The 139,880-nt window shown below is 51.2% G+C and overlaps 11 protein-coding genes and 1 pseudogene across 13 annotated transcripts; 3 read left to right on the top strand and 9 right to left on the bottom strand.

Moving 5' to 3' along the window:
* Nucleotides 1-5,538: 5,538 nt before the first annotated feature.
* Nucleotides 5,539-6,486, bottom strand: LOC310887856 (olfactory receptor 6E1-like; the record flags this gene model as incomplete). The annotated part of the gene is made up of 1 exon (XM_083814034.1): nt 5,539-6,486. One exon carries the CDS (start codon nt 6,484-6,486, stop codon nt 5,539-5,541), a length of 948 nt encoding a protein of 315 aa, XP_083670160.1.
* A 22,340-nt stretch (nt 6,487-28,826) lies between these two features.
* LOC310887855 (olfactory receptor 14A16-like) lies at nt 28,827-30,504 on the bottom strand. Its single transcript, XM_083814033.1, has one exon. It carries the CDS (start codon nt 30,260-30,262, stop codon nt 29,312-29,314), a length of 951 nt encoding a protein of 316 aa, XP_083670159.1. The 5' UTR covers nt 30,263-30,504; the 3' UTR covers nt 28,827-29,311.
* Nucleotides 30,505-35,329: 4,825 nt separating this feature from the next.
* LOC310887849 (olfactory receptor 14C36-like) lies at nt 35,330-36,403 on the top strand (the record flags this gene model as incomplete). Its single annotated transcript, XM_083814027.1, has 1 exon — nt 35,330-36,403. One exon carries the CDS (start codon nt 35,330-35,332, stop codon nt 36,284-36,286), a length of 957 nt encoding a protein of 318 aa, XP_083670153.1. The 3' UTR covers nt 36,287-36,403.
* A 3,784-nt stretch (nt 36,404-40,187) lies between these two features.
* On the top strand, nt 40,188-44,345 carry LOC310887825 (olfactory receptor 14A16-like). Of its 2 annotated transcripts, XM_083814002.1 has the most exons (2): nt 40,188-41,558; nt 43,097-44,345. In XM_083814002.1, exon 2 carries the CDS (start codon nt 43,119-43,121, stop codon nt 44,052-44,054), a length of 936 nt encoding a protein of 311 aa, XP_083670128.1. In that variant the 5' UTR covers nt 40,188-41,558; nt 43,097-43,118; the 3' UTR covers nt 44,055-44,345. The 2 variants fall into 2 exon arrangements, with proteins under 2 accessions (XP_083670128.1, XP_083670127.1); XM_083814001.1 differs by lacking the exon at nt 40,188-41,558 and having other exon boundaries at nt 43,002-44,345.
* A 5,776-nt stretch (nt 44,346-50,121) lies between these two features.
* Nucleotides 50,122-51,119, bottom strand: LOC310887857 (olfactory receptor 6E1-like; the record flags this gene model as incomplete). The annotated part of the gene is made up of 1 exon (XM_083814035.1): nt 50,122-51,119. The coding sequence occupies one exon, from the start codon at nt 51,117-51,119 to the stop codon at nt 50,172-50,174; it is 948 nt and encodes a 315-aa protein (XP_083670161.1). The 3' UTR covers nt 50,122-50,171.
* Nucleotides 51,120-65,528: 14,409 nt separating this feature from the next.
* Nucleotides 65,529-66,465, bottom strand: LOC310887743 (olfactory receptor 14A16-like; annotated as a pseudogene). The gene has a single exon. The product of its transcript is annotated as an olfactory receptor 14A16-like (transcript).
* A 14,322-nt stretch (nt 66,466-80,787) lies between these two features.
* On the top strand, nt 80,788-81,996 carry LOC310887886 (olfactory receptor 14C36-like). The gene has a single exon (XM_083814063.1). The coding sequence runs from the start codon at nt 81,004-81,006 to the stop codon at nt 81,697-81,699; it is 696 nt and encodes a 231-aa protein (XP_083670189.1). The 5' UTR covers nt 80,788-81,003; the 3' UTR covers nt 81,700-81,996.
* An 8,380-nt stretch (nt 81,997-90,376) lies between these two features.
* On the bottom strand, nt 90,377-92,529 carry LOC310887742 (scavenger receptor cysteine-rich type 1 protein M130-like; the record flags this gene model as incomplete). The annotated part of the gene is made up of 2 exons (XM_083813915.1): nt 90,377-91,919; nt 92,322-92,529. The coding sequence occupies 2 exons, from the start codon at nt 92,527-92,529 to the stop codon at nt 90,751-90,753; spliced, it is 1,377 nt and encodes a 458-aa protein (XP_083670041.1). The 3' UTR covers nt 90,377-90,750.
* Nucleotides 92,530-94,546: 2,017 nt separating this feature from the next.
* LOC310887741 (scavenger receptor cysteine-rich type 1 protein M130-like) lies at nt 94,547-96,353 on the bottom strand (the record flags this gene model as incomplete). The annotated part of the gene is made up of 2 exons (XM_083813914.1): nt 95,070-96,353; nt 94,547-94,944 (listed from the first exon to the last, which is right to left on the bottom strand). The coding sequence occupies exons 1-2, from the start codon at nt 95,776-95,778 to the stop codon at nt 94,547-94,549; spliced, it is 1,107 nt and encodes a 368-aa protein (XP_083670040.1). The 5' UTR covers nt 95,779-96,353.
* Nucleotides 96,354-112,225: 15,872 nt separating this feature from the next.
* On the bottom strand, nt 112,226-113,433 carry LOC310887832 (olfactory receptor 6E1-like). Its single transcript, XM_083814010.1, has one exon. It carries the CDS (start codon nt 113,253-113,255, stop codon nt 112,272-112,274), a length of 984 nt encoding a protein of 327 aa, XP_083670136.1. The 5' UTR covers nt 113,256-113,433; the 3' UTR covers nt 112,226-112,271.
* Nucleotides 113,434-121,576: 8,143 nt separating this feature from the next.
* On the bottom strand, nt 121,577-123,693 carry LOC310887740 (olfactory receptor 14C36-like; the record flags this gene model as incomplete). Its single annotated transcript, XM_083813913.1, has 1 exon — nt 121,577-123,693. The coding sequence occupies exon 1, from the start codon at nt 122,537-122,539 to the stop codon at nt 121,577-121,579; it is 963 nt and encodes a 320-aa protein (XP_083670039.1). The 5' UTR covers nt 122,540-123,693.
* A 14,476-nt stretch (nt 123,694-138,169) lies between these two features.
* LOC310887738 (olfactory receptor 14A16-like) lies at nt 138,170-139,096 on the bottom strand (the record flags this gene model as incomplete). Its single annotated transcript, XM_083813911.1, has 1 exon — nt 138,170-139,096. The coding sequence occupies exon 1, from the start codon at nt 138,965-138,967 to the stop codon at nt 138,170-138,172; it is 798 nt and encodes a 265-aa protein (XP_083670037.1). The 5' UTR covers nt 138,968-139,096.
* Nucleotides 139,097-139,880: the final 784 nt, after the last annotated feature.

Here is a 139,880-nt window from a genome sequence, read left to right as displayed (position 1 = left end):
CCGGGCTTGTCCAGCCTGGGGCAGGGAGGGCTGAAGGGGATCTCCTGGAACCTGCCAGGACCTAAGAGGAGCTCATTGAAAGGGAAAGAAGCCACTGATATGGAAGGAGCTGGGCTATCTATTGTCTGACATTAGTAGAGGAAACGTAGTGAAGCCTCAGGCCATAGCATGAGCTCTGCCTTGCCTGAACGTGGCATGTAGTGGTGACTGAGCAACAGTGAGCGGCATTGTGTGGGGCTCTGGGTGGCACCGATGAGGGACGGGGGATGTGCTGACCATGGAGGTGCCAGAGGGGAGCCTGCCCTGGGAGATAACATCAGCCATCCTGCCCTGCAACAGAGAACCACCAGTCTAAAGGAACATAACGTGTACATGTTAAGAACTGATTGGACTCTAGCAGAGGAAATTAAGCTTGTACAGGTAGGAGAAGCCAGGGAAAGCTTTGAGCAAGGTCCCTCCTTGGAAGCACCCAGCTCAAGCTGATATATGGCTACCATTAAATTCTTGCTGTGTTCAATAAAAGTCAGCTCTGAGTGAATTCTGGTTGCCTGGGGGTACCAGGCTCTGTGCAAGACTCCTATCCATCTTTTTCTTTCAAGCTCTAGGCCTGAAAGATGCCAATTTATATCAATTAATATCAGTAAAAACGAAACAAGGAACTGAAAGAGCTAAATCTAAGAAAATGTGTCCGCGCACTTTGCATATTCTACAATTCTTGGGAGGACGGAGGGGTTCTCTTGGTTTAATACAGTAGTCATTGAGGGGATTCTGTGTCTATTGGAGTTTTGTTTGTTCATTTGTTTCTTTCTTGTTAAAGGTCAGTGTTTCCCAGAACTGGGGTTCTATGGGGGACACAAATGCCTTCAGCTACAGGATCACAGACACCTCCTGCCAGTGCCCATACCCTGGCACCCCAGACCAGCTTCCACCTGCAGCTCCAGCAGGATCTGGTCTCCCACAGATCCTCCGTGACAGCGACCAGTCCTGGGCAAACACTTCATGTACAGTGTTGCTTTGGAAACAGGCACTGCATGTCTCTGGTCAGACAACCAAGGTCTGCCTGGAACCATGAATAACCTTCTCAACATTTTAAAAACATATGAACATTTTCATCAGCTGAACTAATTGAGTGCCTTTAATAATACAGCGATGTTTACCCACCATGGAAGAACGTCAATTTCCAGGAAGCGCACTAATTGCAGGTGGAGAAATATTGATTTTTCCCCTGTACTTCCACGACCTCTGCTCAACCCTGCTACATTTTTAATCTGCCTCATCTTTCAGGTGCTGTTGGCTCCCCTGAATAAATGACCATGGCTAAGGGCATCTTTTCAGTAGACTACCTGGATATGTGCCGTTCCAATTGCTCTCCAGATTTCTCCCTCCCCTTGCTTTTTTTTTCATTCAGATACTTCTCAACTACCTGGCTCCTCCATGAGCTTCAGGGAATTAGAGAATTGCCCCATCTCCCAGAAGTCCAACAAGCTTTAGTCAACTCCTTAACTGTGTTCATTCTTTTCTGTCTCTTTTTCTAAGACTTCTCTTGTGCAAATAACCCTAGCGGAAAATAGATCCCCTTAGATGCAGCTTGGTCGTGGCAAATGTTTCTTCTTCATTATAGGCCTGGGTCTTGGCTGTGGAGAAACTTTCCCAAAAGGTCCACCAACTTAAAAAGAGTATTCCTTCCTCCACACCTGCATGAACCAATATCTCAACTATTAGGAGTAAGCATCCGTCTGCTCAAGAAAGGGGATATGGTGGATACACACCCTATGCCACCCTGTGATTTTTCCCTATGTGACCATGTCAAGGAAATGAGAAAAGGGGATGGGAAATCTACCTCGACCCTAGAGGCACGGGTACGTGTGTTGCAAGGAAAAACAATCACAAAACGGGGGTTCTTCCAGGAAAATTGCTGCTCTAATTTCCATGAATACCATGACCAGAACTAGAAGGGCCCTGCCTCCAGCTAGGTGGAGGGACAACCAGCTTTATTGGACTGTGTGGATTTGATGGCCTGACACATCAGATCCACAAGAGTATAAGGCTCTAATGGACACCAGTGCAAAGTGTATCCTAACGGCATCAAGCTATAAAGGGGCAGAACCTATTTGTATTTCTGGAGTGACAGGGGGTTCCCAGCTGGTAACTGTATTGGAGGCTGAAGTGAGTCTCACTGGGAAGGAGTGGCAAAAGGACCCCATTGGGACTGGCCTGGAGGCTCCATGCATCCTTGGAATAGGATGAGGGAGGGTACTTCAAAGATCCAAAAGGGTTCCAGTGGGTTTTTGGCATATCTTCCTTGGAGATGGAGGACATTAAATAGCTCTGCCTTGACCTGGTCCCTCTCAGGACCATTCCTTTGTGGAGCTGATGAGGATCAAAGAACAGCAGGTACTGATGGCTACCCCAGTGGTGCACTGGTGGCAACATCTCACTAACTGAGATTCCCTGATTCCCATCCATGAGCTGATTGAAGTGGACAGCCAAGGGGTGATGTTCTGGTTACAGCTAAGATAGAGTTAATTTTCCTCCTAGTAGCTGGTAGGGTGCTATGTTTTGGATTAGGATGAGAAGAGTGCTGATAACATGCTGATGTTTTAATTGTTGCAGAGCAGTGCTTACACTAAGCCAAGGACTTTTCAGCTTCTTGCTCTGTCCTGCCAGCGGGCAAGCTAGGGGTGCAGCAGGAGCTGGGAGGGGACACACCCAGGACAGCTGACCCAAACAGGCCAAAGGAGTATTCCATACCATCTGACGTCAAGCTAAACAATATATAGGGGTAGCTAGCTGGGGTGGGGGGGCAACTCCTCAGGGATAGGCTGGGCATCTGTCAGCGGATGGTGAGCAATTGCATTGTGCATCACTTGTTTCGTACACATTATTATTAGCAGTACTATTATTATTATTATTTTCCTGTCTTAATAAACTGTCTTTATCTCAACCCATAGGCTTCACTTTCCTGTTTCTCTTCCCCATCCCAGAGAGGGAGGGGGGTGGGTGAGCGAACGGCTGTGTGGTGTTTAGCTGCTGACCGGGTTAAATCACAACAGGTGATCAGCAGCAAGACTCGCTCACCCTTTAATAGTCCCATATGGCCAGTGTGAATGGCTGAGGGAGAGTGGAGACTAACAGTGGACTATCATGGCCTGAATGAAATCATGCCACCACTGAGTGCTGCAGTGCCAGACATGGTAGAACTTCCATACGAACTTGAATCACAGAAAGCCAAGCAGTACGTTACGAGTGATATCACTAGTGTGTTTTTTCTCAATCTCTTTGATATCAGAGTGAAAGAGAGAGTTTGCTTTACCTTGTAGGGCCATCCAATCCACCTGGAATTGACTGTTCCAGGGGTGGAAACACAGCTCTACCATTTGCCATGGACTGATCCAGACTGCACTGAACAGGGGGAAGATCCTGAATACCTGCACTATATTGATGATAACGTAGTGTGAGATGACACAGGAGCAAAAGTTTTTGAGGAAACAAAGAGAATAATCCGAATCCTTCTGAAAATCACTTTTGCCTTAAAACAAAATACAATCAAATACAAAACACAATACAAACCTGTACAGGAGATCCAATTTATTATACTTTTAGAGTACTTTTCCAGAAGTTATGCAGGAGAGATGGGATCGCTTCTCTTAAGAGCTCTAAAAGTTATATTCAAGTCTTAAGCCTGAACTGTCTCTTTTCCTTCAGTTTTCCATCTTAATTTAAGGTTTTGACCACCGCATTGAATATCTCCAGCTTTTGCAAGAGTTTTGAAGCTTGAAGATATGGTGCCTTTCTAGTTTTTAATATCCTTCTATCTTTTTCATACTGTGCTTTCAGGGCTCCTATCTGTTTCTCAGCATCCTGGGTTTGACCTGTACAGCAGGACAGTTGACATTAGTAATCTGTTTTCATGGCTCAGATCTCTTCCACTTCAATATTCAGGTTCTCTCTTTTCCTGGTACTTTTTCCTCTTAATCCATTTATTTTTTGGCTGTAGAAGATCTCACCTGTGTTGGCAATAATGTGCACTTCGGTCAGTTTTCTCTTGCCCTTTTGTCTTTCCACTCTTTTCAGCCTTGCTGCACCTATGTCATATACAGAGATGGTTTTGTGCCCAGCAGGCACACACTCTGGCAGCCTGAGAGAGCTGATGCTGCTGCAGCTCCATGTCCCTGCGTTCAACCCGAGCAGGGCAGAGCATATACTCCTGGAAGGCACACACACAAGCCTATCCAGCTGAGCAGGACGGAGACACATTAGTGGGAAACGTAAAGTGGTTTTGTGTATGCGTGCATGCTTGTGTGTGTGTGCAAGGTGGATCCCTCCAGCAGCTGGGCTCAGACACTCAGCCTCCCCAGGACATGTCCCTGGCTCCCATTCTCTCCACTTGAGGGCATCTGAACAGGCCCTCTGACACCCTGGTTCTAGTCTAGTTGCTGCACTCAGCCCCATGTACACACACCATGTGTCCCTACAGCCCTTGGCAGCAACCCTCTTAGTATATTGTGATGCAGAGAGCTGCTGCCAGTGGCTCACCTTCATGGGTTTCCTTCCTGGACATTGGGGTGGTGGTCTACCCAAGGCAGTCCTGGAAGGAGCTGGGACAAGATCCTGGTTCCGCAGGAGCCTGTGACTTGGGTTCCCACCTGCCATTGTGCTTTGTGCTCTTCTGGGCTCCTGGAGATGGGCTCTTGTTGAGCTGGGGGCTCTCCTGTGCTGGGCCTGGAAGCAGCCAGGGCAGGGCATGAACTGAATTACTCGTCCTGCCACCGCTTCCCTGGGCCTTCCTTTTGCATGCAGATGTGCTTCTTATCATGCAGCCTAACACAATCCAGAAGGAACATAAACCTCCAGAGGCATCTTCATGTGGAGGTCACATATATGTGATTGTCCTGGTTCCAGCTAGGACAGAGTTAATTTTTCCTCATAGTAGCTGGTAGGATGCTACGTTTTGGATTAGGATGAGAAGAGCGCTGATAACATGCTGATGTTTTAATTGTTGCAGAGCAGTGTTTACACCAGGCCAAGGACTTTTCGGCTTCTCGCTCTGTCCTGCCAGCGAGCAGGCTGGGGGTGCAGCAGGAGCTGGGAGGGGACAGACCCAGGACAGCTGACCCAAACTGGCCAAAGGGGTATTCCATACCATCTGACGTCATGCTAAACAATATATAGGGGTGGCTGGCCGGGGTGGGGGGCCGGCTGCTCGGGGATAGTCTGGGCATCAGTCAGCGGTTGGTGAGCAATTGCATTGTGCATCACTTGTTTCTTACACATTATTATTATTAATACTAGTATCATTATCACTATTATTATTATTATTGTTATTATTATATTCCTGTCTTAATAAACTGTCTTTATCTCAACTCACAGGCTTCACTTTCCCGTTTCTCTCCCCCATCCCAGAGAAGGAGGGGGGAGGGTGAGTGAACGGCTGTGTGGTGTTTAGCTGCCAGCCGGGTTAAACCACAACACTGATGGTGGTATTACGTAAGATATGGCAGGAGAGAACTCAAATTGCTCTTCAGAAATGCATCACGATTAGGGGAAAAGCTGTGCTGTTGCACGGGCAATGACTTCCTTCAGAGCCAGCATCACAGCCTTGTTTCTAAGACTGTAGATGATTGGGTTTAAGAATGGGTACAGGACAGTGTTCAGCAAAGCTACACTTCTGTTGGTCTCCAAAGAAACATGTCCTGTGGGACGTGCGTAGAGAGCAATGCAGCTTCCATAGGCAATGGCCAAGGTGGTGAGATGGGAAGAACATGTAGCAAAAGCTTTTTTCCTCCCAGAGGCTGCTGGCATTTGTAGAATACAGAGAAAGATGCTTGTGTAAGATGCCAGAGTTAAACACAAGGAAGACAGCATGATAAACAATAAGAAAACTGAGTCTATTTTCCAAAGCAGGCTGGTGTCAGAGCAGGAAAGTTGGAATAAGGGGGTGTTGTCACAAAAAAAATGCTCAATCTTGTTTGAACCACAGAAAGTGAGCTTTGAGAGCAGCACCAGGCAGTAACTCAAGAATGTGAAGCCCGTGACCCAAACAGCAGCAACCAGGTGGATGCAGAGCCGATGCTTCATGATGGCAGCATAGGGCAAAGGCTGACAGATGGCAACGTAACGGTCAAAGGACATGACAACAAGGAGAGCAAACTCTGCAGCACCCAGGGCAAAATAGAAAGAGGACTGGGCAAAACAGCCACCGACTGAGATTGTTCTCCTGCCAGAGCTCAGAATCACCAACAGTTTGGTGCTTGTGGAGGACGTAAACCAGATTTCCAAGAATGCCAGGTTGCCAATGAAAATGTACATGGGGGTTTCCAGGTGGTTATCCACACACATCAGGAAAATGATGGCTGCGTTCCCCATCACCATTGTCAGGTACATGAGTAGAAGTACCAGGCAGAGAAATAGCTGTAGCCTTTGATCAAGCCCTGAGAAGCCTGAGAGGATGAATTCAGAAACGACAGTTCCATTGCCTACTCCCATGCCCAATTTCCATTCATCCTGCTGAGGCAGAAACATGGCAAAACCAAGTACAGTAATTTCATGGTCTGGACAGAAGGCTATCTCCTTCCTTCTCTCTTTCCTTGCTTGCAGGCTTCCCATACAACAGAGAGAGACTGGCTTTCCTGTTTCACATATCAGCTAGAGTACTCTGGGAATTTCTTGTCTTCTTTCCAACTTTCTCCATCAGCCACAAATGGTTCTTTCTCAAGAACACAGGGCTAACAAGGGGTTGTTAGTGATTGCACCCCGTTCCTGGGAAAGTCCACATTCACTCAGAACAATTGCAAACATCCATCATAACAATGTTTCAAAAGGAAATCTCACGTACTGCGCAAATACCTTCTATAACATAGGTGCTAAACCATCGATTCGAATATGTACATTGAAAGTTATTCTCTCTCCTCTTCAGTACTTGCCTTTTTGGACTAGCAACATCTGGGGATCCCTTGCTTGATTTCAAAATAAGAAAATTTCAAGTACATCTTTTGTAATGCCCTGATTACTTCTATGTCATCTTCCCTTGTTTCTTTAGGAAAGAGGGAAAATGGGGACCAAGTGTGGCTTACATTTTTTAGTACTCTTAATTAAGGCCAAAATTCATTATGGTCCCACCAGGTCAGTGGAAACGGATCTGTCACACAATCTCATCTGACCTCATTCTGTGCCAAAATGCAGTTGTTTCCAAACAGTTGTTCTTCTCTCCTACTATCATATGTCCTCACCTAAATGCCTTACTTTTCTGAGAGCTGGAAAAATCTTGTCATCTTCAAAAGTTTAAGGATGGTCCTTGTTGTACAAAGAGGAAACGCCTAAAAAAAGCAAAGTGCCAAGTACTATTGTGTAGGCTTATATTTCAGTTGTCTAAAAGTCATATCCTGGAGGCTGAGCAATTTACCTTACTCCCATCCTGTCAATGCTGAGAGAGAGAAGAGCATCTGAAAGAGATCCCTCACCTTTATTTTGCATGGCAGTTCTAGGCTGGGACGACCCAGCCACGAGCACTTTCTCTTGTCTCCATTGACTGTTGGGGGAGCCTTGGGAGAACAAGTTCTCACAGGCACCAGGAGTGAAGTAGATGAAACTCATTACTCAAGTCTCAAGTCTCTGATTATTTTAGTAAATTATTCTCTTCTGTAAATCAAACTACTCCTCTAACAGGAACATAAAGAAAACTAAAACAAAAACCACAAGAGAAATTGATTTAATAAAGATGGAAATTTTCCCCTTCACCTTTCCCTATGTGTTTAGACATAGAAAGGATCAGAGCAGATGACTATAAAAAGAGAACACCTCAAAACGTAAAGGTGGAGGAGGAGATGATGGGTTAGAAGCCGTGAAGTGGTTTCTCTGTGGGCTGTATTGTCCCCTCAGAACCTGTCCCAGGACAGAATGGGTCCACTTAGGCAGTAAAATGGGAAGCTCAGAAACAGGGAGTACTCCATGTTTGCATGGACATTTCAGCCTGGGACTTGGGCTGCTCTTAGACCCCAAGTGCCCCTCCTTGCTCTTTGCCTCTAGACTGGCAAAGGGAAATCTCTGCACTGGCTTCATCTGGAAAACTTGTTGAGATTAACCCATTAGCTGTAATTGTTTTAGCAAAAGCTCAAGCCCAGTCACCAACAGCAGTATGTTGTGGTTTAGTCCTGACAATCAGCTAAGCACTGAGGGGATCTGATCAAAGACCATTTCCCATGCAATGAGGTAAAATAAGAATGGGAGGCACTGATAGGAAACAAGTCTGGTCAGTCACATCAATCACAGAATCACAAAAACAAAAAGATTTGGGTTTGAAGGGACCTTAAAGATCATCTATTTCCAATTTCCCTGCTATAGGCAGGGACAACTTCCACTAGACCAGGTTATTCAAAGCCCCATCCAACCTGGCCTTGATGAATTCCAGGGGTAGGGCACCCACACCTCCTCTGATCAATTAGTTCTATTGCCTCACCACCCTCAGAGAAAATAATTTCTTCTGAATATCCAATCTAAATCTACCCTCTTTTAGTTTAAAAGCTACCTCTGCTCTGACTGGAAATGCAGGATGGGGAGACCCAATGGGCACAGCTGTTTGTGCTGCTGCTGCTAAGGACCAGAGATATGCATCCCAATCTGTCTCAGGAGCCTCACACTGAAATGTAGGTGCACGGGGTTCACATCCAAGCCTGATGCATGAACTCCTTATCCTGGTGGTGATACTCAGGGATGAGGAGCACTCTTTTGTCAGCACTCTGGGAGGCAGTGCACAGGAGCTGTCCCGGTCCCTGTCTTTTCTACCTCTTGCAGCCACTGTCAATGAGGGACAGTCACCTTAAAGGCCTATGTCATGCTCTTCTGATCCATGCAGAGGTTTCAGATACCCAGAGGCACCAGAAATGTCCCCAGAAACCATTGTCCAGGCTATCCCATCCATTTTGATTCACAGACTCTCATCTGCATGGTACCTCTCCTCCAGCTGGACTCCACCCATCCCAGATAATTGCATTGCCATAGAAGGTCTCGGTGGGCTGCATCAGCTCACTGCTTTGGAAACTTGTTTGTCCGTGTTTCATTTGGGCCATTGTCCATGGTGGGGATGGAGAGAAGCTCCTTTCCTCTTCTTGCCTCCCACCTGGCTGCTTCATCTGGATGAAACTTCAGCTGATGAGCTGCAGGCCAGAGAAAAATCTTGTGTCTCCAGAGAAAGATTCTCATCAGCCAAAGAGTTCATCCAGCAAAGATCTGCATGGGTTGTGTTTGTTGAAATTTGGGAAACAGAGTACTAAAATTGTGCTCTCCAGTGGGCTAAAACAGCCCTGTGTTTCAATTCTCCTCTCTCCATGGAGGAAGGATTTTGCCAGCTGGCACTGAGCAAACTATTATATATTTTAAGTGTGCTCCTTGATGTTATAGCAAGAAATAGATATATAATTAAAAGCATTACATACGTTTATATATCTAAAAGATTTCCTTGGTTTTATTACATTCTTTAAAGTTCGTCATCAGATAAGGGAAGAGCTACCAATGCCATCTACGTGGACTTGTGTAAGGCTTTTGATATGGTCTCCTACAACATACTCCATTAAACTGGAGGAATACGGCTTTGATGGACTGACTGTTAGAGGGAGAAAAGAATTGAATAAACGGCCTCCTCCAAAGAGTTATAGTCAATGTTTTAAGAACCAAGTGGAAACCAGTAAGGAGTGGTATCACTTAAGGGTTCATGCAGGGACCTACTATTAATACCATCATTACCAACATGGAGAGTGAGATCGAGTACACCCTCAACAAGTTTTCAGTTGACGCCAGGCTGAGTGGTGCAGCTGACATGCAAGTGGGAAGGAATGCCATCCACAGGGACCTAGACACACTTGACAAGTTTACTCATGAGAAACTCCTGATATTCAGCAAGGCCAAGTGCAAGGTGCTACACTTGTAATGTAATGGGTAATGGAAAGCCCCACTCTCCATATAAATTTGAGGATGAATAGATTGTGAGACTGCCTGCTGAGAGGGACTTGTATTGGTGTACTCCAAAAGACAAAGATCTGGCTATCAGCTGGCAGTGTGCACTTGCAGCCCAGAAAGCGAACATCATGCATTGCATGAGAAGAAGAGAGACCAGCAGGTCGAGGGGGGTGATTGCTTTATTTGTCTCTTTCCTAGAGAGTCCCCACCAGCAGTACTGCATCCAGTTCTGGGATCCCCAATGCAAAAAAAAAGACATAGAGCTGTTAGGGTGGCTGAAGAGGAAGGCCATGAAAATGATCAGAGAGCTGGAAGATTTCCCATGCAAAGAAAAGCTGAGAGAGTTGGGGTTGTTTAACCTAGAGAAGGAGCCTTCAGCAATAACGGAGGCCTTATTGCTGCCTTATTGCTGCCTTTTCATAAAATCACAGAATGGCTTGGTTTGGAAGGGGTCTCATCTAGTTCCAAACCCCCTGTAATAGGAAAGGATGCTACCCATTAGACCAGGTTGCCCAGGGCCTCATCTAACCTCGTCTTGAACACCTCTACGAACAAGGCATACACAAGCTCTCTGGGCAACCTGTTCCAGTGCCTCACCACCCTCTGAGGGGAGAATTTCCTCCTAACCTCTAATCTAAATTTCCCCTCTTTTAGTTTGAAGCCACTCCCCTTTGTCCTGTCATTATCCAATTGAGCAAGGAGTTGCTCCCCATCTTTTTTATAAGTCCCTTTCAAGTACAGAAAGCTGCAATGAGTTCCCCCCAGAGCCTTATGAGGGTCTGTAGTGACAAGACAAGGCGTCATGCTTTTGAGCTGTAAAAGCTGATTTAGATTGGATATAAAGAGATATTTTTACAGTGAGAGTAGTTAGACATTAGAACGTTTCCCAGAGAAGCTGTGGATTCCCCATCACTGGAAGTGTTCAAAGTCAGGTTGGAAGGGCCTTTGAACAACGTGATGTAGTGACAGATGCCCCTGCCCATGACAGAGGGATTGGATTGGATGATCTTAGAGTCCTGTTCCAGCACAAACCTTTCCAAGATTCTTCCATTCTTTGATTCTACTATTCCATGATCTAGTCATTGCTTGGGGTTTCAGAGAGTCCGAAGTTTCCATTTCCATATGTAGACTAGAAGTATATTTAGGAAAGTCCTGAACTTCATTTTTACATAATCTTTCATGTCTACAGACTAGGGAAAACAAAAAAAAAAAAACAACAACAAAAAAAAAAGTGGTTATAACTTGTGGGAGATGAGCTTCGTTGGATACAGCATCGAACTAGCAAACACTTAAGAGAGTGTGTTTTATTGATTATTAAGCTTTATCATACTTTATTTTAGTTTCCTTGCAATTAAGAATCATCTTTCTCTACCTGTGTGCAACCTGTTCTCTAAGGAAAGCAGGAGGGAGTTGGGACAGGGAACTACAAGGTGCAACTGCAGACTTCAGTGGAGAAGTCTGATGTCAGGAGAAGTGATGCAAGTCCTAGGGGATCAATGAGAGAAATGGGGCGAGACTGGGAGGAGAGGAGCAAGGTTGTCTGTACAGTGTCAAACTTCTCCTACCTGTCCAGACCTCCTTAAGAGACTCTGTGTCTTAAGAAAGGCTTTCTGTGTCTTAATAAGCCCCAAGGTGTAGTTGCAGACAAGTTTATCATCTTCAGCTCCAGAGAGGAGACTGATGAAATCTCTCAGAAAGCCAAAGTCAGAAGCCAAACCCAAAGTCCTTCAGAGCATTGATTGGTCCTGCTGAGGGCCATTACTGACAAAGCCCCATGGACTCCTTAGGGCAGGTAATTGGAGGCCATGATTACAGGTAGGCCAAGGCTCTGTGCAGGTGTCTCTGAGGCTGAGAAAATGCTGGCTTTGTTTCATCAAGCAGAAAGGCCAAGCCTTGCTTGAAGCTCTGGACAGAGAGGTCCTGTCCCTCATGTGGGGCTCTGGGCTCTTCCTCAGGCAGTGGGATGTGGGGTATTCAGTGCCAAGTGAAAGACAGTGGTGTGACATCCCCTGGCCTCTGTCAGGAGTTGCGAAGAGGAGATGAGGCCCCAGTTGTATCATCTCGTTAAAAAACAATGTCTCCTCCTAGGCCTTGGTGGCAGAGAGACCTGCCATAGCCAAGGGGACAAGACCTTGGCTTTCTTGGCTATGTCTAGCCTTGCCAGTGCCCTTGTCCATTGCCACCACTGGCTGTCCTATGCTGTCCCACACCTTTCCCTTTTTCCCTGTAGGCTACAAACATCCATCTTGCTTTCCTACCTGGCACTCACATGGGAATTGCTGTGCCTTTATTGACATCTGTATCCTCTCCAGCTGTGCCCTGAAACACAAACCCATGGACTGATTATAGATTCCTTCCAGGTGTCCTCTGACACAATATTGCACACCCCTTCCACTCACTTATCTTCCCTCTCACGTCCACCCCCCATCACCGATGCTTCCCTTTGAAGCAGGTTTTCTCTCACATGCTGTTTCCTGTAAACAAGGAAAGTTCCAACATCTCAGAAACCACCTTCACACAGGCATCCACACCCATCAGCCTTCCTGGGGCCCGCCAGCTGACCAGATGGAAGGAACCTCACTGTGATCTTCCAGGCCATGTGTCCTTCCTGCTGACCTTTCAGCTCCTCAGAAAGACACAACTAAGCCACACGCCTGTTGCTCCCCAGTCATGTACTCAGGCACAAGAGACTTGACAACCCACAGTCAATGCCACTATTTCATGGGCATTTCAGGTACTTGGGCAGAGGGCATCACACAAGCACCATGCCAGACAGGTGCCTTCTGCTGGCCTGTGAGAGATGCTGGTAAATGTGAGCCTAAAAGCCCATCTGCCAGCCAGGAGTCAAGGGCTGACCTGGCAGCTACTTCAGAAAGATGGGATCTCCCACTCCCATGCACCTTCTCATGGCCTTTCAGCTTCTCTGGTGGACAGGGTAGACCTATGTGCAAGGTCTATTAGGTACAAGAGCAGGAGTGACTTTGAAAGAGATTTACACTCTTTGCATGTCAGTGGCTCCCCAGTTCCTTATGACAGCTAACATGACACCCACATAGAGCAGCCATGTGCCTGGAGGTGGCCTATCAGGTCCTGAGACAGAAGTGCCCCGACACCCACCTGCACAGCCATGGGCCTCCTGCTGCCTTCTGAGGTCCTGAGGCACATCTGACCTCAGCAGAGCATCCCCACCCATCTCCTTCTTGAGTCCTATGACCTGACCAGATCCATGTCACCTCACCTGCCTCGTCCAAGACCAAGTGATTGCTGCAGGACACCTAAGCCCTTCCCAGCCTCATGGGGCCAAAACCCATCACTTACATGATAGGAGTGTAGGAATGAGAGATTTGAGGATTAGCTGTTCAAGTTAGAGTTTAGGGATCAGATCTTGCCTTCCAGGTTTAGGGACTGGGTAGAGTCTTAGAGGGAGAGTTGGGTGTTCTGCTTTGGGTACCCAGCCAGGGTTTAGGGTAGCATCTACATTTTTGGTTAGGAATGTATTAAATGCTTTTTTATGGCATGGGGGTTGTTGTTAAGGCTGGATATTTAATGCTAGGGATTAAGGTATATGGATTAACGAGAGCAATAGGTTAAAAATAATGGAAACAGGTGGTGTGGATGGGGCTGGACTTCAAAGTAGGATTTGAGGCTGGAGATTAGAGAAGTGGATTCCTTCCATCCACTTTTCAGGTTCCTGGTTAGAAATGTAGCCAGGACATAACATGAATATTTTCCCAGTGAGTGTTGCAGAAGCATCAGCCTTACCTGAACCCTTCTCACCTCTTCAAAATCTTTCCTTCTGTTAGCCAAGACTCTCTTCTCTTCCCCAGGTCACCCATGTTTATTCTTCTGGCTTTCCCCTGACCTCCCCAAATGTGTCACCCTGTCAGGTGACCTCGCAGCCAGCATCCACAGGGCCACAAGGAGCTGTTGTGCTCTGGAGGCATCCTCTTTCCCCCCTCTCCCCCCCACCCCCCACCCCCCATCTCCAATTAGCACCAGGTGCAGGGGATGCCCTGCACAATCCCTCAGGTACTCTGCCTGCCAACCAGCTCATGCTTCAGAAGGCCTCCCACATGTCCAGACTCATTCTTCCTCATGCACCCTTTAGCAACTCCAGGGCATCCTGAAGAAAATGGCCACTCTGGTGTGGAAAAATTATTAAAGAACTGAATATATATTTTCGGAACAAGTTGAGAACTCTACAGAGAAGTTGTTGCTGTGAAAGTCATAATGCCTAGCATTCCTTTATTCAGGTGTTTTCCTGGGGGACCATACCGCCATGACAAGTCCATCCCTTTGCAATATCCATGACAGCAGCTTTGGGAGAAGAGCTGAGCCTTCAGGCACTGCCCTCAGCACATCCCCTTTTATGCTGGAGATGCTGATACGGAGCCAGCTGTATTAGAGAAGTGCCCCTGGCCTGTCCCTGCCTGTGGACACAGGACTGCCCCACAGCAGCACGGTGAGCAAGTGACAAGAGCAATCAGTCCTCACAGTAAAACAAGGGCTCTGAAGGAGAGCGTGGGAGGTGAAAGAGGGTGACTTAGGAAAGACCAGGCTGTTTGTCTCCCTGGCAGTGCTGCTGTGCCAGGAATCTTTTTCCCTCCACCTCTGCACACAGACAAGTCCCCCTGCAGCTCCACCACAGGTCTCCAAGAAAGGATCCCAGGCAAACTCGTCACTGCAGGAGCCATCCTTTTATATGTCCTTTAAATGAACCTTGTTTACACCAAGACTCAGAGTCACATGAAACATTAGAAGGAGAAATAGAAGGGGAAGAAACAGGATTTTTTCATAGACAAAATATATCACAATTTAAGTAAAGCAAAAAGAAAATGAAAACGCACACTATATATGCCTTCACCTTTAATAAGTTATTTTATGAGTGATATGCAGAAGACAGGCAGTTTACTGCTTCTGAAAAACATCCCATCATCACTTTCCACACTGCATCTTTCAGCTCCTGGTTCCTCATGCTGTAGATAAAACTCTGCTGTGAGAAAGACAACAAACATGAAGACCTGGGTAGCACAACCTGCATAGGAAATGGCCCTGGTGTCCCAAAGGGAGTTGGCCATGGCTTTGGGGACAGTGGTGGTAATAGTGCCCAGGTCGAGGAGGGCGAGGTTGAGGAGGAAGAAGTACATGGGGGTGTGGAGGCGGTGGTCACAGGCTACGGCTGTGAGGATGAGGCCGTTGCCCAGGAGGGCAGCCAGGTAGATGCCCAGGAAGAGCCCGAAGTGCAGGAGCTGCAGCTCGTGCGTGTCTGCGAATGGCAGGAGGAGGAACTCGTTGGGGAAGCTGCTGTTGGACATTTGCTGCCTCTGGGTATGCTTGGCTGTTCATGGAGGAATTGAAAGAGACAAGTTAGATAGTGTTTTCTGAGCAAAACCTAAACCAGGTTTCACTGAAACATCCTCAACAAGACACACTGCCTCTTCCAGGGAAGAATACATGCTCCTGCCTGGAGCTCTTGTCTTGGTTTCCTAAGAGTGCCACAGAGACGAGGTTAATCAACTTCATTCTCTGGAAGGGTCAGTACTGCCCTTTAGGTACATGGTAAAGGTCAACAGGACTGATCCATTTTCCTTGTTCTTCCTGTCCTTCATGGTAGCAAAATGGAAGCAGGTACTCCAGAGAGTGCTTTTCATTCAGGTAATGTAGGCGTTGGTCTTCCCTCTCAAGAATCTCCCTCAATGTTGTCCTCAGGGTGCTGTGGAGCTGTGAGCAGCCTGCCCCAGGCACCAGCCTCCGGGCATCACCAGGAGCCTGCCCTGTCCTGATCAGGGGGCTCCTTCCACCCACAGCTTCTCCCCGCAGCACCCTGGGCAGCTCCCCGGTCTCGCTGAGTGCTGAGCCTGGCAGGCGGCAGAGGCCCTGCCCCAGCACACAGCCCCTGGGGCACAGCAGGGACCCTGATCTGCACCACGGCCCTGGGCACCCCTGCCTGCACCCCGGCTGCACAGCCTGCAGCCAGACCCACAAGAAGAAACCCTCATGTCCTGTCCCTCTGACAGCTTTGGTGGGTAATCCCTGCCCTGGAGGTTTTCACTCCCCTCTTATACAAAGAAACTCTGAGGGTTCTTCTGAAAAATCCCATAGACTGTGGGATTTGTCAGCAAATATGGAGATGGCAACAGGAACAACAGCTGTGCTGCCCTGCAACCAGAGACTTACCCTGTTCAGGGCTGGGAAGATTTCTCCCGCAGTGAGCTCTCAGCAGCCCCCCTCCACACTGCCTTTAACATCTCCCTCCCTTCTCTCAGCCGCCCTTGTCCCCTGCACGCAGTGCCCCCAGCCCTGCTGCGCTGTGCAGAGGAGCTGCTCGTGGGCAGAGCTGCCTCCCTGCAGCGCTGCCCGCTTGCCAGGAGCTCCCCTTGGGCCCAGGAGCCCGGCCCAGCTCAGCAGCACAGGGAGCTCTTGACAAGTCCCTGGGCCTCCAGGGGAATCAACTTTGAAGCAGACTGAAGTAATCATTTATGTTTCTTCCCTCCACTGGAGAGGGACCACTGTCCTTCCTCATTTCAGAAGAGGTATGATATCCAAGAATCACTTTTCCATGTCCTGGTTTCAGGCAGAACACCCACCCAAGGATCTCCCTCTCTGCTGAGGGAAGGATTTCAGCTGAGTCAAACCAGGCATCTCATACTTTATTTGCAGTCCAGAGGCTAGAAGGGGACTTAGCTGCCTCTCCCATGCCTCACAGAAGCCCACAGGAGTTGGGATTCCTCTTGCCTTGGTTCAGGTGGGCACAAACCAGGCAGCTGTATGTCAGCTGGTTGTCTCAGTTCCCAGCACATTGAATGGAGACAGAGGCCAGGAGGGAGCTGTTCAAATGCAGACACCCGGTGACATTGGAGATGCCAGAGTGACATTTGAGTGACATTTGACATGCTGAATTCCTCTGGGCCATAAACAGAGACTTTACTGACGCATGTCCAACATAATATAGCTGTAGCCATTGTTCAATAGCAAAGAAATAAAAGGCAAGCTATGACCTGGTTGCCATCACCGAAACATGGTGGGACCACTCCCATGACTGGAGTGCTGCAATGACTGGCTGTAGGCTCTTCAGAAGAGACAGGCAGCACAGAACGGGTGGTGGTGTGGCTCTCTATATTAGAGAGTGTATTGATGTTGTAGAACTCGAGGCTGGGAATGATAATGTTGAGTCCTTATGGGTTAGGGTCAGTGGGAAGGCCAAGAAGGAAGGCGTCCTGGTGGGGATATCTTATAGACCACCAAACCAGGATGAAGAGACAAATGAGGCGTTCTACAAGCAGCTGGCAGAAGCTGCGCAATTGCCAGAACTTGTTCTCGTGGGGCACCTCAACTTCCCAGGTATCTGCTGGAAATACAGTGCAGCTCAGAAGAAGTAGTCTAGGAGGTTCCTGGAGAGCGTGGAAGATAGCTTCCTGACAAAGCTGGTTACTGAACCTACCGGGACAGTGCCCAGCTAGACTTTTTGTTCACAAACAGGGAAGGACTGGTGGGAGATGTGGTGGTCGGGAGCTGTCTTGGGCAGAGTGACCCTGAAATGGTAGAGTTCTCTATTCTTGGTGAAGTCAGGAGGGGGATCAGTAAAACTGCTGTCTTAGACTTCTGGAGGGCTGACTTTGAGCTGTTCAGGACACTGGCTGGCACCTTGGGAGGCAGTTCTGAAGGACAGAGGAGTCCAGGAAGGCTGGGCACTCTTCAAGAAGGAAATCTTAATGGCTCAGGAGCAGTCTGTCCCCATGTGCCCAAAGATGACCCAGCGTGGATATTACATAAACACAAAAAGGAGGACTAAGGAGAATCTCCATCCTTGACTGGATGCGGGGGGTAACTTAGTGTCCAGAGATGAGGAGAAGGCTGAGGAGTTTAATGCCTTCTTTGCCTCAGTCTTTAGGAGAAAGAGCAGTTGTTCTCTGGCTACCCAGCCCCCTGAGCTGGTGGAAGGGGATGGGGAGCAGAATGTGGCCCTCATAATCCAAGAGGAAATGTTTGGCGACCTTCTAAATCACTTAGATGTATGCAAATCTGTGGGGATGGATGGAAACCACCCGAGGGTACTGAGAGGACTGGCAGAAGAGCTGACGAAGCCATTTTCTGTCATTTATCCGCAGTCCTATCAGGGGAGGTCCCAGTCGACCGGCAGCTAGCAAACGTGATGCCAATCTACAAGAAGGGCCTGAGGGTGGACCTGGGAAACGATATGCCTGTTAGTTTGACTGCAGTACCAGGGAAGCTTATTGAACAGGTTATCTTGAGTGTCATCACGCGTTGGGTTAGAAACTGGCTGGGTAGCTGGGCCCAAAGTGTTGTGAATGGAGGACTCCACTAGTGACCAGCAGTTGGAGGCCGGTCGTAAGTGGAGTCCCCCAGGGCTCAGTCCTGGGGCCAGTCCTCTTTAATATCTTTATCGATGACCTGGATGAGGGGATCGAGTGCACCCTCAGTAAGTTTGCAGACGACACCAAGTTAGGTGCATGTGTCGATCTGCTCGAGGGTAGGAAGGCTCTGCAGGAGGATCTGGATAGGCTGGACCGATGGGCTGAGGCCAACTGTATGAAGTTCAACAAGGCCAAGTGCCAGGTCCTGCACCTGGGGTGCAACAACCCCTAGCAGCGCTTGAGGCTGGGAGATGAGTGGTTGGAAAGCTGCCTGGCAGAGAAGGACCTGGGAGTATTGGTTGATAGTCAGCTGAATATGAGCCAGCAGTGTGCTCAGGTGGCCAAGAGGGCCAACAGCATCCTGGCTTGTATAAGAAACAGTGTGGCCAGCAGGACTAGGGAAGTGATTGTCCCCCTGTACTCAGCTCTGGTGAGGCTGCCCCTCGAGTACTGTGTTCAGTTTTGGGCCCCTCACTACAAGAAGGACAACGAGGTCTGGAGCATGTCCAGAGAAGGTCAACGAAGCTCTTGAGGGGTCTGGAGAACAAGTCTTACGAGGAGTGGCTGAGGGAGCTGTTATTGTTCAGCCTGGAAAAGAGAAGGCTCAGGGGAGATCTTATTGCACTCTACAGATATCTTAAAGGAGGCTGTAGTGAGGTGGGGGTTGGTCTGTTCTCCCACATGCCCAGTGATAGGATGAGGGGCAATGGGCGAAATTTGTGCCAGGGGAGTTTTAGGTTGGATTTTAGGAAAAAGTTCTTTACTGAAAAGGTTGTTAGGCATTGGAATGGGCTGCCCAGGGAAGTGGTTGAGTCACCATCCCTGGAGGTATTTAAAAGACGTTCAGATACAGAGCATAGTGATATAGTTTAGTGTAGGACTTGTTAGTGTTAGGACATAGGTTGGACTAGGTGATCTTGGAGGTGTCTTCCAACCTAGAGGATTCTGTGAGTCTGTGGTAATGTCAATTATTACAGGAATGGTCAATATTCTGTGTGTGTGTGTATGTTTATTTCAACTTTTTTTTTTTTTAATTTCGCTCATTTTGCAGATTAAAATTGTATTATTCATCCCATTTCCATTCCAGTATCTACTTGTTGAGCATAGTTCAAAGTCTCTGCAGACAACAAGCCAGGCTCTCTATGAATATAAACAAAAGAAAGGAGCCTGCAGTGCCTTCTTTGTCTGACGTCCTTCCTCTGAGACCTGCTCTGGATCTGCAGGGGCAGTTCCTGTGTGCAGGGGTGCTGAAAAAAAGAGCCCCATCCCAGCAGCACGGCCAGGGAGCACCAGCGCTTGGTGCCTGCAGAGCTGCTCTCTTGCCACTGCCGCCCTCTCTGGCTGAGCCCTGCTGGTGGGGTCAGGCCCGGCTGCTCCTGTAGCTTGGTGCCAGTGCTGCTGTGGGGCTGTGCTGGGACTGCAGGCAGGGACAGGCAGTGGGCACGGCAGTGGCACAGCTGGCCTCCACTTGCTGCAGCGCTTCCCTCCTAAGAGGGGATCTCCTCCGGGCACTGCCTGAAGGCTGAGGCCTTCCTGTAAAGTTGCTGTCAAGAACAAGCCCAAGGAAGAGACTCCAAAGAGGCTCTGTGCTTTCCTGCTTTCCAGATGGGCTCAGGGTGGTGAGAGCAGAGTCCCAGCACGGAGTTTAGGGATCTGGGGCTGGTTCACAAGTTCCCTGTTAGTTGATAGTGGCCATACACTCGGGCTTCACAGAATATGAAGCCGCTGATCGCAGAGGAATATGTTGTCCTTATTCTTTTATTATATTTTATTTTTTTTTTTTTGGTCCTGGAGGGATCCAGGAGCTTCCAGGAGAGCCCAGGTGATCTGCAGGGGCAATATAAGCCTGGGAGACAACCGCAGAGCATGAGCCTGTCCAAGGTGGACTGACCAGAGCTCAAGTGCTCAATCTGGTGTGAGCAGGCAGAGGAGAGCTCTGCAGCCCCAGGGCACACAGCAGCCCCAGCTAAGGAGTCTGGCGAGTGATTCCTTGCAGCCCTGGGGCAATGGCAGTGACCCCATGAGCTGGGTCTGCCTCCCAGCCTGCCCAGCACGGCCCTGCAGAATATCCCCATGCCCCGGGCCCCACAGCCCCCTCGCTCTGCAGAGCAGCACCGCCAGCTGGGGCTGGGGCTGGGAGAGCGCTTCCCCTGAGTGTCTTCTAGGCCAGCTTCAGGCACATGGCTTCTGGACGTGAGCGTGATCTTCACTGTGCACAAGGAGCTGAGAGACCACAAACAAGCACGGGGCTGGAACATTGCCTGCAAGGTCCCTCCTGCCCTAGCAGCTCACAGGAGTGACACAGAACTGGCTGCTGTGCGTCAGAGAGGCTGGGAGTCCAGCAGCAGTGCCATGGGCTTGAAGGATCACAACCAGCTCACTTCTACCTGGGCAGATTCTGGCCCAAGAAAGGGGTGTTTTGTAGGTATGGTATTAGGAGGGCAGTGGTGCCTCAGAAGCTCTAAGTCCAGGAGGAAGCAAATGGCTGTTAAATGGCCTGTGAGTTGACTTCTTTCTGAAGTAGCTGACAGGTCATCCCTTGACTCCTGGCTGGGATCTGTGCCTTTAGGCTCACATCTGCTGGTCTCCATGACAGGCCAGCAGATGCACCTGCTTTGCACATAGTTTGTGAGATCCTCTCTTCCTAAGTACCTGGTAGGCCCCATTGAGGAAGAGGTCTTGAAGAGGTGTTGTCATGTCAGAGGTTTCAGCTTTTGCCTCATTCATCCTTCAGGGCTGCTTTCAGTTTTCTACACAGAGGGGGCCACTGCCTCCCAGATGCCTGGGGGAACACAAAGCCTTCATGAGGCCATGGAAAAAGTTACCCTGGGTCCATAGGAGCCATTCTGGAACCAAAACATATAGGCAGGAAGCGCACTTTTGTGGTGTTGCAGAGCTGCTGGGCACATTGTGCAGGGTGCTCCGACAGCCTTTGTGTCCTTCTCCATGCTGGCTTAGGAGCTGCTTCTTTCTCAGGAACAGAGCAGCCAACAGAGGTGAGACAGATACTCTGAGTTCATGAAAGCCATCAGAAAGCTGCCCCTAAGAAGATGAGTGATATAGGGAGGGCAGGAGGAGCCTGGCCAGGAGAGATGTGAGATTTGAGGGAGGAAAGAGGAGCTTGGCGAGCAGAAGCTAACGATTTTGGAGAGGTAAGAACATTCAGGTAATGTTGATCCCACCATAAAGCTGACTTAAAGCAGCCACATGAGGCCCTTACCCTATTTTAACCTGTTACATTAATACCTAAATCTAAATGCCACTCCACACCCTGACAGGAATCCACTTCAAAGGTGAATGCGAAAGGCCATGGATCTGAGCAGCTTGTAGGCCACAAGGAGGAGATAGGTGGGAATGCTCTGATGAGCTCAGCTCTGCCTCAGGATCTCCTGCCCCAGCAGGAGGAATGTGACTGTGGAAGGGACTGTGAGGTCACTTCTCTCTCTGCAGTTGATAGGGCAGCAGCAGCAACGTGTCACGGAAAGGGACTGTGAGGTCACTTCTGTCTGAAGTAGCTGACAGGTCACACTTCTACCTAGGATCTGTGCTTTTCAGCTGACATCTGCCAGTGGCCCTGCTAGGCCAGCAGAAGGCACCTGGTTGGCATGCTGACTGTGGGATCCCCTCTGCCTACATGCCCAGGAGGACCCATACAGAAAGAAGGCCTGAATATAGGTTGTCCTGTCCCTTCTGCTTGAGTACATGAGTGGACAGCAGCAGGCACAAGGCTTGGTTGTGTCTACGCAAGAAGCTGCAAGGCCAGCAGCAGGACCATGGCTTGGAAGATGCTGGTGAGGTGACTTCTGTCTGGTTGGCTGACAGGCCGCAAGAAGGCCAATGGGTTGGGATGTCTATTTTAGGACTGGTTTCCACCCTGATGGAGCTTTCTTTGGTAGTAGGAAAGAGCAGGAGAGAAAAAAAATGCCACAAAGTGCACCTTGGAAGGCTGGCGCTGGTCATGAAGAAGAAATGTCCCTCAAAGGGTTGTGCTGTGGTGCCAGAGGTCATCCAAAGAGTGTCTGTGATCAGAACATGGCTTTGTGTTTCAAGGAACAGCTGGTGAGGGTTGACAAGACATCAGTGAAACCACGGAAATGCCGGGATGAGAGCAAGGTGGTGAACAGAGATGGGTGTCTGCAGCCTTCAAGGAAATAGGGCAAGGTGTGGGGCAGCATAGAGAAGCCTGGAGAGGACAAAGAGGTGGGTGCTGGCAAGAAGGGAAGGCCCCAACAGCCCTGACATTTTTGTCCCCTTGGATAGAGCTTCTGAGGAGATGAGATATAGTCATTGCAAGGAAGCTCATTGCTTTCTTGAGACCCTGTGCAGAGGCAGGGGGGTGTCATACCATTGTTCTCATGGCATCACACTGCCCACCACATCCCACAGACCCCCAGCAAGAGCCCTGAGCCAGACGTGGAGGTGCAGGATCTTCCCTCCCAGTGGCTGGAGTCAGGACCCAGCCCTTTTACTTCACCACCACAAACCCAGAGTTTTCTCAGCACAGTGCTTTGCCTATCTGTAATCATGGCCTCCACCTATCTGCCCTAACAAGTCCCTGAGGAGAATCTCTTGGTAACAGCCCTCAGTGGGGCCCATTAATACTCCAAGTCACTTCAAGTATTCCTTCTGACTTTATTTTCTCAAACAATTGCATCATTCTCCTCTCAGTATCTGAGGTTCAGATACAGAGCATCAAAATCCACCATGGAATTCATTAAAATGCAGAAACACCTAAGGAACCATATGTCTCCCATAGTTTTATTCAAGTCTTCAAGACTTGGACAGCTAATTGGAGAGCTTTCATGGTGTAGTTAAGGAGGAAGATTTCAAAAAGCACCTAATAAAAATCTTTTCTCATTTTAAAGCGTGGATTTTGTTGCATTTCAGTTTTGAGCATCTTTCTTCAATTGATATTAATCCAGGGCTTCTCCTATGGAGACATCCATAGGGAGGAACAGCAGACTCTTGAGGTCTGACAGTGCATGGACAACCTTGCTCCTCTCCACCCCAACCCTGACATTTCTCTCATTGCCACCTGGCACTTGCATCACTTTTCCTTAAACCAGACTTCTGCACTGAAGTCTGCAGCTGGATGTTACAGCCCCTTTGCACCAGCTTCCCCCTGCTTTTCTTAGAGACCTGGCTGCACACAGGCACAGAAGGGTTTTTCCTTATTTTAAAACAAACAACAGGAAAACATGCAGCAATTTTCCAAGCAGCAAAGCAATCTCCTCATCTTGAATGTCTCCAGTGAGGTTTACCTTCCCCAAAGGATGACTGTAAATTAAGTATTTTATACTGATTGATAGGAAATTATAAGTATTAAGATAAGTATTATTCCGTATGATCCTAATTCAATGACAAATGATGAAGAGCTTGCTACAGAAACAATTAGGCAGACTGCTAATAGATGGGCAAGCTTGAACTCAATGAAGCTCAAAGCAGCAACTGGGTCAGTGAGAGCGGCCTGAATGATCAAAGAGTAAGGGGAGGGCAAAGCAGGAGAACCATGGGAAGTGCATAGATCCAGACAGGCAGCTGGAAAGGGGACATTCAACATGGATTGTTTATTCAAGGTGGGTGGAAGTACCTGGAAGATGAGGGAGTACACCATGATGGACAAAGTGATGACAATGCAAGTACAGGTGACCATCAGTATTTCTTCTCCTGTGATGAATATAGATCCTGAAAATTCACCTGAAGAAGGATGTAGATCACTGGTGAAGGAACTGTCTTTTTGTGCCATCACCAATGCGGATTACAAAAACACTTCCACACATAACGGTAATACGTCCCACCCCATTTTTGTCATCCTGTGGGGCAGGGGAGAGGGAGCTGACAGCCAAGGGACACATTTGAGTGTGGAAGGTGGGGCCCAGCAGAGACAAGGAGTCAAGGCAGTGGGTGGTGGAGGCCAGGAGGAGCAGCCCAAAGGGTGGTGCTGCTTGTGAGCACACGTTTGTTCCAGGAGTCTTAGTGGGCAGCAGCAGTCCAGAGACGAGGGGAGGCCAGGAAGCACATGCCAAGAGCATTCCTGCTAGCAGAGACAAGGCTGGGTCCGAGGGCAAAGGGAGAGGCAGGCCCAGGGCAGGGGGCTGCACTGGCCCTCAGCAGTTTTGCTGGCTGGCATGCACTGGGAGGTCCTGGCGTGCATCAGAGAGCAGCAAGGAGGGTGCTGGAGAGGGCTGGGGTGAGGTGGGTGGCAGAGCCCCATGCAGGGGCTGGCTGGGGGTCCCCTCTGCTGCAGCCACTGCAAGGAGCGTGGCAGGAGGAGGGCAGGCAGGGCTCGTGGCCACAGTGCAGAGCCTGGCCCTGGACGCTCCATAACTGCCTTGCAGGTCCTGGCAGGCTGCAGTGAGGGGACGAATGCCCTGGCCCCCCTTCCTGCTCTGCCCAGGCCAGCAAGGGCCCAGAGCATCCTCCTCTCCCCTGCCCCTGCAGCTCTGGGCTCCCTTTGCACAGCCCTGGCTCTGCAGCACCAAGCCCTGCTGGGAGCCCTCCCCTGCATGCTCCCACCGCTCCCTGACGCTGCTGTTGCCCTCTGCCAGGCAATGCCTAACCTAGCCCAGCCCCTGCCCACCTCTCGCCACCTCCCTGCCCTCTCCCCAACACAGCCCAGCCCAGTCCAGCTGAGCAGCCCAGGCTGGGCTGGCCCCAGAGCAGTGCCCACCGCAGGCTGCTGCAGGGCTCTGGGCATGGCCACCACAGCCCCAGCCCCTTGCAAGTCACCACAGCTGCTGGGACAAAGGTGGCTCTGGGCCTCCCCAGCAGCCCCCGGGCTGGGAGAGCCATGGCTCAGGAAATGGAGGTCCGTGAAGCTGGAGGAGCGCTGGTCTCTTGCTTGGGAGATCCCCAGCACAGAGTCTCGGTGCCTCTCAGGGCCAGCCCCGCTCCCCGGGCCAGCACAAGAGGCCTGCCCCAGGCACAAAGCAGCTCCAGATTCCTCTCCAGGATGCGATTTACCATCAGGCCCAGCACCAGTGGGACACTCCCAGGCCAGTGAAAGGCCAGCTACTATTTGCTAGGCTATGTGCAACCAAGAAGGCATCCCACAGTCCTTCAGTGATCACTATGGGACTCTGATCCATGGTGAAGCCCAGAAAAGCAAGAGGCCTGTCCAGGGAAGGTGTCCTTGGTTGTATTTCTGACACTATCTTTGGCAGACGAGTGCAGACATGTGACAGAGATGCCACTGTAGAGACATCAGGACTGTCACCAAGGTACCCGTGATCTGAGGGCTAAGAGAAATGCAAGGGAACAAGAGAACAAAGTGGAAGCCAAAAGAGAGCAGCAGTGAAAAGGCCACATCCTGCTGCTGGCCATGGCCATGGCTCCAGGGAAGCAGCAGCCCCGACCCGAAGGCAGCAGAGAGGCAGAGCCCAGCGGGCAGTGAGGGGCAGCCCTGAGGGCCACCGGGGCTGCTCCTCCATGTGGCAGCTGGGCTCTTGGTCCTGAGCTCCTCGTGCATGTTGGGGCTGCTCCCCCAGCTGCAGAAGAGATGGGAGGAGATGGGACATGAGAGCAGTAAATTTCTACTCTCTTCTTGATTGTCGTTATCTGCACGAGAATCCCAGTTCTATAAGTACATTAGAGGATTGGGTCAAAACTAAAAAAACATTACATATCGGACACTAAGAATAACATTAAGTCAAATGCACGAGCTTTAGACTATATTAAGAAAGAAATAAAATTAAAGAAGATTGTCCTAACAGTTTATTTCAGAAAACATCAGTGCCCTGATAGGATTATAGGCACATGATTAATGTTGAAGAATGTGTGCAAATGCTTGCTTGAAGCATGTATCCAAAGAGTTTCTTCACTGCATCCTTGAGCTCCTGGTTCCTCATGCTGTAGATGAGGGGGTTCACTGCTGGAGGAACCACCAAGTACAGAACTGCCACCTGCAGGTCCATGGATGGGGTGGAGAATGAGGGGAGCTTCAGGTAGGCAGACTAGCCAGTGCTCACAAACAGGGGGACCACGGCCAGGTGAGGGAGGCACGTGGAAATAGACAGTGGCAGTGTCCACTCTGTTGGTCCTCCCTGCCTCTCCCAGGCGGCCAGCACAGCCCCTCCCCAGCTCTCCATTCCTCCCTCTCCTTTCCCCAGCCCAGCCCAGCAGTGCAGCCCAGGCTGGGCTGGCCCCAAAGCAGCAAATGGAGAAGTGGAGGTCAGTGGCAGTGTCCCTGCTGCTGCCGTCTGCAGGAGAATACCCTCCCTCAAGCATCCAGCAGGCATCCAACCAGCTCATGCTTCAGAAGGCCTCCCACACATCCAGACTCATGTTTCCCATTGCTGCCTTTAAAAATTCCAGGGCATCCTGAAGGAAATGGCCACTGCTGTGTGGAAAATTGAATCAAGAACTGAATATATATTTTAGGAAAATGTTGAGAACTCTGCAGAGAAGGAGTTAGTGTTAAAGTCATGATGACTAGCATTGGTCATATCCATATCCAGTGAACAAGGGCCCAGCCCAGACTGCTCTGTGGTTCCCCCGTCTCTTCCAGGAAGGCAGCCCAGCCCAGCCCCTCCCCAGCTCTCCACATCTCCCTCTCCTCTGTCTAGCCTAGCTCAGCCCAGCCCAGCAGAGCATTCCAGGCTGGGATGGTCCCAAAGCAGCAAATGGAGAAGTGGAGGGCAGTGGCAGTTTCTCTGCTGCTGCCATCTGCAGGACATTCCCCTCCCCAACACAGCCTGCAGCCCCCCAGGCCAGCCCCGCTCCAAGACACAGCACAGCACCACAGTGCTGGCCCTGGGGCTCCTCAGGCAGCGCCACTGCACACACACACAGCACCCTGCTCTGCTCCTGGGACACCCCATGTCCCACACAGCCTTGCCCCAGCCCACCACGTCTGGGCTGGCCTGAGCAGCCATTCCTGCAGCCCCTGCCCATGCTGCCCACAGCCCCCGAGCTGGCGGTGCTGCTCTGCAGAGCGAGGGGGCTGTGATGCGCGGGGCCGTGGGGGCACTCTGCAGGGCCGTGCTGGTCAGGCTGGGAAGGCAGAGCCAGCTGGTGGGGGGCACTGCCACTGACTGCCTCCCACACAAGTGGTTCTTTGGCTATGGAGGGTGCGCACAGATAGCCGGCCTTCTTCAGAGTCAGAGACTCATGGAATAGCCGAGGTGGAAGGGACCCACAAGGATCATCTAGTCCAACTTATTTCCAATGTCATTAGATGTTTTGGGGTGGCTCACTGTATTCAGTCTACGAAATTTCAACACAGGTATAAAATCTCAGCAGACTGCTTTCCCTCTACCTGCTGTGTTCCCTGGAGTGGCAGAACTCTCCTTTGCCTGTTCCCACCCAGATTTAGCACTTTATCTGTACTTCAAAAAATTATCTTTACTTTGCAAAATCCATGGGAGTAGCTTTGGGAGAAGATCTGTGCCTTCAGGCACTGCCCTCAGCAGATCCCCTTTTATGCTGGAGATGCTGGTACAGAGCCAGCTGTGTTAGAGAAGTGCCCCTGGCCTGTCCCTGCCTGTGGACACTGGACTGCCCCACAGCAGCACGGTGAGCAAGTGACAAGAGCAATTAGTCCTGACAGCAAGATAAGGGCTCTGAAGGAGAGTGTGGGAGGTGAGAGGGAGAGCGGCTTGGGACAGACCAAGCCCTGGGGCTCCCTGGCAGTGCTGCTGTGCCAGGACACTTCTCCCCTCCACCTCTGCACACAGCCAAGAGCCCCTGCAGCTCCACTGCGAGTCTCTGAGGAAGGATCTCAGGCGATCAAGTCACTGCAGGGTCCTTGTTTTTATTTAAATACAGAGAGCCTGGCTCATTGCACCAAGTCTGGGAGTCACATGGGATATGTAGGTACTGAAATGAAAGAATATGAACAAAGACATATCTTTGTGGACAATAATTTCACAAGTAAAATAAAGAGAAAAAATATACTCACAAGCAAAATAAAAAACAAACAAACCTGCATCTGGGCCTTTAATGAGTTACATTATGAATGATATGCAGAAAAAGAACTAGACAGGAGGATCGAGTGCATCCTCTGCAAGTTTGCAGATGACACTAAACTCAGTGGTGCAGTTGATGCAATAGAAGGAAGGGATGCCATCCAAAGGGACCTGGACAAGCATGAGAAGTGGGCCCATGAGAAACTAAAGATGTTCAGCAAGTCCAAGTGTAAGGCGTTGCACCTACCTCACAGCAATCGCAGACATGAGGACAGACTGGGAGAAGAATGCATTGAGAGCAGCCCTGCAGAGAAGGTTCTTGTTCTGGTGGACATGAACTGTTCAACATGAGCCATCAGTGCGTGCTTGCAGCCCAGAAGGCCAACTGCATTCCGGGCTGCATCAAAAGAGGAGTGGCTAGCAGGTCGAAGGAGGTGATTGTCCCCCTTTACTCTGCTATTGTGAGGCCCCGCTTGGAGTACTGAATCCAGGTTTGGGGCCCCAGCACACGAAGGATGTTGATCTGTTAAAACAGATCCAGAGGAGGGCCACAAAGATGATCAAGGAGCTGGAGCACCCCTCCTGTGAAGGAAGGCTGAGAGAGTTGGGGTGGTTCAGCCTACAGAAGAGAAGGCTTTAGGGCGAATTCGTTGCCTACAAACCACCTGTCTGAGCTGGGGCAAGAGCCCAGTGCAGGGAACGGTGGTTACGAGGGGCTGTCTGTGATGATTGCATCTTCTCACTAAATAAAGGGGGCATAAAAAAGGATGGAAAATGACTTTTTACTCAGTCAGATAATGACAGGACAAGGGGGAATGTTTTTAAACTAAAAGAGGGGAGATTTAGATCAGAGGTTAGGAGGAAATTCTTCACTCAGAGAGTGGTGAGGCACTGGAACAGGTTGCCCAGAGAACTTGTGTATGCCCCATCCTTGGAGGTCTACAAGGCCTGGCTGGATGGGGCCCTGGCAAACCTGATCTAGTGGGTGGCATACTTGCCCATGGCAGGGGGGTTGGAACTAGATGATCTTTGAGGTCCATTCCAAGCCACGCAGTTCTATGTTTCTATGTTTCTATGATTCTAAGACGGGCATATTATTCCTTCTGAAAAACATCCATTCGTCAGTTTCCACACTGCATCTTTCAACTCCCGGTTCCTCATGCTGTAGATAAGGGGGTTCACTGCTGGAGTCACCACTGAGTACAAAACTGCCAACAAAAGATTCAGGGATGAGGAGGACATGGAGGGGGGCTTCAGGTAGGAAAATATGGCAGTGCTGATAAACAGGGAGACCACAGCCAGGTGAGGAATGCATGTGGAAAAGGCTTTGTGCCGGCCCTGCATCGAGGGGATCCTCAGCACAGCCCTGAAGATCTGCACATAGGACAGCACAAGGAAAACAAAGCACCCAAATAGTAAACAGGCACTAACCACAATAAGCCTAGCCTCTTTGATGTAGGCGTCTGAGCAGGAGAGCTTGAGGATCTGGGGAATTTCACAGAAGAACTGGTCCAGGACATTGCCTTGGCAGAGGGGAAGTGAAAATGTATTGGCAGTGTGCAGCACAGCATAGAGAAAAGTACAGGCCCAGGTAGCTGCTGCCATGTTGACACAAGTTCTGCTGTCCATTATTGTCCCATAGTGCAGGGGTTTGCAGATGGCAACATAGCGGTCATAGGCCATGATGGTGAGAAGAGAAAAAAACTCTGCTGTGACAAATGTGACAAACATAAAGACCTGGGTAGCACAGCCAATGAAGGAAATGGCCCTGGTGTCCCAGAGGGAATTGGCCATGGCTTTGGGGACAGTGGTGGTAATAGTGCCCAGGTCGAGGAGGGCGAGGTTGAGGAGGAAGAAGTACATGGGTGTGTGGAGGCGGTGGTTGCAGGCTACGGCTGTGAGGATGAGGCCGTTGCCCAGGAGGGCAGCCAGGTAGATGCCCAGGAAGAGCCCGAAGTGCAGGAGCTGCACCTCGCATGTGTGTGCGAATGGCAGGAGGAGAAACTCGTTGGGGAAGGTGCTGTTGGACATTTGCTGCCTCGGGTCATGCAGACCTGCTCTAGGAGAAGCAAAAAGTGAGAAGTTAGGTAGACTTCTCTGAGCAAAACCCAGTTCTCCTTCAGAGATATTACTGTTCCTTGTGTGGAATGAGGAATGAGTCAGCTCATTCAACAACCCTCCCAAGTGAATGACAGTGTGCCTGACAACGTAGAATGCAGTTTGGGCACATTGTTCACCAGCAGTCCAGTTCAGAACAGAAGCTTACACCCATCTGCACCCTAGACAAAGAAGCAGGAGAACCACACACATGTGGAGAAATAAGAGAGAATACCACAATGCTCCAACCAGCTGACAGAGAGAAAATCAGATTGGCATGCAGTGAAGCCTTCACCCTACCAAGCTTGCATGCTGCCTAGAGAAGTGACACTGCAGGGCAGGGACTCTTCGCCTCCTCGTTGTGTATCACACTGCAGGACACAGGCTCCTCTCCTCTTCTGGAGGTCCAGATGAGGAGGTGGTGGCTCATGCCCTAAAGCCCCTAAGGGCAGAGGCTGTGCTGGGTGGCAGAGGAGAGCAGGGGGTTGCTGCAGAGAAGGTGCCTCCATTGCAGGCCTGGCAGGGAGTGCCTGAATCTCCCCTCCCTTGGCATTTCAGGCAGCAGCTCCCTCTCCCTCCCTGCCCACGTCTCTGCTGCCTGGAGCTGTCCCAGCTGGCAGCTGCTTCCCTGTCCCCACATCTCCTCCCTGCCATTGCTCACAGACCCTATCCCACCTGACGTGTGCTCAGCTTTGTTCTGCAGACATCTCCTGTCCCAGATAATTGCCCAGGGACATCTCCTCATGTTCAGCAGATATACAGCAGCTCTGACCTGTTTTGAGAGTCCTTCAGGGCAGGAAATTGAAAGTAGAGACCTCAGAGTGTGCCTTCCCTACTAGTAGTGCAGGCCTTTCTCTTCCATTTCAAGAATCTCCCCCAAAGATTCCCTGGGGATGCTGTGGAGCTGTAGCCACCCTACCCCAGGCAGCAGCCTCTGGGCACCAGCAGGACCCTGTTCTGCTCTGCCCTTCTGAGGGGACTCCTTCCACCCACAGCTTCTCCCCACAGTGCCCTGGGCAGCTCCCCGGACAGGCTGAGTGCTGAGCCTGGCAGGCAGCAGAGGCCCTGCCCCGGCACACAGCCCCTGGGGCACAGCAGGGACCCCGCTCTGCACCACAGCCCTGGCCACCTCTGCCTGGAACCCGGCTGCACAGCCTGTAGCCAGCCGCACAGAAAGAAACCAGAAGTGGTTTTCCACAGAAAGGAAAAGTCTGTCTGGCCTGTTTTGCCAGTGACAATAATTGCTGAATGATCTTCCTGTCCTTATCATAACCCTTGAGCCTTTTTTCATTGTATTTTCTCCCCCTTTCCCTTTGAGGAGGGGGATTGAGAGACCAGTTGTGGTGGGGCTCAGCTGCCCAGCTGAGTATAACCACCACATATAGGGGGAAAAAACAAAATAGGTCAAAGGGCTGAAAGGTATGTCCTGTGAGGAGAGCCTGAGGACACTTGTGTTGTCTAGTCTGGAGAAAAGTAGGCTGAGAGGTGACCACATTACTGTGGACAACAAGTTCCTGAGAAGGGGAATTGGTGTTGGAGGTGATCTTTTCTCCCTGGTAACTGTCAGGATGTGTGGGAACAGCACAAGGCTGCACAAGGGAGATTCACACTGGACACCGGGAAACACTTCTTTACTGTGAGGTTGGTCAAACACTGGAACAGACTTCCTAGAGACCTGGTTGATGTTCTGTGACTGTCAGTATTCAAGAGGCATTTGGACAGTGCTGTCACACATAGTCTCTAACTTTTGGTCAGCCCTCAAGAGGTCAGGCAGTTGAACTGGATGAACTATTGAACTATTGAACTTTTCTTTTCTTTTCTTTTCTTTTCTTTTCTTTTCTTTTCTTTTCTTTTCTTTTCTTTTCTTTTCTTTTCTTTTCTTTTCTTTTCTTTTCTTTTCTTTTCTTTTCTTTTCTTTTCTTTTCTTTTCTTTTCTTTTCTTTTCTTTTCTTTTCTTTTCTTCTCTTCTCTTCTCTTCTCTTCTCTTCTCTTCTCTTCTCTTCTCTTCTCTTCTCTTCTCTTCTCTTTTCTTTCTTTTCTTTTCTTTTCTTTTCTTTTCTTTTCTTTTCTTTTCTTTTCTTTTCTTTTCTTTTCTTTTCTTTTCTTTTCTTTTCTTTTCTTTTCTTTTCTTTTCTTTTCTTTTCTTTTCTTTTCTTTTCTTTTCTTTTCTTTTCTTTTCTTTTCTTTTCTTTTCTTTTCTTTTCTTTAAAAATGTGCCATCCCTAGCCTGAGTACATGCAGTGCAGTTGTCCAACTCAGGGGCAGAACTTAGGATTTGTCCTTGTTGGATATCATGTAGTTTTGATTGGCCTATCCCTCCAACATGTTTCCTATTGCAAAAGAGAGTACTATCGGAGATGGTGTTGAAAACCTTCATGGAATCCTGGTACATGAGACCCACTGCTCTCCTTTTACCCACAGATGTTGCCATTTCATCCTAAGAAGTAACGAAATTGATCAGTTATGATCCACCCAGGGTACACTCACCTTCTCATTTGAACCCTCGGAAATAGGATCCAAGAGGATACGCTCTGGAACATGCTCCTCAGCCTAAGAAAGTTTCCTAAGAACCTCAGCTCTCCTTATGGTACATGACTCAATTTTGTCTGCTGCTCAGAAAAATACTAATGAGCAGTAAAAAGATTCAGTGGTCCTAAATGTAGGCATCTGCTTTCATTTCCATTTCCCCATGAAAATCTCCCTACACTTAAAAATGATGTCCCCAGATGTTTTCTGACTCTGAGAATTAATTCATCAGAGTGTGAAGATAGCTAGATATGTCCTTGACCAGCTCTGGCACCTCCAAGATCACCAGGGGTCTTCATCTGAACAGCTCCCTCCTGGTCTCTGTCTCCATTAAATGTCCTGAGAGCTGAGACAGGCAGCTTACATGCAGATGCCTGGTTTGTGCCTACCTGAAATAAGGCAAGAGGAATCCCAAACCCTATGGGCTTGTATGAGGCAAAGGAGGGTGCTGAGCCCCCTTGTAGCCTCTGGACTCTCTCGGTTGACTCATCTGAAACCCTTTCCTCAGCAGAGGGAACGGTGATCCCTCCATGCCCTTGCCTGGGTGTCCTGCCTAAATGCAGGACATGGAAAAGGTTATTCTTGGACATCATACTTTTTTCTGATATCAGGAACAACAGTGCTGGAAATGGACAGAAGGAACATCAGTTACTGCTTCAGTCTGTTTCAAAGTCGATTCCCCTGGAGGCCCAGGGACTTGTCAAGAGCTCCCTGTGCTGCTGAGCAGGGCCGGGCTCCTGGGCCCAAGGGGAGCTCGTGGCAAGCGGGCAGCGCTGCAGAGAGACAGCTCTGCCCAGGAGCAGCTCCTCTGCACAGCGCAGCAGGGCTGGGGGCACTGCCTGCAGGGGACAAGGGTGGCTGAGAGAAGGGAGGGAGATGTTAAAGGCAGTGTGGAGGGGGACTGCTGAGAGCTCACTGCGGGAGAAATCTTCCCAGCCCTGAACAGGGTAAGTTTCTGGCTGCAGGGCAACGCAGCTGTTGTTCCTGGTGCCATCTCCAGATTTGCTGGCAAATCCCACAGCCTCTGGGGTCTTCCAGGAGAACTCTCAGACTTTTTTTTGAATAAGAGGAGAATACAACTTCCAGAGCAGAGATTACCTGCCAAAGCTGACAGAAGGACAGGAGATGAGGGTTCCTTCTCGTGGGGCTGGCTGCAGGCTGTGCAGCCGGGGTGCAGGCAGGGGTGGCCAGGGCTGTGGTGCAGAGCAGGGTCCCTGCTGCGCCCCAGGGGCTGTGTGCTGGGGTAGGGCCTCTGCCGCCTGCCAGGCTCAGCACTCAGCCTCCCCATGGAGCTGCCCAGGGCGCTGTGGGGAGAAGCTGTGGGTGGAAGAAGTCCCTGGAGCAAGGCAGGACAGGGCAGGGCAGGGTCCTCCTGGTGCCCAGAGGCTGCTGCCTGGGGCAGGCTGCTCATACATCTACAGCACCCCCAGAACATCTCAGAGTGGACTCCTCAACTTAGAGGTCAGAGCAAGGGATACCTGAAGGGAAGCATTTTATGCTTTGCGATCTCTCCTCTTGCTTTGCTGGATGGCAGTAGGAGATGGGAATTTATTTCTATATTATTATAAAGGCCCTGTGTCACCAGTTCTAGTTACCTCCTGTTAGGTCAGAGCTGCTCCTTAGCCACAGAACATGGGGAGTTGTCCCTGAAAAGTGCTCTCGGATAAGAGGTGTCTACAGGGCAGAGCTGAGCACACAGCGGGTGGGATGGGGTCTGTGACCAATGGCAGGGAGGAGATGTGGGGACAGGGAAGCAGCTGCCAGCAGAGGCAGCTCCAGGCAGCAGAGACGGGGGCAGGGAGGGAGAGGGAGCTGCTGCTTGAAACACCAAGGAAGGGGGGATACAGGTACTGCCTGCCAGGTCTGCAGTGCAGGCACCTTCTCTGCAGCAAACCCCTGCTCTCCTCTGCCATCCAGCACAGCTTGTGCCCTCAGGGGCTTTAGGGCATGAGCCACCTGCTCCTCAGCTGGACCTCCAGAAGAGGAGAGGAGCCTGTGTCCTGCAGTGTGATACCCAGTGATCAGTATTGTAAGAGTAACTGCCCTGCAGTGTCACTTCCATAGGTGGCATGCAAGCTTGGTAACCTGAAGGCTTCCCTGCATGCCCATCAGCCTTTCTCTCTGTCAGCTGTTTGCAGAATTTTGGTATTCTTTCTTATTTCTCCACCTGTGTGTGGTTCTCCTACTCTCTTTGTCTGGGGTGCAGGTGGGTGTAAGCTTCTGTTCTGATAGAGTCTGTTGGGGCTCTGCCCTGAGGGTGTCTTCTTGGGAATAAGGTGCCCGAGCTTCATATTAAACTGTCAGGCACACTGTCATCCAGTTGGGGGAGTTGAAGAAGGAGCTCACTCATTCCTCATTCATCTCAGGGAAGGGTAAATTCTGTGGGAGAAAACATGAATTTTGCTGAAAATAGTCTCTATAACTTGTCTCTGTTTTTTTCCTCCATGGACAGGCAACCCTGCCCAGAGGCAGCAAATGTCCAACAGCAGCTTCCCCAATGAGTTCCTCCTCCTGCCATTCGCAGACACACGCGAGCTGCAGCTCCTGCACTTCGGGCTCTTCCTGGGCATCTACCTGGCTGCCCTCCTGGGCAATGGCCTCATCCTCACCGTCGTAGCCTGCGACCACTGCCTCCACACCCCCATGTACTTCTTCCTCCTCAACCTCGCCCTCCTCGACCTGGGCACTATTACCACCACTGTTCCCAAAGCCATGGCCAGTTCTCTCTCGGATACCACTACCATTTCCTATGCAGGCTGTGCTACCCAGGTCTTTTTCTTTGTTTTCTTTGTCGCAGCAGAGTTTTATCTTCTCATCATCATGGCCTATGACCGCTACATTGCCATCTGCAAACCCCTGCACTATGGGACAACAATGGCCAACAGAACTTGTGTCAACATGATAGCAGCTATCTGGGGCAGTACTTTTCTCTATGCTGTGCTGCACACTGCCAATACATTTTCACTTCCTCTCTGCCAAGGCAATGCCCTGGATCAGTTCTTCTGTGAACTTCCCCAGATCCTCAAGCTCTCCTGCTCAGATGCCTACCTCAGAGAAGTTGGGCTTCTTGTGGTTAGTGTCTGTTTATTATTTGGGTGTTTTGTTTTCCTTGTGCTGTCCTATGTGCAGATCTTCAGGGCTGTGCTGAGGATCCCCTCGGAGCAGGGCCGGCACAAAGCCTTTTCCACATGCCTCCCTCACCTGGCTGTGGTCTCCCTGTTCATCAGCACTGGCATATTTGCCTACCTGAAGCCCCCCTCCATCTCTTCTCCATCCCTCAACCTTTTGCTAGCAGTTTTGTACTCGGTGGTGCCCCCAGCAGTGAACCCCCTCATCTACAGCATTCAAAACAGGGAGCTCAAGGCTGCAGTTAGGAGACAGATTTGGGGGATGTTTTACAGTACTTATAAATATCCCTTCACTATCCAATAATGAATCTAAGTACATCACCTTCCAAGCTTCTGTTTTGTTTGTTCTCATTATTATTATATATATATTTTTCCTTTTTTTTTTTTTTTGTCATTATTACTGCTCCTGTTCCTTGCATTTGTACATAAATATTTGGATTCCCCCCACTGCTGTGAATGAATGAACTTCTTCTGTCCCATATGGAGGCTGTATAAATGTGCATTTAACACTGTGAGTCGATGAAGAATCTCTACTAGCATCTCTGTAATAAAATGGCATTACCCCAGTGCAATGCCTGAAGGTTGGGATTTCCTTCCCCCCCCAAAAAAGTGTCAAGAATAGGCCCAAAGAATTGCTCTCCACAAGGGTCTGTTCCTCCTTCAGTTCAGAAGGGAATGGCTCATTGTTGCATTGTGACCTGTCAGAGACCAAGGGCTAGATTTAACACTCACCCATGGGTGTCTGCTCACAGCAGAGACAGCGAATGGTCACTGCATTACATAGCCAGGGCTGTTCCCACATGTGACCCATAGATGATGTCCTTCAGGAGGGGAATCTGGAGCTACCTGCAGAGCCCAGGGTACCTCCAGGGACAGCGGCGCCTGGTGTGGGCAGTGACTGCATCCCCCATGAATGTGAGAGATCTCCCACTGTGGGCTCAGCCACAGGGAAAGAACTAAAGCCAGGTATTCACAGGGAACCTGTGACTCTGCAATCTCAGAGAAGAGAGTGGACACCCAGGGGGCAGAGGGGAGGGAAGCTGGGGAGTGATTCATTTCCCCTTTTGTGAAGTACCCCTGTCTGGCACAGCACCACCGCATGTTTGTTCTGCACAACAGCACCACCAGCTTGGGGACAGCTTGTGGGGATCACAGAGATGGTCTTTCCCCACTGCCCAAGGGGAGCTGATCTTTGAAATTTGACCAGCTCCATCCTTTTGCTGGCATCAGTGTCTGTACTGGGGGAACAGCCACCAAGACAGTGGATCAACACTGGGTCATGGGCCCAGAGATTTTCAATACCCAGCTGCAGAAAGCACTGACTAACCTGATCTACCTGTAGAGCTATCACTGCTCAGAGAAGATGGTGGTAGTGGACACCTCCAGAGATCCCTTCTGACTCAGGAAGGAAGGGGCTGGACTGTGGAGTTAGAGTGCATGACAATCGTGTGTTTTGAGGCCTTGCTGGTGCTTGTAATCCATGGTCCTCAAGGTTACCTGGTGAGTGGGGTAATTCTCAAAATGAGTCTCTCCCCTTGGGAACCTGGAGCACAGCTGGTGCAATGATACTACAGAAAAGTTCTCAGAAACATTGCAAGACATTACAGAAAGACTGAATCACAAATTAGTTGGAGTTGGGAAGAGTCTCTCCCCATCTTTCTTGTAAGTTCCCTTTAAGTACTGGAAGGCAAGAAGAAAGTTCCCCCCAGAGCCTTCTGTTCTCTAGGCTCAGCAAACCCAACTGGCTCAGCCTGCCTTCACAGGAGAGGTGTTCCACTCCACTGATTATTTCTGTGGCTCTGCTCTGGTCCCACTCTGTAAGTCCTATGTCCGAAATCTTGTATGTCTATTGTGCTGGGGCCCCGGAGCTGGATGCAGAACTCCAGATTGGGTCTCACAAGAGGAGAGTAGAGAGGGAGAATCACCTCCCTCAGCCTGCTGGTCACTCTGCTTTTGATGCAGCCCAGGATATTGTAGGCTTTTTGGACTCCAAGTGGACATTACAGTCTCATGTTGAGCTTCTCCTCAACCAGCACCCCCAGGTCCTTCTCCTCAGGGCTGCTCTCAATCCATTCTTTCCGGCCTGTGTTTGTGCTTGGGATTGCCCCAACCATTATGTGGGGAACAGACCGGTGTGTCTAACCCAGCTCCAACCCCCTGCCACAGGTCTTTCCTTTTCCATCAACAGACGGGTGACACGTTCTGTAAGGGCACCTCAGGCTTTGGGGGAAGACTCTTCTTCCCTTGTTGTTGCTACCTTCCATCCTCTGGTGATACTGGCCCCCCTCCCTTCTGTGAGTGCAGTGAGGGAGTTTTGGGCTGTTTGGCTGTGGGCTGTTGGTGCCCTGCAGACTGTGCAGGATCCAGCTGTCCAACTCCTCATCAGCCTCCTTGCTGCTACGCAGCCTTCTCCCTGCCTCCTGCAGCTCGGCCCCCTGCTGCAGGAGGTCCTCCAGCTGGGCACACCTTTGGCAGGCAGGTCTGCTGCCTGCCCCTGCCACAGGGGAAAGACCTGGGCACTTCCAGCAGATGGAGGTCTGCATGGCAGCCTCACACCTCGGCAGCTCTGTCTGGGTGGAGGCATCGGCCACCGCTGGGGCAGGCAGTGCTGATGGCCCAGCTGGAGCTGCAGCCTCTGCCCAGAGATGAGTGGCCACCGTCCTGCCTTGAGGATCTGTGGGGTGCATGCCTTTATCCTGTGCAGGCCCAGGTGCAGGGTTCAGGTGTACCTGGTGCCTCCCACCCTTTGCTGTGGGATGGTCCTCCCTCACTGGGTGTCCTCCCTGCTCCTCCCGAGCCAATGGCTGCACCAATGGCAGCACGAGGCCAGGCCCATTCTGTTTCCCTACATTGCTGGCCATGCTCCTGGTCACTGGCACTCGTGGAGATGGGGGGTGGCCACCATCAATGCTGGCCCTTCCCATGCTTTGTCAGCCACTCTGGCAAGAGCTGCCACCTCCAGGCAGGTCTCTACATGCCCCTGGGGCTGCCCAAGCTCAGGAAATCCTCTTGTAGGCCATAATCCCCTGCTGTGCTGTGGAACATGTCCTCCTGGAGCTGATCGCCTCAGAGAGTCAAAGAATTATTGAGTAGTGCTGGACACAGGTCCAGCACAGGCTGGGAGACAAGTGGCTGGAGAGCAGCTCAGCAGAAAGGGCTCTGGGGGTGCTGGCTGACAGCAGGCTCAACATCAGCCAGCAGGGTGCCCTGGCAGCCAAGAGGGCAAAACACATCTTGGGATGCATTAAGCACAGCACAGCCAGATGGTCAAAGAGGTGAGTCTTCTGCTATATTCAGCATTGGTGAGGCCTCCCCTTGAATCATGTACACAGTTCTGGGCTCCACAACAGAAGAAAGATGTGGAGTTGAAAGCATCCAGAGGAGGACAACAAAGCTGGTCAAAAGGCTGGAAGGCATGTCCTGTGAGGAGAACCTGAGGACACTTGGGTTGTCTAGTCTGGAGAAAAAAAGGCAGACAGAAGGCCTCATTGCTCTTGACAACTTCCTGAGAAGCGGAAGTGGAAAGGGAGGTGCCAGTCTCTTTTCCATGAAAACTGATGACAGGATGCATGGGAATGGTACAAAGCTGCAGCAGGGGAGGATCACACTGGACATTAGGAAACATTTCTCTTCTGTGAGGTTGATCAAACACAGGAACAGGCTTTCCTAGAGACCTGGTTGATGTCCCAGGCCTGTCAGTGTTGAACAGGCATTTGGACAATACTCTCATACATAGTTTCTAACTTTTGCTTAGCCCTGAAAAGGTCAGGCAGTTGAACTGGATGACTTTTGAAGATCCCTTACAAATGAACTATTCTACACCATTTGATTGAATTTGTCATGATCCATTTAGATTCTATAATATAACGCTATACAAGCCCTTACCTGTGTCACTGTAGGGAACTTGTCCACCTCAGAGGCACAACTTGGGATTTGTCCTTGTTGGATATCACAGAGTTTCAATTGGCCTATCCCTCCAACCTGCTTCTTATTGGAAAAGAGATTGCTGTGGGGGATTGTATTGAAAACCTTGCTGGAATCCTGGTAAATGAGATTCACTGCTCTAGTTTCACCCACAGATGTGGTCATTTCATCCTAGGAAATAATGAGGGTGGTCAGCTATGATCTACCCTCACTTTCAGTCACCTTCTTCTTCGGACTGCCAGCAATGAGATCCAAGAGGACACGCTCTGGAACAGGCTCCTCTACCAAAGTAATGCTAAGCAAGCTTTAGCTCCCCGGCTGATCTCGTGGACCTTCTGGAAAGCTGCATGTAATTTTTGTTTTTATCCAGTCCTCAGGGAGTCCACGCCACCTTCATGACCTTTCACAGGTGGTGAAGAGTGTTCCTGTCTTGGCACCCTTGTCAAAAAGCACAGGCAACAGCTCCTTCTGGTCTGTGGCTGAGGGCATTGGTGCACCTTTGTGTTGTAGCATCACAGTTGTGGCACCAGGGCAAGCTGTGACTTTTCCTTTGGGAAGCCAGGTAACAAATGTCCAAGACCCTGCATGTGCAAAGGCTTTGTTTGAAGCCAAAGACTTGGTAGAATGGACAGCAGATGGAAATATACGGAAGAAACAAGATGACAACAGAGAGAGCAAACCCTGCTGTCCCCAAGGACAGAGAGAATCAGAGCTGGGATGCCCTGGGCAGGCCTGGCAGGAAAAAGGGTTTGCTGCCAGGTGTGTCTCTGCAGCCCCTGAAGGCCTCTGGCAAAGGTGAAACTGATCTCCAGGAACACCCAGGTGCTGCTGACAGGCACTCTGTGAAAATTGTTGGCTTGTTCCTTGACATCAAGGGGTTGAGTAAAAGTTGGGGGGAGGGAACAAACAGCAGCTGAGAATGTAGGCACATAAGTGGGGACTCCAGAGTGATGTGCTTCCTCTTCATGGGCTGCCTGCATCTACTGGGTAGGGAAGGAACAGACCTTGCCACACCGCAGGGACAGCACTCACTCATTTGCACAAAGTCTTTGCCTGCAATTCCTGTGTTGGGTTTCTGCCACACATTCACTCTGGATGGGGATGGTTTTCCTGCCCAGGACCAATGCGGCCCTACCAGCCACAGGTAGTCATGTGTGAGAGTCTTGGCATCTGATGTAGCACTCCAGGCCTGTATTTAGCGTCCTGCCTAAAAACAGGGCATGGAAAGGTGATCCTTGGACCTCATCCATTCTCTGAAATTAGTAAGGACAGAGCTGGAAATGAGATTCCTTCAGCAGTTGAGGGAAGGAACATCAGTGATTAATTCAGTGTGTTTCAAAGTTGATTCACCTGGAGGACCAGGGCTATCTCAAGGGACACAAGAGAGGGGAGAGACAGAGAGGCATTGAGCTGGAGCTGTGCTGCTGAGCTGGGCTGGGCTCCTGGGCCCAAGGGGAGCTCCTGGCAAGCGGGCAGCGCTGCAGAGAGACAGCTCTGCCCAGGAGCAGCTCCTCTGCACAGCGCAGCAGGGCTGGGGGCACTGCCTGCAGGGGACAAGGGCGGCTGAGAGAAGGGAGGGAGATGTTAAAGGCAGTGTGGAGAGGAGCTGCTGAGAGCTCACTGCGGGACAAATTTTCACAGCCCTGAACAAGGTAAGCGTCTGGCTGCAGGGAAGGCAGCTCTAGTTCCTGGAGCCATCTCCAGATTTGCTGGCAAATCCCACAGCCTTTGGGAGCTTTCAGGAGAACTCTCAGTTTTTTTTGAATAAGATGCAAATACAAGTTCCAGAGCAGGGATTATCAGCCAAAGCTATTAGAGTTACAGGAGATGAGGGTTCCTCCTCACAGGGCTGGCTGCAGGCTGTTCAGCCAGGGTGCAGGCAGGGGTGGCCAGGGCTGTGGTGCAGAGCAGGGTCTCTGCTGTGCACCAGGGGCTGTGTGCTGGGGCAGGGCCTCTGCCGCCTGCCAGGCTCAGCACTCAGCATACCCAGGGAGGTGCCCAGGGCACTGCGGGGAGAGGCTGTGGGTGGAAGGAGCCCCCCACTCAGGGCAGAGCAGGGCAGGGTCCTGCTGGTGCCCAGAGGCTTCCTGGGGCAGGTTGCTTACAGCTCCACAGCATCCCCAGACTATGTCAGAGGGGACTCTTCAGACGGAAGGTTAAGGCTGAGGCTGCTTGGTATGGTCTGGGCTGTCCAGAAACTGCACTTTCACCTCTCTTTGGTTTATCAGGATGGGAATGGAAACAGAGCTGTACAGAGTAGAGAAGATTTTGAGTTTCTGTCACCTCGAATTTTATGAGGAACCTCAGAAAGTGCCTTCAGTACCCGCAAGCCTTCAGAAGGCAGCAGTGTCACCTTTCCAGTTTCATCAGGGCTTGTGTAACCTGCTCTTCAGCACCTGCACACACTGAGAGGGTGCAGGGCAGAGCTGAGCACACAGCAGATGGGATTGGGTCTGGAAGCACTGGCAGGGCACAGACGTGGTGACAGAGAAGCAGTTCCTTGTAGGAATGGCTGCAGGCAGCAGAAATGGGCAGGGAGAAAGGGACCTGCAAAGGGAAGAAAGAAAGGGACCTGCTGCAGAGGTGCAACTCCCTGAGCTACCCCACTCAGTTCTCCTCTCCCACCCTGCAGAGCCTCTGCCCTCCTAGCTTGCAGGGACCCAGGCAGGAACTGCCTCCTTGGTAGCCAAAGCCCCAGAAGAAGGAAGGTCTGCCTCTCCAGTTATGTGCCCTGTCCCACTGCCTGGAAAAAGGGCTGAGAGCCACTGCTCTCCATGGTGCTGCCTGGCAAGCAGCAGGCACGGCTGGGCAGGGTGACCCCTTTCTGCTTGCTCATCTGTCCCTCCCCTCTTTCAGTCATACTGCTTGTCCTTTTCCCTCCACCCCTCTGTGTTCCTCTCTCCCTTACACTGTGGCTCTCGGGTGTCAGCTCTCTGGGGCAGCAAGATGGGGTTCAGCTGAGGAGCAGATTTTGGCACTCAGCATCCTGTGAAGGATCCCCCAGGCAGGGAATTTTCTTCCTTAGAGTGCACTCACCCAGAACAGGGCAGAGTGCTAGCTGAGGAGCTGGAACTATGCCATCCTGATCAGGGGAGAATGGAAGTGAGTGTGCAATGGGTCAGTGAGAAATGGAGTGGATTCTGCTCAGAGACCCTGTCCTGACTGTCTGTGTGTTTTCCTCCATGGACAGGCTACCTTACCAGAGGCAGCAAATGTCCAACAGCAGCTTCCCCAATGAGTTCCTCCTCCTGCCATTCGCAGACACACGCGAGCTGCAGCTCCTGCACTTTGGGTTCTTCCTGGGCATCTACCTGGCTGCCCTCCTGGGCAACGGCCTCATCCTCACAGCCGTAGCCTGCGACCACCGCCTCCACACCCCCATGTACTTCTTCCTCCTCAACCTCGCCCTCCTCGACCTGGGCTCCATCTCCACCACTGTCCCGAAAGCCATGGCCAACTCCCTCTGGGACACCAGGGCCATTTCCTACTCAGGATGTGCTACCCAGGTCTTTTTTCTCTTACTCATGCTTGGAGCAGAATATTCCCTTCTCACAGTCATGGCTTATGACCGCTACGTTGCCATCTGCAAACCCCTGCACTATGGGACACTCATGGACAGCAGAGCTTGTGTCATCATGGTAGCAGCTGCCTGGGGCAGTGGTTTTCTCAACACTGTCCTGCACACTGTGAATACATTTTCACTCTCCCTCTGCCAAGGCAATGTCCTGGACAAGTTCTTTTGTGATATTCCCCAGATCCTCAAGCTCTCCTGCTCAGATTCCCACCTGGGGGAATTTGGGCTTCTTGTGGTTAGTGTCTGTCTAGCTTTTGGGTGTTTTATTTTCATTCTTTTCTCGTACGTGCATATCATCAGGGTTGTTCTGAGGATGCCCTCAGAGCAGGGACAGCGCAAAGCGTTTTCCATATGCCTCCCTCACCTGGCTGTTGTTTCCATCTTTTCCTGCACTGGCATGTTTGCCTACCTGAAGCCCCCTTCCATCTCCTCCCCATCTCTGGACCTGGTGGTGACAGTTCTGTACTCGGTGGTGCCTCCAGCAGTGAACCCTCTCATCTACAGCATGAGGAACAAGGAGCTGAAGGACGCACTGAAGAAGCTGACCCAAACAGCAGTCCTTCAGCAGCAATAATATGACCATGTCCTTCACAAAGTATTTCCGGCTGATCTCTGGAAACTCCTGGTCTCTGGGCTTTTTGTCTGTGATGATCTTGTTTGTCCAGGAATTTCTGCATTCACTCCACTTCTGCAGAGGTCTGAACACACTCTGTCGCACCCAGATGCCCATGTACATATATCTGGTGTTATGGCACAGCTCTGTCACATCTCTGTAATAAAAGGGCATTTCCTCGGTGCTGGTGCCTGGAGGTTGGTCTTTTCTTCCACAGCTGAGGTCAGAAACAGGCTAAAGAAAGTGTTTTATCTGGAGGATAACTTGTTTTATCTGGAGGAAATTATGTTATCTTCAGGTGGAGGACACTGCTCTATGGAATCACTCTCAATGGCTCCATGTCCAGGCGTAGGCCGGCGACAAGTGGTGCCCCTCAGGGGTCTCCTCTTGGGACCAGTACTGTTTCGTATTTTTATCATTGACATAGAGAGTGGGATCAAGTGCACCTCAGCAAGGTTGTAGATGACACCAAGCTGAGTGGTGCAGTTGATACAACAGAAGGAAGGGATGCCATCCAAAAGGACCTGGACAAGCTTGAGAAGTGGGCCCAATATCAACATAATGAGGTTCAACAAGTCCAAGTGCAAGGTACTGCACCTGGTCCAGGGCAATTCCAGACAAGTGGCCAGACTGGGAGAAGAACTCATTGAGAGCAGCCTTGCTGAGAAGGACTTGTAGGTTCTGGTGGACAAAATGTTTGACATGAGCCAGCAGTGTGCACTTGCAGCCCAGAAGACAAAAACGCACCCTGGGCTGCATCAACAGAGGAGTGGCCAGCAGGTCAAGGGAGGTGATTGTGCCTCTCTGGTTGCCCTTGTGAGGCCTCATTTCGATTGCAGGGTCCCCAGCACAAGAAGGATGTTGATCTGTTAGAGCGTGTCCAGACGAGGGCCACAAAGTTGATCAGAGGGCTGGAACACATCTCCTGTGAAGAAAGGCTGAGAGAGCTGGGATTGTTCAGCCTGGAGAATAGAAGGCTCTGGGGTGACCTCATTGAAGCTTTTCAATACTTAAAGGGGGCTTATAAAAAAAGATGGAGAGCAACTTTTGCTTGGGCCATTATTGACAGGACAAGAGGAAATGGTTTTAAACTAGGCCTCTCAGTCTGCAGAGCATCACCACCAGCTCTGGGTCCTGCAGGAAGCACAGGGAGGGGACAGGAATGGCAGGTGGGGGCTGCATGGACACAGTCCCCTAGGGAAAGTCTCTCTGAAGTCAAGTACATCCCTAGGGAAGAGAAAAGGAGCAGTTCTGTGCTTACAGGGAGGAATAAATGAGTAAGGAAACACTTTTTCTGCATGTACCAGCTCGGGGCAGGCTGGTCTGTCACTGGGACAGGAGCAACAGCCCGGGGAGCTCCAGGTCCAGGAGTCCTGTGCTGGGGACAGGGACAGTCACAGAAGGGATTCAGGCGGTCAGGGTTAAGGATCTCTTGGAGCCAAGCACTTGAGCTTGGAGCGGCTGTGCCCTTTGGAGGGGCTGGGGCTGTGCTGAGCACCCAGAGCTCTGCAACACCCCACGGTGGGCACTGCAGTGGGGCCAGCCCTGAGTGTGCTGCTGGGCTGGTTGGAGACAGGGGAGGGTGGAAAAGCTGGGGAGGAGGTGGGCTGGAAGGTGCCTGGCAGAGGAAAACTCGGATGTTGTCTGAGTTGTGTGGCCATGCTGGGTGAGGACTCACAGCAGAGGATTTGTGGTGCAGAGCCAGAGCTCATGGACAGGAGACAAGAAGTGCATGCAGAGGAGGCAGGTTGCCAGTCTGAGCACTTGGTGGCATGAAGAGCCCAGGAAGGTGACCCAGGACTTTCATCACCCCCAGCCTCTGACATTGGCTATTCCCAGCACTGCCTGCTCACTCTGAGCGAACACACACACACATATATGTGTATATATATATTAGATATAATATATATAGCTTAAAAATAGTAAATATATATAGTATATATATAGTCATGCTATATAGAGTATAGTATATATATAAATGTATATAGTATAGTATACTCTGAGTATATGGGTACAATTATATTCTCTCTGCATTAAGTAAGAGTCGAACCTTTGAGTGAATTCCAGATGCCTGGGGAGACCCATTCTGCTAGGGGAAACAACAGGATCCCCTAACAATCTAAACCAGTGAAGAGAGGTCAACACCTCAGTGTGACTTGCTCTGTGCAGAGAGTGAGGGGTGTCACAGGTAATCCTGGGCAGGAAAAGTATGGGCGGTCCAAGGCTATGTGCAAGACGTCAGTCCGTCTTTTTCTTTCAAGCTCTGGGCCTGAAAGATGTCAATTGATGTCAATTAATATCAATTAAAAATGAAACAAGGAACTGAAAGATTAAAATCTAAGAATATATGTCCACACACTTTTCAGCTTCTACAGTTCTTTGGGGGTTTGTTTTCTTTTGGTTTTATATAGTAGTCATTAAGGAGATTCTGTGTCTATTGACGTTTTGTTTGTTCATTTGTTTCTTTCTTGTTAAAGGTCAGTGTTTCCCAGAACTGGGGTTCTGTGTGGGAGACAATTGTCTTCAGCTACAGGATCACAGACACCCAGGGAACTCCAGGCTTGTCAGCCCAACTACAGTGCCAGGAAAGGTGAGGGAAGAGGTCATCTTGAAGGCAATCACGCAGCATATGTGGGACAATGGGGGGATCAGGCCCAGTCAGCATGGGTTCATGAAAGGCATGAACCTGCCTGACCAACCTCATTTCCTTCTATGACCGGGTGACCTGCTTGGTGGATGAGGGAAAGGCTGTTGAAGTAGTTTACCTAGACTTCAGCAAGGCCTTTGACACAGTCTCCCACAGAATTCTCCTGGAGAAGCTGGCAGCCCATGGCTTGGACAGGTACACTCTTTGCTGGGTTAAAAACTGGCCGGACGGCCAGGCCCAGAGTGAGGTGGTGAAAGGAGTGAAATCCAGCTGGTCACCGGTCACCAGTGGTGTTCCCCAGGGGTCGGTGTTGGGGCCCATCCTCTTTAATATCTTTATTGATGACTTGGATGAGGGAATTGAGTGCACCCTCAGTAGGTTTGTAGACGATACCAAGTTGGGGAGAAGTGTCGATCTGTCAGAGGGTATGAAGGCCCCACAGAGGGACCTGGATGAGATGGATCAATGGTTAGAGGCCAATGGGATGAGGTTCAACTTGGCTAAGTGCTGGGTCCTGCACTTTGGCCACAACAACCTCATGCAATGCTACAGGCTTGTGGCACAGTGTTTGGAAAGCTGTGCAGAGGAAAAAGATCTAGTGGTGCTGATTGATGCTCACCTGAACATGACCCAGCGGTGTGCCCAGGTGGCCAAGAAAGCCAATGGCATCCTGCCTTGTGTAAGGAATAGTGCAGCCAGCAGGACCAGGGAGGTGATCATCCCCCTGTACTCTACTCTGGTGAGGCCGCACCTCGAGTATTGTGTTCAGCTTTGGATCCCTCACTACAAGGAGGACATTGAGGCCCTGGAGCATGTCCAGAGAAGGGCTGTGATGCCGTTGAAGGGTCTGGAACACAAGTCCTATGAGGAGTGGCTGAGGGAACTGGGGTTGTTTAGTCTGGAGAAGAGGAGGCTCAGGGGAGACCTGATTGCTCTCTCCAACTACCAAAAGGAAGTTGTGGGGAGCTGGGGGTCAGCCTCTTCTTGCAGATAACTAGTGATAGGACTACAGGGAATGGCCTCAAGTTGCTCCAGGGGAGGTTTAGTTTGGAAATTAGGAGACATTTCTCAGAAAGAGTAGTCAGGCATTGGAATGGGTTCCCCAGGGAGGTGGTGGCATCACCGTCCCTGGGGGTGTTTAAGGAGAGGTTGGACCTGGCGCTTAGGTACATGATTTAGTGGGTGACATTGGTGGGACCAGGCACGGTTGGACCAGATGACCTCGGAGGTCTATCCAACCTTAATGATTCTATCATTCTATTCTGCCCAGTTGCTGTAGGAGCGTCAGGAAGTTAGAAACTTGCCCCATCTCCCAAAACTCTAATGAACTCTTTAGTCAACTCCTTTACAGTATTTATCTTATTATAGTCTGTTTTTCTAAGACTTTTCTTGTGCAGATAGCCCTAATGGAAAGTAGATCCCCTTAGATGCAGTGTGGTCATGACCGGCATTTCTTCTTCACTATTTGCCTGCGTCTTGGTTGTGGAGAAACTTTCCCGAGAGGTCCAGCAACTCAAAGAGCATATACCTTCCTCCCCCCACATGTATGAATCAGTACCTCAGCTATTAGGAGTAAGCATCCCTCTGCTCAAGAAAGGGGATATGGTGGGTCCACACAACATACCACTCTGTGGTTTTACCCACGTGACCATGGAGGGGACATGAGAAAATGGGATGGGAAATCTACCTCAACCCTAGAGGCATGGGTTATGTATGTTACAAGGAAAAACAATTGCAAAGGGGGGTGGGGGGGTGGGGGGGGGGGGGGAGGGGGCAGGTGTTTCTTCCAGGAAAATTGCTGCTCCAATTTCCATGAATTCTATGACCAGGACCAGAGGTGCTCTGCCTTCAATCAGGTGGAGGGACAACTGAGTTTATTGGACTGTGTGGGTTCGATGGCCTGACACTTCAGACCCACAGAAGTATAAGGCTCTAGTGGACACCACTGCACAGTGTACTGCAATGCCATCCAGCTATAAAGGGGCAGAACCCATTTTTATTTCTGGAGTGACAGGGGAATCCTGACAATTAACTGTATTGGAGGCTGAAGTGGAGCTTCATTAAGATGATATTAAACAGCTGTTTGCCTTGCCTGGTCTCTTGGAGGACCCTTCTGTTGTGGGGCTGCTGAGGGTCGAAGAGCAGCACATGCTGATCACTACCTAAGTGGTGCACAGGGAGCAATACTGCACTAACTGAGACTCCCTGATTCACATTCATGAGCTGGTTTATTGACTGCAGAGCCGAGAAGTGAATAGCAAGACTCGCTCACCCTTTAATAGTCCCATATGGCCAGTGTGAATGGCTGACAGAGAGTAGAGACTAACAGTGAACTATCGTGGCCTGAATGCAATCATGCCAGTACTGAGTGCTGCAGTGCTAGACGTGGTAGAACTCCAATATGAACTAGAATCAAAGCCAGCCAAGAGGTATGCCACGACTGATATCACTAATGTGTTTTTCTCAATCCCTTTAGCAGCAGAGTGCAGTCCACAATGACACAGGACACAGGTGAATGCAGGCAGGCACACTCAGCATTCACACAAACAAAACAGCAGCAGCAGCATTATCCTGATCCCCTCTCTGGCTGAGCAAGACAGAGGCCCATTATTGGGAAATATAAAGTGCTTGTGAGCACAAATGCATGTGCATGTGTGTGGGTGCAAGGTAGATCCCTCCAGCAGTTGTGATCAGACACTCAGCCTGCCCAGGACAAGTTCCTGGCTCCCAGCCTCCCCAGTTGAAGGCACGTGGACATATGAGCCCCCGTGGGCACAGTCCCACTCCAGCTGCTGGCACACACCACCCCAACCTCACACATATTCACAGACACAGGCACACACATACTAAGTCCACACACTCCCATCTCTCCTGTTCCAGACTACAACACATGGGCCGTCTGACGCCCTGGTTCTAGTCCAGCTGCTGCACTTAGCCCTCTGTACAACCATCAGGTGACCTACAGCCCTAGGCAGCAATCCCCTTAGTCCAAATGGTGATGCGGAGAGCTGCTGCCAGTGACGCATCTTGATGGGTTTCCGCCTGGACACTGGGCTGACAGCCCTCCTAGGGCAGCCCTGGAAGGAGCTGGGACAAGATCTTGGTTCCACAGGAGCCTGTGACTTGGATTCCCACTTGCCATTGTTCTTCGTGCTCTTCTGGGCTTGTGGAAATGGGCCCTTGAAGAGCTGGGGTGTCTCCTGTGCTGGGCCTGGAAGAAGCCAGGGCAGGGCATGAACTGAATTACTCGTCCTGCCATCACTTCCTTGGGCCTTCATTTTGTGTGCAGATTATCATGCAGCCTAACACAATCCAGAAGGAACATAAACCTCCAGAGGCATCTGCATGTGGAGGTCACATATATGTGATGGTGGTATTACGTAAGATATGGCAGGAGAGAACTCAAATTGCTCTTCAGAAATGCATTATGATTAGGGGAAAAGCTGTGCTGTTGCACGGGCCATGGCTTCCTTCAGGGCCAGCATCACGGCCTTGTTTCTAAGACTGTAGATGAAGGGGTTTAAGAATGGGTACAGGACAGTGTTCAGCAAAGCTACAATGCTGTTGGTCTCCAAAGAAACATGTCCTGAGGGACATGCGTAGAGAGCAATGCAGCTTCCATAGACAATGGCCAAGGTGGTGAGATGGGAAGAACATGTAGCAAAAGCTTTTTTCCTCCCAGAGGCTGCTGGCATTTGCAGAATACAGAAAAAGATGCTTGTGTAAGATGCCAGAGTTAAACACAAGGAAGACAGCACGATAAACAATATGAAAACTGATTCTGTTTTCCAAAGCAGGGTGATGTCAGAGCAGGACAGTTGGAATAAGGGGGTGTTGTCACAGAAAAAATGCTCAATCTTGTTCAAACCACAGAAAGTGAGCTTTGAGAGCAGCACCAGGTGGTAACTCAAGAATGTGAAGCCCATGACCCAAACAGCAGCAACCAGGTGGATGCAGAGCCGATGCCTCATGATGGCAGCATAGCGCAAAGGCTGGCAGATGGCAACGTAACGGTCAAAGGACATGACAACAAGGAGAGTGAACTCTGCAGCACCCAGGGCAAAATAGAAAGAGGACTGGGCAAAGCAGCCACCTACTGAGATTGTTCTCCTGCCAGAGCTCAGAATCACCAACAGTTTGGTGCTTGTGGAGGACGTAAACCAGATTTCCAGGAATGCCAGATTGCCAATGAAAAAGTACATGGGGGTTTGCAGGCGGTTATCCACACACACCAGGAAAATGATGGCTGCATTCCCCATCACCGTTGTCAGGTACATAAGTAGAAGGACCAGGCAGAGAAATAGCTGTAGCCTTTGATCAAGCCCTGAGAAGCCTGAGAGGATGAATTCAGAAATGACAGTTCCATTGCCTGTTCCCATGCCCAATTTCCATTCATCCTGCTGAGGCAGAAACATGGCAAAACCAAGTACAGTAATTTCATGGTCTGGACAGAAGGCTATCTTCTTCCTTCTCTCTTTCCTTGCTTGCAGGCTTCCCATACAACAGAGAGAGACTGGCTTTCCTGTTTCACATATCAGCTAGAGTACTCTGGGAATTTCTTGTCTTCTTTCCAACTTTGTCCATCAGCCACAAATGATTCTTTCTCAAGAACACAGGGCTAACAAGGGGTTGTTAGTGATTGCACCCTGTTCCTGGGAAAGTCCACATTCACTCAGAACAATTGCGAACATCCATCATAACGTTTCAAAAGGAAATATCATGTACTGCACAAATACTTTCTATTACATAGGTGTTAAACCATCAATTCAAATATGTACATTGAAAGTTATTCTCTCTCCTCCTCAGTACTTGCCTTTTTGGACTAGCAACAGCTGGGGATCCCTTGTTTGATTTCAAATTAAGCAAATTTCAAGTACCTCTTTTGCAATGCCCTGCTTTCTTTTACATCATCTTCCTTTGTTTCTTCAGGAAAGAGGGAATACCAGTAGCAAGTGTAGTTTGCCTTTTTCAGTACTCTAAATCAAGGACAAAATTCATTATTGTCCCACCAGATCAATGGAAATGGATCTGTCACACAATCTCATCTGACCTCATTCTGCGTGGAAATGCAGTTGTTTCCAAGCAGTTGCTCTTCTCTCTTACTGTCAGATGGTGTCACCTAAATGCCTTAGTGCTCCGAGAGGTGGAAAAATCTTGTCATCGTCAAAAGTTTAAGGATGGTCCTTGTACAAAGAGGAAGCGCCTAAAAAAAGCAAAGTGCCAAGTACTATTGTGTAGGCTTATATTTCAGTTGTCTAAAAGTCATATCCTGGAGGCTGAGCAATTTAACTTACTCCCATCCTGTCAATGCTGAGAGAGAGAAGAGCATCTGAAAGAGATCCCTCACCTTTATTTTGCATGGCAGTTCTAGGCTGGGACAACCCAGCCACAAGGACTTTCTCTTGTCTCCATTGACTGTTGGGGAAGCCTCGGGAGAACAAGTTCTCACAGGCACCAGGAGTGAAGTAGGTGAAACTCATTACTGAAGTCTCAAGTCTCTGATGATTTTGGTAAGTTGCTCTCTTCTGTAAATCAAACTACTCCTCTAACAGGAAAAAAAAATAAAAAAAAAAAAAAAAAAGGAGAGAGAAAAAAAGAGAGAGAGAAACTTACTCAATAAAGACAGACATTTTCTCCTTCACCTTTCCCTATGTGTTTAGACATAGAAAAGATCACAGCAGATGACTACAGAAAGAGAACACCTCAAAATGCAAGGGTGGATGAGGAGATGATGGGTTCGAGGCAGTGAAGTAGTTTCTCTGTGGGCTGTTGTTGTGGTTTAACCCGGCTGGCAGCTAAACACTGCTGCAGGAGCTGGAGTGGCTGCAGGAGCTGGAGTGGCTGCAGGAGCTGGAGCTGGAGCGGCTGCAGGAGCTGTCGCTAGGTTGATAGTAGCATCAATTGCAGCTCGATAGGCACAAGCCAGACCCCAGCACGCTACAGTGATTTGTGTCACTTTGGAACTGCCAGAGTCATGACACCTTTTTTTCAAGCATTCTGCCAGCTTTTTAGGATTTTGCAGTTGTTCAGGGGTGAATGTCCAAAACACTGGAGGTGACCACTGCTCTAGAAACCTGCCCATATCCTCCCACACTCCCTGCCACTCGCAACTATCCCGCCTCAAGACAGATCTCCGGATGAGATTCCTAAGTAGTTGTTTAACCCTCAACAAAACCTGAAGCGCATTCAGGAGACATAACAACAAGAGCAGGCTGGTCTGAGTATCCCAAGGATATTCAACATCTCGGAGAACCACCGTAACTAGCTCGGCGGAAAAGAGGGTGGTGAAGGAGAAAGGGAGAGTGAACAGGGAGGGAAACATGTCTTCCCCTGTCCCCTTCACAGATTGGCTCCCTAACGAAAACAGGCAATAGGTGTAATTGCTAATAGTTTCCGAGATATGGGTTCCAAAGTATAGAGTCGACGACAGTGCTGAGTACAAATACCAGGTTAGAGTCATGACCAGAAATTTCATAATTTCATAAGCCATTGCTACACCGCACAGTACCATAACAATCTTAAACCAGGGCCCGGAAAGGATAAACAGTGCAACAGGGAGCACATACAGAAAGTAATGCGCTATAAAACTCAATTTGGAAAACAGGCACAGCAGACTGGAGATTAAGGCAATCAACATCGTGACTAGCAACTATTAAGCAGGTCCAATACTTATACCAATTTTAGTTTAACACACTCAGGTCAAATCTGTCAATATCTCAACCCTTCGGGCCCCACGTTGGGCACCAAAAGGACTGTTGTGGTTTAACCTGGCCGGCAGCTAAACACCACACAGCCGTTCGCTCACCCTCCCCCCTCCCTCTCTGGGATGGGGGAGAGAAACGGGAAAGTGAAGCCGGTGAGTTGAGATAAAGACAGTTTATTAAGACTGGAATATAATAATAACAATAATAATAATAGTGATAATGATAATAGTATTAATAATAATAATGTGTAAGAAAACAAGTGATGCACAATGCAATTGCTCACCAACCGTTGACCGATGCCCAGCCTATCCCCGAGAAGCTGGCCCCCCCACCCCGGCCAGCCACCCCTATATATTGTTTAGCATGACGTCAGATGGTATGGAATACCCCTTTGGCCAGTTTTGGTCAGCTGTCCTGGGTCTGTCCCCTCCCAGCTCCTGCCGCACCCCTAGCCTGCTCGCTGGCAGGACAGAGCGAGAAGCCGAAAAGTCCTTGGCCTGGTGTAAACACTGCTCTGCAACAATTAAAACATCAGCATGTTATCAGCGCTCTTTTCATCCTAATCCAAAACATAGCACCCTACCGGCTACTATGAGGAAAAATTAACTCTGTCCTAACTGGAACCAGGACAGCTGTATTGTCCCCTCAGGACCTGTCCCAGTGCAGAATGGGTGCACTTGGGCAGTAAAATGGGAAGCTCAGAAGTGGGTAGTACAACCATATTTGCATGGTCATTACAGCATGGGGTTTGGGCTGATCTTAGACCCCAAATGCCCCGCCTTGCTCTGTGCAAAGGACTGGCAAAGGGGAATCTCTGCACTGGCTTCATCTGGAAAATTTGTTGAGATTAATCCATTGGCTGTAATTGTTTTAGCAAAAGCTCAAGCCCATTCACCAAGAGCAGTATGTTGTGGTTTAGAACTGACAGACAGCTAAGCACTGAGGGGATCTGGTCAAGGTAAGGCTTTTGACACCGTTTCCCACAACATTCTCCTCAAGAAACTGGCTGCTCGTGGCTTGGACTGGCGTACGCTTTGCTGGGTTAAAAACTGGCTGGATGGCTGGGCCCAAAGAGTTGTGGTAAATGGAGCCAAATCCAGTTGGAGGCCGGTTACTAGTGGAGTCCCCCAGGGCTCAGTGCTGGGGCCGGTCCTCTTTAATATCTTTATCGATGACCTGGATGAGGGGATCCAGTGCACCCTCAGTAAGTTTGCAGATGACACCAAGTTAGGTGCGTGTGTCGATCTGCTCGAGGGAAGGAAGGCTCTGCAGGAGGATCTGCATAGGCTGGACCGATGGGCTGAGGCCAACTGTATGAAGTTCAACAAGGCCAAGTGCCGGGTCCTGCATCTGGGGCGTAACAACCCCAAGCAGCGCTACAGGCTGGGAGATGAGTGGTTGGAAAGCTGCCTGGCAGAGAAGGACCTGGGAATGCTGGTTGATAGGCAGCTGAATATGAGCCAGCAGTGTGCTCAGGTGGCCAAGAAGGCCAACAGCGTCCTGGCTTGCATAAGAAGCAGTGTGGCCAGCAGGTCTAGGGAGGTGATTGTCCCCCTGTACTCGGCTCTGATGAGGCCGCCCCTTGAGTACTGTGTTCAGTTTTGGGCCCCTCGCTACAAGAAGGACATGGAGGTGCTCAAGAGAGTCCAGAGAAGGACAACGAAGCTGGTGAGGGGTCTGGAGAACAAGTCTTATGAGGAGCGGCTGGGGTTGTTTAGCCTGGAGAAGAGGAGGCTCAGGGGCGACCTTATCGCTCTCTACAGGTACCTTAAAGGAGGCTGTAGGGAGGTGGGGGCTGGTCTATTCTCCCACGTGCCTGGTGACAGGACGAGGGGAATGGGCTAAAGTTGCGCCAGGGGAGGTTTAGGTTGGATATTAGGAAGAACTTCTTTACTGAAAGGGTTGTTAGGCACTGGAATGGGCTGCCCAGGGTGGTGGTTGAGTCACCATCCCTGGAGGTCTTTAAAAGACGTTTAGATGTAGCCCTTAGTGATATGGTTTAGTGTAGGACTTGTTAGTGTTAGGGCAGAGGTTGGACTAGATGATCTTGGAAGTCTCTTCCAACCTAGATGATTCTGTGATTCTGTGACCTTTTCCCCTGCAACGAGGGTAAGTAAGAATGGGAGGCAGTGATGGGAAACAAGTCTGGTCAGTCACATTAATCAAAAGATCACAAAAACATAGAAAGATTTGGTTTCAAATGCACCTAAAAGATCATATAGTTCCAACTGCCCTGCCATAGGCAGGGGCACCTTCCACCAGACCAGGCTGCTCAAAGCCCCGTTAAGCCTGGCCTTGAACACTTCCAGGGATGGGGCACCCACAGCTCCTCTGGTCAACCTGTTCCAGTGCCTCACTACCCTCAGAGAAAACAATTTCTTCTGAATATCCAGTCTAAAACTACCCTCTTTTAGTTTAAAAGCTACCTCTGCTCTGACTGGAAATGCAGGATGGGGAGACCCAATGGGCATAGTTTTTTGTGCTGCTGCTGCTCCTAAGGACAAGAGATATGCATCCCAGTCTGTCTCAGGAGCCTCACAATGAACTGTAGGTGCATGGGGTTCACGTCCAAGCCTGATACATGAACTCCTCATTCTGGTCAAGGAAGAGGAGCGCTCTTTTTGTAAGCACCCAGCAAAGAAGTGCACAGCAGCTGTCCCAGTCCATGTCTTTTCTACCTCCTGCAACTACTGCCACTGGGGTGTAGTCACTCTAAATGCCTATGTCATGCTTTTCTGATCCATGAAGAGTTTTCAGATACCCAAAGGCATCAGAAATGGCCCCAGAAACCAATGTCTAACATATTCCATCTGTTTTTATTCACAGACTGTCATCTGCATGAGTACACCCTCAGCAAGTTTTCAGTTGACACCAGGCTGAGTGGTACAACTGACATGGAAGTGGGAAGGAATGCCATCCACAGGGATCTAGACACACTTGACAACTTTGCTCATGAGAAACTCCTGATATTCATCAAGGCCAAGTGCAAGGTGCTGCACCTAGGTAATGGAAAGCCCCACTCTCCATATAGATTTGGGGATGAATAGATTGTGAGACTGCCTGCTGAGAGGGACTTGTACTGGTGTACTCGAAAAGACGAAGATCTGGCTATCAGCTGTCAGTGTGCACTTGCAGCCCAGAAAGCCAGCTGTATCCTGGGCTGTAACAAGAAAGCGCAGCAGGTCAAGGGAGGTGATTCCTTTCCTTGTCTCTGTCCTAGTGAGTCCCCACCAGCAGTGCTGCATCCAGCTCTGGGATCCCCAATGCAAAAAAAAGACAAAGAGTTTTTAGGGTGGCTCCAGAGGCCATGAAAATGATCAGAATGCTGATATATTTCCCATGCAAAGAAAACCAGAGAGAGTTGGGGTTGTTTAACCTGCAAAGAGAAGGCACCAGGGACAGCTTATTGCTGCCTTTTCAGAGAATCACAGAATCACAGAATCATAGAAAAACAGAATCATAGAATCATAGAATGGCTTGTTTTGGAAGGGACCTCAAAGATCATCTAGTTCCAAGACCCCTGCCATAGGCAGGGATGCTACCCACTACATCGGGTTGCTCAGGGTCTCATCTCACCTGGTCTTGAACACCTCCAGGGCTGGGGCATCCACAACCTCTCTGGGCAAACTGTTCCAGTGCCTCACCACCCTCTGAGTGAAGAATTTACTCCTAACCTCTAATCTAAATCTCCTTTTAGTTTGAAACCATTCCCACCTCATCCTGTCATTTTCTGATTGAGCAAAAAGTTGCTCCCCATCTTTTTTTAGAAGTCCCCTTCAAGTATGGAAAGGTTGCAATAAGGTCACCCCAGAGCCTTATGAGGGTCTGTAGTGACAAGAGATGTCATGCTTTTGAAATAAAATGGCTGATTTAGATTGGATATAAGGAGATATTTTTACAGTGAGAGTAATGAGACATTAGAACAGCTTTCCCGGAGAATCTGTGGATTCCCCATCACTGGAAGTGTTCAAAGTCAGGTTGGAAGGGCCTTTGAACAACCTGATGTAGTGACAGATGCCCCTGCACATGACAGAGGGATTGGATTAGATGATCTTAGAGTCCTGTTCCAGCCCAAATCTTTTCATGACCCTTTCATTCTTTGATTCTGTTATTCCATGATCTAGTCATTACTTGGAGCTTCAGGGATTCCAAAGCTTCTGTTTCCATATGTAGACTAGAAGTATGTCTAGGAAACTCTTAAACCTTAGTTTTGCATAATCTTTCATGTCTACAGACTAGGGAAAAAGAAAAAGAAAAAGAAAAAGAAAAAGAAAAAGAAAAAGAAAAAGAAAAAGAAAAAGAAAAAGAAAAAGAAAAAGAAAAAGAAAAAGAAAAAGAAAAAGAAAAAGAAAAAGAAAAAGAAAAAGAAAAAGAAAAAGAAAAAGAAAAAGAAAAAGAAAAAGAAAAAGAAAAAGAAAAAGAAAAAGAAAAAGAAAAAGAAAAAAAAAGAAAAAGAAAAAAAGAAAAAGAAAAAGAAAAAGAAAAAGAAAAAGAAAAAGAAAAAGAAAAAGAAAAAGAAAAAGAAAAAGAAAAAGAAAAAGAAAAAGAAAAAGAAAAAGAAAAAGAAAAAGAAAAAGAAAAAGAAAAAGAAAAAGAAAAAGAAAAAGAAAAAGGTTATAACTTGTGGGAGATGAGCTTCATTGGGTACAGCATGGAACTAGCAAACACTTAAGAGAGTGTGCCTTACAGATTATTAAGCTTTATCATACTTTATTTTAGTTTCCTTGCAATTAAGAATCATCCTTCTGTACCTGTGTGCAACCTGTTCTCTAAGGAAAGCAGGAGGGAGAGGTGGGACAAGGGAACTACAAGGTGCAACTGCAGACTTGAGTGGAGAAGTCTGATGTGAGGAGAAGTGATGCAAGTCCTAGGGGATCAGTGAGAGAAATGGTGTGAGCCTTTGCCTTCTGGGACTTGGGCAGTGCGGCTAGAGCTCTTGCCAGTGAAGACTGAGGCAAAGAAATCATCGAGTACCTCAGCTTTCTCCATATCCTGGCTAAACAGGTCTCCTGTTTCCTTCAGGAGAGGGTCCACATTTTCCCTCATCTTCCTTTTATCACTGTCATACTTAGAGAAGCCCTTCTTGTTGCCCGTGACCTTCCTGTCCAGATTCTATTTTACCAGGCTCTTAGCTTTCCCGACTTGATCCCTGGCTGCTCAGACAATGTCTGTGTATTCCTCTCAGTTTACCTGTCCTTGCTTCCACCTTCTGTAGGCTTCCTTGTTGTGTATGAGTTTGGCCAGCATCTCTTTGTTCAGCCATGTGGCCTCCTGGCCTTTTTGCTTGACTTCCTCTTTGCTGGGATGCAATGCTCCTGAGCTTGGAGGAGGTGACTCTTGAAGAACAGCAAGATTTCCTGGACTCCTGTTCCCTCTAGGGCTTTGTCCCATGGTACCCTACAAAGCAGATGCCTGAAGAGGACAAAACCTGTTCTCCTGATATCCAGGGCTGGGAGCTTACTGTGTCCCGTCCTTGCTGCCCTAAGCATCCTGCACCCCACCAGTTCATGGTCACTGCGGCCCAGGCTGTCCTTAAGCTTCACATTCCCCACCAGCCTCTCCTTGTTGCTGAGAACGAGGTCCAGCATACCACTGGCTAGCTCAGAGTAAATGAACTCCATCCAAATGAACTCCTAATTAACTGGGACCAGCCAGATCCATATACTGGGTAAAATCTTTCTAATGGGAAAGGAGGGCTGAGGTAGACAGCCTGATCCTCCTGGGATGAGAGGTCTGGAGCAAGGCAGTGGGTGTCCCTGTCTCAGTCCAAGAAGATGTAAGCCAAGGAGAGAAGAAGACTTGAGATGCAGCCAGAGGAGCACAGCTGGAGCTGAGATGTAGAAAGCCTCAGCTCTTCTGAGACAGAGGGACCTGTTTTGTTGGAGGCTGAAGGGAGCAGAGAAATCCACATGTCCTTCCAGACAGGATGCCTCTTTCCAGCATGAGAGGTGCACAGGGGCCTTCTCTGATAGCCAAGGGCAGCAAGTGTCCGTGACTCATCCCAGCACTGTTGGACTCCCACTGCAGAAGCATTTCTTCTGCCTCTGCCCTAGCTGGAAAGGCAGGAGAGGGAGACCCAGTGGACACAGTTGTTTGTGCTGGTGCTGCTAAGGACAAGAGATATGCATCCCAGTCTATCTTGGGAGCCCCACACTGAAATGTAAGTGCACAGGATCCATGTCCAAGGCTGATATATGAATTCCTCATCCTGGTGGTGATCAAGGAAGAGGAGGACACTTTGTCAGCACCGTGCAAGGCAGTGCACAGCAGCAGTCCCAGTCCATGTCTTTTCTACCTCCTGCAGCCACTGCAATGGGCGACAGTCACCTAGAAGGCTTATGCCATGCTCTTCTGATCCATGCAGAGGTTTCAGATACCCAGAAATATCAGAAATGGCCTCAGAAACCAATGTCCAGGTTATCCCATCTATTTTTATTCACAGTTTCTTATCCACATGCTATCTCTCCTCCAGCTGGACTCCACTCTTCCCACATTATTCCTTTGCTAAGGAACCCCCAGTGCATCAGCTGCATCATCTCAGCACTTTGGAACCTTGGTTGTACATGTTACACGTGGGCCATGTCCATGGTGGAGATGGAGAGAAGTTCCTTTCTACTTCATGTCTCCCACTTGGCTGTCTCATGTGGAGAAATCTCAGCTGATGAGCTAGAGGCCTCAGAAAAATTTTGTCTCTCCATAAACCTCCAGAGAAATATCTTCACCTGTCCAAGTGTTCATCCAGCAATGATCTTTGTGTTTTGTGTTTGCTAAAAGTTGAGAAGCAGACAGCCCTTAAAATTATTATCTCCAGTGAGCTAAAGCAGCCCTGTGTTTCAGTTCTTCTCTGCTCTGTGTTGAGGAAGGATTTAGCCAGCTGGCATTGAGCAAACCAGGTTCTTTGCAAGGAAGCCTCAGAGGGGTGATTCCCCCTCCATTCTGCTCTCATGAGACCCCACCTGCCTTGCTGCATCCAATTCTGGGGCCCCCAGTGCAAGAAAGGTATAGACCAGTTAGAGGGGCTACAGTACAGGGCTATGATAAGAGGGAAGAAATAACTCTCCTACAAAGAAAGTCTGAGGGTGTTGCAGTTGTTCAACATGGAGAAGAGAAGGCTCCAGAGACATTATTGATTCTTTTCAGTATTTCAAAGGAGCTCAAGAGAAAGAAAAACTTTTATTTTATTTATTATTATTAATTTTATTTTATTATTTTATTTTATTTATTTTATTCTATTTTATTTATCAGGGTCTGTAGTGACAGAACAAGGGGTCATGATTTTGAACTGAAAGGGCGTAGATATAGGTTAGATATAAGGAAGAAAGATCTTAGGATGAGAGTAGTGCAGCACTGGAAGAGGTTTCCCAGAGAAGTTGTGGATGCCCCATCTCTGGAAGTGTTCAAAGTTGCAATGGAATGGCCTTTCAGCAGCCTTATGTATTGAGAGATGCCCCTGACCATAGCAGGGGCATTGTACTAGATGATCCTATAGTCCTTTTCAAGCCTAAACCGTTCCTAGATTGTATCATTCTTTGATTCTAAGATTCTATGACTATCACACTATGATCTAGTTGCTGCTTTAAGCCTCAAGGAGTTCATAGCTTTTGCTTCCTTTATGTATTCTAACGCTGTCTTTAGGGAACTCCTGAACTATGTTTTTACAAAGTCTTTCATGTCTACTGACTGAAAAAAATGTTGATGAGACCATCCCCTGTGGGAGGTGAGCCTCATTACATACAACCTAGAGCTAGCACACAACTGAGCAGTGTGTTTTATTGATTATTAAGCTTTCTCATACTTTATTTTAGTTTCCTTGCAATTAAGAATCATTATTCTCCACTTGTGTGCAACCTGTTCTCTAAGGAAAGCAGGAGGGAGTTGGGACAAAGGAGCTACAAGGTGCAACTGCAGACTTCAGTGGAGAAGTCCGATGTCAGGAGAAGTGATGCAAGTCCTAGGGGATCAATGATAGAAATGGTGAGAGCTGGAGAGGTGAGGAGCAAGGTTGTCTGTACAGTGTCAAACTTCTCCTACCTGTCCAGACCTCCTTAAGGGACTCTTAGGGCTTGCTGTGTCTTAATAAGCCCCAAGGTGTAGTTGCTGACAACTTTATCAACTTCAGCTCCTGAGAGGAGACTGATGAAATCTCTCAGAAAGCCAAAGTCAGAAGCCAAACCCAAAGTCCTTCAAAGCACTGATTGGTCCTGCTGAGGGCCATTACTGACAAAGCCCCATGAACTCCTTAGGGCAGGTAATTGGAGGCCATGATTACAGGTAGGCCAAGGCCCTGTGCAGGTGTCTCTGAGGCTGAGAAAATGCTGGCTTTGTTTCATCAAGCAGAAAGACCAAGTCTTGCCTGCAGCTCTGGGCAGAGAGGCCCTGCCCCTCATGTGAGGCTCCAGACTCTTCCTCGGTCGGTGGGATGTGTGGTATGCAGTGCCAAGTGAAAGACAGTGGTATGAAACCTCCTGGCCTCTGTCAGGAAGTGCAAAGAGGAGACGAACCCCAACTGCTAAGAGGACAACATGTCTCCTCCCAGGCCCTGGTGGCAGAGAGACTTGCCATAGCCAAGGGCACAAGACCGTTGTTTTCTTGGCTAACTCTCACCTTGCCAGTACCGTTGTCCATCTCTACCACTGGCTGTCCTATGATGTCCCACACCTGTTCCCATTTCCCTTCAGGATACAAACACCCATCTTGCTTTCCTACCCTGGTCCAACCTTGGCGTTTCCATAGCTTCATTGATATCTCTACCTCCCTAGTTTTTCTCTCACATGCTGTGTCCGACTACCAAGGAAAGCTCCATCATCTTTCAAACTACCCTTCAGAAAAGGCATGCTAAATCATCCTTCTTGTTTCCTGTTATCTGACTATACAGAAGGAACCTCACCTTAATCTTCCAAGCCATGTGGCCTTCCTGCTGGCCTTTCAGCTCCTCAGTTAGACACAACCAAGCCACATGCCTGTTGCTCTCCAGTCATGTACTCAGGCACAAGAGACTTGAAAACCCACATCCAAGGCAGCTTCTGCATGGGCCTTTCAGGTACTTGGGCAGAGGGCATCACACAAGCACCATGCCAGCCAGCTGCCTTCTGCTGGCCTGTGAGAGACGCTGGCAGATGTGAGCCTAAAAGGCCACCTGCCAGCCAGGAGGCAAGGGTTGACCTGGCAGATACTTCACAGAATGGGACCTCCCAGTCCCTTGCCCAGCCATGCTCCTGCTGCTGGCCTCTCAGCCCCAGAGGCAGAAGTGACCTCGCAGTCCCCACCAAAGCCAACTGCTTCCTGCTTGATTCAAACTTTCTAAGGCACAGGCGACACCTTATAAGAACGTACCTACAAGGTGTCCTCCTTGACGCCCAACACCCACAAAATAAAAGCAAAGTCGTTGTCGTTCTACAAGGCCATGCATCTTCTGATGGCCTTTCAGCTTCTCTGATGGGCAGGAGAGAGCGTTGTGCAACCTCTGTTAGGTACTAGAGTAGCTATGATGTTGAAATAAAGACTTACACTTGCAGCGTGCCAGTGGCTCATCAGTTCCTTATGACAGCTAAAATGCCACCCTCATAGACCGGCCATGTGCCTGGAGGTGGCCTATCAAGCCCTCAGGCAGAAGTGCCCTGACACTCACCTGCACAGCCATGGGCCTCCTGCTGCCTTCTGAGATCCTGAGGAACAGCTGACCTCAGCAGAGAATCCCCACCCATCTCCTCCTTGAGCCCTATGGCCTGACCAGATCCATGTCACCCCACCTGCCTCCTCCAAGACCAAGTCATTGCTGCAGGACGTCTCAAGCACTGCCCAGAATCACGCAGACAAACCGCTTCAGTTTTGTGGTAAGTGTGTAGGAATGAGGGATTTTAGAATTAGGTATTCAGGTTAAATTCTAGGGATTGGATCTTCCTTCCATGTTTTGGGATTGAGCAGAGTCTTAGAGAGAGGCTTTGGTGTTCTGCTTTTAATACCCAGTCAGAGTTTAGGGTATGGGCTAGATTTTTGGTTAGGGTTTTATTATGTGCTTTGTTACTGAATGAGGGTTAGTGTTAAAGCTGACAAACTAATGCTACGGATTAAGGACTAGGGATTACCGAGAGCAATAGGTTAAGACTAATGGTAACAGGTTATGCATCTGGGATTTGACTTCAAGGTAGGATTTGAATTTAGGGATTACAGCAATGGATTCCTTCCAGGATGAGGGATGGCATTAAGAGTAACACCAGGTTTAAAGGTTCCTGGTTAGAAATATTACCAGTGGTCTAACATAAATGTTCTCTCAGTGAGTGTTGCACCAGCAGCAGCATTACCTGAACCCCTCCTAACTCTTCAAAATCTTTCCTTTCTGTTAGCCAAGTCCCTCTTCTCTCCCCCAGAATTCCCAGCTTTATTCTCCCAGCTTTCCCTTGGCCTCCCCAAATGTGTCACCCTGTTGGGGGCAGCTTTCTGATGGCCTTTATGACCTCAGAGGCTCTGCCTCCCTGCTGTTGGCCAGCCAGGGGCTGGGACAGAAGTGACCTCACAGCCAGCATCCACAGGGCTACAAGGAGCTGTTGTGCTCAGGAGGCCTCTTCCCAGCCCACCCAGGAGCATTGGGTGCAGGGGATGCCCTGCACAATCCCTCAGGTACTCTGCCTGCCAACCAGCTCAGGCATCAGAAGACCTCCCACACATCCTGACTCACGTTTCCCCATGAAGACTTTAGAAACTCCAGGTCACACTGAAGGAAATGTGTGGAAAAGAACTATGCAAATATTTTAGGAAAACTTTTAGAACTCTGCGGAGAAGGAGTTAGCATAATAGTAATGAACACTAGTATTGCTTTATTCATCTGGTTTCCCAAAGGACCATAGTGCCAAAAAGAAGTGACCTGGAAACTCTGTTCCACCTGACATGATGGCAACCTTAGGGAATAGTTTATGGCACTTGGACTTCCTCAGGTTCATCTCACTGCACCAATACTATGGTCACTCTCATATGGACAAGGTAAAGATGGACTCCTGATTTAGTAATTTAGTGTCCGTACCTAGAGAAAGAAACCACCTGTGTGAGCTGGGGCGAGAGCCCGGTGCTGCGAACGGTGCTTGCAAGGGGCTGATCTAGGGCCATTGCCCTGGGGCAGCATCTGCCAGGGCGTCCAGAGAAGAAGGGCCCAGCCCAGCCCCTGTTCTGCTGGTCCTCCCTGTCTCTCCCAGGAGGCCAGCCCAGACCAGCCCCTCCCCAGCTCTCCATACTTCCCTCTCCTTTCCCCAGCCCAGCCCAGCAGTGCAGCCCAGGCTGGGCAGGCCCCAAAGCAGCAAATGGAGTGGAGGGCAGTGGCAGTGTCCCTGCTGCTGCAATTTGCAGGGAATTCCCCTCCCACAGGCATTCTGCACCCCTGTAGGCTGGCCCCGCTCCCCAGGACAGCACAGCACCACACTGCTGGCCCTGGGGCTCCTCAGGCAGCACCACCGCACACACACAGCGCCCTGCTCTGCTCCCGGGACACCCCATGTCCCACACAGCCTCTTCCCAGGCCAGTCTGGGCTGGCCTGAGCAGCCATTCCTGCAGCCCCTGCCCATGCTGCCCACAGCCCCCGAGCTGGCAGTGCTGCTCTGCAGAGTGAGGGGGCTGTGGTGCGCGGGGCCGTGGGGGCACTTTGCAGGGCTGTGCTGGTCAGGCTGGGAAGGCTGGTGGGGGGCACTGCCACTGACTGCCTCCCACACAAGTGGTTCTTTGGCCATGAAGGGTGCGCACAGATAGCCGGCCTTCTTCAGAGTCAGAGACTCATGGAATAGTCTGAGCTGGAAGGGACCCACAAGGATCATCAAGTCCAACTCATGTCCAATGTCAGGAGAAGTTTTGGGGTGATTCACTCGATCCAGACTGTGAAATTTCACTGATTGAATAACTAATAATTTTCCCAACGCCTTTCCCATTTCCTGTTGTTGCAGAGCTCTGCTTTGTCTGTGGAATGCAAATAATGATCACATTTCTCTCTGGACTACCTCACCATCAGTAAAAGAAGTAAAAGTAAAGATGGAAGGAAAAAATAATGAAAATATCTCGGTCTGTAATGAGTTGCATTATCAGTGATATGCAGATGACAGTAACTACCTTGCTTCTGAAAAACACGCAGACATCACTTTCCACACTGCATCTTTCAGCATCTGATTCCTCATGCTGTAGATGAGGGGGTTCACTGCTGGAGTCAACACTGAGTACAGAACTGCCAGTAAAATATTCAGGGATGAGGAGGACATGGATGGGGGTCTCAAGTAGGCAAATGTGCCAGTGCTGATGTACAGGGAGACTATGGCAAGGTGAGGGAGGCACGTGGAAAAGGCTTTGTGCCGTCCCTGCTCTGAGGGGATCCTCAGCACAGCCCTGAAGATCTGCATGTAGGAGTACAGAATGAAAAAAAAAACACACTAAAAGTGAACATGCAGTAAAAACAATAATCCCAGCTTCTCTGAGGTAGGCATCTGAGCAGGAGAGCTTGAGGATCTGGGGAATTTCACAGAAGAACTGGTCCACAGCATTGCCTTGGCAGAATGGAAGGGAAAATGTATTGGCAGTGTGCAGCACAGCAAGGAGAAACCCACTACCCCAGGCAGCTGCTGCCATGTTGACACAGGTTTTGCCACTTATGATGGTCCCATAGTGCAGGGGTTTGCAGATGGCAATGTAGCGGTCATAGGCCATGATGGTGAGAAGGTAAAACTCCGCTAGAATAAAGACAGCAAACATAAAGACCTGGGCAGCACAACTGAAGAAAGAAATGGTCTTGGTGTCCCACAGGGAATTGGCCATGGCTTTGGGGAGTGTGATGGAGATGCAGCCGATGTCGATGAGGGCGAGGTTGAGGAGGAAGAAGTACATGGGGGTGTGGAGGCGGTGGTCGCAGGCTATAGCTGTGAGGATGAGGCCGTTGCCCAGGAGGGCAGCCAGGTAGATGCCCAGGAAGAGCCCGAAGTGCAGGAGCTGCAGTTCGCGGGTGTCTGCGAATGGCAGGAGGAGGAACTCTGTGGGTAAGCTGCTGCTGAACATTTGCTGTCTCAGGGCATGGTTGGCTGTCCATGGGGGAATAGACGGTGACAAGTTAGAGAGACTTTTCTGAGCAAAACCTAAACCATATTTCACAGAAACCTCCTCACCAAGACTGCATCCTCGCTGCATCTTCATCTGAAGAAGACTTGCTCCTGCCTGGAGCTCTGTGTTTCTCTGCCTAAGGGTGCCACAGAGAACATGCAGACTCTCTGTAGGCTCGGCAGGAGTCAGTACAACCATACAGTATATGCTAAAGAGCACCAGGGATGGATATCAGGCGTCCGCTGGCCAGAGGCATCTCCCTACTTAAAGGTGCTGAGAGGGAGTTCCAACAATCCCACAAGAAACAATGAAGGTGGTGTTGGTGTTGTCTGTAGACTAAAGAGTGTGGAGCGAAATTGTGAGGTTCCTCAAAGACCTACAGGTCTCTTTCAGTGTAATGCCCTGTGAGTTTCAGTCCCTTCTACAATCCTGACAACACCATTATCATCCGGACTGCCCTCGCAAAGCAGGAAGATTAAAGCAGAGACCTCGGAGAGTGCCTTCCCTTCAGGTACAGGAGGTGTTGTTCTTGCCTTTCAGGAATCTCCCACAAAGATGCCCTGGGGGTGCTGTGGAGCTCTGAGCAGCCTGCCCCAGGCAGTAGCATCTGGGCACCAGCAGGACCCTGCCCTGCCTTGCCCTGCTGGGGGGCTCCTTCCACCTGCAGCTTTTCCCCGCATCTCCATGGGAAGCTCCCCGGGCAAGCTGAGTGCTGAGCCTGGCAGGCGGCAGAGGCCCTGCCCTGGCACACAGCCCCTGGGGCACAGCAGCGACCCTGCTCTGCACCACAGCCCTGGCCATCCCTGCCTGTACCCTGCCTGCACAGCCTGCAGCCAGCCTCGTGAGAAGGAACAATCATGTTCTGTCCCTCTGACAGCTTTGGCAGATAATCCCTGCTCTGGAGGTTTTCACTCCTCTCTTATACAAAGAAACTCTGAGGGTTCTTCTGAAAAACCCCTACAGGCTGCAGGATTTGCCAGCAAATCTGGAGATGGCACCAGAAACAACTGCTGTGTTGCCCTGCAGCCAGACACGTACCCTGTTCAGGGCTGGGAAGATTTCTCCAACACTGAGCTCTCAGCATCCCCCCTCCACACTGCCTTTAACATCTCCCTCCCTTCTCCCAGCCGCCCTTGTCCCCTGCAGGCAGTGCCCCCAGCCCTGCTGCGCTGTGCAGAGGAGCTGCTCCTGGGCAGAGCTGTCTCTCTGCAGCACTGCCCGCTTGCCAGGAGCTCCCCTTGGGCCCAGGAGCCCAGCCCAGCTCAGCAGCACCGGGAGTTCTTCAGAAGTCCATGGACCTCCAGGGGAATCGACTTTGAAACGGACTGAAGTAATCACTGATGTTCCTTCCCTCCACTGGGGAAGGAAACTCATTTCCAGCACTGTCGTTACTCATATCAGGAAAAGTATGATGTCCAGAAATCACCTTTCCATGTCCTGGTTTTAAGCAGAACACTCACACAAGGACAGGGTGGGATCTGCCTTCCCCCTGCTGAGGGAAGTTTTTCATCTGAGTCAACCAAGGCATCTCTTTCTTTTTTTGCAGTCCAGATGCTAGAAGGGGTTCAGCTGCCTCTCATGCCTCACACAAGCCCACAGGAGCTGGGATTCCTCTTGCCTTTGTGCAGGTGGGCACAAACCAGACATCTGCATGTCTGCTGCGTGTCTCAGCTCCCAGCACATTTAATGGAGGTGGAAGGCAGGAGGGAGATGTTCAGATGCAGACACCAGGTGACATTGGAGGTGCCAGAGTGACATTTGAGTGACATTTGTGGTGTCAGATTTCTCTGGGTCATAAACAGAGATGATATGAGGAAACTGCTAGCAGCTGTAGCCCAATGGCAAAGAAGTAAAGGCAGGACCTATTCAACCTCTAAAGACTTTACTGCTCTCAAATCCATTTAAATATGAAACGTAGATGCGAAATATGCCAAGATAAATATGTTTGGGGGATATAATTTCTCCACTTAAGTTATTGGGAGGACATGCATTTTTGGAAATATCTATATAAATTTATATTTGCATAGAGGGAACTTCCTCATCTTGCTGGGACATGTCCCAGACCTATGAAAACAATCATAAATCTTCTAGACAAGCTACAAAATTCTGAAAATGAAGACTTCTTACACACCGAGAAGAACAACAACACAACATATTTTTATTTATTTCACAGAATCACAGAATGGTTGTGGTTGGAAGGGCCCTCCAGAGATCATCTAGTCCAACCAAGCAGGCTCACCTAGAGCATGTTACACAGGATCGCATCCAGGTGGATTTTGAATATCTCCAAAGAAGGAGACTCCACAGCCTCTCTGGGCAGTCTGTTCCAGTGCTCTGTCACCCAAACTGTAAAGAAGTTCTTCCTCATATGACAATGAAATCTCCTGTCATTCAATTTATACCCATTACCCCTTGTCCTATCACTCACCACCACTGAGAAGAGTTTGGCCCCATCCACTTTACATTGTCCCCTCGAGTATTTATAAAGGCTGATAAGATCCCCTCTCAGTCTCCTCTTTTCTAGGCTAAACAGACCCAGCTTGCTTAGTCTTTCCTCACAGGACAGATGCTCCAATACCTTAATCATCTTTGTGGCTCTGCGCTGGACCCTCTCTAGAAGTTCTACATCCCTTTTGTACTGGGGAGCCCAGAACTGGACACAGTACTCCACGTGTGGCCTCACCAGGGCTGAGCAGAAGGGGAGGATCACCTCTTTCAAACTGCTGTCCACACTCCTGATGCAGGCTAGGATCTCATTGGCCTTCTTGGCCACAAGGGCACACTGCTGGCTCATGGCTAACTTTTCCACCACGACCCCCACGTCCCTCTCCGCAAAGCTGCCCTCCAGCAGGTCAGCCCCCAACCTGTACTGGTGCCCAGAGATGTTCCTTCCCAGGTGCAGGACCCTGCACTTGCCCTTGTTGAACCTCGTGAGGTTCCTCTCTGCCCATCTCTCCAGCCTGTCCAGGTCCTTCTGAGTGGCCGCACAGGCCTCTGATGTGTCAGCCACTTTGACAAGCTTTGTATTATCCACAAACTTGCTTAGGGTGCACTCCGTCCCTTCATCTAGATCATTGATGGATAAGTTGGATGGCACTGGACCCAGTACTGACCCCTGGGAGACACCACGAGCCACAGACCTCCAACTAGACTCGACACCGTTGAGCACAACACAGAGCTCTGCCATCCAGGCAGTTCTCGATTCACCCCACTGTGCACTCATGGATCCCACAGTTCCAGAGCTTGCCCAGGAGGATGTTATGGGAGACAGTGTCAAAAGCCTTGCTGCAGTCAAGGTAGACAACATCCACTGCTCTCCCCTCATCCATCCATCCATCCAGTCATCTCATTGTAGAAGGCTACCAGGTGGGTTAAACCCAACTTCCCCTTGATGAATCCATGGTGACTGCTTCTGATCACCTTCTTTTCCTCCATGTGCTTAGAGATGGCCTCAAGGATGAGCTGCTCCATCACCTTTCCAGGGATGGATGTGAGGATGACCGGCCTGTAGTTGCCTGGGTCTTCCTTCTTGCCCTCCTTGAAGACTGGAGTAATGTTGGCTTTCTTCCTGTCCTCAAGCACCTCTCCTGTCCTCCAAGACATTTTGAACATGATAGAGAGTGGCTCAGCAATAACGCCTGCCAGTTCCCTCAACACTCTCAGGTGCATCCCATTGGGATCCATAGGTTTGTGGGTGTCTACCTTGCCTAAATAACTTCTAAGCCAATCCCCTTCACCATGGGGAAAGTCTTCTTCCCTCCAGGTTTTCCCTCTTGTTTCCAGGCTCAGTAGTGCTTGGGTTCTAGCCTTAGCAGTGAAGACCAAAGCAACGAAGGCATTCAGTAACTCCACCTTCTCTGTATCCGCCATCACCAAGGTACCCACCTCCTTTAGCTGAGCACTCACATTTTCCTCAGTCTCCCTTTTGCTGCTGATGTATTTGAAGAAGCTGTTATCCCTGATGTCTCTCACTAAATGTAATTCTCACTGGGCCTTGGCCTTTCTCATTGCATTCCTGCATTCTCTGACAATGTTCCTAAATTCAACCCAAGTGGTCTGTTCCTTCTTCCACATCATGTACGTTTTCTTCTTCTGTTTAAGTTTTCCCAAGAGCTCCTTGCCCATCCATGCAGTTCTCCTGTTCCCTTGCTCGAATTCTTTCTTGTAAGGATGCACCAACCCTGAGCTTGGAGGAAGTGGTGCTTGAATATTAGCCAGCTCTCCTGGACCCCCTTTCCCCTCGGGCCCTGGCCCAGAGGATTATTCCAATTAGGTCTCCGAAGAGGTCAAAGATAACTCTCTTGAAATCCAGGGTTACAGTCCTCCTTTTGCCCTGATTCCTCCTCGCAGGATCTTGAACTCCAGCATCTCATGATCACTGCAGCCGAGACTGCCCTCAACCTTCACGTTTCCAACTAGACCATCTCTGTTTGCTAGCACCAAGTCCAGCAGCGCCCTTCTCCTTGTTGGTTTACCTACCACCTGTATCAAGAAGTTATTCATAGTGGTCTGCAGTAACCTCCTGGACCATTTGTTCTGAGTTGTGTTGTCTCCCCAGCAAATATCTGGGTGGTTGAAATTCCCCATAAGAAGCAGGGCCTGAGAACGTGAGGCAACTTGTAGCTGCCTGTAGAAGGCTTCAGCCACTTCCTCTTCCTGATCCAGTGGCCTGTAGTAAACACCCACCACACTGTCACCCCTGTTGGCCTGTCCTTTGATCCTCACACATAGGTTCTTGACTTGCACTTTGTCCCCACCTAGGCAGAGCTGCATACATTCCAGTTGCTCACTGACATAAAGAGCAACTCCACCACCTCGCCTTCCTGGCCTGTCCTCACTAAAATCACAAAGCTGTCCATGGCCACATTCCAGTCATGGGAGATGTCCCGCCATGTCTCAGTCATTGCAACGAGATCATAACCCTGCAACCGCACACACATCTCCAGTTCCCCTTGGTTATTCCCCATGCTGCGTGCATTTACATAGAGGCATTTGAGTTGGGCTCCCAATGCGTCTGCCCTTCTGGATGGGGCAACTTTAACTCTTCTATGTGGGCCTGTGGGAGCTCTCCTGTTAAGCTCTGTTCCCTCTCTAGGCTCTGGGCATCCTTTGCTGGCTCTGGTGTTCAGCTGGCGTGAGTGGGATGGCGTGTCATCTCATACCTTATCCCCAGCATCCCTGATGATATCTCCCATCGATACAAACTGGAGTCAAAGGCAGCCTACTGCTATGCCACAATTGATATACCTAAAGCATTCTTCTCCATTCCTTTGCCAGCACCATGCAGGCCACAGTTTGCTTTAATTTGGAAGGGAGTCCAGTCCACCTGAAATCAACTGCCTCAGGGGTGGAAACACAGCCCTACTATATGCCATGGACTGATTCAGACCGCCCTGGAGCAGGGCAAGCTCTTGAACACCAGCAGTACATTGATGGCATCATTATGTGGGGTTAGAAAGCAGAGGCTGTTCTTGAGAAAGGAAAGAACATGTACCAAATCCTTCTGAAATATGATTTTGCACTGAAAAAAATAAGGTCAAGAGACAGGCACACTGGATCCTGATGCAGGTTGGCCATGGTCAACGGGGCCACTGCAGAGGCACAGGCTGGGCATCGTTCAGCAGGTGGTGAGCAATTGCATTGTGCATGCTTGCTTTGTACATATTATTATTATTATTATCATCATCATCATTATTCTCTCTTCTTTTTCTGTCCTATCAAACTGTCCTTACCTCAACACGTGAGCTTTTGGGGGGTGAGGGTGAGCTGTGTGGTGCTGAGGTGCCTGCCAGGTTAATCTTAATACTTATAATTTCCTATCAATCAGTATAAAGTGCTTAATTTACAGTCATCCTTATGGGAAGGTAAACCTCACTGAAGACATTCAAGATGAGAGCTTGCTTTGCTGTTTGGAAAATTGCTGCATGTTTTCCTGTTTTTTGTTTGAAAATGAGGAAAAACCCTTCTGTGGCTGTGTGCAGCCAGGTCTCTAAGGAAAGCAGGTGGGAGCTGGTGCAAAGGGGCTGTAACATCCAGCTGCAGACTTCAGTGCAGAAGTCTGGTGTAAGGAAAAGTGATGCAAGTGCCAGGTGGCCATGAGAGAAATGTCAGGGTTGGGGTGGAGAGGAGCAAGGTTGTCCATGCACTGTCAGACCTCAAGAGTCTGCTTTTCCTCCCTATGGACATCTCCATAGGAGAAGCCCTGGATTAATATCAATTGAAGAAAGATGCTCAAAACTGAAATGCAACAAAATTCAGCTTTTAAAACGAGAAAAGATTTTTATTAGGAGCTTTTTGAAATCTTCCCCCTTAACTACACCATGAAAGCTCTGAAATTAGTTGTCCAAGTCTTGAAGACTTGAATAAAACTATGGAAGACATATGGTTCCTTAAGTGTTTCTGCATTTTAATGAATTCCATGGTGGATTTTGGTGCTCAGTGTGTGAACCTCAGGTACTGAGAGGAGAATGATGCAATTGCTTGAGAAAGTAAAGTCAGAAGGAAAAGTTGAAGTCAGTTGGAGTATTAATGGGCCCCACTGAGGGTTGTTACCAAGAGATTCTCCTCAGGGACTTGTTAGGGCAGATAATTGGAGGCCATGATCACAGATAGGCAAAGCACTGTACTGAGAAAACTCTGGGTTTGTTGTGGTGAAGTAAAAGGGCCAGGTCCTGACTCCAGCAACTGGGAGGGAAGATCCTGCACCCCCATGTCTGGCTCAGGGCTCTTGCTGGGGGTCTGTGGGATGTGGTGGGCAGTGTGATGCCAGGAGAAGCACAATGGCATGACACCTCCCTGCCTCTGCACAGGGTCTCAAGAAAACAATGAGCCCCCTTGCAATGACTATATCTCATCTCACAAGCTCTATCCAAGGGGACAAAAATGTCAGGGCTGCAGGGGCCTTCTCTTCTTGACAGCACCCACCTCTTTGTCCTCTCCAGGCTTCCCTATGCTGCCCCACACTTTGCCCTATTTCCCTGAAGGCTGCAGACACCCATCTCTGTTCACCACCTTGCTCTCATCCCAGCATTTCCATGGTTTCACCGATGTCTTCTCAACCCTCACCAGCTGTTCCTTGAAACACAAAGCCATGGTCTGATCACAGACACTCTTTGGGTGACCTCTGGCACAACAGCACAACCCTTTGGGGGACATTTCTTCCTCTTCATGGCCAGTGCCAACCTTCCAAGGTGCACTTTGTAGCAGTTTTTTTCTCTCCTGCTCTTTCCTACTACCAAAGAAAACTCCATCAGGGTGGAAACCACTCCTGAAGTAGGCATCCCAACCCATTGGCCTTCTAGTGGCCTGTCAGCCAGCCAGCCAGAAGTCACCTCACCAGCATCCTCCAAATCATGGTCCTGCTGCTGGCCTTGCAGCTTCTTGTGTAGACACAACCAAGCCTTGTGCCGCCTGCTGTCCACTCAGTACTCGAGCAGAAGGGGCAGTACAACCCATGTTCAGGCCTTCTTTCTGTCTGGATCGTCCTGGGCATATAGGCAGAGGGGATCCCACAGTCAGCATGCCAACCAGGTGCCTTCTGCTGGCCTAGCAGGACCACTGGCAGATGTCAGCCAAAAAGTACAGATCCTAGGTGAAAGTGTGACCTGTCAGCTACTTCAAACAGAAGTGACCTCACAGTCCCTTTCCGTGACACGTTCCTGCTGCTGCCCTATCAACTGCAGAGACAGAGGTGACCTCACAGTCCCTTCCACAGTCACATTCGTACTGCTGGGGCAGGAGATCCTGAGGCAGAGCTGAGCTCATCAGAGCATTCCCACCCATCTCCTCATTTAGGCATTTAGATTTAAGTATTAACGTAACAGGTTAAAATAGGGTAAGGGCCTCATATGACTGCTTTAAGTCAGCTTTATGGTGAGATCAACATTACCTGAATATTCTTACCTCTCCAAAATCATTAGCTTCTGCTCTCCAAGCTCCTCTTTCCTCCCTCAAATCTCACATCTCTCCTGGCCAGGCTCCTCCTGCCTTCCCCATATCAATCATCTTCTTAGGGGCAGCTTTCTGATGGCTTTCATGAACTCAGAGTATCTGTCTCACCTCTGTTGGCTCCTCCGTTCCTGAGAAAGAAGCAGCTCCTAAGCCAGCATGGAGAAGGACACAAAGGCTGTCGGAGCACCCTGCACAATGTGCCCAGCAGCTCTGCAACACCACAAAAGTGCGCTTCCTGCCTATATGTTTTGGTTCCAGAATGGCTCCTATGGACCCAGGGTAACTTTTTCCATGGTCTCATGAAGGCTTTGTGTTCCCCCAGGCATCTGGGAGGCAGTGGCCCCCTCTGTGTCGAAAACTGAAAGCAGCCCTGAAGGATGAATGAGGCAAAAGCTGAAACCTCTGACATGACAACACCTCTTCAAGACCTCTTCCTCAATGGGGCCTACCAGGTACTTAGGAAGAGAGGATCTCACAAACGATGTGCAAAGCAGGTGCATCTGCTGGCCTATCATGGAGACCAGCAGATGTGAGCCTCCTTTAGGCTCACAGATCCCAGCCAGGATTCAAGGGATGACATGTCAGCTACTTCAGAAAGAAGTCAACTCACAGGCTGTTTAACAGCCATTCGCTTCCTACTGGACTTAGAGCTTCTGAGGCACCACTGCCCTCCTAATACCATACCTACAAAACACCCCCTTCTTGGGCCAGAGTCTGCTCAGGTAGAAGTGAGCTGGTTGTGATCCTTCAAGCCCATGGCACTGCTGCTGGACTCCCAGCCTCTCTGACACACAGCAGCCAGTTCTGTGCCACTCCTGTGGGGTGCTGGGGCAGGAGGGACCTTGCAGGCAGTGTTCCAGCCCCGTGCCTGTTTGTGGTCTCTCAGCTCCTTGTGCACAGTGAAGATCATGCTCACGTCCAGAAGCCATGTGCCTGAAGCTGGCCTAGAAGACACTCAGGGGAAGCGCTCTCCCAGCCCCCGCCCCAGCCCCCGCCCCAGCCCCAGCTGGCGGTGCTGCTCTGCAGAGCGAGGGGGCTGTGGTGCCCGGGGCACAGGGGCACTCTGCACGGCCGTGCTGGTCAGGTTGGGAGGCAGACCCAGCTCATGGGGTCACTGCCATTGCCCCGGGGCTGCAAGGAATCACTCGCCAGACTCCTTTCCTGGGGCTGCTGCGTGCCCTGGGGCTGCAGAGCTCTCCTCAGCCTGCTCACACCAGATTGAGCACTTGAGCTCTGGTCAGTCCACCTTGGACAGGCTCACGCTCTGCGGTTGTCTCCCAGCCTCATATAGCCCCTGCAGATCACCTGGGCTCTCCTGGAAGCTCCTGGCTCCCTCCAGGAAAAAATATAACAAACAACAACAAAAAACCCTCATATGCCATCAGCACCATCATGTTCTGTGGAGCCCGAGTGTCTAGGAATTAGAAATAATCATCAGCTGCATGGCCACTATCAACTAACAGGGAACTTGTGAACCAGCCCCAGATCCCTAAACTCCATGCTGGGACTCTGCTCTCACCACACCAAGCCCATCTGGAAAGCAGCAAAGCACAGAGCCTCTTTGGAGTCTCTTCCTTGGACTTGTTCTTGACAGCAACTTTGCAGGAAAGCCTCAGCCTTCAGGCAGTGCCCGGAGGAGATCCCCTCTTAGGAGGGAAGTGCTGCAGCAAGTGGAGGCCAGCTGTGCCACTGCCGTGCCCACTGCCTGTCCCTGCCTGCAGTCCCAGCACAGCCCCACAGCAGCGCTGGCACCAAGCTACAGGAGCAGCCGGGCCTGACCCCACCAGCAGGGCTCAGCACGAGAGGGCGGCAGTGGCAAGAGAGCAGCTCTGCAGGCACCAAGCGCTGCTGCTCCCTGGCCGTGCTGCTGGGATGGGACTCTTTTCCTCAGCACCCCTGCACACGGGCACTGCCCCTGCAGATCCAGACCAGGTCTCAGAGGAAGGACGTCAGACAAAGAAGGCAGTGCAGGCTCCTTTCTTTTGTTTATATTCACAGAGAGCCTGGCTCGTTGTGTGAAGAGTCTTTGAGCTATGCTCAACAAGTAGATAATGAAATGGAAATGGGAAGAATAATACAATTTTAATGTGCAAAATTAGCCAAATTAAAAATAAGGAAACATTGTAATAAGTATACACACACACACAGACACACATAATATTGAGCGTTCCTATAATAATTGATATTATCACAGAACCACAAAATCATCTAGGCTGTAAGAGACCTCCAAGACCACCTAGCCCAACCTATGACCTAACACAAGTCCTACACTAAACCATATCACTAAGCTCTACATCAGAACGACTTTTTAAGACCTCCATGGATGGTGACGCAACCACCTCCCTGGGCAGCCCATTCCAATGCCTAACAACCTTTTCAGTAAAGAAGTTCTTCCTAACATCCAACCTAAACCTCCTCTGGCGCAACTTTCACCCATTCCCCCTCGTCCTGTCACCAGGCACGTGGGAAAATAGACCAACTCCCACCTTGCTACAGCCTCCTTTAAGGTACCTATAGAAAGAGATAAGGTCGCCCCTGAGCCTCCACCAGGCCAAACAACCCCAGCTCCCTCAGCCGCTCCTCACAAGACTTGTTCTCCAGACCCCTCAACAGATTCGTTGCCTTTCTCTGGTCTCGCTCGAGCACCTCCATGTCCCTCCTCTAGTGAGGGGACCAAAACTGAACACAGTACTCAAGGGGCGGCCTCATCAGAGCCGAGTACAGGGGGACAATCACTTCCCTAGTCCTGCTGGCCACGCTGCTTCTGATACAAGTCAGGACGCTGTTGGCCTTCTTGGCCACCTGAGCACACTGCTGGCTCATATTCAGCCGACTATGAACCAATACTCCCAGATCCTTCTCTGCCAGGCAACTTTCCAACCACTCATCTCCCAGCCTGTAGCGCTGCTTGGGGTTGTTGTGCCCCAAGTGCAGGACCCAGAACTTGGCCTTGTTGAAGTTCATACAGTTGGCCTCAGCCCTTTTTGTCCAGCCTATCCAGATCCTCCTGCAGAGCCTTCCTACCTTCGAGCAGATACACATGCACCTAACCTGTTGTCGTCTTCAAACTTACTGAGGGTGCACTCAATCCCCTCATCCAGATCATCGATAACGATATTAAAGAGAACTGGCCCTAAAACTGAGCCCTGGAGGACTCCACTTGTGACCGGCCTCCAACTGCTGGTCACTAGTGGAGTCCTTCATTCACCACAACACTTTGGGGCCAGCTACCCAGCCAGTTTCTAACCCAAAGAAGCGTACACCAGCCCAAGCCAAGAACAGCCAATTTCTTCAGGAGAATGCTGTGGGAAAAGGTGTCAAAAGCCTTACTGAAGTCAAGGTAGACCACATCCACAGCCTTTCCATCATCCACTAAGCGCGTCACTTTGTCATAGAAGGAGATCAGGTTTGTCAAGCAGGACCTGCCTTTCATAAACCCATGCTGACTGGGCCTGATCGCATGGTTGCCCTGCAAGTGCCACTTGATGACACTCTAGATAACCTGTTCCATGAGCTTCCCTAGTACTGAAGTGAAACTAAGAGGCCTATAGTTTCCCAGGTCCACTCTCCAACCCTCATTGTAGATTGGCACCATGTTTGCTAGCCGCCAGTCGACTGGGACCTCCCCTGATAGCCAGGACCGCTGATAAATGATGGAAAGTGGCTTGGCCAGCTCTTCCGCCACTTCTCTCAGTACCCTCGGGTGGATTCCATCCATCCCCACAGATTTGCTTACATCTAAGTGCTTTAGCAGGTCGCCAAACATTTCCTCTTGGATTATGAGAGCCACATTCTGCTCCCCATCCACTTCCACCAGCTCAGGGGTCTGGGTAGCCAGAGAACAACTGCTCTTTCTCCTAAAGACTGAGGCAAAGAAGACATTAAGCACCTCAGCCTTCTACTCATCTCTGGACACTAAGTTTCCCTCTGCCTCCAGTAAAGGATGGAGATTCTCCTTAGTCCTCCTTTTTGTGTTTATGTATTATCCACGCCGGGTCATCTTTGGGCACGTGGGGACAGACTGCTCCTGAGCCATTAAGATTTCCTTCTTGAAGAGTGCCCAGCCTTGCTGGACTCCTCTGCCCTTCAGAACTGCCTCTTAAGGGACTCTGCCAACCAGAGTCCTGATCGATGGAAAGTCTGCCCTCCGGAAGTCCAAGACAGCAGTTTTACTGATCCCCCTCCTGACTTCTCCAAGGATAGAGAACTCTACCATTTCAGGGTCACTCTGCCCAAGACAGCTCCCGACCACCACATCTCCCACCAGTCCTTCCCTGTTTGTGAACAAAAAGTCTAGCTGGGCACCGTCCCGGTAGGTTCAGTAATCAGCTTTGTCAGGAAGCTATCTTCCACACTCTCCAGAAACCTCCTAGACTACTTCTTCTGAGCTGCACTGTATTTCCAGCAGATACCTGGGAAGTTGAGGTGCCCCACGAGAACAAGTTCTGGCAATTGTGCAACTTCTGCCAGCTGCTTGTAGAATGCCTCATCTGTCTCTTCATCCTGGTTTGGAGGTCTATAAGATATCCCCACCAGGATGCCTTCCTTCTTGGCCTTCCCGCTGACCCAAACCCATAGGGACTCAACATTATCATTCCCAGACTCGAGTTCTACAACATCAAAACACTCTCTAATATAGAGAGCCACACCACCACCCCTTCTGTGCTGCCTGTCCCTTCTGAAGAGCCTACAGCCAGTCATTGCAGCACTCCAGTCATGGGAGTGGTCCCAACATGATTCAGTGATGGCAACCAGGTCATAGCTCACCTTTTATTTCTTTGCTATTGAGCAATGGTTACAGCTATATTATATTGGACATGCAATAGTAAAATCTCTATGGCCCAGAGGAATTTGGCATGTCAAATGTCAGTCAAATGTCACTCTGGCATCTCCAATGTCACCAGGGGTCTGCATCTGACCAGCTCCCTCCTGGCCTCTGTCTCCATTCAATGTGCTGGGAGCTGAGACAAGCAGCTGACATACAGCTGCCTGATTTGTGCCCACATGAAGCAAGACAAGAGGAATCCCAACTCCTGTGGGCTGCTGTGAGGCATGGGAGAGGCAGCTAAACCCCCTTGTAGCCTCTGGACTGCAAACAAGTATGAGATGCCTGGTTTGACTCAGCTGAAATCCCTCAGCAGGGGGAGGGAGATCCTTGGGTGGGTGTTCTGCCTGAAACCAGGACCTGGAACAGTGATCCTTGGACATCATACCTCTTCTGAAATGAGGAAGGGCAGTGGTCCCTCTCCAGTGGAGTGAAGAAACATAAATGATTACTTCAGTCTGTTTCAAAGTTGATTCCCCTGGAGGCCCAGGGACTTGTCAAGAGCTCCCTGTGCTGCTGAGCTGGACAGGGCTCCTGGGCCCAAGGGGAGCTCCTGGCAAGCGGACAGCACTGCAGAGAGACAGCTCTGCCCACGAGCAGCTCCTCTGCACAGCGCAGCAGGGCTGGGGGCACTGCCTGCAGGGGACAAGGGCGGCTGGGAGAAGGGAGGGAGATGTTAAAGGCAGTGTGGAGGGGGGCTGCTGAGAGCTCAGTGCGGGAGAAATCTTCCCAGCCCTGAACAGGGTAAGTCTCTGGCTGCAAGGCAACACAGCAGTTGTTCCTGGTGCCATCTCCTGATTTACTGGCAAATCCTACAGCCTCTGAGATCTTTCAGGAGGACTCTCATGGTTTCTTTGGAGAAGAGGAGAATGACAAGCTCCAGAGCAGGGATTATCTGCCATAAATGTCCTCCTCCTAAGTCTTCTCTTTCACTTTCCTGCCCTGAAGGGCTCTCAGGACAGGTCAGAGCTGCTCCTTAGACAATGAACACAGGAATATGTCCCAGAAAAGTGTCCTGGGACAGGAGGTGTCTGCAGGGCAGAGCTGAGCACACAGCAGGTGGGACAGGGTCTGTCAGCAATGTCAGGGAGGAGATGTGGGGACAGGGAAGCTGCTGCCTGGAAGACCAAGGGAGGGGGGATTCTGCACTCCCTGCCAGGCCTGCAGCAACCCCCTGCTCTCCTCTGACACCCAGCACAGCCTCTGCCTTCAGGGGCTTTAGGGTATGAGCCACCTCCTTCTCAGCTGGACCTCCAGAAGAGGAGAGGAGCCTGAGTCTTGCAAGGTGATACACAATGAGGAGGCTAAGAGTACCTGCCCTGCAGTGTCACTTCTCTAGGCGGCATGCAAGCTTGGTAGAGTGAAGGCTTCACTGCATGCAGTCTGCTTTTCCTTCTGTCAGCTGGTTGGAGCATTGTGGTACTCTCTCTTATTTCTCCACATGTGTGTGGTTCTCCTACTGTCTTTGTCTAGGGTGCAGGTGGGTGTAAGCTTCTGTTCTGAACTGCACTGCTGGTGAACAATGTGCCCAAACTCCATTCTACACTGTCAGGCACACTGTCATTCACTTGGGAGGGTTGTTGAATGAGGTGACTCATTCTTCATTCCACACAGGGAATAGTAGTGTCTCTGAAGGAGGACTGGGTTTTGCTCAGAAAAGTCTGCCGAACTTCTCACTTTTTTCTTCTCCTAGAGCAGGTCTGCATGCCCCCAGGCAGCAAATGTCCAACAGCAGCTTCCCCACAGAGTTCCTCCTCCTGCCATTCACAGACACCTGTGAGCTGCAGCTCCTGCACTTCGGGCTCTTCCTGGGCATCTACCTGGCTGCCCTCCTGGGCAACGGCCTCATCCTCACAGCTATAGCCTGCGACCACCGCCTCCACACCCCCATGTACTTCTTCCTCCTCAACCTCGCCCTCCTCGACCTGGGCACTATTACCACCACTGTCCCTAAAGCCATGGCCAATTCCCTGTGGGACACCAGGGCCATCTCCTACTTGGAATGTGCTGCACAAGTCTTTCTCTTTTTCTTTTTCATCTCAGCAGAGTTTTCTCTTCTCACCATCATGTCCTATGACCGCTACATTGCCATCTGCAAACCCCTGCACTACAGGACAATAATGACCAGCAGAACTTGTGTCAACGTGGCAGCAGCTGCCTGGGGCAGTACTTTTCTCTATGCTGTGCTGCACACTACCAATACCTTTTCCCTCCCCCTCTGCCAAGGCAATTCCCTGGACCAGTTCTTCTGTGAAATTCCCCAGATCCTCAAGCTCTCCTGCTCAGATGCCTACCTCAGAGAAGTTGGGCTTATTGTGGCTAGTGTCTGTTTAGCATCTGGGTGTTTTGTTTTCCTTGTGCTTTCTTACGTGCAGATCTTCAGGGCTGTGCTGAGGATTGCCTCTGAGCAGGGATAGCACAAAGCCTTTTCCACATGCCTCCCTCACCTGGCCGTGGTCTTCCTATTCATCAGCACTGCCTTTTTTGCATACCTGAAGCCCCCCTCTATGTCCTCCTCCTCCCTGAATCTTTTGCTGGCAGTTCTGTACTCGGTGATGCCTCCAGCAGTGAACCCTCTCATCTACAGCATGAGGAACAAGGAGCTCAAGGATGTAGTGTGGAAAGTGATGACTGGAGGTTTTTCAGATGGAATAAACTGCCAGTCTTCTCAATGTTAACTTTATAAAGACCCAGAAATGTTTTTTTTTTTGTTTTTTTTTTTTTTGTTTTTTTTTTTTTTTACTTTGCCTTACATCTCATAGTGTTTCCCACAAAGAAATGTCATTGTTCATACCTTATTACATTGTATGTACCTGTCTAATGTGACTCCAAGGCTTTGTATAAATGGTGGGTCAGGCTTTCTGTGTATTTTAATAAAAGAAAGGACAATGCATTGACTCACTTGCCTGATATGCTTCCTAGTATACCTGTGGTGGAGCTTCAGGAGCACGTGACAGTGTGCAGGAGAAGGCACAGCAGCTCTGTCAGGGTGCACCTGTGATTGTTCCCTGGTTTTGTCCAGCACCCACAGTGATGGTGAATTCACCTGCCTCTGTCCACAATATGCGAGAGGGCTGATGGCAGGCAGGCGTCTGTCTGGAGCGAAGCGGGAGCTTCCAGGAGAGGTCAACAGTTCAGCAGGGACAGTGTGTGCCAGGGAGTCAGTAGAGCGTGCAGCCCATAGAGCACGGGCATGTCCCAGGTGGAGCCACCCAGAGATAAGGTGTTAAATCTGGGAGGGAACAGGCAAAGATGATCTCTGCAGCTTCAGGAAACACAGTAGGCATAGGGAAAACAGTCTGATGAACTGGTTGTTATACCTCTGGTGAAATTTCATAGACTGGATATAGTGAAAAACAGCTCCCGACATTGGAAATGAGTTGGACTTGATGATCCTTGTGGGTCCTTTCCAGCTCAGACTATTCCATGAGTCTCTGATTCTGAAGAAGGCCGGCTATCTGTGTGCACCCTCCATAGCCAAAGAACCACTTGTGTGGGAGGCAGTCAGTGGCAGTGCCCCCCACCAGCTGGCTCTGCCTTCCCAGCCTGACCAGCACGGCCCTGCAGAGTGCCCCCACGGCCCCGCGCACCACAGCCCCCTCGCTCTGCAGAGCAGCACCACCAGCTCGGGGGCTGTGGGCAGCATGGGCAGGGGCTGCAGGAATGGCTGCTCAGGCCAGCCCAGATGTGGTGGGCTGGGGCAAGGCTATGTGGGACATGGGGTGTCCCGGGAGCAGAGCAGGGCTCTGTGTGTGTGCGGTGGTGCTGCCTGAGGAGCCCCAGGGCCAGCAGTGTGGTGCTGTGCTGTGTCTCAGAGTGGGGCTGGCCTGGGGGGCTGCAGGGTTTTTGGGGTAAGAGGGTGGGGGCTGAATCTGAGTGAGCCCAATTCCAGAAGCCATTCCCAAGGGTTGCCATCAATTCTTTCAGGACAGACAATTTCCTAAGGTCATTTACTTTTGAGGCTACAGTCCCTTTTTCAGCCTTTACTATAATTTTATGCAAAGTTCTCAACATTTTTCTAAAATGCACATTCAGTGCTTGATTCACTTTTTTGCACAGAGGTGGCCATTCCCTTCAGAATGCGCTGGAGTTGCTAAAGGCTGTATGAAGAAAAGTGAGCCTGGACATGTAGGAGTCCTTCTGAAGCATGAGCTGGTTGGCAGGCAGAGTACCTGAGGGGTTGTGCAGGGCATCCCCTGCACCCACTGCTCCTGGGTGGGCTGGGAAGAGGCCTCCTGAGCACAATAGCTCCTTGTAGCCCTGTGGATGCTGGCTGTGAGGTCACTTCTGTCCCAGCACCTGACTGGCCAACAGCAGAGAGGCAGAGCCTCTGAGGTCATAAAGGCCATCAGGAAGCTGCCCCCAACACGGTGACACATTTGGGGAGGCCAGAGGGAAGCTGGGTGAATAAAGGTGGGAAATCTGGTGGAGAGAATAGGGTCCTGGATAACAGTAAGGAAAGATTTGGAAGAGGTGAGAGGGGTTCAGGTAAGGCTGTTGCTTCTGCAACACTCACTAGGAAAATATTCATGTTATGTCTATATTTCTAACTAGTAATGCGAAAATCTAGTGTTACCCTTAATGCACTCTCTCACCATGAAAGGCATCCATTGCTCTAATCCCCAACCTCATTTCCTACCTTGAAGTCAAACCCCAAACACATTACTTGTTACCATTAGTCACAGAGTCATAGAATCATAAAAACACAGGGTTGGAAAGAACCTACAAGATCATCTAGTCCAACCATCCTCCTATCACCAATACTACCCCCTAAGCTACTAAATCTTATCTCGTAACACCTGGTCCAGGCGCTTCTTGAACGCTGCCAGGGATGGTGACTCCACCACCTCCCTGGGCAGGCCTTTCCAGTGCCTGACCACTCTTTGAGAGAAAAAGTTTTTCCTGATTTCTAATTTAAATCTCCCAAAGCGCAACTTCTGGCCATTTCCTCGAGTCCTATCATTAGTTATCTGAGAGAAGAGGCCGACCCCCTCCTCATCACAACCTCCCTTCAGGAAGCTGTAGAGTGCAATGAGGTCTCCCCTGAGCCTCCTCTTCTCCAGACTAAACAATCCCAGCTCCCTCAGCCGCTCCTCATGGGACTTGTGCTCCAGACCTCTCACCAGTTTTGTTGACCTTCTCTGGACACTCTCCAGCGTCTCAATGTCCTTCTCGTAGTGAGGGGCCCAAAACTGAACACAGTACTCCAGGTGCGGCCTCACCACAGCTGAGTACAGGGGGATGATCACCTCCCAGCTCCTGCTGGCTACACTATTTCTAATACAGGCCAGGATACCATTGACCTTCTTGGCCACCTAAGCACACTGCCAGCTCATGTTCAGCCGAGCATCGATCAACACTCCCAAGTCCTTTTCCTCTTCACAATCTTCTAGCCACTCTGTCCCAAGCCTATAGCGTTGCATGGGGTTGTTGTGGCCAAAGTGCAGGACCCGGTGCTTGGCCTTGTTAAACCTCATCCCATTAGCTTCATCCCAGCGTATACTGATCCCTCTGAAGGGCCACCCTACCCTCGGGCAGATCGACACTACCTCCCAACCTGGTGTCGTCCGCAAACTTACTGAGGGTACACTCAATCCCCTCATCTAGGTCATCAATAATGATATTAAACAAGATAGGCCCCAGTACCAACCCATGGGGGACGCGACTTGTAACGGGACGCCAGCTGGACTTAACTCCATTAACCACAACTCGCTGGGCATGGCCCTCCAGCTAGTTCTTTACCCAGAGAAGAATATACCTGTCGAGGCCACGGGCAGCCAGTTTCCCCAGGAGAATACTGTGGGCGACCATGTCAAAGGCTTTGCTGAAGTCTAAGTAGACTACATCAACAGCCCTTCCCTCATCTACCAGTCTGGTCTTACGATCATATAACAGACCCCCACCAAGATGTCACCCCTACAGGCCTTTCCCCTCATTCTTATCCATTTACACTCAACTTTACCATTCCCAACCCCAAGCTCTTCAACATCAAAACACTCTTTAATATAAAGAGCCACACCATCACCCTTCCTTCCTTGTCAATCCCTTCTGAAGATCTTGTAGCCGTCTATCACAGTACCCCAGTCGTGGGAGTGATCCCACCATGCTTCATTACAGCAACTAGGTCAGAGTTAGCCTGTCTCACAATCCCTTCCAGCTCCTCCTGTTTGTTGCCCATGCTGCATTCATTGGTGTAGATGCACTTCAGATGAGACATCTGCCTCACCCCCAGCTTCAGCATTGTTCCCCCAGGCACTTCTCTGGTGATCCCTGTTTTATCCCCTTCCCCCGTCATAGCTAAAGCTCTCTGGATGAGTCCTGCTAGCTCCTGTGCTAGGATTCATTTCCCCCTTGAAACTCTTTGAATCTCTATGGTTCTACTTAGAGACGCTCATATGCAGATGAGTTTTGCATTTGAGACCAAAACAGTGTTGTTAACGGATGAGTGTTTCACTTACTGCTGAACCATATCAATGGGTTCTCCATCCCTCATACTGCCCCCCACGACATGTAGGTTGGGGGTATGCAGGACAATGTAATGGGACGCAGCCAGGACAGCGGCCCCAAAGGGATTAAATAGATGCTCCAATACGTGTTCCAGCCCACCACCCCACTACCAAAAGCACCTCCCAGCCTGCAGCAGAGGAGCCTGCTGGGGAAGAGCTGGAGGGCTGTGGGGACCCACCAGCAGGAGCTGGGAGGGCAGTTTGGGTGCCAAGTCCTGCCCAAGGGTCCAAACTTTCTCCCCGTTCAGCTCCTGTAAGAGAGGTATCTCCGCTTGTGGGTGCTGGACAGGCATCCTTGGGCTCCATGGGGGCCCAAGGCAGCAGAGGGTGGGCACTGCCAGTGAGTGCCTCATGGGGCTTCATAGAGATCCACTTTGTCTGGAAGCTGCCTGTGGCTGGCAGGACGGAAATGTCTCTGTCAGCAGGAATAGTGTCCAGGGACCAGGGCCTCTGGCAGCCCCACAGCCAGATACTGATCCTGCTGGCCCTAAGATGTGACCCTCCCCAACCGCTCTGTTTCTGAGCTCTGCTTCCCTTCATCAGCCTCAGGGAGACGCCCCGACACATTGGCAGGGAAGCACTGGATCTAGGGGAAAGCCCCCAGAGGGTTTTAATATGAGGAAATACCAACACACAGCATAAAAACAGGGGAATACCAAGAGGGGAAATACCCATGTGTGTCTGCTGCCTGCTGGAAAAGGGAGACCGTTCCCTGGCGCTCACGGCTCTCCCAGTGGCACTGAGCTCTCCTCCCTCCCGGCTGCACCCAGCTGCTCGGCAGGGCTGGGCTCTGCTGGCCTGGGGCTCTGGGACCCTTGTGCATGGGGCTCCGGTGTCACATCCTTTCCCATGTCGTGGGGACATGCCAGGGACACCTCTTCAGCATCATCATAGCCCATGGTCCTCAGGAGAGGGTATGAGATATCTCCCTCAGCTCCAGGGGCCCCAGTACTTCTCTGGGAGCGCAGGCTTCCTCCTGTAAGCATCAAGGTAGGCTACTGTGGTTGGGCCTGTGGGGAGCCCTTTGGGGCTGTACATCACCTTCCTCGTCCTCGCCAGCTCTGAGACATTCGGCCCATTCTCCCAGCCCCCAGGAAATCTCCCAGGACAGGTTCCCCTTGCTGGGAGATCAGGCTCTCAATACTTCATAGATTCTCCTAGCCCTGGGGTTGGTACCTAGGAAGTGGCAGTGCTGCATTGCCCTCTCACCTGTGGCTGCATCCCTGGGCTCATCTCCCTCCTCTGGAATCCCAGGCACATCCCAGTCCCCCTGCCCAGGGACAGGATCCTCCCCAGGGTCAGAAACTTCCCGGGCATCATCATAGCCATCTGCTGGGTCACCTCTGGGCAGTACAAGGACATCTGAAAGGAGAGGGCAGGTGGTGGCAGTGAGAAGAGACGTCCTGCAGAGCAGAGGATGGGAGAGTGTGCAGGGACACAGGGCTGACACGCTGCTGGTGTCAGGCCACAGCAGAGCCTTCATCCTTCCAGCTCTGATGATAGCACTCAGCGGCACTGCTGTCTGTCTGTCTGCAGGGAGGAGAGATGGAGCCCTTCCTCTCCTTCCCCCTCCAACCCCTGGGTCTGGCCCCAGACCATCCTCCTCCTCACTGTGCCTGAGGTAGGGCTGCAGCTGGGTCAGGGAATCCTCTGAAAAGGAGCTTGCAGAGAGCTGCAGCGGGTGCTGTGGGCTGAGCCCTGCTGCCCTCATTGGTGGTCAGCACTGCTGGGGATGGGCACCAACAGAGCTGGGGCTGAATGGGGAGGAGACCAGTTCCCTTGGGACGAGGTACTTCTTGGAGAGGCTCCTAGAGCTGCCTTGGGACAGTCTCTTTGCTCAGCCCTTGGCTGTTCCCTGGGTGCAGGGCCAGGCAGAGGGGGGCTGTCCCCTCTGGGATGGGCAGAGCTGGTGGGGAAGAAGTTCCTCGGTGGGGCCCAGCACCTGGATGCTCTCCCACAGACCTCACGGCCCAACCATTTCAGGAACCATGAGCAGGAGCTGCAGGGCACAGCCCTGGTCTGGGGCAGGGAGAAAGGGCCCTGCAGATGTGCCCCCGCAGGGACCTGCACCCACCTGAGAGACTGAACCTCGGCTGCTTCTCCCACGCCAGGCTGTAAGCGATCTCCTCGTACACGGCCTCAGGGAAGGGCTCCCCAGCTCTCCCGGAGCCTGGGGACAGAGGCAGGGCTGGTCTGGGGATGGGCAGAGAGGGACAGGACCCTGCTGGACTCCCCCAGTCCTATTCCCTGGACCAGCACAGGGCTGTCCTCACAGCACGGCCCCACTGTGTTGTGTTGGCACTGCGGCCACAACCCCAGGGAGGGCAGCATCCCCATGGAGATGGTCTGGGGCAGCGTCAGCCTCACACCATCCCTTTGGAGACAGCCCTTGTGCCCCTTTGGTCTCTGGGTCATGTCCCAGTGCAGACCCTGCACCAGCTCCCGCATTTCCCCTCCCCATGGAGCTGCTCCGTCTCTGCCCCACGCGTCAATAACACAGCCCGTGCCCTGTTGGGGGGTGGCTGGAACCACACTGATGGGCCCTGCTGCCCCACGCTCCTCCTGCCAGTGCTGCCCAGAGAACTGCCGGCAGTGCACAGTCCCTGTCTCACCCAGCCCAGCTCTCCCATTTCTCTCCTTCACCCAGGACTCATGTCCTCGGGGTCCGGGCTCTCTCCACCCCTTGCTGCTGGCACCCCATGGTCTATCCGTCAGTGGGGCAGCACATGGGGCAGAAGGCAGCACACAGCTCTGTTTCTGTGCCCCTCACCAACACCCCCAGCACACCCAGCCCTGCCAGGAAGTATCTCCCCCCCAGGACCACTGGGGAAGGACCCACCTCTGCGCCGAGCCCTGGCGCTTCGCACCTGCCCAACCAGGAGGGCCAGGAGCAGGCAGAGGATGAAGCAGATGATGACAGGCACCGAGAGTCTCTCACTGGTGGTGGTCAGAGGGCCCCGGGGGGGAACTGCATGGGCAGGAACATGGCAGGGGCAGCATCAGGCATGGGAGAGGTTGGGGGCAGGACATGCCACTCCTGACAAGGCAGCAGGGGCTGGGGGGGACAGGGCTGGGTGATGGGGCAGCTCCCACCCTGCTGGGTACATCAAAGACTTCCCACAGATCCCTGGATTTCCTGGGAGTCTCAGAGCCCAGCAGGGAGCCCCTTCCCCTGGCTGTGGGTCACAGCCTGGCCATGGGCAGACCCAGCCCCAGGAGAAGAACAACTTACCTGCTTGTGGGGGGGGTGTTGCTGTCCTGGGTGCAGCTGCAGGGCAGGAGAAGGAGAGCCAGGCTGAGAGGCTGGGGCTGCGGTACCAGCCAGCCTCCCTGGCAGAAGGCCCCAACATGTGCCACCTGAATTGTCCCTTCTGCGGGGCTGGGCAGGGTGGCAGGGACAGGGCCCAGCACCACTGTCCCGGGACTGTTCACAGGACAGTGCAGGCAGCCCAGGGGATGTGCGGGGACATCCAGGCCCACAGAGGCTGCTCCCTACCCACCACCAGCCTCCCACTCTGCAGGGACACCCTTGCTGGGCCATGCCAGGATCCAGCAGGGCAGACGCCCAAGCCAGCTCCTTGCCAAGCCCCCAGCGATGTCTCCCAGCCTCACTGCTCACCTGAGCAATGCACAGCCGCATCTGCCTTATGCTGGCAGGCACCGCTGTCCCCTGGTTGGGCCCAGCAGTCCTGCAGAGACAGCTCCGTTCCCCTGCACTCCATCAGCCAGATGGGGCCCGTCCCCTCTCCAAAGGCAGCCTGGCCCAGGGCATAGACCGCGGGGCCACAGCCCAGCTGCCTGCATGCCACCTCGGCATCACGCATGTCCCAGGCATTGTCACACAGCGTCCCCCAGGCGCCGCGCTGCCAGGCCTCCACTCTTCCTGAGCAGCCGTCTTCGCCTCCCACGGTGCGGATCTTCTCCCTGTCTGTGGAGGCAGCGACCTCCCATTGCACCGGGACAGCTGGGACAGCCCTACCAGGTGAGGGGGGCACATGCAGGGGCAGCTCCCTACCTGTGCACCTCGTGGAGTTGGGGCATGCAGCCACCTGTGGCCTTTCTGTCCATGTCCCAAAGGAAAGAGAAGTTGGGCTGAAGGGACTGCTTTGGGGGTCGTGCAGAAGAGAGCAGGGCTGACCTCTGCTCACACGTCCCCATGCTGCCTGGGTCAGTGCAGCAGCAGAACCCCATTCATTCAGGGGACATGCACGGCACTGTGGGGGGCACCTGAGTGCGCATGCCCACAGGGTCCCTGGTTCACAGAGCAGCAGGAGGCTTTCCCTGGATGGAGGGCTCCTGCAAGCCCTGCATGGTCTCCTCTGAGACCTTGCCTGGAGATGTGTCTGCATCCCCCAGGGGCTGCTGGCAGCCTGGCTGTTGACTGCTACTGGTGGACGTGGATGGCTCTGAGAGCTGAAGTCACCTTTGTGCCACCAGCAGCAACAGGGTCTAACGCAGAAAGTCAAAGCCCCTCTGGGTTCCTTCTCTGCATTTGACCATACCCAGTGGGGAGCAGGACCTGGTGCCTTGATAGCTCAGATTTACCATTGCAGGTGATGTGGGCCTCTTCTCGGAGGTCATAACACGACTGCGGATGCCAGGGATTAGAGGGACACTGCCAGAAGGAGCTGTTCCTCTTCCCACACTCCACATGATCCAGCCACGCGGTGCCAGACAGCTGGGCATCGGCAGAACCTGTTTCCAGGTACCCTCTATCCCCACAGCCCAGCTCTTTGCACACCAGTGACACCGTCTCAGTAGTCATCGAGTTGGAGCAAACGCTGCCCCATGTCCCGTTGTAGAAAACCTGCAGGCGCCCAGAGCAGCCGTCGCTGTTCTCCAGCCTCAGGGCCATGAACTCTGGAAGGAGGAAAGGTTGCAAGGATGGCCTTAGATGTCAGTCACTGACAGCCTTGGCTCTAACTGGCTCTACCCTCACCCCAGCCTCCCAGGCCCCCACTCCTAGCCCCACTCCCAGCACAGACCTGAGCAGACGACTCCTGCATCCTCCTTGTGCCCGCAGTCGTGCTGCCCCCAGGCCTCAGCAGGGCAGTCCCAGAGAGCAGCTTCGGCCCCGGAGCAGTTGACGCCGTCCAGCCAGATCTGCCCGGAGCCCTCCCCGAACCGAGCGGAGCCGGCTGCCTCCACGGCCCCTCCGCAGCCCAGCTGGCGGCAAACGACGGCGGCGTCAGCCAGGTCCCAGGCGTCGTCGCAGACGGTGCCCCAGCGCCCCTGGTAGTAGATCTCCACTCTCCCGGCACAGCGCCCGGCCCCGTCCGCCAGCCGGACCTGCCGGCTCCCTGCAGCGGGGAGAACACCCAGCCGTCGGGGGCTGGCTGCTGGCCCAGCCCTGCACCTGTGGGACATGCAGCACCACTCACCATGGCACACGGCCCCCACGTCCTCCATGATTCCTGCTGACAGCGTGCTCTCGGGCAGGGAGGTGTTGCAGAGGCTCAGGTCAGCCTCGTGCCCTGTGCACCACACCCCACGCAGACCCACAGGGCCCAGTCCTCTCTTGGCCCTCACAGGGGTGTAGGCTGCCTCTGCCTCTCCGCACTGCAGCTGCCGGCACACCACGCTGGCCTCCTGCATGTCCCACTGCTCATCCAGGACTCTGCCCCACGTCCCGTGCTGGAAGACCTCCACGCGCCCGTCGCACCGGCTCCCTCCACCCACCAGCCGCAGGGACATGGGGCGAGCCGGGCCTGGTGAGAGCAGAAATTCAGCCAGGAGCTGCCATGGGGTCCCCAGCTCTGGGTGGCCGTGCCACACACGAGGGGCAAATGGACTTTGCAGCACTGCCCAGCACTCACCTGAGCAAATGACAGCAGCAGCGTTCTCGTGGGAGCACTGTGAGGCCCCCAGGGCAGTCATCGGGCACTGCCCCAGGTGGGCTTCAGTCCCGTCACAGTGGAACGAGTCTCTCCAGACGGGGTCGGTTCCTCTCCCCAAATGCCCTCCTCCTGGAATGGACTCAGCAAAGCCACAGCCGAGGTGCCGACAGAGAACGTGGGCGTCCGAGAGGTCCCAGCGGGAGGCACAGAGGGTCCCCCACGTCCCCAGCACCTCGACCTCCACCCTGCCCGCACACGCTGTGCTGCCGTTCACCAGCCTGAACCCTGTGTACTCTGGGGACAAAGGAGGGTGAGAGAGGCCACATTTGTGCTTTTGCTCCCACAGGAGCTGCAGGAGAAGCCAATGGGACAACGTGCCTTTCTCCTCCTGCAGCACTCTTTTAGGGCTGCAGACCACCAACTCACCACACCTGTCCCCCACCCACCACAGCCCAGTGCCCACCCTGCTCTCCTGCCCCCACCACAGACCCCGTGGGCACCATCCCACCCCGAGTCCTTACGTGTACAGGTGACATGAGTGCTATTGCCATGGGTGCGTGCAGGGCTGGTCCCTGGGGGCCCCCATGGGGCAGAAGGAGAGGACGGATTCATTCCCCACACACTGCAGCTCTCTGTCCCAGACAGGACCGGCCCCTTCTCCCACGTGAGCTGCCCCATGGACAGACAGGGCTGTGCCACACTGCAGCTCCCTGCAGATGACCTCGGCAGCTGTGGCACCAAAGTGGGAGTCACAGACAGCTTTCCACTGGTCCCTGTCGTAGACCTCCACACTTCCTGAGCAGGGGCTGTTCCCTCCGACCAGCCGGACAAATCCTGGAGCAACCAAGGAGACCTGTGAGTTCCCAGAGCCCTCTGGCACTTCCGTGCCCACCTCCCACCTCATCCTGAAGGTGGCCACATGCAGAGCCCCACAGCCTGCCCAGCAGCTCTCAGGGGGTGCTGATGGCACAAACAGCTCAGGGTCCCCTGCTGCTGCTCAGAAACCAGCCCAGCACCCATCGGCTGCCCTCACTCCCAAGCCCCCAGCCGCAGGCACCGCTCAGGGAAACTGCTGCTGCCCGGAGCCCCTGGGCTGCCCAGCCCCAGACCCAGCACTGCAGCACCCGCAGCACGTGGGCCCAGGGAAATGGGCCCAGGCACTGGGGGCTGCTGCAGCCTGCTCTGCCCCACTGGGCTCAGGCCAGGCTGAGGAATCCCTTGGAGCTGCCAGAAAAGCCCCCTGTTCCCAGGGGCTGCTGGGGCTCTTGGGGAGCTGCTGTTCGATGGGGCACATCTGGGGAGCAGGTAAAGGGGGGTCCTCAGGCAGGGACAGAGTGTGGTGCTGGGCTTGCACGTCTCCAGCCATCAGCCAGGCAGAGGGCAAGAGAACAGGCAGAGAGCAGCCCTGGGCTGACACGAGCTCCCGGTGCAAAGGCAGGCACTGAGGAGAGCCAGGAGGTGCTGGCACAGCTCCTGGGGCACAGGGCAGGCAGGAGACGCTGGGCAGTGGGTCAGCATGGCCTGGAGGGGCCATGTCTCCAGGGTTTGGCTCTCATGGGGTGACCCTGGCACAGGAACAAGGTGCCGCTTGCCACTCTGCTCCTCTGCTCAAGCCCAGTGCTCCTGCCCTCTGAACAGCCCTCCTGCTTTGGCCGAGGTTCTCTTGTCTGATGGGGGTACAACCCAAAAGGCCTGGGCCATGGCACGCCCTTCCCTGCGGCTGCTGGTGGCTGGGGGAGTTGCTCTAGATTCCCCTGGCATAGGGACCAGCCTGCCAGACAGGGCCTGGGCGAATGGGAGGAGAAAGATGGGAACCAGCCAGCACAATGGGGAAGGGTGGGGGCTTTCCTCTCCCAGCCCCGGGCACCTCCCCAGGGTTGGCTGCTCCAGCTTCAGGTCCAGGCTGGGTGCGCTCCCACTGGGCTTTCCCCAGGGACAAGGGACACCAGCGGTGACAGAGCCAGCTCAGAGTGCAACTTGACACACAGAGCCATATTCTGGTGTCCACTTGTTGCTTCCTGAGGTCACAGCCAGGTCCCTTAGAATTGTCTTCGTCCCAGAGGTAGGGAACAAGTTCAGTCCTTACCTGAACATGTCACTCCAGCATCCCATCTGTGATCGCAGTCTGTTTGCCCCCATCCGTTGTGTGTGCAATCAGACAGGGCAGACTCGGTGCCATGACATTCAACATCATCCATCCAAATGGGGCCAGATCCTTCTCCAAAGTGCCCATACTGAGGAGCTTCAAGAGGAACCCCACAGCCCAGCTGCCTACAAACCACTGCAGCATCGTCCTTGTCCCAGGAGTCACTGCACACGGTCCCCCACTGGCCCTGGTGTTTCACCTCCACTCTCCCAGCACAGCACCTGCCACCATCCTCCAGCCTCACCTCCGCAGCCCCTTCAAACACCAACAGGGGAAGGGTCAGGAGAGCTTCGAGCCTCATACTTCGGGTCTATGAGAGCCCCATGCCCAGGCAGACTCACAGTTCCCAGGGTGGGAGCCCTGTCCCCACAGACTGTCACTGGAGTATTAGGGGGGTCCTTCCTCTGTCCATGAGCTGCACTGGTCTGGGGGTGCCCAGCTCTATCCCTCCTGAGCCATTTGCTGCCCCACAGCCCTCATAACCCTCTCTTCCCACCCCAGTGGCCCCCAGCCCCTTCCCATGCCCACCCACACACCACCCCCAGCCCTGCACAGGGCTTCCACTCCTCCCCTGAGAAGCACCCCCTGAAAAACCCCATGAAGCTAGGCCCATACATCCTCCTGTCCATCACCTGCCCCAGGGACCTCTCAAATGCACCAAAACCCCAGGGGCTGCTGGCAGCCTGACTATTGACTGCTGCTGGTGGACGTGGATGGCTCTGAGAGCTGAAGTCACCTTTGTGCCACCAGCAGCAACAGGGTCTAATGCAGAAAGTCAAAGCCCCTCTGGGTTCCTTCTCTGCATTTGACCATACCCAGTGGGGAGCAGGATCTGGTGCCTTGATGGTTCAGATTTACCATTGCAGGTGATGTGGGCCTCTTCTCGGAGGTCATCACACGACTGCGGATGCCAGGGAGCAGAGGGACACTGCCAGAAGGAGCTGTTCCTCTTCCCACACTCCACATGATCCAGCCACGTGGTGCCAGACAGCTGGGCATCGGCAGAACCTGTTTCCAGGTACCCTCTATCCCCACAGCCCAGCTCTTTGCACACCAGTGACACCGTCTCAGTAGTCATCGAGTTGGAGCAAACGCTGCCCCATGTCCCGTTGTAGAAAACCTGCAGGCACCCGGAGCAGCCGTCGCTGTTCTCCAGCCTCAGGGCCATGAACTCTGGAAGGAGGAAAGGTCGCAAGGATGGCCTTAGATGTCAGTCACTGACAGCCTTGGCTCTAACTGGCTCTACCCTCACCCCAGCCTCCCAGGCCTCCACTCCCAGCCCCACTCCCAGCACAGACCTGAGCAGACGACTCCTGCATCCTCCTTGTGCCCGCAGTCGTGCTGCCCCCAGGCCTCAGCAGGGCAGTCCCAGAGAGCAGCTTCAGCCCCGGAGCAGTTGACGCCGTCCAGCCAGGTCTGCCCGGAGCCCTCCCCGAACCGAGCGGAGCCGGCTGCCTCCAGGGCCCCTCCGCAGCCCAGCTGGCGGCAAACGACGGCGGCGTCGGCCAAGTCCCAGGCGTTGCTGCAGACTGTGCCCCAGCGCCCCTGGTAGTAGATCTCCACTCTCCCGGCACAGCGCCCGGCCCCGTCCGCCAGCCGGACCTGCCAGCTCCCTGCAGCGGGGAGAACACCCAGCCGTCGGGGGCTGGCTGCTGGCCCAGCCCTGCACCTGTGGGACATGCAGCACCACTCACCCCGGCACACGACCCCTACGTCCTCCATGATTCCTGCTGACAGCGTGCTCTCGGGCAGGGAGGTGTTGCAGAGGCTCAGGTTATTCTCATGCCCTGTGCACCGCACCCCGTGCAGCCCCACGGGGCCCAGCCCTCGCTCGGCCCTCACAGGGGTGTAGGTTGCCTCTGACTCCCCGCACTGCAGCTGCCGGCACACCACGCTGGCCTCCTGCATGTCCCACTGCTCATCCAGGACTCTGCCCCACGTCCCGTGCTGGAAGACCTCCACGCGCCCGTCGCACCGGCTCCCTCCGCCCACCAGCCGCAGGGACATGGGGCGAGCCGGGCCTGGTGAGAGCAGAAATTCAGCCGGGCGCTGCCATGGGGTCCCCAGCTCTGGGTGGCCGTGTCACACACGAGGGGCAAATGGACTTTGCAGCACTGCCCAGCACTCACCTGAGCAAATGACAGCAGCAGCGTTCTCGTGGGAGCACTGTGAGGCCCCCAGGGCAGTCACCGGGCACTGCCCCAGGTGGGCTTCAGTCCCGTCACAGTGGAACGAGTCTCTCCAGACGGGGCCGGTTCCTCTCCCAAAATGCCCTCCTCCAGGAATGGACTCAGCAAAGCCACAGCCGAGGTGCCGACAGAGAACGTGGGCGTCCAAGAGGTCCCAGCGGGAGGCACAGAGGGTCCCCCACGTCCCCAGCACCTCGACCTCCACCCTGCCCGCACACGCTGTGCTGCCGTTCACCAGCCTGAACCCTGTGTACTCTGGGGACAAAGGAGGGTGAGAGAGGCCACATTTGTGCTTTTGCTCCCACAGGAGCTGCAGGAGAAGCCAATGGGACAACGTGCCTTTCTCCTCCTGCAGCACTCTTTTAGGGCTGCAGACCACCAACTCACCACACCTGTCCCCCACCCAGCATGGTCCCGTGCCCACCCTGCCCTCCTGCCCCCACCACAGACCCCGTGGGCACCATCCCACACCAAGTCCTTACGTGTACAGGTGACATGAGTGCTATTGCCGTGGGTGCAGGCCTCGTCCATTGGGGCCCCCCAGGGGCAGAAGAGGATTGTGGATTCATTCCCCACACACTGCAGCTCTCTGTCCCAGAAAGGACCAGCCCCCTCTCCCAGGTGAGCTGCCCCATGCACGGACAGGGCTGTGCCACACTGCAGCTCCCTGCAGACCACCTCGGCAGCTGTGGCACCAAAGTGGGAGTCACAGACAGCTTTCCACTGGTCCCTGTCGTAGACCTCCACACTTCCTGAGCAGGGGCTGTTCCCTCCGACCAGCCGGACAAATCCTGGAGCAACCAAGGAGACCTGTGAGTTCCCAGAGCCCTCTGGCACTTCCATGCCCACCTCCCACCTCATCCTGAAGGTGGCCACATGCAGAGCCCCACAGCCTGCCCAGCAGCTCTCAGGGGGTGCTGATGGCACAAACAGCTCAGGGTCCCCTGCTGCTGCTCAGAAACCAGCCCAGCACCCATCGGCTGCCCTCACTCCCAAGCCCCCAGCCGCAGGCACCGCTCAGGGAAACTGCTGCTGCCCGGAGCCCCTGGGCTGCCCAGCCCCAGACCCAGCACTGCAGCACCCGCAGCACGTGGGCCCAGGGAAATGGGCCCAGGCACTGGGGGCTGCTGCAGCCTGCTCTGCCCCACTGGGCTCAGGCCAGGCTGAGGAATCCCTTGGAGCTGCCAGAAAAGCCCCCTGTTCCCAGGGGCTGCTGGGGCTCTTGGGGAGCTGCTGTTCGATGGGGCACATCTGGGGAGCAGGTAAAGGGGGGTCCTCAGGCAGGGACAGAGTGTGGTGCTGGGCATAGCCCCTGGGGCACAGGGCAGGCAGGAGACGCTGGGCAGTGGGTCAGCATGGCCTGGAGGGGCCATGTCTCCAGGGTTTGGCTCTCATGGGGTGACCCTGGCACAGGAACAAGGTGCCACTTGCCACTCTGCTCCTCTGCTCAAGCCCAGTGCTCCTGCCCTCTGAGTAGCCCCTCTGCTTTGGCCGAGGTTCTCTTGTCTGATGGGGGTACAACCCAAAAGGCCTGGGCCATGGCACGCCCTTCCCTGAGGCTGCTGGTGGCTGGGGGAGTTGCTCTAGATTCCCCTGGCATAGGGACCAGCCTGCCAGACAGGGCCTGGGCGAATGGGAGGAGAAAGATGGGAACCAGCCAGCACAATGGGGAAGGGTGGGGGCTTTCCTCTCCCAGCCCCGGGCACCTCCCCAGGGTTGGCTGCTCCAGCTTTAGGGCCAGGCTGGGTGCGTTCCCACTGGGCTTTCCCCAGGGACAAGGGACACCATCAGTGACAGAGCCAGCTCAGAGTGCAACTTGACACACAGAGCCATGTTCTGGTGTCCACTTGTTGCTTCCTGAGGTCACAGCCAGGTCCCTTAGAAGTGTCCTGGTCCCAGAGGTAGGGAACAAGTTCACTCCTTACCTGAACATGTCACTCCAGCATCCCATCTGTGAATACATCGTGTTTGACCCCATTCTGCGTATGTGCAGTCAGACAGGGCAGACTCGATGCCATGACATTCGACAGCAGCCATCCAAATGGGGCCAGATCCTTCTCCAAAGTGCCCATACTGAGGAGCTTCAAGAGGAACCCCACAGCCCAGCTGCCTACAAACCACTGCAGCATCGTCCTTGTCCCACGAATAACCACACACGGTCCCCCACTGATCCTGGAGTTTCACCTCCACTCTCCCAGCACATCGCCTGCCACCATCCTCCAGCCTCACCTCCGCAGCCCCTTCAAACACCAACAGGGGAAGGGTCAGGAGAGCTTCGAGCCCCACACTGAAGGTCTGTGAGAACCCCATGCCCAGGCAGACTCACAGTTCCCAGGGTGGGAGCCCTGTCCCCACGGGCTGTCCCAGGGGCAGCGGGGACTCCCTGTTTTCCCCATGGGCTACGCTGGTCTGGGGGTGCCCAGCTCTATCCCTCCTGGGCCATTTGCTGCCCCACAGCCCTCAGCACCTCCTCCCACCCCAGTGGCTCCCAGCCCCTTCCCATGCCCACCCACACACCACCCCCAGCCCTGCACAGGGCTTCCACTCCGCCCCATCCCAGTGTCCCACAAACAGCCCCATGCCCCTTAGCAGCTTCCATTTCCCATTGTCTGTCATAGGCACCTCCCAAACCCACCGTCCGAGTTGATCACTAGGGTACCAACAACCCATGTCCCTTCCCTGTCCCTGCTGCCAGACCGGCCCCTGTGCTTGACCAGGGCCCCCAAGAAGGACACCTCTCTACCACCTCTGGGTGCAGATGCCCCAGTCCTCTTCTGTTAATGGGACACAACCTGCCCTCCTGGGGTCAGTGTTTCCCCAGATCCCAGGTGCAGGGAAGAGCACACAACCCCTCTGGGGCACCCCAGACATTGGCTGTACCCTGGAGATAACTGAGGGCCACTCACTGTCTGGGCCTCCTCCAGATCCAGAGGCACAGCGCTGGGAAAAAAGGGGTCTCAAAAGGGTACACGAGGACGTGGTGTCTGGAAATGGAGCCAGGCATGGGCTGCCATAATCATGGGAGCTGTGGAAATGGATTACCCTCTCCCACCCAGACAGGCACAGATTAAAGCACAGGGCTGAGGGACTGAGAACCTTCTGCCTCTCATTTCACTGGTGCCTGGAAAGCAACCCCACTCCCAGGGGGATCCCAATGACCCCAGTGCTGCCCACTAACCCCAGGCTGTTGAAAAAAGCAGCTGACACTTACCTCTGCAAAGCTGCACCCAGAGGAGCAGCCACAGCACCCAAGGGGACAGGAGTCCCTCTGTCCCCATCCTGAGGCTCCTGCCCTCACAGCACGGCCCTGCTGCTGGAGCTCCTCGGACCCACAAGGCAATGGGGGTGATGAGGGAGCAATATATCTGTGCAGATGCTGTCCCAGCTGCAGGAGGAGCCAATCGAAGCAGCAGGCACCTTTTTAGACGTTATCGGCACTTATCTCCCCTCCGACGCAGCCCAGCTCTCCAATGAACTTCTCCAGCGCTCTTCATGACCATATATGAGGGACGGCTCCGCTGCGGGTCTCACGTCACTGCGGTGGGAGATCATCGTGGGGTAGGGCTGGGTGTGGGGGCAGATGGGTCTGACACCCCTTGCAGCCCGCTGTGGGGACCGGGAGCACGGAGCATCTCCTGAGCTGTAGCGTCCAAGAGCCCAAGGTGCGATTGTCCGGCCGTCCCTGCGCCATGGGATCCACGGGGCTGGGCCTGCAGCGGGGCTGTGTCAGGCTGGGAAGGGCCCAGCCCCTGCCCCTGCTACAGCCCCCGCTGTGCTGGCAGCAGCAGCTGGGAAAGGCCCTTGGGCAGGGCCCGAGCCCCATGCCGGGAGCGCTGGCTGGCCCGTCCCTCCCCAGGGAGCCTCCTGTGGGGTCCTGGCAGCAGCCAGAGCTGGTCCAGGGCCTGCCCTGGCAGCAGAGCTGCAGCCCAGAGCCTCAGGCGTCTCCCTGGCTCTCAGCGTGTCACCCAGGGGCCGTTATTCCCCGCGGCGGGTCGGGAGCTGGAGCCTGCCTGCCACTGCAGGTGCACAAACCGCAGCCCACGTGACATGGCGCCCGGGCAGGAAGGCGGTGGTTTCCTCCTGGCCCCGTGCCCAGGCCTGGCCCTGCGCTGCCTCCCAGCCTCCTCACAGCACCAAGCTGGAAGAGTCCGAGAAGTGCTTGGACAGTGCTCTCAGACATATAGCTTATTTTATATATATATACATATATATATAAAAAATTTTTAAATATATATACATTTTATAAATATATATATAAATATTATATATTATCATATTATATATTATTACATTGTGTATTATTATATTATAATATATTACATTACAGTACAGTACATTATATTACATTATATTATTATTGTATATTATAGATTTTATCTTTATAATATATATTTAAATGACATATTGTATATACTATATTATATATAGTATATTATTTTACATTATATATTAGATTATATATATTATTTTATATTATGTGTATTATTATATATTGCCTATTATATTAAATGTATTATATTTTCATATGATATATTATATTTTTATATATTATAGTTTATATTAAATTATATTATATTATATATATTTATATTACATACAGTATATATTTATATATTATATTATATTATCTCATGTTATATTATTTTTTATATAATTTTTATTTTTTTACAAATATATATATTTTATATTTTTATTATTTTTAATATTTTTAATATATATTTATACTCTTTATAGTTTTTTAGATACGGATAGTTTGTTTTTTAGTCTGGAGGTTGGAGTTGGACTCACTGATCATCAATTCTTTCCAGCGTGGGATATTTCTTGATTCTGTCCAACCCAGCTCCAGGTGATGCCATAGCATCCTCACCTGCCATGGGCCCGCTCCTGGCCTGTGTTCAGACAGCAATGACCTCACAAACACCTACACAAGTTCTTGGCCTGCTCCAGGCCTGCCAGCTCCTCAGGCACCAGTGACCTCACAGGTACCTGGACAATCCATGGGCCTTGCCCTGACCTATCAGCTAATTGATCACCAATGAGCTCCCCGCAGACCCACACAAGCCAGGTGCTTATTCCTGGCCTACTGGCTTCTCAGGCACCAGGGTCCTCACAGCATCTAGCACAGGCCATGTTTGCTCTCAGCCAGTTAGTTACACAGGCACCACTGGCATCCAGATGGCATTCACAGGCCAGGGGCCTGCTCCTGGCCTATCACCTCCTCAGCTGACCATGACCTCATAAGCACATGTTGCCTAATGGAAGGTGTCCCTGCCTGTAGCAGCGGGGTGTGGACTAGATGGTCACTAGGGTTCTTACAACCCAAACCATTCTATGATTCTGTGATTCTCTGACATCCGTGCAGCTGATGCATACTCGCCATGGAGGTAGTCAGGCTCCAGTGACCTCCCAAGAACTTATACAGCCATGCACCTGCTCCTGGCCTACTGGCTACTCAGCCAAGAGTGGCATCACAAGTCCATTCCCCAGGCATGGGTCTCCTTCCTGCCTGTCATCTTCTCAGGCACCAGTGACCTCACAAGCTCCTACGAGAGCTGTGGGCCTGCTGCTGGTCTGTCAGCTCCACAGGCACCACTGACCTGAGCACCACATAGACACCTATTTGCTTTCTGATCACCTATGAACAAGTGTGATGCACCAGTAGACAGGTGCCTGGAGTTTCTGTTGGATTGCAGGAGTAGTCAAGCATGGGGTGCCACTGGCACTGATGCCACTGGCATCACAGGAACATCCACCTCCAATGGGCCTGCTCCTGGCCTATCAGATATTCGGCTGACAGTGACCTCAAAAGCACAGATGATCTATTGGAAGATGTCGGTGTCCCTGCCCATGACAGGGGGTGGGTGCTCATGTTCAGCTGGCTGTTGACCAACATCCCCAGGTGCTTTTCTGCTGGGCAGCTTTCCAGCCACTCTTCCCCAAGCCTCGGCTGCTGCATGGGGTTGTTATGATCCAAGTGCAGGAGCTGGCACTTAATCATTGTTGAATGTCATGTGATTGGACTCAGTTCATCAATCTAGCCTTTCCAGATCCCTCTGCAAACCTTTCCTACCCACAAGAAGACCAACTGTCCCACCTAACTTGTTATCATCTGCAAATGTACTGAGGGTGCACTTATTTCTCTCATTCAGATCATCCATCAAAATAGTAAACAAAACTGGACCCAGTACTGAGGCCTGGGGAGTGCCACCGGTGACTGTCCACCAACTGGACTGATCTCTCTTCACTCAGGCTCTTTGAGCATGGCCTTCCAGACAGTTCTTCAAACAGCAAACTGTACACTTGTCCAAGCTATGAGAGGCCAGATGGGTTGTCATTCTGCAGGGCTGCTGCTGCTGAGTCCACATGGAGAAGATGTAGCTCCTTCTTTTATGCTTTTTCTAATTCCCTGTGCTCAGTCCTTTCAAACCAACTAAGCATGAATCTGGTGCTTGTGATGAGCTGGTGCTCAGCTCGTGTTCCAGTTACTTGCTAGCATGTATCATCGTCGTTGAGTTTGTACAGCATGGGCATTCTTGCATTCCCTTTTGTCTCTGTTTGCTTGAGTCTGCATTGTCAACGGTAGTTCAGGAAGACTAGAGGGAGTGGCTGCTAGGGAAGCACAAGTTTGCATCTGTCATGGTGGGACTTTGGTCAGCATTCACAGTGCAGTGACTCAAGCTGTGACACAGCCAGGAGTTGCACACTTTGAGGGAATCCCAAAGGCAGTTCCTTTTTGAAAGGCGATGCCATCCTGACTCCTGTCCTTGCCTGTGCAGCACCTGTCAAAGGGTCGATATAAGTTTCTCCTCAGAAGAAAGGCCCCACCATGAGGGGCTGCCTAGAGCTGGGCTCCTCTCCACAGTTCTGATGCAGTCTTCTCCTGCAGGGGCTCTCCCTGGACTGCGGCCTCCTTCAGGCCACATCCACCTGCTCCCACATGGGGTCTTCCATCAGCTGCAGTGTGGAGATCTGCTCCAACATGGTGCACCACAGGCTGCAGGGGAACTTCTTCTCCAGCACCTGGAACACCACCTCACCCTCTTTCATCACTGACCTTGGTGTCTGCAGGGTTGTTTTCTCTCACATTTTCTCAATCTTCTCTCCCAGCTATTCCTGCATGTCATTTTTACCCCTTTCTTTAAAATGCTCTCACAGATGTACAAACAGCATCACTCATTGGCTGAGGTTGGCCAGCAGCATGTCCCTTTTGGAGCCAGCTGGAAGTGGCTCTTCTCTAACAAGGGGCAGCTTCTGGACTCTCCTCACAGACACCAGCCCTGCAGCCCCCCTGCTACAAAACCCTTTCCATGTAAACCCAATACAACCTCCCACCTGCAAAGTAAAAACAGAGCCCAGACAAGCAGCAGCAGACCCATGAGCAGGCAATGGCAAGGCACTGCTGCTGCTTTGGGGCTGCTAGCAGATGCAAACCCTGGGAGAACTGCTCAGAGCTTTTTTGGCTATTCTCTCCATGGAAGAGATAAGACAAGGAGGGTTTTGGTAGGGGGTGAGCTATTCCTCACTTTTGCTTAGGTGGGAAGTTAGAAATCAGCCCAGGTGTTTGCACCAAACCAAACACACACACACACACGCCCCAGAGCACCAGGGACTGCACTACCATGGGCCACCTCTGCACACCCATGCATTTCACTACAGGACAAGATGGGTGACACACACCTGGCCATTCCAGGACCAAGGGGCCACCACAGAGATACTGTAGCTTGTCTCAGGGCATGTGGTAATCCTGGTCTGGGCTGGAAAGTTCCCCAAAGTGCTCACTGCAGTATTTCCGGCCTGTGGAGTTCAAGTAATAGTCAAACAAGATGTGTGGAGTGCCCTGACACCCATCTGCACAGCCATGGGCCTCCTGCTGCCTCCTGATATCGTGAGGCACATCTGACTTCAGCAAAGCATCCCCACCCATCACCTCCTTGAGTCTTGTGACCTGTCCAGATCCATGTCACCTCACCTGCCTCCTCCAAGACCAAGTGATTGCTGCAGGACCTCCCAAGCCCTGCCCAGCTTCATGAGGCCAGACTGCTTCAGTTAGGTGACTAGATCATAGGAATGCAGGATTTGAGTATTAGGTGATCAGGTTAGGGTTTAGGGATTAGATCTTGCCTTCCAGGGTTAGTGGTTGGGCAGAGTATTAGAAGGAGGCCTGTGTTTTCTGCTTTTTGGGTTCTAGTCTGTGTCTAGTGTAGAGACTATGTTATTTGTTGGGATTTTCTTCAGGGCTCTGTTGAGGAATCATGTTAAGGCTGGAATTCAATGCTAGGGATGAAAGGCTGAGGAATAGGCTAAGAAATGAGATATGGTAAAGGCCTTATGGGTTTGGGACTTGGCCAACCCATGCCAGATGAGGTTTGAGGTTAGGGATAAGAGTAGCAGATTCCTTGCAGAGAGAGGGATAGCATTTAGATGTAGGGGGAGGGCTTATGGCTACTGCTTAGAAATATTGCCAGGGCTTGACGTGAATGTTTTCCTAGTAAGTGTTGCAGCAGCACCAGCCTTACCTGAATCCCTCTCACCTCTTTTAGATCTTTCCTTTCAGTTAGCCAAGCCAATCTTCTCTCCTATAGACTTCCCACCATTATTCTCCCAGCTTTCCCCTGGCCTCCCCAAATGTGTCACCATGTTGGGGGCAGCTTTCTATGGCCTTTATGACCTCAGAGGCTCTGCCTCCCTGCTGTTGGCCGGTCAGGGGTGGGACAGAAGTGACCTCACAGCCAGCATCCACAGGGCTACAAGGAGCTGTTGTGCTCAGGAGGCCTCTTCCCAGCCCTCCCAGTAGCAGTGGGTGCAGGGGATGCCCTGCACAATCCCTCAGGTACTCTGCCTGCCAACCAGCTCATGCTTCAGAAGGCCTCCCACATGTCTGGACTCACATTTCCCTGGGAGTTCTTCAGCTCCTTCAGGGCATCCTGAAGGAAATGGCCACCTCAATACGCAAAAAAAAAATATCAAGCCGTGAGCATACATGTTAGGGAAGTGTTCAAAACTCTTTGTGGTGGGTGAGAAAGTCTTCATGTCTAGATTTGTTTCATTCAGGTGCATTCCCAGGGCACATTGCCATCAAAGGAAAGTGACCTTGAGTCACTGTCCCGCAGGATGCCCCTAGGGAATATCTTATGGAACTTCTGCTCACTGGTAGTCATCTCTCCACACCCACATCCTGTGCACTCTCATATGGACAAGGAAAACATGGACTCCTGATATAATAATTCGATATCCCCCAAAGAAGGAAAAATAAACCACTAGTGTGAGCTGTCGCAAAAGCCCAGACTGGGAATGGTGTTTGCAAGGAGCTGCTCTGGGACCATTGCCCTGAGGCAGCATTTCCCAGAGTGTCCAGAGAACAATGGTCCAGCCCAGCCTCTGCTCTGCTGGTCCTCCCTGTCTCTCCCAGGAGGCCAGCTCAGCCCAGCTCCTCAGCAACTCTCCACTCAGCCCAGCTCTCCACTCTCAGCCCAGTCCAGCCCAGCAGAGCAGCCCAGGTTGGGCTGGCCCCAAAGCAGAAAATGGAGAAGTGGAGGTCAGTGGCAGTGTCTCTCCTTCTACCGTCTGCAAGAGATTTCCCTCCCCCAGGCAGCCTGCAGCCCCCCAGGCCACCCCCACTCCCCAGCACAGCACAGCACCACACTGCTGGCCCTGGGCTCCTCAGGCAGCACCACCGCACACACACAGCGCCCTGCTCTACTCCTGGGACACCCCATGTCCCACACAGCCTTGCCCCAGCCCACCACGTCTGGGCTGGCCTGAGCAGCCATTCCTGCAGCCCCTGCCCATGCTGCCCACAGCCCCCGAGCTGGTGGGGCTGCTCTGCAGAGTGAGGAGGCTGTGGTTAGAGGAACTGTGGGGGCACTCTGCAGGGCCGTGCTGGTCAGGCTGGGAAGGCAGAGGCAGCTGGTGGGGGGCACTGCCACTGACTGCCTCCCACACAAGTGGTTCTTTGGCCATGGAGGGTGCGCACAGATAGCCAGCCTTCTTCAGAGTCAGAGACTCATGGAATAGCCTGAACTGGAAGGGACCCACCAGGATCATCTAGTCTAACTCATTTCCAATATCAGGAGAGATTTTGGGGTGATTCACTCGATCCAGTCTATGAAATTTCCCTGACTGAATAACTAATAATTTTCCCGACCCCTTTCCCATTGCCTCATGTTGTAGAGCTCTGCGTTGTCTGTGGAACAGAAACAATGATCATATTTCCTTCTGGATTACTGTATCATCAGTAAATGAAAGTAAAAAAAAGGAAAATGAAACAAAACAAAACAAATACATCTTGGTCTGTAGTGAGTTGCATTATCAGTGATATGCAGAAGACGACAGTCATTTTATTGCTTCTGAAAAACATCCAGACAACGCTTTCCACACTGCATCCTTGAGCTCCTGGTTCCTCATGCTGTAGATGAGGGGGTTCAGTACCGGAGGTATCATGGAGTACAGAACTGCCAACAAAAGATTCAAGAATGAGGAGGACATGGAGGGGGGCTCGTTGGGGAAGGTGCTGTTGGACATTTGCTGACTTTGGGTGTAGTAGCCTGTCCATTTAGAAATTTAAAGAGGAATGTTAGATAGTGTTTTCTGAGCAAAACCTAAACCAAATTTCCTTGAAACCTTCTTAGCAAGACACACAGTCTTTTCCCTGTGAAAAATACATGCTACTGCTTGGAAAATATGTTTATTTATTTATTTATTTATTTATTCCCTAAGGATATGATAATCGTCAGGTTAATCCTCTGTAGGCCTCGGAGGGGTCAGTACTGCCCTACAGTATGTAGTAAAGGATATCAGGGACTGATCCATTATAATCCTCCTTACTGCCCTTCATGGCAGTAAAATAGAAGCAAAGACTCCTGAGAGTGCGTTTCATTCAGGTAGTGCAGGCATTGGTGTTCCCCATCAAAAATCTCCCTCAAAGATGCCCTAGGGGTGCTGTGGAGCTCTGTGCAGCCTGCCCCAGGTAGCAGCCTCTGGGCACCAGCAGGACCCTGCCCTGCCCTGCCCTGCCAGGGGGGCTCCTTCCACCCGCAGCTTCTCCCCGCAGCACCCTGGGCAGCTCCCCGGGCAGGCTGAGTGCTGAGCCTGGCAGGCGGCAGAGGCCCTGCCCCAGCACACAGCCCCTGGGGCACAGCAGGGACCCTGCTCTGCACCACAGCCCTGGCCACCCCTGCCTACACCCCAGCTCCACACCCTGCAGCCGGCCCTGCAAGAAAGAACCTTCATGTCCTGTCCCTCTGACAACTTGGCTGATACTCCCTGCTCTGGAGCTTGTCATTCATACAGTAGAGAAAGTAGAGAGTCCTCCTGAAAGCTACCACAGCCTGTGAGATTTGCCTGCAAATCAGGAGATGGCACCAGGAACAACAGCTGTGTTGCCCTGCAGCCAGACACTTACCCTGTTCAGGGCTGGGAAGATTTCTCCTGCAGTGAGCTCTCAGCAGCCCCCCTCCACACTGCTTTTAACATCTCCCTCCCTTCTCCCAGCCGCCCTTGTCCCCTGCAGGCAGTGCCCCCAGCCCTGCTGCGCTGTGCAGAGGAGCTGCTCGTGGGCAGAGCTGTCTCTCTGCAGTGCTGCCCGCTTGCCAGGAGCTCCCCTTGGTCCCAGGAGCCCAGCCCTGCTCAGCTGCAGAGGGAGCTCTTCCCCTGGGTCTCCAGGTGAATGGACTTCGAAACAGGCTGAAGCAGTCACTGATTTTGCTTCTCTGAGCGGGGAATGGACACTTACTTCCAGTGATGTCTTTTCCCCTAATTGAAAATAAGAGTTTGGCTTGAGAATCCTATTTTCTTGTCCCATTGTGAGACTGGACACCCACAGAGTGACAGGCAGGCTGCATCCCATCACTTCCAAGCACTTGTTGATACACAGGGAGATGAAATTTTTCGTAGAAACTGAAATCCCTCTGTCTACATAAGCTACACAACCAATTGCTGGCCTGGAGGATCACCATATCATAGAATGCTTTGGGTCTGGAGGGACCTTAAAGACCATCTAGTTCCAACCCCCACCATGGGCAAGGGCACCTCCCCCTAGACGTGGCTGCTCAAGGTCCCATCCACCCTGGCCTTGAACACTACCGGGGGGGTGAGGCATCCACCACTTCTCTGAGAAACCTGTTCCAGTGACGACTTTTTTTTTCTTTAAACTGTTGCCCCTTTTCCTACTGCTACACTCCCTGATAAAGAGTCTCTCCCCATCTCCTGTTTATCTCCCCCTGTTCTCTTAAGGAGGGGGAAGGAGAGAGTGGCTGTGTGTGTGTGTAATGTGTAATGCTGGTAAAAGGCATGTGCTATGAAGACAGCCTGTGGACTGCTGGGTAGTCTGCAGAAAAGAAGGCTGAAGGGCGACCTCATTGCTCTCAATAACTTCCGTGGGAGGGGAAGTGGAGAGGGGGGTGCCGGTCTCTTCTCCCTGGTAACCAATGGCAGGACATGTGGGAGAGGCACAAAGCTGCATCAGGGGCTGTTCAGACTGGGCATTAGGAAAATATTCTGTACTGTGAGGGTGGTCAGACACCAAAACGGGCTTTCTACAGACCTGGTTGATGTTCTGTGACTGTCAGTGTTCAAGAGGCATTTGGATCATAGAAACATAGAATCAAAGAATGGCTTGGTGAGGAAGAGACCTTAAAGATCATCCAGTTCCAAGCCCCCTGCCATGGGCAGGGATGCCACCCACTAGATCAGGTTACCCAGTGCCTCAGCCAGCCTGGTCTCGAACACCTCCAGGGCTAGAGCATCCACAACCTCTCTGGGCAGTCTGTTCCTGTGCCTCACCACCCTCTGAGTGAAGAATTTCCTCCTAACCTCTAATCTAAATCTCCTCACTTTTAGTTTAAAACCATTCCCCCTCTGTCATTATCAGATTGAGCAAAGAGCCGCTCTCCATTTTGTTTTTTTTTTTTTATGATCTCCCTTTAAGTACCGAAAGGCCACAATGAGGTCAACCCAGAGCCTTCTCTTCTGTAGGCTGTACAGCCCCAGCTCTCTCAGCCTTTCATCTTAGAAGAGATGCTGCAGCCTTCTGATCAATTTCACGGCTCTCTGGACCCACTAACAGATCAACATCCTTCTTGTGCTGGGGGCCCCAAATATGGTTGAGTCACCATCCCTGGAGGTCTTTAAAAGACATTTAGATGTAGAGCTTAGTGATATGGTTTAGTGGAGGACTTGTTAGTGCTAGGTCATACAATGGACTAGGTGATCTTGGAGGTCTCTTTCAACCTAAATGATTCTGAGATTCTGTGATAAAGAGTCTCTCCCCATCTTTCTACCATTTCTCTCCCCCTGTTCTGTTAATGTGGGGGAAGGAGAGAGTGTGTGGTGCTTGGCTACCTCCTGGGGGTAAGCCACAACATATCCAGGGACACAAACCTGACTGACAAGTGATAAAGGAGGCATTGGAGGGGGAGTGCTGGTAAAAGGGCATGTCCTATGAAGACAGCCTGTGGACTGTTGGGGAATCTGCAGAAACTTCCTTAGGAGGGGAAGCCGGTCTCCTCCCCCTGGTAGCCCAGGATGCTGCTGGCCTTCTGGGCTGAAAGCTCACACTGTCGGCTTATGTCAAGCTTTTTGTCCACCAGAACCTCCAAGTCCTTCTCTGAAGGGCTGCTCTCAATGAATTCTTCACCCAGCCTGTACTCATGTTCAGGATTGCCCTGGCCCAGGTGCAGCAGAACCTCATTAGGTCCACATGGGCCCAAATCTCAGCTTCGTCCAGGTCCCTTTGGTTGCCATCCCTTCCTTCTATTGTATCAACTGCAACACTTAGCTTGGTGTCATCTGCAAATTAGCTGAGGGTGTACTCGATCCCACTGTTTATGTCATTGATAAAGATATTCAACAGTACCAGTCTCAGCACAGACCCCTCCTGAGGTGCACCACTTTTCACTGGCCTCCACTGTGCTCAAGAAAGGGGATATGGTGGGTACTCACCACGTGACAGCCGATTGTTTTACCTGCATGACCATGGGGAGGACATGAGAAAATGGGATGGGAAATCTACCTTGACCCTAGAGGCACAGCTACAGGAGTTGCAAGGAAAAACAATTGCCAAAGGGGGGTCCTTATGAGAAAATTGCTGCTCCCGTTTCCAGCAGGCAGTCCCTGAGACACAGTAACAAATCTTATGACCAGGGCTAGAAGGGCTCTGCTTCCAGCCAGATGGAGGGAAGGGACAATCATGTTTATTGGACTGTGTGGAGTTGATGACCTGGAACATCAGACACAGAGGTGTATAAGACTGTAGTGGGCACTGGTGCAAAGTGTAGTGTGGACATTAAACAGCTGTCTGCCTTGACCCGGTCTCTCATGGGACCTTTCTGTTGTGGGGTTGCTGAGGGTTGAAGAACAGCAGGTGCTGATGGCTACCCCAGTGGTGCACCTGAGGCAGTATCGCAGTAACTGAGACTCCCTGATTCCCATCCATGAGCTGGTTCATCAAGTGGAGAGCCAAAGGGTGAACAGCAAGACTCGCTCACCCTTTAATAGTCCCATATGGCCAGTGGACTATTGCGGCCTGAAGGAAGTCATGCCACTGCTGAGTGCTGCAGTGCTGGACATGGTAGAACTTCAATATGAACTAGAGTCAAAGGCAGCCAAGCGGTATGCCAAAACTGATATCACTGATGTGTTTTTCTCCATCCCTTTGGCAGCAGCGTGCAGACCACAGCTTGCTTTCCCTTGAAGGGCTGTCCAGTCCACCTGGAATTGACTGTTCCAGGGGTGGAAACACAGCCCTACCATTCGCCATGGACTGACCCAGACTGCACTGAGCAGGGGGAAGCTCTGGAATACTTGCAGTATATTGATGAAAACATAGTGTGGGGTGACAGAGCAGCAGGAGATTTTGAGGAAACAAAGACAATAATCCAAACCCTTCTGAAAACCAGTTTTGCCTTAAAACAAAACACAATCAAAGGACCTGTACAGGAGAACCTATTTATTATACCTTTAGAGTACTTTTCCAAAAGTTATGCAGAAGAGATGGGATCACTTCTCTTAAGAGCTCTGAAGGTTATAGTCAAGTCTTACTTAAGTCTGAACTGTCTCTTTCCCTTCATTTTTTCATCTTAATTTAAGGTTTTGACCACCTCATTGAATATCTGCAGCTTTTGCAAGAGTTTTGAAGCTTGAAGTTATGGTGCCTGTATAGATTTTACTCTCCTTGTCTTTTTCATACCATGCTTTCAGGGTTTCTATCTGTTTCTCAGCATCATGGGTTTGACCTGTACAGCAGGACAGTTGACATTAGTAACCTTTGTTTTCATGGATCAGATCTCTTCCAATTCAATATTCAGGTTCTCTCTTTTCTTAGTACGTTTTCCTCTTAATCTATTTATTTTTTGGCTGTAGAAGATCTCACCTGTGTTGGCAATAATGTGCACTTCAGTCAGTTTTCTCTTGCCTTTTTGCCTTTCCTCTCATTTCAGCCTTGCTGCACCTATGTCATATATAGAGATGGTTTTGTGCCCAGCAGGCACACACTCTGGCTGCCCGAGAGAGCTGAAGCTGCTGCAGCTCCATGTCCTGGGTTCAACCTGAGCAAGGCAGAGTGTGTACTCCTGGGAGGCACACACACAAGCCTCTCCAGCTGAGCAGGACAGAGACCCGTTAGTGGAAAATGTAAAGTGGTTGTGTGTGTGCGTGCATGTTTGTGTGTGTGTGTGCAAGGTGGATCACTCCAGCAGCTTGGCTCAGACACTCAGCCTCCCCAGGACATGTCCCTGGCTCCCATTCTCTCCACTTGAGGGCATCTGAACAGGCCCTCTGACACCCTGGTTCTAGTCCAGTTGCTGCACTCAGCCCCAGGTACACACACCATGTGTCCCTACAGCCCTTGGCAGCAACCCCCTTTGTATATTGTGATGCAGAGAGCTGCTGCCAGTGACTCATCTTCATGGGTTTCCTGCCTGGACACCAGGGTGGTGGTCTACCCAAGGCAGTCTTAGAAGGAGCTGGGACAAGATCTTGGTTCCGCAGGAGCCTGTGACTTGGGTTCCCACCTGCCATTGTGCTTTGTGCTCTTCTGGGATCATGGAGTTGGGCCTTTGTTGAGCTGGGGGCTCTCCTGTGCTGGGCCTGGGAGCAGCCAGGGCAGGGCATGAACTGAATTACTCATCCTGCCACCGCTTCCCTGGGCCTTCCTTTTGCGTGCAGATGCACTTCTTATCAAACAGCCTAACACAATCCAGAAGGATCATAAACCTCCAGAGGCATCTACTTGTGGAGGTCATATACATATGGAGGTGGTATTACATAAGATATGACAGCAGAGAACTTATATTGCTCTTCAGAAATGCATCACGATTAGGGGAAAAGCTGTGCTGTTGCACGGGCCATGGCTTCCTTCAGGGCCAGCATCACGGCCTTGTTTCTAAGACTGTAGATGAATGGGTTTAAGAATGGGTACAGGACAGTGTTCAGCAAAGCTACAATGCTGTTGGTCTCCAAAGAAACATGTCCTGAGGGATGTGCGTAGAGAGCAATGCAGCTTCCATAGGCAATGGCCAAGGTGGTGAGATGGGAAGAACATGTAGCAAAAGCTTTTTTCCTCCCAGAGGCCGCTGGCATTTGTAGAATACAGAGAAAAATGCTTGTGTAAGATGCCAGAGTTAAACACAAGGAAGACAGCACGATAAACAATATGAAAACGGAGTCTGTTTTCCAAAGCAGGGTGGTGTCAGAGCAGGAAAGTTGGAATAAGGGGGTGTTGTCACAAAAAAAATGCTCAATCTTGTTCAAACCACAGAAAGTGAGCTTTGAGAGCAGCACCAGGCGGTAACTCAAGAACATGAAGCCCGTGACCCAAACAGCAGCAACCAGGTGGATGCAGAGCTGATGCTTCATGATGGCAGCATAGCGCAAAGGCTGGCAGATCGCAACGTAACGGTCAAAGGACATGACAACAAGGAGAGCAAACTCTGCAGCACCCAGGGCAAAATAGAAAGAGGACTGGGCAAAGCAGCCACCGACTGAGATTGTTCTCCTGCCAGAGCTCAGAATCACCAACAGTTTGGTGCTTGTGGAGGACGTAAACCAGATTTCCAGGAATGCCAGATTGCCAATGAAAAAGTACATGGGGGTTTGCAGGCGGTTATCCACACACACCAGGAAAATGATGGCTGCGTTCCCCATCACCGTTGTCAGGTACATGAGTAGGAGGAGCAGGTAGAGAAATAGCTGTAGCCTTTGATCAAGCCCTGAGAAGCCTGAGAGGATGAATTCAGAAATGACAGTTCCATTGCCTGTTCCCATGCCCAATTTCCATTTATCCGGCTGAGGCAGGAACATGGCAAAACCAAGTAAAATAATTTCATGGTCTGGACAGAAGGCTATCTCCTTCCTTCTCTCTTTCCTTGCTTGCAGGCTTCCTATACAACACACACAGAGATTCCTTTGGACGTTCCTCACACCCTGGCTTTTCTGTTTCACATATCTGGTAGAGTCCTCAGGGAAGTTCTCGTCTTCTTTCCACCTTTGTCCATCAGCCACAAATGATTCTTGCTACAAAAACACAAGGCTGAGAATGGATTGTTACTCTATTGTACTCCATTCCTGGGAAATTCCACTCAGAACAATTGCAAACATCCATCTTACCAATGTTTCAAAAGGAAATCTCATCTCCTGTACAAATATTTTCTATTATGTAGATTCTAAACAATCAGTTCAAAAATATACATTGAAGGTTATTTTCTCTCCTCTTCAGTACTTGCCTTTTTGGACTAGCAACATCTGGGGATCCCTTGCTTAATTTCCAAATAAGAAAATTTCAAGTACATCTTTTGTAATGCCCTGATTACTTCTATGTCATCTTCCCTTGTTTCTTTAGGAAAGAGGGAAAATGGGGACCAAGTGTAGCTTGCATTTTTTAGTACTCTTAATTAAGGCCAAAATTCATTATGGTCCCACCAGGCCAGTGGAAATGGATCTGTCACACAATCTCATCTGACCTCTTTCTGTGCCAAAATGCAATTGTTTCCAAACAGTTGCTCTTCTCTCCTACTATCAAATGTCCTCACCTAAATGCCTTACTTTTCTGAGAGCTGGAAAAGTCTTGTCATCTTCAAAAGCTTAAGGACAGTCCTTGCTGTACAAAGAGGAAGCACCTAAAACCAAAGAAACAAACAAACAAAAACGCCAAATACTACTGTGCGGGTTTATATTTCAGTTGTCTAAAAGTCACATCCTTCAGGCTGAGCAATTTAACTTACTCCCATACTGTCAACGGTGAGAGACAGAAGAGCATCTGGAAGAGATCCCTCACCTTTATTTCTCATGGCAGCTCTAGGCTGGGATGACCCAGCCACGAGGGCTTTCTCTTGTCTCCATTGACTGTTGGGGGAGCCTCGGGAGAACAAGTTCTCACAGGCACCAGGAGTGAAGTAGATGAAACTCATTACTCAAGTCTCAAGTCTCTGATTATTTTTATTTTAGTAAATTATTCTCTTCTGTAAATCAAACTACTCCTCTAACAGGAAAATAAAGAAAATTAAAACAAAAAACACAAGAGAAATTTATTTAATAAAGACAGAAATTTTCCCCTTCACCTTTCCCTATGTGTTTAGACATAGAAAGGATCAGAGCAGATGACTACAAAAAGAGAACACCTCCAAATCTAAAGGTGGAGGAGGAGATGATGGGTTAGAAGCCGTGAAGTGGTTTCTCTGTGGGCTGTGTTGTCCCCTCAGAACATGTCCCAGGGCAGAATGGGTCCACTTAGGCAGTAAAATGGGAAGCTCAGAAACAGGGAGTACTCCATGTTTGCATGGACATTTCAGCCTGGGACTTGGGCTGCTCTTAGACCCCAAGTGCCCCGCCTTGCTCTTTGCCTCTAGACTGGCAAAGGGAAATCTCTGCACTGGCTTCATCTGGAAAATTTGTTGAGATTAACCCATTAGCTGTAATTGTTTTAGCAAAAGCTCAAGCCCAGTCACCAACAGCAATATGTTGTTGTTTAGCCCTGACAATCAGCTAAGCACTGAGGGGATCTGATCAAAGACCATTTCCCATGCAATGAGGTAAAATAAGAATGGGAGGCAGTGATAGGAAACAAGTCTGGTCAGTCACATCAATCACAGAATCACAAAAACAGAAAGATTTGGCGTTGAAAGGACCTTAAAGATCATCTATTTCCAATTGCCCTGCTATAGGCAGGGACAACTTCCACTAGACCAGGTTGCTCAAAGCCCCATCCAACCTGGCCTTGATGAATTCCAGGGGTAGGGCACCCACAGCTCCTCTGATCAATCAGTTCTAGTGCCTCACCACCCTCAGAGAAAATAATTTCTTCTGAATATCCAATCTAAATCTACCCTCTTTTAGTTTAAAAGCTACCTCTGCTCTGACTGGAAATGCAGGCTGGGGAGACCCACTGGGCACAGCTGTTTGTGCTGCTGCTGCTAAGGACAAGAGATATGCATCCCGATCTGTCTCAGGAGCCTCACACTGAAATGTAGGTGCACGGGGTTCACATCCAAGCCTGATACATGAACTCCTTATCCTGGTGGTGATACTCAAGGAAGAGGAGCACTCTTTTTGTCAGCACTCTGGGAGGCAGTGCACAGCAGCTGTCCCAGTCCCTGTCTTTTCTACCTCCTACAGCCACTGTCAATGAGGGACAGTCACCTTAAAGGCCTATGTCATGCTCTTCTGATCCATGCAGAGGTTTCAGATACCCAAAGGCACCAGAAATGTCCCCAGAAACCATTGTCCAGGCTATCCCATCCATTTTTATTCACAGACTCTCATCTGCATGGTACCTCTCCTCCAACTGGACTCCACCCATCCCAGATAATTGCATTGCCATAGAAGGTCTCGGTGGGCTGCATCAGCTCCCTGCTTTGGAAACTTGTTTGTCCATGTTTCATCTGGGCCATTGTCCATGGTGGGGATGGAGAGAAGCTCCTTTCCTCTTCTTGCCTCCCACCTGGCTGCTTCATCTGGATGAAACTTCGGCTGATGAGCTGCAGGCCAGAGAAAAGTCTTGTGTCTCCAGAGAAAGATTCTCATCAGCCAAAGAGTTCATCCAGCAAAGATCTGCATGGGTTGTGCTTGTAGAAATTTGGGAAACAGAGTACTAAAATTGTGCTCTCCAGTGGGCTAAAGCAGCCCTGTGTTTCAATTCTCCTCTCTCCATGGAGGAAGGATTTTGCCAGCTGGCACTGGGCAAACTATTATATATTTTAAGTGTGCTCCTTGATGTTATAGCAAGAAATAGATATATAATTAAAAGCATTACATACGTTTATATATCTAAAAGATTTCCTTGGTTTTATTACATTCTTTAAAGTTCGTCATCAGATAAGGGAAGAGCTACCGATGCCATCTACGTGGACTTGTGTAAGGCTTTTGATATGGTCTCCTACAACATACTCCATTAAACTGGAGCAATACGGGTTTGATGGACTGACTGTTAGAGGGAGAAAAGAATTGAATAAATGGCCTCATCCAAAGAGTTATATTCAATGTTTTAAGAACCAAGCGGAAACCAGTAAGGAGTGGTATCACTTAAGGGTTCATGCAGGGACCTACTATTAATACCATCATTACCACCATGGAGAGTGAGACTGAGTACACCCTCAACAAGTTTTCAGTTGACACCAGGCTGAGTGGTGCAGCTGACATGTAAGTGGGAAGCAATGCCATCCACAGGGACCTAGACACACTTGACAAGTTTACTCATGAGAAAATCCTGAAATTCAGCAAGGCCAAGTGCAAGGTGCTACACCTAGGTAATGGAAAGCCCCACTCTCCATATAAATTTGGGGATGAATAGATTGTGAGACTGCCTGCTGAGAGGGACTCGTAATGGTGTACTCCAAAAGACAAAGATCTGGCTATCAGCTGGCAGTGTGCATTTGCAGCCCAGAAAGCGAACATCATCCATTGCATGAGAAGAAGAGAGACCAGCAGGTCGAGGAAGGTGATTCCTTTATTTGTCTCTTTCCTAGAGAGTCCCCACCAGCAGTGCTGCATCCAGTTCTGGGATCCCCAATGCAGAAAAAAGACATAGAGCTGTTAGGGTGGCTAAAGAGGAAGGCCATGAAAATGATCAGAGAGCTGGAAGATTTCCCGTGCAAAGAAAAGCTGAGAGAGTTGAGGTTGTTTAACCTAGAGAAGGTGCCAGGGAGGCCTTATTGCTGCCTTATTGCTGCCTTTTCATAGAATCACAGAATGGCTTGGTTTGGAAGGGGTCTCATCTAGTTCCAATCCCCCTGCAATAGGAAAGGATGCTACCCACTAGATCAGGTTGTCCAGGGCCTCATCTAACCTCGTCTTGAACACCTCTACGAACAAGGCATCCACAAGCTCTCTGGGCAACCTGTTCCAGTGCCTCACCACCCTCTGAGTGGAGAATTTCCTCCTAACCTCTAATATAAATTTCCCCTCTTTTAGTTTGAAGCCATTCCCCTTTGTCCTGTCATTATCCAATTGAGCAAAATGTTGTTCCCCATCTTTTTTATAAGTCCCTTTCAAGTACAGAAAGCTGCAATGAGTTCCCCCCAGAGCCTTATGAGGGTCCGTAGTGACAAGACAAAGCATCATGCTTTTGAGCTGTAAAAGCTGATTTAGATTGGATATAAGGAGATACTTTTACAGTGAGAGTAGTTAGACATTAGAACATTTCCCAGAGAAGCTGTGGATTCCCCATCACAGGAAGTGTTCAAAGTCAGGTTGGAAGGGCCTTTGAACAACGTGATGTAGTGACAGATGCCCCTGCCCATGACAGAGGGATTGGATTGGATGATCTTAGAGTCCTGTTCCAGCACAAATCTTTCCAAGATTCTTTCATTCTTTAATTCTATTATTCCATGATCTAGTCATCGCTTGGAGTTTCAGGGAGTCCAAAGTTTCCGTTTCTGTATGTAGACTAGAAGTATATTTATGAAACTCCTAAACTTTATTTTTACATTATCTTTCATGTCTACAGACTAGGGAAAACAAAAAACAAACAAACAAAAAAAAATGGTTATAAGTTGTGGGAGATGAGCTTCATTGGGTACATCATGGAACTAGCAAACACTTAAGAGAGTGTGCTTTATTGATTATTAAGCTTTATCATACTTTATTTTAGTTTGCTTGCAATTAAGAATCATCCTTCTCTACCTGTGTGCAGCCTGTTCTCTAAGGAAAGCAGGAGGGAGTTGGGACAAAGGAGCTACAATGTGCAACTGCAGACTTGAGTGGAGAAGTCTGATGTCAGGAGAAGTGATGCAAGTCCTAGGGGATCAATGAGAGAAATGGTGCGAGACTGGGAGGTGAGGAGCAAGTTTGTCTGTACAATGTCAAACTTCTCCTACCTGTCCGGACCTCTTTCAGAGACTCTGTGTCTTAAGAAAGGCTTTCTGTGTCTTAATAAGCCCCAAGGTGTAGTTGCAGACAAGTTTATCAACATCAGCTCCTGAGAGGAGACTGATGAAATCTCTCAGAAAGCCAAAGTCAGAAGCCAAACCCAAAGTCCTTCAAAGCATTGATTGGTCCTGCTGAGGGCCATTACTGACAAAGCCCCATGGACTCCTTAGAGCAGGTAATTGGAGGCCATGATTACAGGTAGGCCAAGGCTCTGTGCAGGTGGCTGTGAGGCTGAGAAAATGCTGGCTTTCTTTCATCAAGCAGAAAGGCCAAGCTTTGCTTGAAGCTCTGGGCAGAGAGGTTCTGTCCTTCATGTGGGGCTCTGGGCTCTTCCTCAGGCAGTGGCATGTGGGTTATGCAGTGCCAAGTGAAAGACAGTGGTGTGACATCCCCTGGCCTCTGTCCTGAGTTGCAAAGAGATGAGGCCCCAGTTGTATCATCTCGTTAAAAAACAATGTCTCCTCCTAGGCCTTGGTGGCAGGGAGACCTGCCATAGCCCAGGGAACAAGACCTTGGCTTTCTTGGCTATGTCTAGCCTTGCTAGTGCCCTTGTCCATTGCCACCACTGGCTGTCCTGTGTTGTCCCACACCTTTCCCTTTTACCATGCAAGCTACAAACATCCATCTTGCTTTCCTACCTGGCACTCACATGGGAATTGCTGTGCCTTTATTGATGTCTATATCCTCTCCAGCTGTGCCCTGAAACACAAACCCATGGACTGATTATAGATTCCTTCCAGGTGTCCTCTGACACAATATTGCACACCCCTTCCACTCGCTTATCTTCCCTCTCACATCCACCCCCCATCACCGAAGCTTCACTTTGAGTCAGGTTTCCTCTCACATGCTGTTTCCCATGAGCAAGGAAAGTTCCAACATCTCAGAAACCACCTTCACACAGGCATCCACACCCATCAGCCTTCCTGGGGCCTGCCAGCTGACCAGACAGAAGGAACATCACCATGATCTTCCAGGCCATGCGTCCTTCCTGCTGACCTTTCAGCTCCTCAGAAAGACACAACTAAGCCACATGCCTGCTGCTCCCCAGTCATGTACTCAGGCACAAGAGACTTGACAACCCACAGTCAACGCCACTATTTCATGGGCCTTTCAGGTACTTGGGCAGAGGGCATCACACAAGCACCATGCCAGCCAGGTGCCTTCTGCTGGCCTGTGAGAGATGCTGGTAAATATGAGCCTAAAAGCCCATCTGCCAGCCAGGAGGCAAGGGCTGACCTGGCAGCTACTTCAGAAAGATGGGATCTCCCACTCCCATGCACCTTCTCATGGCCTTTCAGCTTCTCTGGTGGACAGGGTAGACCTATGTGCAAGGTCTATTAGGTACAAGGGCAGGAGTGACTTTGAAATATATTTACACTCTTTGCATGTCAGTGGATCCCCAGTTCCTTATGACAGCTAACATGACACCCTCATAGAGCAGCCATGTGCCTGGAGGTGGCTTATCAGATCCTCAGGCAGAAGTGCCCCGACACCCACCTGCACAGCCATGGGCCTCCTGCTGCCTTCTGAGGTCCTGAGGCACAGCTGACCTCAGCAGAGCATCCCCACCCATCTCCTCCTTGAGTCCTATGACCTGACCAGATCCATGTGACCTCACCTGCCTCCTCCAAGACCAAGTGATTGCTGCAGGACATCCTAAGCCCTTCCCAGCCTCATGGGGCCAAAACCCACCACTTACATGATAGGAGTGTAGGAATGAGAGATTTGAGGATTAGTTGTTCAAGTTAGAGTTTAGGGATTAGATCTTGCCTTCCAGGTTTAGGCACTGGGTAGAGTCTTAGAGAGAGAGTTGGGTGTTCTGCTTTGGGTACCCAGCCAGGGTTTAGGGTAGCATCTAAATTTTTGGTTAGGAATGTATTAAATGCTTTTTTATGGCATGGGGGTTGTTGTTAAGGCTGGCAATTTAATGCTAGGGATTAAGGTATATGGATTAGCGAGAGCGATAGGTTAAAAATAATAGAAACAGGTGATGTGGATGGGGCTGGACTTCAAAGTAGGATTTGAGGCTGGAGATTAGAGAAGTGGATTCCTTCAATCCACTTTTCAGGTTCCTGGTTAGAAATATAGCCAGGACATAACATGAATATTTTCCCGGTGAGTGTTGCAGAAGCATCAGCCTTACCTGAACCCTTCTCACCTCTTCAAAATCTTTCCTTCTGTTAGCCAAGACTCTCTTCTCTTCCCCAGGTCACCCATGTTTATTCTTCTGGCTTTCCCCTGACCTCCCCAAATGTGTCACCCTGTCAGGTGACCTCGCAGCCAGCATCCACAGGGCCACAAGGAGCTGTTGTGCTCTGGAGGCATCCTCTTTCCCCCCTCTCCCCCCCACCCCCCACCCCCCATCTCCAATTAGCACCAGGTGCAGGGGATGCCCTGCACAATCCCTCAGGTACTCTGCCTGCCAACCAGCTCATGCTTCAGAAGGCCTCCCACATGTCCAGACTCATTCTTCCTCATGCACCCTTTAGCAGCTCCAGGGCATCCTGAAGAAAATGGCCAGTCTGGTGTGGAAAAATTATTAAAGAACTGAATATATATTTTCGGAACAAGTTGAGAACTCTACAGAGAAGTTGTTGCTGTGAAAGTCATAATGCCTAGCATTCCTTTATTCAGGTGTTTTCCCAGGGGACCATACCGCCATGACAAGTCCATCTCTTTGCAATATCCATGACAGCAGCTTTGGGAGAAGAGCTGAGCCTTCAGGCACTGCCCTCAGCACATCCCCTTTTATGCTGGAGATGCTGATACGGAGCCAGCTGTATTAGAGAAGTGCCCCTGGCCTGTCCCTGCCTGTGGACACAGGACTGCCCCACAGCAGCACGGTGAGCAAGTGATAAGAGCAATCAGTCCTCACAGTAAAACAAGGGCTCTGAAGGAGAGCGTGGGAGGTGAAAGAGGGTGACTTAGGAAAGACCAGGCTGTTTGTCTCCCTGGCAGTGCTGCTGTGCCAGGAATCTTTTTCCCTCCACCTCTGCACACAGACAAGTCCCCCTGCAGCTCCACCACAGGTCTCCAAGAAAGGATCCCAGGCAAACTCGTCACTGCAGGAGCCATCCTTTTATATGTCCTTTAAATGAATCTTGTTTACACCAAGTCTCAGAGTCACATGAAACATTAGATAGAGAAATCGAAGGGGAAGAAACAGGATTTTTTCATAGACAAAATATATCACAATTTAAGTAAAGCAAAAAGAAAATGAAAATGCACACGAAATACGCCTTCGCCTTTAATAAGTTATTTCATGAGTGATATGCAGAAGACAGGCAGTTTACTGCTTCTGAAAAACATCCCATCATCACTTTCCACACTACATCCTTCAGCTCCTGGTTCCTCATGCTGTAGATGAGGGGGTTCACTGCTGGAGGCATCACCGAGTACAGAACTGCAAGCAAAAGATTCAGGGAGGAGGAGGACATGGAGGGCGGCTTCAGGTAGGAAAATATTGCAGTGCTGATGAACAGGGAGACCACAACCAGGTGAGGGAGGCACGTGGAAAAGGCTTTGTGCCGTCCCTGCTCCGAGGGGATCCTCAGCACTGCCCTGAAGATCTGCACATAGGACAGCACAAGGAAAACAAAACATGCAAATAATAAACAGGCACTAACCACAACAAGACCAACTTCTCTGAGGTAGGTATCTGAGCAGGAGAGCTTGAGGATCTGGGGGATTTCACAGAAGAACTGGTCCAGGGCATTGCCTTGGCAGAGGGGGAGGGAAAAGGTATTGGCAGTGTGCAGCACAGCATAGAGAAAAGTACTGCCCCAGACAGCTGCTGCCATGTTGACACAAGTTCTGCTGTCCATTATTGTCCCATAGTGCAGGGGTTTGCAGATGGCAACGTAGCGGTCATAGGCCATGATGGTGAGAAGACAAAACTCTGCTGTGAGAAAGAGAATAAAGAAAAAGACCTGGGTAGCACAGCCTGCATAGGAAATGGCCGTAGTGTCCCAAAGGGAGTTGGTCATGGCTTTGGGGACAGTGGTGGTAATAGTGCCCAGGTCGAGGAGGGCGAGGTTGAGGAGGAAGAAGTACATGGGGGTGTGGAGGCGGTGGTCGCAGGCTACGGCTGTGAGGATGAGGCCGTTGCCCAGGAGGGCAGCCAGGTAGATGGCCAGGAAGAGCCCGAAGTGCAGGAGCTGCAGCTCGCGTGTGTCTGCGAATGGGAGGAGGAGGAAGTCTTTGGGGAAGCTGCTGTTGGACATTTGCTGTCTCTGGGTATGCTTGGCTGTCCATGGAGGAATTTAAAGAGACAAGTTAGATAGTGTTTTCTGAGCAAAACCTAAACCAGATTTCACTGAAACATCCTCAACAAGACACACTGCCTCTTCCAGGGAAGAATACATGCTCCTGCCTGGAGCTCTTGTCTTGGTTTCCTAAGAGTGCCACAGAGACGAGGTTAATCAACCTCATTCTCTGGAAGGGTCAGTACTGCCCTTTAGGTACATGGTAAAGGTCAACAGGACTGATCCATTTTCCTTGTTCTTCCTGTCCTTCATGGTAGCAAAATGGAAGCAGTTACTCCAGAGAGTGCTTTTCATTCAGGTACTGTAGGCGTTGGTCTTCCCTCTCAAGAATCTCCCTCAATGTTGTCCTCAGGATGCTGTGGAGCTGTGAGCAGCCTGCCCCAGGCACCAGCCTCTGGGCATCACCAGGACCCTTCCCTGCCCTGATCAGGGGGCTCCTTCCACCCACAGCTTCTCCCCACAGCACCCAGGGCAGCTCCCCGGGCAGGCTGAGTGCTGAGCCTGGCAGGCGGCAGAGGCCCTGCCCCAGCACACAGCCCCTGGGGCACAGCAGGGACCCTGATCTGCACCGCGGCCCTGGGCACCCCTGCCTGCACCCCGGCTGCACAGCCTGCAGCCAGACCCACAAGAAGAAACCCTCATGTCCTGTCCCTCTGACAGCTTTGGCATGTAATCCCTGCCCTGGAGGTTTTCACTCCCCTCTTATACAAAGAAACTCTGAGGGTTCTTCTGAAAAATCCCCATAGGCTGCAGGATTTGTCAGCAAATATGGAGATGGCACCAGGAACAACAGCTATGCTGCCCTGCAGCCAGAGACTTACCCTGTTCAGGGCTGGGAAGATTTCTCCTGCAGTGAGCTCTCAGCAGCCCCCCTCCACACTGCCTTTAACATCTCCCTCCCTTCTCTCAGCCGCCCTTGTCCCCTGCAGGCAGTGCCCCCAGCCCTGCTGCGCTGTGCAGAGGAGCTGCTCCTGGGCAGAGCTGTCTCTCTGCAGCGCTGCCCGCTTGCCAGGAGCTCCCCTTGGGCCCAGGAGCCTGGCCCAGCTCAGCAGCACAGGGAGCTCTTGACAAGTCCCTGGGCCTCCAGGGGAATCAACTTTGAAACAGACTGAAGTAATCATTTATGTTTCTTCACTCCACTGGAGAGGGACCACTGTCTTTCCTCATTTCAGAAGAGGTATGATGTCCAAGGATCACCTTTCCAGGTCCTGGTTTCAGGCAGAATACCCACCCAAGGATCTCCCTCTCCCTGCTGAGGGAAGGATTTCAGCTGAGTCAAACCAGGCATGTCATACTTTATTTGCAGTCCAGCGGCTAGAAGGGGGTTTAGCTGCCTCTCCCATGCCTCACAGAAGCCCACAGGAGTTGGGATTCCTCTTGCCTTGGTTCAGGTGGGCACAAACCAGCCAGCTGTATGTCAGCTGCTTGTCTCAGTTCCCAGCACATTGAATGGAGACAGAGGCCAGGAGGGAGCTGGTCAGATGCAGACACCAGGTGACATTGGAGATGCCAGAGTGACATTTGAGTGAAATTTGACATGCCGAATTCCTCTGGGCCATAAACAGAGATTTTATTGATGCATGTCCAATATAATATAACTGTAGCCATTGTTCAATAGCAAAGAAATAAAAGGCAAGCTATGACCGGGTTGCCACCACCGAAACATGGTGGGACCACTCCCATGACTGGAGTGCTGCAATGACTGGCTGTAGGCTCTTCAGAAGAGACAGGCAGCACAGAACGGGTGGTGGTGTGGCTGTCTATATTAGAGAGTGTTTTGATGTTGTAGAACTCGAGTCTGGGAATGATAATGTTTAGTCCTTATGGGTTAGGGTCATTGGGAAGGCCAAGAAGGAATGCCTTATCTTATCGATAGACCACCACACCAGGATGAAGAGACAAATGAGGCGTTCTACAAGCAGCTGGCAGAAGTTGCACAATTGCCAGAACTTGTTCTCGTGGGGCACCTCAACTTCCCAGGTATCTGCTGGAAATACAGTACAGCTGAGAAGAAGCAGTCTAGGAGGTTCCTGGAGAGCGTGGAAGATAGCTTCCTGACAAAGCTGATTACTGAACCTACCGGGACAGTGCCCAGCTAGACTTTTTGTTCACAAACAGGGAAGGACTGGTGGGAGATGTGGTGGTCGGGAGCTGTCTTGGGCAGAGTGACCCTGAAATGGTAGAGTTCTCTATTCTTGGTGAAGTCAGGAGGGGGATCAGTAAAAGTGCTGTCTTAGACTTCTGGAGGGCAGACTTTGAGCTGTTCAGGACACTGGCTGGCACCTTGGGAGGCATTTCTGAAGGGCAGAGGAGTCCAGGAAGGCTGGGCACTCTTCAAGAAGGAAACCTTAATGGCTCAGGAGCAGTCTGTCTCCACGTGCCCAAAGATGACCCAGCATGGATAATACATAACCACAAAAAGGAGGACTAAGGAGAATCTCCATCCTTGACTGGATGCGAGGGGAAACTTAGTGTCCAGAGATGAGGAGAAGGCTGAGGTGCTTAATGTCTTCTTTGCCTCAGTCTTTAGGAGAAAGAGCAGTTGTTCTCTGGCTACCCAGACCCCTGAGCTGGTGGAAGTGGATGGGGAGCAGAATGTGGCCCTCATAATCCAAGAGGAAATGTTTGGCGACCTTCTAAAGCACTTGGATGTATGCAAATCTGTGGGGATGGATGGAAACCACCCGAGGGTACTGAGAGGACTGGCAGAAGAGCTGACGAAGCTATTTTCTGTCATTTATCCACAGTCCTGGCTATCAGGGGAGGTCCCAGTCGACTGGCAGCTAGCAAATGTGATGCCAATCTACAAGAAGGGCCTGAGGGTGGACCTGGGAAATGATAGGCCTGTTAATTTGACTGCAGTACCAGGGAAGCTTATTGAACAGGTTATCTTGAGTGTCATCACGCGTTGGGTTAGAAACTGGCTGGGTAGCTGGGCCCAAAGTGTTGTGAATGGAGGACTCCACTGGTGACCAGCAGTTGGAGGCCGGTCACTAGCAGAGTCCCCAAAGGCTCAGTATTAGGGCCAGTTCTTTTTAATATCTTTATCGATGATCTGGATGAGGGGATTGAATGCACCCTCAGTAAGTTTGCAGACGACACCAAGTTAGGTGCGTGTGTCGATCTGCTTGAGGGTAGGAAGGCTCTGCAGGAGGATCTGCATAGGCTGGACCGATGGGCTGAGGCCAACTGTATGAAGTTCAACAAGGCCAAGTGCCAGGTCCTGCACCTGGGGTGCAACAACCCCAAGCAGCGCTACAGGCTGGGAGATGAGTGGTTGGAAAGCTGCCTGGCAGAGAAGGACCTGTGAGTATTGGTTGATAGTCGGCTGAATGTGAGCCAGCAGTGTGCTCAGGTGGCCAAGAAGGCCAACAGCATCCTGGCTTGTATCAGAAACATTGTGGCCAGCAGGTCTAGGGAGGTGATTGTCCCCCTGTACTCAGCTCTGGTGAGGCTGCCCCTCGAGTACTGTGTTCAGTTTTAGGCCCCTCACTACAAGAAGGACATCGAGGTCTGGAGCATGTCCAGAGAAGGGCAACGAAGCTGGTGAGGGGTCCGGAGAACAAGTCTTACGAGGAGTGGCTGAGGGAGCTGTTATTGTTCAGCCTGGAAAAGAGAAGGCTCAGGGGAGATCTTATTGCACTCTACAGATATCTTAAAGGAGGCTGTAGTGAGGTGGGGGTTGGTCTATTCTCCCACATGCCCGGTGATAGGATGAGGGGCAATGGGCAAAATTTGTGCCAGGGGAGTTTTAGGTTGGATTTTAGGAAAAAGTTCTTTACTGAAAGGGTTGTTAGGCATTGGAATGGGCTGCCCAGGGAAGTGGTTGAGTCACCATCCCTGGAGGTATTTAAAAAACATTCAGATACAGAGCTTAGTGATATAGTTTAGTGTAGGACTTGTTAGTGTTAGGACAGAGGTTGGACTAGGTGATCTTGGAGGTGTCTTCCAACCTAGAGGATTCTGTGAGTCTGTGGTAATGTCAATTATTACAGGAATGGTCAATATTCTGTGTGTCTGTGTGTGTATGTTTATTTCAACTTTTTTTTTTTTAATTTGGCTCATTTTGCAGATGAAAATTGTATTATTCATCCCATTTCCATTCCAGTATCTACTTGTTGAGCATAGTTCAAAGTCTCTGCACACAACGAGCCAGGCTCTCTGTGAATATAAACAAAAGAAAGGAGCCTGCACTGCCTTCTTTGTCTGACGTCCTTCCTCTGAGACCTGGTCTGGATCTGCAGGCGCAGTGCCTGTGTGCAGGGGTGCTGAGGAAAAGAGCCCCATCCCAGCAGCACAGCCAGGGAGCAACAGCACTTGGTGCCTGCAGAGCTGCTCTCTTGCCATTGCCGCCCTCTCCTGCTGAGCCCTGCTGGTGGGGTCAGGCCCGGCTGCTCCTGTGGCTTGGTGCCAGTGCTGCTGTGGGGCTGTGCTGGGACTGCAGGCAGGGACAGGCAGTGGGCACGGCAGTGGCACAGCTGGCCTCCACTTGCTGCAGCACTTCCCTCCTAAGAGGGGATCTCCTCCGGGCACTGCCTGAAGGCTGAGGCCTTCCTGCAAAGTTGCTGTCAAGAACAAGTCCAAGGAAGAGACTCCAAAGAGGCTGTGTGCTTTGCTGCTTTCCAGATGGGCTCGGGGTGGTGAGAGCAGAGTCCCAGCATGGAGTTTAGGGATCTGGGGCTGGTTCACAAGTTCCCTGTTAGTTGATAGTGGCCATACACTCGGGCTTCACAGAACATGAAGGCGCTGATCGCAGAGGAATATGTTGTCCTTATTTTTATTTATTTATTTATATATTTATTTATTTATTTATTTATTTATTTATTTTGGTCCTGGAGGGATCCAGGAGCTTCCAGGAGAGCCCAGGTGATTTGCAGGGGCAATACGAGCCTGGGAGACAACCGCAGAGCATGAGCCTGTCCAAGGAGGACTGACCAGAGCTCAAGTGCTCAATGTGGTGTGAGCAGGCAGAGGAGAGCTCTGCAGCCCCAGGGCACACAGCAGCCCCAGGAAAGGAGTCTGGCGAGTGATTCCTTGCAGCCCTGGGGCAATGGCAGTGACCCCATGAGCTGGGTCTGCCTCCCAGCCTGACCAGCACGGCCCTGCAGAGTGCCCCAGTGGCCCGGGCACCACAGCCCCCTCGCTCAGCAGAGCAGCACCGCCAGCTGGGACTGGGGCTGGGAGAGCGCTTCCCTTGAATGTCTTCTAGGCCAGCTTCAGGCACATGGCTTCTGGACGTGAGCATGATCTTCACTGTGCACAAGGAGCTGAGAGACCACAAAGAAGCACGGGGCTGGAACATTGCCTGCAAGGTCCCTCCTGCCCTAGCACCTCACAGGAGTGACACAGAACTGGCTGCTGTGCATCAGAGAGGCTGGGAGTCCAGCAGCAGTGCCATGGGCTTGAAGGATCACAACCAGCTCACTTCTACCTGGGCAGATTCTGGCCCAAGAAGGGGGTGTTTTGTAGGTATGGTATTAGGAGGGCAGTGGTGCCTCAGAAGCTCTAAGTCCAGTAGGAAGCGAAAGGCTCTTAAACGGCCTGTGAGTTGACCTCTTTCTGAAGTAGCTGACAGGTCATCCCTTGAATCCTGGCTGGGATCTGTGCCTTTAGGCTCACATCTGCTGGTCTCCATGACAGGCCAGCAGATGCACCTGCTTTGCACATCGTTTGTGAGATCCTCTCTTCCTAAGGACCTGGTAGGCCCCATTGAGGAAGAGGTCTTGAAGAGGTGTTGTCATGTCAGAGGTTTCAGCTTTTGCCTCATTCATCCTTCAGGGCTGCTTTCAGTTTTCAACACAGAGGGCGACCACTGCCTCCCAGATGCCTGAGGGAACACAAAGCCTTCATGAGGCTATGGAAGAAGTTACCCTGGGTCCATAGGAACCATTTCGGAACCAAAACACGTAGGCAGGAAGCGCACTTTTGTGGTGTTGCAGAGCTGCTGGGCACATTGTGCAGAGTGCTCCGACAGCCTTTGTGTCCTTCTCCATGCTGGCTTAGGAGCTGCTTCTTTCTCAGGAACGGAGGAGCCAACAGAGGTGAGACACATAGTCTGAGTTCATGAAAGCCATCAGAAAGCTGCCCCTAAGTAGATGATTGATATGGGGGAAAAGGAGGAGCCTGGCCAGGAGAGATGTGAGATTTGGGGGAGGAAAGAGGAGCTTGGAGAGCAGAAGCTAACGATTTTGGAGAGGTAAGAATATTCAGGTAATGTTGATCCCACCATAAAGCTGACTTAAAGCAGTCATGTGAGGCCCTTACCCTATTTTAACCTGTTACGTTAATACCTAAATCTAAATGCCACTCCACACCCTGACAGGAATCCACCGCTCTAACTTTTGACCACAATATCCCTTGAAGCCAAAATTAGTCCATAACCCCTTTCCATTACCTTTACTCTCTCGCTCACCCTGATCCCTGCCCTTAACACTAGCATTGAAATGCTCTATTTAACCCTAGTCTTCCAGCAGACCTAAACAAAACCCTCAGCCAAAGAGCTTGACCATACCCTAACCACAGACCTGACACCACAAGCAGAACACCAAACCCTCCCACGAAACATCTGCTTAATCTCTCACCCAGAATGGTTCGCATAGTCCCTAATGCCATACACGAACAACTATCATCCAAAGCCTGTCTTCCTGTGCATTAACCTTCTTACCTTTAACCCTTTTCCTGACCCTTAACTTTAGGTTCTTGTTCCACTGGGGCAGGGCAGGAACCGTGAGATCGCGGTGCAGTCACATGGCATTCAAAGATGAATGTGAAGGGCCATGGATCTGAGCAGCTTGTAGGTCATAAGGAGGAGATGGGTGGGAATGCTCTGATGAGCTCAGCTCTGCCTCAGGATCTCCTGCCCCAGCAGGAGGAATGTGACTGTGGAAGGGACTGTGAGGTCACTTCTCTCTCTGCAGTTGATAGGGCAGCAGCAGCAACGTGTCACGGAAAGGGACTGTGAGGTCACTTCTGTCTGAAGTAGCTGACAGGTCACGCTTTCACCTAGGATCTGTACTTCTCAGCTGACATCTGCCAGTGGTCCTGCTAGGCCAGCAGAAGGCACCTGGTTGGCATGCTGACTGTGGGATCCCCTCTGCCTCCATCCCCAAGAGGACCCAGACAGAAAGAAGGCCTGAATATGGGTTGTACTGTCCCTTCTGCTAGAGTACATGACCGGACAGCAGCTGGCGCAAGGCTTGGTTGTGTCTACACAAAAGCTGCAAGGCCAGCAGCAGGACCATGGTTTGGAAGATGCTGGTGAGATGACTTCTGTCTGGTTGGCTGTCAGGCCACTAGAAGGCCAGTGGATTGGGATGCGTACTTCAGGAGTGGTTTCCACCCTGATGGAGCTTTCTTTGGTAGTAGGAAAGAGCAGGAGAGAAAAAAAATGCTGCAAAGTCCACCTTGGAAGGTTGGCGCTGGCCATGAAGAGGAAGAAATGTCCCTCAAAGGGTTGTGCTGTTGTGCTAGAGGTCACCCAAAGAGCGTCTGTGATCAGAACATGGCTTTGTGTTTCAAGGAACAGCGTGGTGAGGGTTGACAAGACATCGGTGAAACCACGGAAATACCGGGATGAGAGCAAGGTGGTGAACAGAGATGGGTGTCTGCAGCCTTCAAGGATATAGGGCAAAGTGTGGGGCAGCATAGGGAAGCCTGGAGAGGACAAAGAGGTGGGTGCTGGCAAAAAGAGAAGGCCCCAACAGCCCTGACATTTTTGTCCCCTTGGATAGAGCTTCTGAGGAGATGAGATATAGTCATTGCAAGGGGGGTCATTGCTTTCTTGAGACCCTGTGCAGAGGCAGGGAGGTGTCATGTCATTGTTCTTCTTGCGGCATCACACTGCCCACCACATCCCACAGACCCCCAGCAAGAGCCCTGAGCCAGACATGGGGGTGCAGGATCTTCCCTCCCAGTCACTTTTACTTCACCGCAACAAACCCAGAGTTTTCTCAGCACAGTGCTTTGCCTATCTGTAAGGATGGCCTCCAATTTTCTGCCCTAACAAGTCCCTGAGGAGAATCTCTTGGTAACGGCCCTCAGTGGGGCCCATTAATACTCCAAGTTACTTCAACTTTTCCTTCTGACTTTCCTTTCTCAAGCAATTGCATCATTCTCCTCTCAGTACCTGAGGTTCAGAGACAGAGCATCAAAATCCACCATGGAATTCATTAAAATGCAGAAACACTTAAGGAAACATATGTCTCCCATAGTTTTATTCAAGTCTTCAAGACTTGGACAGCTAATTGGAGAGCTTTCATGGTGTAGTTAAGGAGGAAGATTTCAAAAAGCACCTAATAAAAATCTTTTCTCATTTTAAAGCGTGGATTTTGTTGCATTTCAGCTTTGAGCATCTTTCTTCAATTGATATTAATCCAGGACTTCTCCTATGGAGACGTCCATAGGGAGGACAAGCAGACTCTTGAGGTCTGACAGTGCATGGACAACCTTGCTCCTCACCACCCCAACCCTGACATTTTTCTCATTGGCCACCTGGCACTTGCATCACTTTTCCTTACACCAGACTTCTGCACTGAAGTCTGCAGCTGGATGTTACAGCCCCTTTGCACCAGCTCCCACCTGCTTTCCTTAGAGACCTGGCTGCACACAGGCACAGAAGGGTTTTTCCTTATTTTAAAACGAACAACAAGAAAACATGCAGCAATTTTCCAAACAGCAAAGCAAGCTCCTCATCTTGTATGTCTCCAGTGAGGTTTACCTCACTGGTTTATCCTCACAAAAGGATGACTGTAAATTAAGTATTTTATACTGATTGATAGGAAATTAAAAGTATTAAGATTAGTATTATTCCATATGATCCTAATTCAATGATAAATGATGAGGAGCTTGCTACAGAAACAATTAGGCAGACTGATAATAGATGGGCAAGCTTCAACTCAATGAAGTTCAAAGCAGCAGCTGGGTCAGTGAGAGAGGCCTGAATGGTCAAAGGGTAAGGGGTGGGCAAAGCAGGAGAACCATGGGAAGTGCATAGATCCAGACAGGCAGCTGGAGAGGGGACATTCAACAGGGATTGTTTATTCGAGATGGGTGGAAGTACCTGGAAGATGAGGGAGTACACCATGATGGACAAAGCGATGACAATGCAAGTACAGATGACCATCAGTATTTCTTCTCCTGTGATGAATATAGATCCTGAAAATTCACCTGAAGAAGGATGTAGATCAGTGGTGAAGGAACTGTCTTTTTGTGCCATCACCAATGCGGATTACAAAAACACTTCCACAGAACAGTAATATATCCCACCCCATCTTTGTCATCCTGTGGGGCAGGGGAGATAGAGCCAACAGCCAAGGGACAAATTTGGGTGTCAAAGAGGGGGCCCAGCAGAGACAAGGAGTCAAGGCAGTGGGGTGGAGGAGGCCAGGAGTAGCAGCCCAAGGGGTGGTGCTGCTTGTGAGCAGACGTTTGTGCCAGCACCCTGAGTGGGCAGCAGCTGTGCGGACATGAGAGGAGGCCAGGAAGCACATGCCAAGGGCGCTCCTGTCAGCAGAGATAAGCCTGGGGCCAAGGGCAAAGGGAGAGGCAGGGGCAGGGCAGGGGGCTGCAAAGGCACTGCTGACCTCCTTGCCCCTGCAGCAGCCGCACTGGGCCTCAGCAAATGTGCTGACCAGCACGCACTGGGAGGTCCTGGCATGCATCAGAGAGCAGCAAGAAGGGCGCTGGAGAGGGCTGGGGTGAGGTGGTTGGCAGAGCCCCATGCAGGGGCTGGCTGGGGGTCCCCTCTGCTGCAGCCACCGCACGGAGCATGGCAGGAGAAGGGCAGGCAGGGCTCGTGGCCACAGTGCAGAGCCTGGCCCTGGACGCTCCATGACCGCCTTGCAGGTCCTGACAGGCTGCGGTGAGGGGACGAATGCCCTGGGCCCCCTTCCTGTTCTGCCCAGGCCATCAAGGGCCCAGAGCGGCCTCCTCTCCCCTGCCCCTGCAGCTCTGCGCTCCCTTCACCAGCCCTGGCTCTACAGCACCAAGCCCTGTTGGGAGCCCTCCCCTGCATACTCCCACCACTCCTTGAAGCTGCTGTTGCTCTCTGCCAGGCACTGCCCAACCCAGCCCAACCCCTGCCCACCTCTCCCCACCTCCCTGCCCTCTCCCCAACACAGCCCAGCCCAGCCCAGCAGCCCAGGCTGAGCTGGCCCCAGGGCAGTGCCCACCGCAGGCTGCTGGCAGGGCTCTGGGCATGGCCACTACAGCCCCAGCCCCTCGCAAGGCACCACAGCTGCTGGGACAAAGGCGGCTCTGGGCCTCCCCAGCAGCCCCCGGGCTGGGGCCAGCCATGGCTCAGGAAATGGAGGTCCGTGAAGCTGGAGGAGCCCTGGTTTCTTGCCTGGGAGATCTCCAGCACAGAGTCTATGTGCCTCTCAGGGCCAGCCCCGCTCCCCAGGCCAGCACAAGAGGCCTGCCCCAGGCACAGAGCAGCTCCAGATTCCTCTCCAGGATGCGATTTGCCATCAGGCCCAGCACCAGTGGGACACTCCCAGGCCAGTGAAAGGCCAGCTACTATTTGCTAGGCTATGTACAACCAAGAAGGCATCCCACAGTCCTTCAGTGATCACTATGGGACTCTGATCCATGGTGAAGCCCAGAAAAGCAAGAGGCCTGTCCAGGGAAGGTGTCCTTGGTTGTATTTCTGACACTATCTTTGGAAGATGAGTGCAGAGATGTGGCAGAGATGCCACTGTAGAGACATCAGGACTGTCACCAAGGCACACGTGATCTGAGGGCTAAGAGAAATGCAAGGGAACAAGAGAACAAAGTGGAAGCCAAAAGAGAGCAGCAGTGAAAAGGCCACGTCCTGCTGCTGGCCATGGCCATGGCTCCAGGGAAGCAGCAGCCCCGACCCGAAGGCAGCAGAGAGGCAGAGCCCAGCGGGCAGTGAGGGGCAGCCCTGAGGGCCACCGGGGCTGCTCCTCTATGTGGCAGCTGGGCTCTTGGTCCTGAGCTCCTCGTGCATGTTGGGGCTGCTCCCCCAGCTGCAGAAGAGATGGGAGGAGATGGGACATGAGACCAGTAAATTTCTACTCTCTTCTTTATTGGCATTATCTGCATGAGAAGCCCAGTTCTATAAGTACATTAGAGGATTGGGTCAAAACTAAAAAAAAACATTACATATCGGACACCAAGAATAACATTAAGTCAAATTCACAAGCTTTAGACAATATTAAGAAAGGAATAAAATTAAAGAAGATTGTCCTAACAGTTTATTTCAGAAATTATCAGTGTCCTGATAGGATTATTGGCACATGACTTATGTTGAAGAAGAATGTGTGCAAATACTTGCTTGAAGCATGTATCCAAAGAGTTTCCTCACTGCATCCTTAGGCTCCTGGTTCCTCGTGCTGTAGATGAGGGGGTTCACTGCTGGAGGCACCACCGAGTACACAACTGCCACTAGCAGGTCCTTGGATGAGGTGGAGTACGAGGGGAGCTTCAGGTAGGTAGGCAAGCCAGTGCTCACAAACAGGGAGATCACGGCCAGGTGAGGGAGGCACGTGGAAATAGTGGCAGTGTCCACTCTGTTGGTCCTCCCTGCCTCTCCCAGGAGGCCAGCCCAGCCCAGACCCTCCCCAGCTCTCCACACCTCCTTGCCGTCTCCCCAGCCCAGCCCAGCCCAGTCCAGCCCAGCCCAGCCCAGCAATGCAGCCCAGGCTGGGCTGGCCCCAAAGCAGCAAATGGAGAAGTGGAGGTCAGTGGCAGTGTCCCTGCTGCTGCTGCCATCTGCAGGAGACCCCCCTGTATGCTACTCACCAGGGAAGCCAGCAACCACCAAGGCGAGCCCCGCTCCCCAGCACTGCACACCAAAACACTGCTGGCCCTGGGCTCCTCAGGCAGCACCACTGCACATACACAGCACCCTGCTCTGCTTCCAGCACACCCCATGTCCCACACAGCCTTGCCCCAGTCCAGCACGTCTGGGCTGGCCTGAGCAGCCATTCCTGCAGCCCCTACTGACCATGTTGCCCACAGCCCCCGAGCTGGCGGTGCTGCTCTGCAGAGCGAGGAGGCTGTGGTTAGCGGGGCTGTGGGGGCACTCTGTAGGGCCGTGCTGGTCAGGCTGGGAAGGCAGAGGCAGCTGGTGGGGGGCGCTGCTACTGACTGCCTCCCACACAAGCTCTTCTGAGGCCATTGAGCACAACTGTAAGGAGACCAGCTTCATCCTCTTGACGGCCTCCCCTCAGGTATTTATATATACATTAATGAGGTCTCCCCGCAGTCTTCTCTTTTCCAGGATAAACAGGCCCAGTTCTCTCAGCCTGTCCTCGTGCGAGAGGTGCTCCAGGCCCCTCATCATCTTTGTAGCCCTCCTCTGAACTTGCTCCAGTAGCTCTACATCCCTCTTGTACTGGGGAGCCCAGAACTGGACACAATACTCCAGGTGGGACCTCAGCAGGGCTGAGCAGAGGAAGAGGATCACTTCCCTTGACCTGCTGGCAACACTCTTCTGAATGCAGCCCAAGATACCATTGCCCTTCTTGGCCACAAGGGCACATTGCTGACTCATGGGCAGCCTGCTGTCCACCAGGACTCCCAGGTCCCTCTCTGCAGAGCTGCACTCCAGCAGGACACCCCCCCAGCCTGTACTGGTTCATGGGGTTTTTCATACCTATTTGCAGGACCCTGCACTTGCCCTTGTTGAACTTCATGGGATTCCTCTCGGCCCAACCCTCCAGACTGTTGAGGTCCCTCTGAATGGCAGCACAGCCCTCTGGGGTATCAGCCACTCCTCCCTGCTTTGTGTCATCAGCAAACTTGCGGAGGGTGCCCTCCGTTCCATCGTCCAAGTTGCTGATGAATGAGTTGAACAAGACTGGACCCAGTACTGACTGCTGGGGGACACCACTGGCTACAGGCCGCCAACTAGATTCTGCACCACTAAGCACAACTCTCTGAGCTCTGTCGTCCAGCCAATTGTCAGTCCACATCACCGTCCACTCATCTAGGCTGCACTTCCTGAGCTTGTTAATGAGGATGTTATGGGAGACGGTGTCAAGAGCCTTGCTGAAGTCAAGATAGAAAACATCCACTGCTCTCCCCTCATCTACCCAGCTAGTCATCTCATCATAGAAGGATATCAGACTGCTCAAACATGACTTCCCCTTGGTGAATCCATGCTGACTATTTCTGATCACCGTCTTCTCCTCCACATGCTTGGAGATGACCTCTAGCATGAACTGCTCCACCACCTTTCCAGGGATGTCAGTGAGGCTGGCTGCAGTTGCCAGAGTCCTCCTTACCCTTTCTGAAGACTGGCATGATATTGGCTCTCCTCCAGTCCTCAGACACCTCTTCTGTTCTCCAAAACCTTTCAAAGATGTTGGAGAGTGGTCTAGCAATAACATCGGCCAGCTCCCTCAGCACCAGTGGGTGCATTCCTTCGGGGCCCATGGATTTGTGGATGTCAAGTTTGCTTAGCTGACCTCTGACCTGATCTTCTTCAACCAAGGGAAAGTCCTCTTTTCTGCAGACTTCCTCTCTTGTCTCCAGGATCTGCGATTCCTGAGGGCTGATCTGAGCAGTAAATACTGAAGCAAAAAAGGCATTTAGTAACTCTGCCTTCTCCGTATCGTTTGTCAACAGGGCACCCACCCCATTCAGCAGCGGGCTGACATTTTCAAGTCTTCCGTTTTCAACTGATGTATTTGAAGAAGCCCTTCTTGTTGACCTTGACATTCCTTGCCAGATCTAATTCTAAATGGGCCTTGGCCTTCCTTGTCACATTCCTGCATACTCTGACAGCATCCCTATCTTCCTCCCAAGTGACCTGTCCCTTTTTCCACATACTGTAAACTTCCTTCTTCTGTCTGAGCTTCACCAGGAGCTCCCTGCTCATCCATGCAGGTCTCCTGCCCCCTTTGCTTGCCTTCTTGCTCATGGGGAGGCACCCAGCTTGACCTTGGAGGTAGTGATGTTTGAATACTGACCAGCTGTCTTGGAATGCCCTTCCATCCAGGGCACTAACCCATGGAATTCTTCCAAGTAGATACCTGAAGAGGCCAAAGTTTGCTCTCATGAAACCCAGGGTCGCAATCCTACTTTATACCCTGCTTCCTTCTTGCAAGATCCTGAATTCTGGCATATCATGGTCACTGCAGTCAGGGCTGCCTCTGACCTTCACATCTCCAACTAGTCTTTCCTCATTCGTCAGTCCAAGGTCCAGCAGCACAACTCTCCTTGTTGGCTCTCAACTCGCTCTTCATTCACCCCTAGGCAGAGCTCCACGTATTCCAGTTGCTCTCTCACATAAAGAGCAACTCCACCACCTCGCCTTCCTGGCTGGTCTTTTCTAAAAAGCACGTAGCCTTCCATGACAGCATTCCAGTCATGCAAGCTATCCCACCATGTCTCTCTGATTGCAGTGAGATCATAGCCTTGTGACCGCATGCAGATCTCCAGTTCTTCCTGTTTGTTTCCCATAGTAGGCGCATTAGTATACAAGCGTTTCAGGGAGCTGAAATGCTTATCTCTCGTGCTGTGTGTGTATGTATAGAAACACTTGAGATGTCTTTCACTCAACTCAGCCCCTTGTGGGGCAGACCCTGCTGTCCCTGGTATTCCTCACCAAAAGCTGAGGGTGCAGAGCTTACCAAGAAGGCTTGCCTGTCACTGTCCTCTGCCACCTTGGATTTCTGGTCTGCTTCCTTCCTGGTTTGCTTCCTCTTCTGGGTCCCCAGGTTCTTCTTCCTCCCATCCCCCCTTCTTTTTCCTCACTCTTCCTTTTATTTTCCCTATCTCTAACTTATGTTCCTAACGCTAACAGTCTTTCATATCCTACTGTTATCTGTTACACTCCCCCCCCCTTCCCCCAAAGTGACATTTAGCATGATTTGGGTGCAGAGTTGACTACTATAGTCACATGTTTATCACGTACTTCATTGAGCTCATTATCATATTCAGAGGTGTTAACATCAACATTAATTTTACAAATAATCGTGCAAAAGCTTTCACTCTGGGCACTATAGCTGTCAGTGTTTTGTTTTGTTACCAAACAGGGTTGTCCTGCCGCTAGAACACTCCCTCCTTCAGCCACCTCTCACACCAAGCTTGGGGCTCACCATCTTTAAGTTTATATAAGAGAAAGTAGGAACAAGCTGTTCAACTCCCCTTTGCCCAGTGTTGGTGCTCATCAGTGACACAAACAAGTCTAACTACTCTCCACACATGGAATATCCCGAGTTGGAAGGGATTCTGAAGAATCACAGAATCTATGGATCATATGGATCATAGAGTCCACACCATTTCCAAAGCCTTTTGGGGTGATTCACTAGATCCACTAATTTCACTAGAGGAATAGCAAATAATTCACCAGACTCCTTTCTCTATGCCTGCTGTGTTACCTGGTACAGCAGAGCTCTTATTTGCCTGTAGAAGGGAATGAATAATGTCATATCTTTGTGGAAAACACTATCACAACTACAGCAAAGGAATAACAAATAAAAACAAAATAAAAATAAAATAAAAAATAAAATAAAAAATAAAATTAAAATTAAAATTAAAATTAAAATTAAAATTAAAATTAAAATTAAAATTAAAATTAAATTAAAAATAGAACATCAGGGCTAGTAACAAGTTACATTATGAGTGATATGCAGAAGAAAACAGGAAGTTCAATGCCTCTGAAAAACATCCCATCATCAGTTTCCACACTGCATCCTTGAGCTCCTTGTTCCTCATGCTGTAGATGAGGGGGTTCACTGCTGGAGGCACCACCGAGTACAGAACTGCAAGCAAAAGATTCAGGGATGAGGAGGACATGGAGGAGGGTTTCAGGTAGGCAAATGTGCCAGTGCTGATGAACAGGGAGACCACAGCCAGGTGAGGGACGCATGTGGAAAAGGCTTTGTGCCGTCCCTGCTGTGAGGGGATCCTCAGCACTGCCCTGAAGATCTGCACATAGGAGAACAGAACGAAAACAAAACACCCAAATACTAAACAGACACTAATCACAAGGAGCCCAACTTCTCTGAGGTAGGCATCTGAGCAGGAGAGCTTGAGGATCTGGGGAATTTCACAGAAGAACTGGTCCAGGGCATTGCCTTGGCAGAGGGGAAGGGAAAAGGTATTGGCAGTGTGCAGCACAGCATAGAGAAAAGTACTGCCCCAGACAGCTGCTGCCATGTTGACACAAGTTCTGCTGTCCATTATTGTCCCATAGTGCAGGGGTTTGCAGATGGCAATGTAGCGGTCATAGGCCATGATGGTGAGGAGAGAAAACTCTGCTGCGACAAAGAGAGCATACATAAAGATCTGGGTAGCACAACCCGCAAAGGAAATGGCCCTGGTGTCCCAGAGGGAGTTGGCCATGGCTTTGGGGACAGTGGTGGTAATAGTGCCCAGGTCGAGGAGGGCGAGGTTGAGGAGGAAGAAGTACATGGGGGTGTGGAGGCGGTGGTCGCAGGCTACGGCTGTGAGGATGAGGCCGTTGCCCAGGAGGGCAGCCAGGTAGATGCCCAGGAAGAGCCCGAAGTGCAGGAGCTGCAGCTCGCATGTGTCTGCAAATGGCAGGAGGAGGAACTCGTTGGGAAAGCTGCTGTTGGACACTTGCTTCCTCTGGGCATGCTTGGCTGTCCATGGAGGAAAAGACAGACACAAGTTAGGTAGACTTATGTGAGCAAAACCTCTAACACGTTTCACACAACCCTCCTCAGCAACTGCCTCTTCCCTGTGAGGTCTGTTTTTTCTTTCTAAGGGTGCCTCAGGGACCAGGCAGATTCTCTGTGAGATCAGAAGTCAGTCCTACTTTACAGCATCTGGTAAAGAGCACCAGGGATGGATCTCACGTGCACACTGGTCAGAGGTATCTCCCTATTTGCAGATCCTGAGCAGAACATCCAACTATCTTTCAAGAAACAATGACGGTGGTTTTGGTGCTCTCTCAAGGTGAAAGGGTGTGGAGCAAAACTGTGAGTTTCCTCAAAGACCGACAGACCTTTCAGTGTAATGTTCTCTGATCTTCAGTCATTCATTTAAACCTGACAATTCCATTACCAACCCCCTAGCTACTCTTTAAAGCAGGAAAGTGAAAGCCGAAACCCCAGAGAGTGCCTTCCCTTCAGGTACAGCAGATGTTGGTCTTCCTTGTGAAGAATCTGCCCCGGACATGCAGTGGGGGTGCTGTAGAACAGTGAGCAGCCTGATCTACGGAGCAGCCTCTGGGCAGCAGCAGGACCCTGCCCTCCTCTGTCACAGCTCCTTCCTTTCCTTCCAACCTCAGCTTCTCTCTGCAGCGCCCTGGGCAGCTCCCCAGGCAGACTGAGTGCTGAGGCTGAGTGCTGAGCCTAGCAGG

The sequence above is a fragment of the Anser anser genome (genome assembly GCF_964211835.1).
Source record: "Anser anser genome assembly, chromosome: 29".
Classification (NCBI taxonomy): Eukaryota; Metazoa; Chordata; class Aves; order Anseriformes; family Anatidae; genus Anser; species Anser anser.
This window is presented reverse-complemented; position numbering and strand designations above follow the sequence as displayed.

Coding starts and splice junctions, on each gene's coding strand:
- LOC310887855 (XM_083814033.1), bottom strand. CDS start 30,262: ATGTCCAACAGCACCTTCCCCAACGAGTTTCTCCTCCTGCCATTCGCA.
- LOC310887825 (XM_083814001.1), top strand. CDS start 43,035: ATGGAGTGGATTCTGCTCAGAGACCCTGTCCTGACTGTCTGTGTGTTT.
- LOC310887886 (XM_083814063.1), top strand. CDS start 81,004: ATGTCCAACAGCAGCTTCCCCACAGAGTTCCTCCTCCTGCCATTCACA.
- LOC310887832 (XM_083814010.1), bottom strand. CDS start 113,255: ATGTTCCTGCCTCAGCCGGATAAATGGAAATTGGGCATGGGAACAGGC.